We start from the raw sequence: 144179 nt of genomic DNA, 5'->3' as shown, positions 1-144179 counted from the left end.
CCCCAGTAGTCAACGCAACAACTCGTTCAACTACCCCAGTAGTCAACGCTACAGCTCCTCCAACTACCCCAGTAGTAAACACAACAGCCCGTTCAACTTTTCCAGTAGTCAACGCAACAGCTCGTTCAACTACCCCAGTAGTCAACGCTACAGCTCCTCCAACTACCCCATTAGTCAACGCTACAGCTCCTCCAACTACCCATGTAGTCAACGCTACAGCTCGTTTAACTACTCCAGTTGTCAACGCTACAGCTCCTCCAACTACCCCATTAGTCAACACAACAGCTCGTTCAACAACCCCAGTAGTCAACACAACAGCTCATTCAACTACCCTAGAAGTAAACACAACAGCTCATTCAACTACCCCAGTAGTCAACACAACAGCTCGTTCAATTACCCCAGTAGTCAACGCTACAGCTCCTCCAACTACCCCATTAGTGAACACAACAGCTCGTTCAACTACCCCAGTAGTCAACACAACAGCTTCTCCAACTACCCCAGCAGTCAACGCAACAGCTCATTCAACTACCCCAGTAGTCAACGCTACAGCTCCTCCAACTACCCCCGTAGTCAACACAACATCTCGTTCAACTTTTCCAGTAGTTAACCCAACAGCTCGTCCAACTACCCCCATAGTCAACGCAACAGCTCGTTCAACTACCCCAGTAGACAACACAACAGCTCGTTCAACTACCCCAGTAGTCAACACAACAGCTCGTTCTACTACCCCAGTAGTCAACACAACAGCATCGTCCTACTACCCCAGTAGTCAACGCAACAGCTTCTCCAACTTCCCCAGTTGTCAAGGGAACAGCTCGTTCCAACTACCCCAGTAGTCAACGCAACAGCTCGTTCAACTACCCCAGTAGTCAACGCAACAGCTCATTCAACTACCCCAGTAGTCAACGCAACAGCTCGTTCTACTACCCCATTAGTCAACACAACAGCTCGTTCTACTACCCCATTAGTCAACACAACAGCTCGTTCTACTACCCCATTAGTCAACACAACAGCTCGTTCTACTACCCCATTAGTCAACACAACAGCTCGTTCTACTACCCCAGTAGTCAACACAACAGCTCGTTCAACTACCCCAGTAGTCAACACAACAGCTCGTTCAACTACCCCAATAGTCAACACAACAGCTCGTTCTACTACCCCATTAGTCAACACAACAGCTCGTTCAACTACCCCAGTAGTCAACACAACAGCTCGTTCAACTACCCCAGTAGTCAGCACAACAGCTCGTTCAACTTCCCTAGTAGTCAACACAACAGCTCGTCCAACTACCCTTATAGTCAACACAACAGCTCTTTCAACTTTCCCAGTCATCAACACAACAGCTCGTTCAACTTCCCCAGTAGTCAACACAACAGATCGTTCAACTACCCCAGTAGTCAACACAATAGCTCCAACTACCCCAGTAGTCAGTGCAACAACTTTTCCAACTACCCCAGTAGTCAACACAACAGCTCGTTCAACTACCCTAGTAGACAACACAACAGCTCGTTCAACTACCCTAGTAGACAACACAACAGCTCGTTCAACTACCCCCGTAGTCAACACAACAGCTCCTCTAACTACCCTAGTAGACAACACAATAGCTTCTCCAACTACCCCAGTAGTCAGTGCAACAGCTTTTCCAACTACCCCAGTAGTCAACACAACAGCTCGTTCAACTACCCCAGTAGTCAACACAACAGCTCCCCGACCCACTGTCTTCTGTCTGTCTGCCTTGCCTCTCACTCTGGCACTGCTAATGGTACAGTTGCTGGCTAACTAATAGCTGGTGTCATAGCTGCTTTTGCATTGGCTTGACCAATGAACTTGACCAATTTTCCAGCTCTCATAGAGACACCTTAAGATGAATGACCGGCTTTGGCAGAAGAATGCACAATGTGTTAATTGCAAAAAATATATGTATTTCATGTACATACCCCCAAGTACACACAAACAAAAACACACCTAAATGTACTTTTTGATGTCAAGTATGATATTTGTGACATTCCTTACGAATTGGTATTGGGGTTTTTTCTGCTTATGAGTATTGATATTCATAGTATTGATAATTAAGGGATAAAACAAATGTCGTTTTTTTTTTTTTACAAACCAATGCTAAAATGTATGCGACAAGGTAAAATGCATATACCTTATCTTTCAAGTGACTGTATTTCCACTTATCCATATAGGCTCTCAAAGACATTACTTATTTACTTGCATCTTGTACACAGCAGCTTGCACATGTTTTATCTGTTAGATTTATATGGGAAATAACTAAACAATTAGAAAACCTTTCCTGCAACATGTGACATCCAAATCCTATTGCATAATTTGTTTGCTTTTGTGTTATTTTGTGTTGCCTTTTTAATTATTAACTGCTTGTTACCAAGACCAAATACCTTTATGATATTTACTTTGAGTTATTTGTGGCATATCACTGAAGTGTCAAAGTGGCCGAGGAACTAATGCTGATCACTGCACTGCACTGCACTGTTTTAAAAACATTTGAACGTCTTATCTTGTTAATATTCAATCAAGTATGTAAAAGTCATAGAAGTACATTTTCTTCATTACTGTTTTAATATAATTATATTTTGGGTCATGTAATTGAGTCGAATAATTCATTTTTAAATAATTTACAGTTTGAGTAACCATATGGGTAACAATTTACAAACATGCACCCCAAATGATGTTATGAACAGTAATCATATATTTATACTGAACCAAAATATAAACGCAAAGTCCCATGTTTCATGAGCTGAAATAAAAGATCCCAAAAATGTTCCATAAGTAAAATTTGTTTACATCCCTGTTAGTGAGCATTTCTCCTTTGCCAAGATAATCCACCCCCCTGACTGGTGTGGCACACTTTACATGTTGCGTTTATATTTTTGTTCAGTATACCTATCCATCTATCTATCCATCTATTATTAAATAAACTTTTTGAATTAAACATTAAATCAACTTTTTATTTATTTCAGAAAGTACTGTTCCAATTTATAAACACAGTAGAAACTGGTGACTTGCACACAAAATTTAAAAATACCAGTTCATATTCTGAGCGATACCATCAATATGAATAATACATCAAGTTAGTTTAAAAAAATGTGTGAGGTGTTTTTGCAATACGGTCATTCAAATTATACAATAGTTAATGCAACATATGGACTATAAAACTAAATGGAGATATCAACGACAGCAGGGGAAAGGGTGTGGACGGACCCACATGTCCAAGATGGGAAAATCCTAATTTGACCAGGAAGTAAGAGCATGATTTGGTGGCAAGTTCATTGGAAAAGACCATGAATCCATCAAAAACATAAAAGACAAATGGTTAAGGACGAAATGAGAAACACATAGCGTCATACACCTCACACACACCGCATGAGCACTATGCAGCTTCTGAGCAATACAGACGTAGATCTCTCTTAATCAAAACCAAAAACGCTATATAATATATATATTTGTCAACCTCCAATCATGCTCCTTAATTAATGGCATCTCTTTAAGTTTTGTACTGTAAGTGTTGTCACGTCCTTTATTGTCTTTTATTTATTATTCAAATGTTATTTGTTTGTTCTTTGCTAGGTTAATATTTGCATATTGTAGTATCAATCACTCCACAAAATAAGTTTCCTCACATGAAAATAAAGTTATTAATAAAGTAAAAATAACTTATTTATGAAGTAAATAGTCATTTATTAATTAAATTCTAATACCCTGAGTTTGACAACACTGAAAAATGATTCAGGTGGTTATTTTGACATACAATCCAATTACATTTTTTACTTGAACATAATTAGTGCTGTACTCTACCTCACTGGTTCAACCAACTTGAAATGTACATTTTTTAAATGTAACATAATATATAGTGGGTGCATAATCTAAACAATTATTTGTGTGTAAAAACAACTACATGGACATTTAGTTTGATTACATTTATTTGATCATTAAAGGTAGTAGGGTATTCCAGTTTAATTGATATAGGAGTCAACTCCAAAAATGTCTTCACCCTTGATGAACATGAGCAAAAAAATACTGTTTAAAATAAATTGTACAAATAGTGAGCTATAATATATGCCTCCCCCAAAATTGAACAATTATGTTTTATACTAATATATTGCTCAGTGAAATAGGTTTTGTTTCACAAGTAATACAAATAAAAAGAGAAAATAGAAGTCAAAATTATTGGCACCCCTGTTTTCAATATATATTTTCTAAATAATATAATTTCCTTTTTTTGCATGAAATATATATCGGTTTGAATTATTCATTTTATACAGTCTTTTTTGCTCATCTTTATCAAAGGTGAAAATTATTTGGGAAGTGATGCTCTCTCAACTGAAGAATTAAGTTATTGCAACAGCTTGCCATGTGGCTCTGTTTTTAGAGGATTGTGGGTAAATTCAAAAACATTTAGTTAAAAAAACTCATACAATGTTGTCTGCTTGTTTTTGTAGAATTAAAAGTATATTTCTATATTAATAAGTATTTTGTTATACTATGAGGTGTAATGGATCATGATGAACATATATCAAAACTGTTGGGCAAACTGACATTCAATGATGAGACCACTAATTCTCACCATCAGTAAACTCATTGATCCTTGCCTCTTCCTCCCACCCAAGAAAACTATATGGACAGAAAGGAGCAGAAGCTCTGAGCAGTCATATCAGGCCTGTGTGTACAACTTCTAATGAGGCAATCGTGGCATGTAGTGGAGCAGGTCGAGAGCTTCAAGTTCCTCGGTGTCCACATCACTAAGGACCTCTCATGGTCCAAACACAACACGGTCATGAAGAGGGCATGACAACGCCTATTACCGATCAGGAGACTGAAAAGATTAGGCACAGGCCCTCAGATCCTCAAAAAGTTATACAGCTGCACCATTGAGAGTATCTTGACTGGCTGCATCACCGCTTGGTATGGTAACTGCTTGGCATTTGACAGTAAAGGCGCAATAGAGGGTAGTGCGTTAGGCCCAGTAGATCACTGGGGCCGAGCTTTCTTGACTTCTATACCAGGCGGTGTCAGAAGAAAGTCCTAAAAAGTCACTGTTCTCTCTGCTACCGCACGCTAAGCGATTCCTTTTTTTCACGCAGTAATTTACAGTTGAAGTCAGAAGTTTACATACACCTTAGCCAAATACATTTAAACTCAGTTTCACAATTCCTGACATTTAATCCTAGTAACCATTCTCAGTCTTAGGTCAATTAGGATCACCACTTTATTTTAAGAATGTGAAATGTCAGAATAATAGTAGAGAAAATGATTTATTTCAGGTTTTGTTTCTTTCATCACATTCCCAGTGGGTCAGAAGTTTACATACACTCAATTAGTATTTGGTAGCATTGCCTTTAAATTGTTTAACTTGGGTCAAACGTTTTGGGTAGCCTTCCACCAGCTTCCCACAATACGCCTGAAGGTACCAATTGACATAATTTGAGTCAATTGGAGATGTACCTGTGGATGTATTTCAAGGCCTACCTTCAAACTCAGTGCCTCTTTTCATGGGAAAATCTAAACAAGTCTGGTTGGGTGAATTTTGGCCATTCCTTCTGACAGAGCTGATGTAACTGAGTCAGGTTTGTAGGCCTCCTTGCACGCACAGGCTTTTTCAGTTCTGCCCACACATTTTGTATAGGATTGAGGTCAGGGCTTTGTGATGGCCACTCCAATACCTTGACTTTGTTGTCCTTAAGTCATTTGGTAGTACCTTCAGGCGTTTGGAAATTAGCTCCCAAGGATGAACCAGACTTGTGGAGGTCTACAATTTTCTTCGAGGTCTTGGCTGATTTCTTTTGATTTTCCCATGATGTCAAGCAAGACGCACTGAGTTTGAAGGTAGGCCTTGAAATACATCCACAGGTACACCTCCAATTGACTCAAATTATGTAAATTAGCCTATCAGAAGCTTCTAAAGCCATGACATCATTTTCTGGAATTTTCCAAGCTGTTTAAAGGCACAGTCAGTTTAGTGTATGTAAACTTCTGACCCACTGGAATTGTGATACAGTGAATTATAAATTAAATAATCTGTCTGTAAACAATTGTTGGAAAAATTACTTGTGTCATGCACAAAGTAGACTTGACAAAACTATAGTTTGTTAACAAGAAATTTGTGGAGTGGTTGAAAAACGACTTTTGATGACTCCAACCTAAGTGAATTTATTACACTTCCGACTTCAACTGTAGGTTAGTGTTGTGGATTAACTCAAATGTTGTTGATCCATCCTCAGTTTTCTCATATAACAACTATGAAACTCTGTAACTGTTTTAATATTTATTTATTTTTTGTGCAAAAAATGACGTACCCAAATCTAACTGCCTGAAGCAAGGATATGCATATTCTTGATACCATTTGAAAGGAAACACTTTGAAGTTTGTTGAAATGTGAAATGAGTGTAGGAGAATATAACACATTAGATATGGTAAAAGATTATACAAACAAAAAAGCGTTTAATTTTTTAGTTGGTTCCATCATCTTTGAAAATCAAGAGAAAGGCCATAGATCTGGTTGAAGATATCCCTCTAGTGGTGTGGGGGCTGTGCTTTGGCAAAGTGGGTGGGATTATATCCTGCCTGTTTGGCCCTGTCCAGGGGTATCATCGAATGGGGCCACAGTGTCTCCTGACCCCTCCTGTCTCAGCCTCCAGTATTTATGCTGCACTAGTTTATGTGTCGGGGGGCTAGGGTCAGTCTGTTATATCTCCAGTGTCCTGTGTGAATTTAAGTATGCTCTCTCTAATGCTTTCTTTCTTTCTTTCTCTCTCTCTCAGGGGACCTGAACCCTAGGACCATGCCTCAGGACTACCTGGCATGATGACTCCTTGCTGTCCCCAGTCCACCTGTCCATGCTTCGGCTCCAGTTTCAACTGTTCGGCCTGCGGCTATGGAACCCTGACCTGTTCACCGGATGTGCTACCTGTCCCAGACCTGCTGTTTTCAACTCTCTAGAGACAGCAGGAGCGGTAGAGATACTCTCAATGATCGGCTATGAAAAGCCAACTGACATTTACTCCTGAGGTGCTAACCTGTTGCACCCTCAACAACTACTGTGATTATTATTATTTGACCATGCTGGTCATTTATGAACATTTGAACATCTTGGCCATGTTCTGTTATAATCTCCACCCGGCACAGCCAGAAGAGGACTGGCCACCCCTCATAGCCTGGTTCCTCTCTAGGTTTCTTCCTAGGTTTTGGCCTTTCTAGGGACTTTTTCCTAGCCACCATGCTTCTACATCTGCATTGCTTTCTGTTTGGGGTTTTAGGCTGGGTTTCTGTATAGCACTTTGTGACATCGGCTGATGAAAAAATGGCTTTATAAATACATTTCATTGATTGATTGATGTCAAATCTGGTGTCAAATGAGGGCCCTGGGCATCATTTATAAGATTGCTTAACTCTTACACTACATATCTGCGCTACAGATGGCTATATCGGTCCGCTAATACAGGACAAGTAAAAGACCAGTGCACTACTTTTGTTAAAAAAGGAAAACAATGTTGTTGTTTTTTTTATTAATATTTATTAATATTTTTTTTAGGGGGTGATGCAGCAACCTCAGCACGCCAACTTCCCCTGGATATGATTAGGCCTAGTGGTAACCTACACACTTCAATGAAAGAAGATTCTGTCTGTTCACCTGTTAAATTCTACTGAGCAAAAACTTGAAATTAGAATAGTGTATCTAATAGGCCCAATTAAATGAGATATGCGCATAGTAATTTGTCGTATTGCTACTTCGAGAATATGTACTCATCATGAACTGCAAAGATGAGGAGTTTGTTCTGCAAATGTTTTATGTTTATAAATGAAACATTGTCTACCCGTGAAATATGTATTATGCTAATTTGATTTCAGCGGACATCGACTTTAGGTTAAGACATTTATAAAATGTTTAAACCATTTTCTATCCTAATTATTAGGAATAAGCAAAGGTTTTGATTTCTGGTCAAACCGATGGAAACGAGGTCTTAGAAAACATCAGAAAAAGGTATTAGAAATACAAAACACAATAATGTTGAAGTAAATATCATTGCAAAGATCTCCACCTGGTTAAACATATCTGGAAAAGGCCTGTGTCCATGGCAAGGATGGTGGTCTAGCGGTTTTCCACAAAGACTGTTTTGACCTGAAAATGTTGCCTGTCCTTGCTGGCATACCATTTGAGTGCATGGCTTTTAAAATGAAGTCTCCCAGTTCTCGCATTGTGATACTCATCTATCGCCCCCCTACAACAAACAATGTATATTTTACTATGAGCTGATCACCTCTCACCTGTCCTACCCTCTCCAATGTTGCTATCCTAGGTGATTTCAACATTCACATTGATTCAACAAAATGTTCCTCTGCTACTGTGGCGTGCTTGAAGGCCCCCACCGACCTAGAGGACTGGATGATCTCGCTCTTTAATCAGGTCAACACTCGCAGGGCTGCGGGGCCGGACGGTATTTCAGGGCACTGTTCTCAGAGCATGCGCAGATCATCTGGCTGGCATATTCACGGTAATCTTCAACCTCTGCTTTTCCCAGTCTGTAATCCCCTCTTACCATCATTCCTGTTCCCAAGAACTCTAAGGCTTCATGCCACAATGACTACAGCCCTGTAGTACTCACATCTGTAATCATTAAGTGTTTTGAAAGGCTTTTTATGGCACACATCAACTTCATCATCCCAGACATCCTCGAACAACTTCAATTTTCATATCGCCCCAAGAGATCCATAGGCGACGCAATCTCAATTGCACTCCACACTGCCATCACCCACCTAGATAAGAGGAATACCTATGTGAAAATGCTGTTCATTGACTACAGCTCAGCGTTCAACACCATTGTCCCCTCCAAGCTTGGCATAAATCTTAGGACCCTGGGAATGAACCCATACCTCTGCAACTGCATCCCGGACTTCCTGATGGGCTGATCCCAGGTGGTGAGGGTAGGCAACATCAACACAGCCACGCTGACCATCCCCTCCTGTACTGGCCACACACGACTCCAACACCATTATTAATTTAGCTTATGACACGACCGTGGTTGGCCTGATCACTGATGGTAAGCAGGAGGTCATTGACCTGGCAATGTGATGCCAGGACAATAACCGCTCCCTCAATGTCAGCATGACAAAGAGTTGATCGTTGACTACAGTAAACGGAGGGCCGAGCATATCCCCATCCACATCGAAGGGGCTGTAGTGGAGCTTCAAGTTCCTCAGTGTCCACATTACACAAACCAACACAGTTGTGAAGAAGGCACGACGATGCCTCTTTCCCTTCAGGGGGCTGGAAAGATTTGTTATGGGCCCACAGATCCTCAAAAGGTTCCACAGATGCACCATTGAGAGCATCTTGACTGGCTGTATCACCACTTGGTATGGCAACTGCTTGGCCAACTGTAAGGGGTAGTGTGTACGGCCCAGTACATCACTGGGGCCGAGCTCCCTGCCATCCATGACCTTCATACCAGGCGGTGTCGAAGACCAAACAAATTGTCAAAGACTCCAGCCACACAAGTTATGGACTGTTCTCTCTGCTACCGCATGGCAAGAGGTGCCGATGCACCAAGTCTAAAATCAACAAGACCCTGAACAGCTTCTACCCCCAATCCATAAGACTGCTAAATAGTTAGTCCAGGTAGCTATTTGGTTAACTATTTAACTTATCTGCATCGATCCTTTTTGCTCCTCACATACGCTGATGCTACTGTTTATTATCTATCCTGCTGCCAAGTCACCTTATCGTCACTTATAAAGTGCTGTGAAAAAGTATTTGCCCCTTTTCTAATTTTCTCAACATGTTATCAGATCTTCAACCAAAACCTAATACTAGATAAAAGGAAGATGAGTGAACAAATAACACAACAATGACATACTTATTTAATTTATTTCATAAACAAAGTTATGCATCACCCAATGCTGCTGTGTTAAAAAGTAATTACCCCTTACACTCAATAACTGGTTTTGCCACCTTTAGCTGCAATGACTCCAACGAAATGTTTCCTGTAGTTGTTGATCAATCTCTCATATCGCTGTGGAGGAATTTTGGCCCACTCTTCAATGCAGAACTGCTTTAACTTAGCGACATTTGTGGGTTTTCAAGCATGACTTGCTTGTTTCAAGTCCTGCCACACCATGTCAATTGGGATTAAGTCTTCACTTTGACTAGGCCATTCCAAAACGTCAAATGTGTTGCTTTTTAGGAATTTATGTGGACATGATTGTGTGTTTTGGATCATTGTCTTGATGCATGACCGAGCTGCTCCTCCGCTTCAACTCAGACGGAAAGCCTGACTTTCTCCTGTAGAATTCTCTGACACATAGCAGAATTCATGGTTCCTTCTATTAAGGCAAGTCGTCCAGGTCCTGAGGCAGCGAAGTATCCCCGAACCATCACACTACCACCACCATGCTTCACCATTGGTGTAAGGTTCTTACTGTGGAATGCAGTGTTTGGTTTTCGCCAGGCATTATGGGACCCGAGGAAATCCCAGGACCTTATTTTTTTTCACTCTCAGACACCTCCTCCACCCTACAGACTCTGGCCCTCCCATGACATCAACTGAACAATTTTACAAATTTGCAGAGTTTGAAAGGCTAAAATCAAAACCATCCGACAGGGTTAGGGTATACTCCAACCTTAACCCCACTCTGGTTCTTACCCCATCACATTTTTACATTTTACACCCATATCTGTCCCCGACACACAGGTGTACATTAAAACAAAGCCTAACACAACATCTGCTCTGTCAACATTGTCCAACTGGAAGAGGCAAAATATTGGATTCAGAACAACTTCCTCCAATTCAACAGCAGCAAAACAGAGGCAATGGCTAATAGGCAACCCCCAGCAGATCACCAAATGCAGCAGCATCCACCCTGTCATAAATGACCACATCATTCTCCTCTCCTCAGTCATCACTAATTTGAGTGTGAAATTCAATTCTGCTCTCTCCTTCAATTGCCACATTAGTCCGGTCTGTAAAACATTCTTTCACCTGAGCTAATCCATGCATTAATTTTCTCCTGAATTGAATATGGGAAAGCAGTACATGCCTGCCTGCAAATTAAATTCATAAACTACAGCTCATCCAAAACAGTTCCGCAAGGACCTACTAATTTCTCTATATATTTTTTTTTTACTATTTTCTACATTGTAGAATAATAGTGAAGACATCTAAACTATGAAATAACACGTGGAATCATGTAGTAACCAAAAAAGTGTTAAACAAATCAAAATATAATCTATATGTTAAATTCTTCAACGTAGCCACCCTTTGCCTTGATGCCAGCTTTGCACACTCTTCGCGTACAGTACATCTAAGTTCCACAACCAAGACTTCTCGGAAAGTTGATGGCCTTCCAGCTGTATGCCTCTGATTGTCCGAAAGGGGTCTCCCTCTATCCTACTACTGTTGATCACTCTGAAAGATAACCAGCCATGTTGACGGTTCCCATTGGTGATGAGCGTAGTAGGATAGTCTCACTTAGATTTGATTTTCTCTATATCTGACTTAAGACAGCTAATCAGCTGTACCAGTGATGGTCTGATGTGAGCTTCTCGCCAATTCCTCGGGTAGATAGTCAAAGTTCCAAACCACTTTGTGTGTGGGACAGAGGAATAGCAATTCTTACACTATTGTTCTAAATTCAATCACCCTCTTCTACTTCATCCTCATCATTCAGTTAATTCAAATTAAATTGTGAAGTTGTGCACAATTATCAGTTTCTATTTGGTATATATATATCGCCCATTCATTGACAGCATTCATTCAGGAAGAGACACAATAGCATCTTGCGATCAACACTTTACACTGTAGCCAAAAGCATAATCAGCGCTCTGCTGTGGTCTGGCGCAATGAAGCAGTGACGCAGAGTAGTGTACTAAACCACAAATTACCTCAATGTCCCGTGGCATAATCTCAAAACCTTTAATTGAAGAACCACTGTAGGCAGACTATTCCATGAAAATGTAGCTCTATAGGACACAGCCCTGCCTCCAGCTGTTTGCCATGAAATTCTAGGGACAATAAGGAGGCCTGCATCTTGTGACCATAGCGTAGGTGTAGGTATGTACAGCAGGACCAAATCAGAGAAAGAGGTAGGAGCAAGCCTATGTAATGCTTTGTAGGTTAGCAGTAAAACCTTGAAATCAGCCCCAGCCTTAACATGAAGCCAGCATAGAGAGGCTAGCACTGGAGTAATATAATAATTTTTTATGGTTCTAGTCAAGATTCAAGCAGCTGTGTTTAGCACTAACTGAAGTTTATTTAGTGCTTTATCCAGGTAGCTGGAGAGCAGAGCATTGCAGTAGTCTAATCTAGAAGTGACAAAAGAATGGATTAGTTTATCTGCATAATTTTTGGACTAAACGTTTCAGAGTTTTGCAATGCTCCGAAGATGGAAAAAAGCTGTCCTTGAAATATTCTTGATAAGTTTGTCAAAAGAGAAATTAAGGTCCAGAGTAACGGCAAGGCTTTTCACCGTTTTATTTGAAAAGACTTTGCAACCATCACGATTAATTGTCAGATCGAACAGATCTCTTTGTTTCTTGGAACCTAGAACTAGCATCTCTGTTTTGTCTGAGTTTAAATGTAAAACATTTACCGCCATCCACTTCCTTATGTCTGAAACACAGGCTTCCAGGGTAGGCAATTTTGGGGCTTCACCATGTTTCATCGAAATGTACAAGCTGTGTGTCGTCCGCATAGCAGTGAATGTTGACATTGTGTTTCCCAAATGACATCACCAAGAGGTCAAATATATAGTGAAAACAATAGTCGTTCTAAAACAGAACCTTGAGGAACACCAAAACTTACAATTGATTTGTCAGAGGACAAATCATCCACAGAGACAATCTGATAGCTTTCGAAAGATAAGAACTCAACCTGGCAGAACTTGTCCGTGTAGACCAATTAGGGTTTCTAATCTCTCCAAAAGAAGATGGTGATTGATGGTGTCAAAAGCGGCAGTAAGATCTAGGAGCACGAGGACAGACTCAGAGCCTTGGTCTGACGCAATTAAAAAGGTAATTTGCCACCTTCACAAGTGCAGTCTCAGTGCTATTATGGGGTCTTCAGGCAACAGCTTTTTCTAAAATGTTTCAGAGGAATGGGATATTCGATACAGGCCGATAGTTTAAAGAACATTTCCAGGTCAAGGTTTGGCTTTTTCAAGTGAGGCTTTATTACTTCCACATTTACTATGTTCAACATAGGAGGGCCAAGCACAGGAAGTAGCTCTTTCAGTAGTTTAGTTTAAATAGGGTCCAGTATGCAGCGTGAAGGTTTAGAGGCCATGACTATTTTCATGAATGTGTCAAGAGGTACAGGATTAAAAAACTTGAGTGTCTCCATTGATCCAACTTACATTTACATTTACGTCATTTAGCAGACGCTCTTATCCAGAGCGACTTACAAATTGGTGCATTCAACTTCCTGGCAGTTCTGTACAGACTCAGGACAACTGAGCTTTGGAGAAATACGCAGATTGAAAGAGCAGTCAGTAATTTTCTTTCTAAAAATCATGATCTTTACATCAAAGAAGTTCATGAATTCATCACTGCTGAAGTGAAATCCATCCTCTCTTGGGGAATGCTGCTTTTTAGTTAGCTTTGCGACAATATCACATTTTTGGGAGGGGATTGTCCTTATTCTCCTCAATTAGGTTGGGAAAAATAGGATAATCGAGCAGTTGTGAGGGTTCTTCGATATTGCACGGTACTGTCTTCCCAAGTTAGTCGTAAGACTTCTAGTTTGTTGGAGCGCCATTTTCATTCCAATTTTCTGGAAGGTTGCTTCAGGGCTCTGGTATTTTCTGTATACCAGGGAGCTAAAACAGGGAGCTAAAACAAATGTTTTTGTTTTTAGGGGTGCAACTGCATCTAGGGTATTACGCAAGGTTCAATTTAGATCCTCATTTAGGTGGTTAACGGATGTCTGTATTCAAACGTCCTTGTGTAGGTGGAGGGCAGTGGAGGCTGGTGACTTGAAAAATTGAGCAGGATGGGAGACCGACGGTATAGGCGTGGAAGGCACGGAGACAACAAAGTGTGTTTCAAAAATCATCAATGACTAATTATTTTAACCAAAGACATTTATAGTACAATATTATGGGGAATGAGAGGGCTACTTACACAGTGTTGGAAAGAGATCACAGCAGTGATTGAATGAGGGTGTGAGGCATGAGTTGAGGTGTTCAGAGGCTTGACCAGTGCAGGATAGGACTTAATTGGGAAGACAAAAAACAATAACACAACACACTACACAGTTAGACAAAAGAGCTATGAATGAGTTAGTCCAAGCAAGGAGTAAAATCATTAATGTGTAATAATGGGATTATTTTTGTGTATGTGATAGACTCTACATATAGTAATGAGAGAAAATTGTTATAGGAACTCACAGTGCTTGGAGAGGAAACATTCAATGTGCCAGTAAATGAGCGGGTACATTAGACATGGCTTCAGTTCAACTCATGAGAGAGTTGACAATGGTAGTGGAGTAGAGTGGTCATCACCTCTTAATGAGGGAACAGGAGACTTAGCTGTAAATACAAATAGCAGACACATTCCATTACAGCTGTGCCATTGTAGGTTTGGACAACGAGTTTCTCTATGAAGTCAAAAACAGACTGCGCATCTCACCCACTTGACACATCAAAGTATCCCAAGAAATGGGGGTGGCAGGTACCCTAGTGGTTAGAGTGCTGGACTAGTAACCAAAAGGTTGCAAGATCAAATCTCCAAGCTGACAAGTAAAAATCTGTCGTTCTGCCCCTGAACAAGGCAGTTAACCCACTGTTTCTAGGCTGTCATTGTAAATAAGAATTTGTTCTTAACTGACTTGCCTAAAGGTAAAAAAAACCATTCCTGAATAAAGCCCTGATCATCCACATACATTTACATTACATTTAAGTCATTTAGCAGACGCTCTTATCCAGAGCGACTTACAAAATGACATACCATGGTGATAAGTGACAATACCAAGCAGAATGGCAGTGGTGCAAGTTTTACCCCCTAGGCCTGGAGTTTTTCCTTATATGTTAACGTAACTAGGAAAACTCTGGACCCTATAAGGTATTACAGTGATTAATCAGTTGTAAAAAGCTTTCATATGGGCTATGATGGGACCTGGGGGGATGAAACCCCTGTCAAACTGCAGCTACCTTGTTCATATAAATTAGATTTTGACCATATTACGAAGGGGATTTCTACCCAGACATATAGACAACAGAACTCACAGGGCTGAGCTTGCTTTATGCATGTTGGCATCATGCGGGCCTATGCGACTGTAGGCCTTATAAAACCTTTACTCACATCTATAACCACTATTATGTCGACTGATTAATAATCATTTTGGATTAAAAATGTATAGGCAACCTGTCACGTCTGCTTCCGCTCTTCCTCTCCCCCCTGCATCACTCACTCCTACCATCAATTACGCACACCTGCCTTCCCTCGTCACACGCTTCAGCATTTATTGGACTCACTTATCATCTGTTTATTACCTCCCATACAGCATGTCAGATTTCTAATGTTTAGGTGTAGAGTTTTTGCTTTGTGTCTGTCCGGAGTGATTATGTGTTATCATCTCAAATAAATAAATACCGGAGGAAAGTGGAAAGCCAACTTGAGCGCACGCGAAAAATGCGTTGCCTCAACCTCTCCGGTTAATCTACATTTTAATGGATGACGCGATGGAAGCTATCAAATCATTCGGAAAAGACAGTCGAAAGTTCGATATGTGGGTATGTATATGCTCCCTGCTTTTGTTTTGCCGTTTAGCTGAAGGATCGATGTTCTTCAGGTCATTGTTCCCACCTTTCGACCAAGGCTCAGACTTTCCAAAAAGCAGGCAAGGTCAGCAATACAGGCGGCTTGATGAATGACTGTTAACCAGCTATACTTTTGATACCAGTTGATATTGAACGCCCTCACCTTTTCATCCTTCTTCATGAAACTTATCTCAGGCAGAGGTCGACCCTCACTTTTAATTCGCCCTTTTCTGTGTACCCCAGAGAATGAAAGGGGTTCTCCAACAAAAAGTCCATAACATTTTTGGCAGAGAAAACTGCACATTCGCGCTGGTAGCTAGCTAGCTACTGAAGTTAGCAAAGCTAACTTTAAGCAACTTTTTATAAATTGCACTAAATGGACACAAAAATAATGTTATAAAACCAAGAAAACTATTTATAATAGACCTCTTCTGTCTCCTGTAATTTGAAAAAACTAATTTGAATTGAATAATATCCAAAAAATGCTCAGCTATCACTCTGAATCTCTATCCAACAATGTCAGCAAGTTACTCAACACATAGAAACCCCATGTGGCACAATCCCAATACAACACACAAGGTTCATTCTCTGATCCTAATTCTCTGATTGGATGGACAACATGTCAGTTAATACTGCAAAAACTTTGATTGGGTGGAGGACGTCCTTTGGAAGTGGTCATAATTACCATGTATGTCTATAGAAGAGGGTGAGGCCTACTAGCCTCCTAGGTTTTGTATTGAGGTCAATATAGCCAAAGGAGGACGGAAGCTAGCTATACTCCGGCTACACCATGGTGCTACCCCAGACAGTGCTGTTGAAGTTACTGTATACCTTCATTGCAAAACAGTGTATTTTAATCCATTATTTCGTGACATATGAATATATTTAGTATAATTTTATCTAAAAATGATCACCTAGTTTAGTTTATGTTTTTATTTTTATGAAATTTCACTGAGGAGGATGGTGCTCCCCTTCCTCCTCTGAGGAGCCTCCGCTGGTGGAGGGACTCTGGAAGGGCATCTAGGAATCCTTGGGTTGTCCGAGAATTTGTGGAAAAAGACACATCTTTATAAGAGTTATAATGTTGATACTGTTTGAATAAGAAAAACCCTAATTAAGGTCTTAGTACAGTATGTCTAATATGGAATAATAAAGGCCTTTAAGACCACATTATAATACATAGGGGATATTGATTTGTATTGGAGTGCGGTCTTATCTTGTCCTTAGACTGCATAGAGGGTAAGGAAACCAATATGTCGTTTTTTAAAGGGGAGCTGGTTTTTCTCCTCCTCATAAAGAAAATTGAGATTTACGTCTTGGGAGTGTGGTTTGATATGGTTGTTTGTTCCTCGTCCCTCACCATTGTTGAGGAGCCACCATACTATCTATGACTTTGGCTAAGGAATGACAGTTGTGCTTGCGATGCTAACGTCAGCTCACGAATATGTGGATGTTTGAGTTGGGGGGGAAAACCAAGCTGTTTATAAAGAACATGTCTCGCTCTTTCAACACAACATTGGCGACGATGTATTACTCAATTGGTTCTGCTGTCTGTAAAGAAATGCGAGGGCTGTAGGATGATCCTGCAGCTATGATTAGATAGCTTGCAGCCGTGCTGCACTGCAGCACGTGCAGCTGTGCTCCAATGATTTGGGTGATGCCAAGTAGTGGTCCTGTGTTAGTGGGCATGTGGGCAGCTTTGAAATCTAAACCCAAAACAAGGAAAACTGTGACATCCTTGATTCCTTAAATCTCACAAAATCAGTTTAGGAAAATACTGAAATTATGACCACAGTTGTACGGCTTACATTTTCTTTGTGTCCATTTTGGGAATACAGTTGATATTTATGACTACTATCAATGACATATAGGCCGTTTTCAACCAGAGAAGTTGTTTTTCTCTTTAAAATGGGTGAACTATTCCTTTACATTTAAAAGAGATCGTTCAGCAAAATGTATGTTTGGGGCAAATTCCTCTTACCTTGAGTTGTGTCTGTGGGCCATTAATTTCTAAACCTGTTTTTGCTTTGTCATTATGGGGTATTGTGTGTTGATTGACGAGGGGGGGGGCAAAAACAATTTAATGATCATTCTTTTTTATTTATGATATTTTCTGTTGGCCACAAACTTTCTCAAGCAGGTATTACTGTGCATCACTTGGGGCAAAAGATACATACCCCACATAGGCCTAAATGTAAGAAAAGAAATGTGCCTTACTATGTTCTGAAATGGCATGTAGAGCTCTGGTGGAACTCATCGAAACTCTGCAAAGATGCCAAGAAACAACATTTGATTTAGACGTGTGGAATGAAAAATTTTGTGATATTATATACAGTTGAAGTCGGAAGTTTACATACACTTAGTCATTAAAATTTGTTTTTTAACCACTCCACACATTTCTTGTTAACAAACTATCGTTTTGGCAAGTCGGTTAGGACATATACTTTGTGCATGAAACAAATCATTTTTCCAACAATTGCTACAGACAGATTATTTCACTGTATCACAATTCCAGTGGGTCAGAAGTTTACATGCACTGAGTTGACTGTTTTTTTAAACAGCTTGGAAAATTCCAGAAAATGATTATATGGCTTTAGAAGCTTCTGATAGGCTAATTGACATACTTTGAGTCAATTGAAGGTGTACATGTGGATGTATTTCAAGGCCTACCTTCAAACTCAGTGCCTCTTTGCTAGACATCATGGGAAAATCAAAAGAAATCAGCCAAGACCTCAGAAAAAAAATTGTAGACCTCCACAAGTCTGGTTCATCCTTGGGAGCAATTTCCAAATGCGTGAAGGTACCACGTTCATCTGTACAAACAATAGTACTCAAGTAAAAACACCATGGGACCACGCAGCCATCATACCGCTCAAGAAGGAGACGCATTCTGTCTCCTAGAGATAAACGTACTTTGGTGCGAAAAGTGCAAATCAATTCCAGAACAACAGCAAAGGACCTTGTGAAGATTTTTGGAGGAAACAGGTACATAAGTATATATTTCCACAGTAAAACAAGTTCTATGTCGACATAACCTGAAAGGCCGCTCAGCAAGGAAGAAGCCACTGCTCCAAAACCGCCATAAAAAAAGCCAGACTACAGTTTGCAACTGCACATGGGGACAACGATCATACTTTTTGGAGAAATGTCCTCTGGTCTGATGAAACAAATATAGAACTGTTTGGCCATAATGACCATCATTATGTTTGCAGGAAAAAGGGGGAGGCTTGCAAGCCGAAGAACACCATCCCAACCGTGAAGCACGGAGGTGGCAGCATCATGTTGTGGGGGTGCTTTGCTACAGGAGGGTCTGGTGCACTTCACAAAATAGATGGCCTCATGAGGCAGGGAAATTATGTGGATGTATTGAAGCAACATCTCAAGACATCAGTCAGGAAGTTAATACTTGGTCGCAAATGGTTCTTCCAAATGGACAATGACCCCAAGCATACTTCCAAAGTTGTGGCAAAATGGCTTAAGGACAACAAAGTCAATGTATTGGAGTGGCTATCACACAGCCCTGACCTCAATCCTATAGAAAATGTGTGGGCAGAACTGAAAAATCGTGTGCAAGCAAGGAGGCCTACAAACCTGACTGAGTTACTCCAGCTCTGTCAGGAGGAATGGGCCAAAATCCACCCAACTTATTGTTGGAAGCTTGTGGAAGCCTACTCAAAACTTTTGACCCAAGTTAAACAATTTAAAGGCAATGCTACCAAATACTAATTAAGTGTATGTAAACTTCTGACCCACTGGGAATATGATGAAAGAAAGAAATGCTGAAATATATACTGCTCAAAAAAATAAAGGGAACACTTAAACAACACATCCTAGATCTGAATGAAAGAAATAATCTTATTAAATACTTTTTTCTTTACATAGTTGAATGTGCTGACAACAAAATCACACAAAAATAATCAATGGAAATCCAATTTATCAACCCATGGAGGTCTGGATTTGGAGTCACACTCAAAATTAAAGTGGAAAACCACACTACAGGCTGATCCAACTTTGATGTAATGTCCTTAAAACAAGTCAAAATGAGGCTCAGTAGTGTGTGTGGCCTCCACGTGCCTGTATGACCTCCCTACAACGCCTGGGCATGCTCCTGATGAGGTGGCAGATGGTCTCCTGAGGGATCTCCTCCCAGACCTGGACTAAAGCATCCGCCAACTCCTGGACAGTCTGTGGTGCAACGTGGCGTTGGTGGATGGAGCGAGACATGATGTCCCAGATGTGCTCAATTGGATTCAGGTCTGGGGAACGGGCGGGCCAGTCCATAGCATCAATGCCTTCCTCTTGCAGGAACTGCTGACACACTCCAGCCACATGAGGTCTAGCATTGTCTTGCATTAGGAGGAACCCAGGGCCAACCGCACCAGCATACGGTCTCACAAGGGGTCTGAGGATCTCATCTCGGTACCTAATGGCAGTCAGGCTACCTCTGGCGAGCACATGGAGGGCTGTGCGGCCCCCCAAAGAAATGCCACCCCACACCATGACTGACCCACCGCCAAACTGGTCATGCTGGAGGATGTTGCAGGCAGCAGAACGTTCTCCACGGCGTCTCCAGACTCTGTCACGTCTGTCATGTGCTCAGTGTGAACCTGCTTTCATCTGTGAAGAGCACAGGGCGCCAGTGGCGAATTTGCCAATCTTGGTGTTCTCTGGCAAATGCCAAACGTCCTGCACGGTGTTGGGCTGTAAGCACAACCCCCACCTGTGGACGTCGGGCCCTCATACCACCCTCATGGAGTCTGTTTCTGACCGTTTGAGCAGACACATGCACATTTGTGGCCTGCTGGAGGTCATTTTGCAGGGCTCTGGCAGTGCTTCTCCTGCTCCTCCTTGCACAAAGGCGGAGGTAGCGGTCCTGCTGCTGGGTTGTTGCCCTCCAACGGCCTCCTCCACGTCTCCTGATGTACTGGCCTGTCTCCTGGTAGCGCCTCCATGCTCTGGACACTACGCTGACAGACACAGCAAACCTTCTTGCCACAGCTTGCATTGATGTTCCATCCTGGATGAGCTGCACTACCTGAGCCACTTGTGTGGGTTGTAGACTCCGTCTCATGCTACCACTAGAGTTAAAGCACCGCCAGCATTCAAAAGTGACCAAAACATCAGCCAGGAAGCATAGGAACTGAGAAGTGGTCTGTGGTCCCCACCTGCAGAACCACTCCTTTATTGGGGGTGTCTTGCTAATTCCTATAATTTCCACCTGTTGTCTGTTCTATTTCCACAACAGCATGTGAAATTTATTGTCAATCAGTGTTGCTTCCTAAGTGGACAGTTTGATTTCACAGAAGTGTGATTGACTTGGAGTTACATTGTGTTGTTTAAGTGTTCCCTTTATTTTTTTGAGCAGTGTATATTTAGAAAATGTATTTCAGTCTGATATGAGTTTCCATAACTACGCATCACTTGCACTATGCAGTATATAAAAAAAAATATATGTTTTACTGACAAATTTTACTGACAAATTGATGACAAAAAGAAACAATACATTATATTACACTGGACCGGTCCCATCCCTTGACCCTTCCCCCAACCCTACAGTGTGGGTTACATGTCAATGTCACCTCTCAGCAAATGACTGTCACTCAAGTCAGAGCCTGTAGTATAACACAGAGTAAATATGGATATTCAGAACTTATTCTGAAAGAGAGCAAGTTGAGCATGAGCAGTAACGAACAGTGCTGGTTCAAAGATAAACGCAACATGCAACGATTTCAACATTTTTTCTGAGTTACAGTTCATATAAGGAAATCAGCTAATTTAAATAAATCCATGAGGCCCTAATCTATGGATTTCACGTGACTGGGATACAGATTTGCGTCTGATCACAGATACCTTAAAAAAATAAAGTTAGGGGCTTGGATCAGAGCATCCTAAACAAGCTCAATGGGTGTCATGTCTGGTGAGTATGCAGGCCATGGAAGAACTGGGACATTTTCAGCTTCCAGGAATTGTGTACAGATCCTTGCAAAATGGGGCCATGCATTATCATGCTGAAACATGAGGTGATTGTGGCGGATGAATGGCACAAAAATGGGCCTCAGGATCTCATCACGGTATCTCTGTGCATTAAAATTGCCATTGATAAAATGCAATCGTGTTCATTGCCCGTAGTTTATGCCTGCCCATACCACAATTCCACCGCCACTATGGGGCACTCTGTTCACAACGTTGACATTAGCAAACCGCTCACCCACACAATGCCAGACATGTGGTCTGTGGTTGTGATGCCGGTTGGACGTACTGACAAATTATCTAAAATAACGTTGGAGGCGGCTTATGGTAGAGAAATTAATATTAAATTATCTAGCAACAGCTCTGGTGGACATTCCTGCAGTCAGCATGCCAATTGCACGCTCCCTCAAAACTTGAGACATTGTGTTGTGTGACAATACTGCACATTTAAAGTGCCCTTTTATTGTCCCCAGCACACGGTGCAGTTGTGTAATAATCATGCTGTTTAATCAGCTTCTTGAAATGTCACACCTGTCAGGTGCGTAGATTATCTTGGCAAAAGAAAAATACTCACTATCAGGTACGCGTTTTTTGCATATAGAACATTTGTGGGATCTTTAATTTCAGCATGAAACATTTGACCAACAGTTTACATGTTACATTTATATTTTTGTTCAGTGTAGTTATTTACTGAGATTCAATCTGTGAAACTGATTTTATCCTAAACGTGAGGTTCAGTTTTAGAACCTATACATTTCATAATGCTTACAGCACAATACCCTTGAATTCAACCTACCTATAGACCTCACGACATCAGTAACCTTTGATCGTTGTATTATGATGGTCCTTACACTGTTTGTCCGGTGTGTGCGTCTATAACCTCTTGACGTTACCCTACGATAGGGGGCGCCACAGCGCATTTTGGAAAAAATTCGTGCCCATTTTCAACGGCCTACTAATCAGACTCAGAAGCTAGGATATGCATATAATTAATACCTGTGGATAGAAAACACCCTAAAGTTTCTAAAACTGTTTGAATGGTGTCTGTGAGTATAACAGAACTCATATGGCAGTCAAAACCCCGAGACCGATTGAACCAGGAAGTGGAATTCTGAATTGTGGACTCAACTTCACGTCGTTGCCTATTATTCACACCGTGATATATCGTTCATTGAGCACTTCCTATTGCTTCCACAAGATGTCGCTAGTCTTTACAAAGTATTTTGAGCCTTCTACTGTCGAAACTCAGTGAATGAGACGCGTTGGAAATTGGTCACAGGGGGGGGGCCATCACCATTATGACGCCGGCGGCCCTGTCTACCCCCACCTTTGGAAACATAACTCAAGGGAGTGCTCAGGAATGCATGCAGTGTTTTCCGTCACACCTCTTGGGACTAAATGAGGCAGATCATGACTCTTCCTTCTTCTGATAAATAGAAACTGGAATAGCCTGTTTTTTTGGCATGCCTCAGATACTAATACCAGTGAAATCTATTCAAATCACGGTAACCAAATCTCAAGCGAAATTGATTATTTGGAAACGCTTTATAACTTTCATGATAAGCCATTATGCTTATTTAAACATGTTTACCACTACCATAAATACTGATAAATGTTTTATAAATTATTGTAAATGTTATGCGCTAATGAATTGTAATGTTTATAATGCTTATAAGTGTTTAAGTATTTAAACATTTTCACAAATAATGAAATGTCCTACTTATCCATTAACATTTGCAAAAGATCATTATTGGTTGTTTATGGTCATTCTATATGAATTAAATCCCTTTCTGACTGACCTTCCATACCCCACCCTACCATGAGACATAAATGTCTTCATTACTGCTTTGGTTCAGTTTAATATAATTTGAAAGCTTACAAACAAGGTTGTCAAACTACTTCATAATTTCTTCAATTGTTGCAGTCATTTTTATCTCTAGAAAAAAGAAACGCCTATAAAGGCGAGGTGCTGGCTAGCGGAGTAGAACACTAGAAAATAAAGGAAAGCCGCACACTCTAAGAGCTCAGATGCAAACATTTTATAACCAACGTTTCGACAGCGAAGCTGTCTTCATCAGGGTATCATCACAAACACTGCGAGATTAGTCATTTATATAGTGTCAAGAGACACACAGGTGTTTGTAATCATGGCCAAGTATGGCCTAATATCATTGGTTAACTCAAATATAAAAAAAAATGGAACTTAAAATCAAGAAATTCAACCAAGACAAAAAAGACAAGGCCGAGGATAAAGTCTACTTCTGGAGAAATCCTGACAAAGGAGGTCCTGCTCCTCCCCATGGCAGACGCAGGAGGGATGACACTTACTTTGATCCACCCCCGTCTGACCAACACTCTACAACCAGCGCCTCATCGGCTTCCAGTGGCAGTTTTTTATTCAACGAGAGACTGGGCCAACTGAAGGGCGCAGGTGGCCGCAGGCACGCGCATCGACGAGATGCCGCACCCGACGGGGTAAGAAGAAACGACTATCAGAGGCAGAGGAGACCGTTCACACGGTCCCAGAACCCACGGGACTGAGTGTCTTTAATTTATCAAGCAAGATATTGAGCCCTGCCCATGTCTCTTTGCTTAATAAAGGGTTATCTTTGTGCCTACAACCCAGTGCAACGATTTTGACGTTAAGGTAGACATGTTCAAGTTTTTTAGAAACATCCGTTTAAGGGAATACTTTAGCTCCCCTAATCCTGACACTTCTATTGAACCAGTAGGTTACTTACCTGTACATACTCCGACTCCTTTTAGAAGCAAGAGTTATTTTGTACCTCCAGCCAATCGCAATCACTCTATCGAGACATATTGCAGACTTGTTGAAAAAGATGTTGCTCATCTCCTTAAGAATAAACAGGACTTCAAATCTTTCCATAATTTACCTAAGGATGAAAAACAAGCTTTGCTTGATTTACAATCCGATACGTCAGTCCTTATTCGTCCTGCTGATAAGGGTGGGTCGGTTGTATTCATGGATAGGACAGCTTATGTAAATGAGTGTCATAGACAACTGCTTGACAATACCTTTTACAAGAAACTCAGAAGTGACACTACTTCCCAATTTCAGAATACTATCTTTACTGTCCTAGATGGTTATTTAAATTCTGGTCAGATAACCAAAAAAGAATATGACTTTCTGGCCATTCAACACCCTAAAATTGCCACTTTCTATACTTTGCCGAAATTACACAAGAATGTTACAAACCCTCCAGGGCGCCCTATTGTAGCGGGCATTGATGCAGTAACGGCCCCTCTATCTACTTTTGTTGACTTTTTTATTAGACCACTCGCATAACAGCTCCCCTCCTTTGTAAAGGACACCAGCAGTATGATCTCTATCATTGAATCTCTCGATCCTCTCCCTGATAACACCTTGTTAGTTACTTTTGATGTTGAGTCGTTATACACAAATATTCCACACGAGGGCGGTATTGAAGCCATGGAACATTTTCTTCTGCAACGTGACCCTAATGAGCTACCTTCCAGTGCCTGCATTGTAACGTTGGCTGAAATAGTACTCACACGTAACTATTTCATGTTTCTAAATGATTTCTTTATTCAGACGAAGGGTACTGCTATGGGATCCCCCATGGCTCCTAACTATGCTAATTTGTATGTGGGTTACATGGAGAAACAATCCATTTTCAACCCTCTCAAAAATGTTTTCTTGCCTAAAATCATTATTTGGAAATGGTATATTGACGATATTTTTGTTCTATGGAGGGGTGATGCAGAACTGCTTCAGGCGTTTTATGCTTTTCTTAACTCCTGTTCTGAACATTTGAGATTTACTATGCAATCTGATACACGTCAAATCAGTGTTCTTGATCTTCTGATCTTGTGTGAAAATAATGTTTTATACACTGATCTTTACAGGAAACCTACTGATCGTAACAGTTTGTTGAGGGCTGATAGTTGTCACCCGCTTCCCTTGAAAAATAGTTTGCCCTACAGCCAATTCTGTCGAATCAAAAGAATTTGTATTAAACAATCAGATTTCGACAGAAATATGGCTGAGACTCAGGATAAGTTCAAGGAGAGGGGGTACAACAATGATCAGATTAATATTGCCATTGAGAAAATTCAAAACAAAACGAGACATGACCTTTTTCAAGGTCAGTCTCGCAAAAAGACGCATTCTTGTGTTCTCACTACCCGCTATTCAAAGTGCTCTGAACAAATTAAAGGAATCGTTCACAAACATTGGCACATTCTGAAATATGATGATAGTCTCGGTAATGTGTTTTCTGATCTTCCCCTGGTCGTATTCTCGCGGGGCAGAAATCTCAGAGACCAATTGGTACACTGATTTACCACCCCAAGACATTCCTGAACAACGTCTATTTGCGCCCCTACTGGATGGAAATTACAAGTGTAATGGCTGTGCTCAATGCAATGGCACTTATAAATGTAGATCCTTCAAACACCCCCAAACAGGGAAATCTATCCCAATTAAAGGTGTTATTACGTGTTCCACTAAGGCAGTTATTTATCTTATAACTTGTCCCTGTGGTAAAAATTATGTGGGTAAAACAAAGCGTGAATTAAAAGTACGTATCTCAGAGCACCGTAGCACCATTAGGTGCAAAAACTTGACTTACCCAGTTGCGGCTCACTTTTTGGAAGCAAACCATTCGATTTCGTCTCTGCGTTATATTGGCATCGAACATGTCACCCTCCCGAGGAGAGGGGGTGACCTTGATCATTTATTGTTAAAACGAGAGGCTGCCTGGATCTTTAATTTAAAGACCCTTGCTCCCTTCGGTCTCAACATAGACTTTGATCTGAAGCCATTCTTGTGATTATTGTGATTTTGCCATTGTAATTGTTTGTTAGATACATTTTAGACTACAAATGCTATGATCGTATGCTATCCATTTGTTTGTCTTTTTGTATGTTCTTTGTATGCCATTTTTTTAAATATTTGAGATAACCAATGATATTAGGCCATACTTGGCCATGATTACAAACACCTGTGTGTCTCTTGACACTATATAAATGACTCATCTCGCAGTGTTTGTGATGATACCCTGATGAAGACAGCTTCGCTGTCGAAAAGTTGGTTATTCAATTTTTGCATCTGAGCTCTTAGTGTGCGGCTTTCCTTTATTTTCTAGTCATTTTTATCTCAACATTGAATAATTTCTGTGTAACATTGTTTTCATTTAAAATGTAGAAAAATAAACAAAAAAAGCTATTAAGCAAGATTTTTCTAAAACTGTCTGGGAGTCTTGAGAGGTAAACTGAAAACTAGCTGTTATTGACTGAGAGGTTTGGAACTCTCTTTCTTATTGGTCTATTAGCTAATTTACCTCCTGGTGATGTCACCAGGCAGGCCAAAACTCCATACCACCAAAACACACGTTATTTTAGGGATGGCTGGTAGCCTAGCAGTTAACAATGTTGGGTCAGTAACTGAAAATTCACTGGTTTGAATCTCGAGTCAACTAGGTGAGAAGTCTGTCAATGTGCCCTTAACCCTAATTGCTCCTGTAAGTTGTTCTGGACAAGTAAATTACGAAAATGTAAAATGACATCTCACACTAAAAGGGCGTTATTCACAGTGTTATTCAAACTTCATATTGTGGGAATATACTGAACAAAAATATAAACCCAACATGGAAACTGTTGGTCCAGTGTTTCATGAGCTGAAATCGAAAATCCCAGAATTTTTCCATATGCACCAAAAACATATTTTTTTTAAAATGTTGTGCTCAAATGTTTTACATCCCTGTAAGTGAGCATTTCTCCTTTGTCAAGATAATCCATCCAGCTGATAGGTGGGGCAAGAAGCTGATTAAATAGCATGATCATTGCCCAGATGCACCTTGTGCAGTGGACAATAAAAGGCCACTTTAAATGTGCAGTTTTGTCACAGAACACAATGCCATAAGACAACATTTTGAGCATGTTTTTACTTGAGAAATACAGCACCAAACACCTTAGCTAGACGTTAAACTGTGCGAATAAAACCTACTCGTCAAAAACATCAAAATTAACTTCCGATATCTTGAGTCTTTGATTCATTTTGACTATTTGGTGGAAGTGATACTTGCTTTGATCCTACGGTGTCTCATGGGGGACAAACATCAGTAACTGCCACATCAAACCACACCCAAAGACTGAAATCTTTTTTTTCTTAATGAGCAACAGAGAAACACATGAGGAATCGGTGCGTTCTATCGCTTTTTAATGTTTCGGCATTCAGGTCCACAAAGTTTATTCCTGACCACTTCTAACATGGGTGGAAGGTTTTGTTCAAATCAAAAGGGTGCAGTCAGAAAATGATTGAAACCATTGGGAACAACCCTGATGATAGTTATTCTAATATGTTACTTATGCTCATTGTTCACTTCTGAGCCTTATGTAAACAGCTCCCTACACTTCCAAATGTAAACATTAGCCTATTGATAAAGACCAAAAGAGGTAACACTTTACATTACAGTATGGGTTAAAGTGGTTACTACATGTAATAGTAAATTACTTGTAACATGGTAACAACACCTAGATACAATGGAAATATTATTTACCCCATATTTTAGAATAATCTATTATAGATTCATGCAACAAAAATAAATACCACAGTTTCATAAGCTTCACATTTTTGGTGTGTTTGTTAAGTGCATGGTTGCAATAGCATTTGATTGTATAAATAGCCTGTATCTGAAATGTCAATAGGAGGCATGTACAATGTGGTATCTATTTTGGCTGCTTCAAATGTCGCATTAATCTATGAAAGCCCTTTTTCATTGTGAACACAAAAAGGCTGTGACAGCGGCATTGAGGCATGGAAGCCAACCTGTTTGGCGGCAGTCTTTTCATCAGCTGTAGTGTTCTTCGGCATTAACACAAAATAAAATGGAGGCAACAAAAGAGTGAGTGACTGAGCAATAGCATCTCCTAACATCAAATCGGGTGTCAAATGAGGGCCCTGGGCATCATTTATAACACTGCTTAACTCTTACACTAAATATCTGCGCTACAGATGGCTATATCGGTCCGCTAATGCAGGACAAGTAAAGGACCAGTGCACTACTTTTGTGAAAAAAGGAAAACAATGTATTTTTTCAGGGGGTACTGCAGCAACGTCAGCACGCTTACAACACATTCTTATTTACAATGACAGCCTACACCGGCCAAACCAGGACGACGCTGGGCCAATTGTGCACCGCCCTATGGGACTCCCAATCACGGCCGGTTGGGAAACAGCCTGGAATTGAACTAGGGTGTCTGTAGTGACGCCTCAAGCACTGAGATGCAGTGCCTCAGACCGCTGCGCCACTCAGGAGGCTATGACTAGGCCTAGTGGTAACCTACACATTTCAATGAAATTAGATAAACTGTCTGTTCACCTGTAAATTCTACTGTATGTTATAAACCGCACACCCTTTCGGAATGCAAAGATCAAAAACTTGAAATTAGAATGGCCCATTTAATAGGCCCAATTACAGTACATTTGGCTAGTTTTCATACCCCTTCCCTTTTTGCTAATTTTGTTAAGTTGCAGCCTTATTCTAAAATTGATTAAATAAACACATTTTTATAACGACACAGGGCGAGACCCAGACACAGGAGGCATATTGTTTGAGTCTCTGATATTAAAATACAAGGGGCAGGCAATAGGCAGGTCGAGGACATGCAGAAGTTCATTAACCAGGTCGGAGTCCGAAAGGTACAGGGGGCAGGCAGGCTCGAGGTCAGGGCAAGCTGAACGGTCAGGCAGGCGGTCTCAGTGTCAGGGCAGGCAGAACAAGTCGGAACTGGGAGGGCTAGAAAACAGAGACTAGGAAAAACACGTTGGTAGGCTTGACAAGACAAGACAAACTGGCAACATACAAACAGAGAACACGGGTATAAATACACTGGGGATAATGGGGAAGATGGGCGACACCTGGAGGGGGGTGGAGGCAAGCACAAAGACAGGGGAAACAGATCAGGGTGGGGTAGAGACAAGCACAGACAGGTGAAACAGATCAGGGTGTGACAATTTTCCTCATCAATCTACATTCAATACCCCGTAATGACAAAGCGAAAACAGGTTTTTATACATTTTTGCAAATGTCTTTGCATAAGTATTCAGACCCTTTGCTATGAGACTCGAAATTCGAGCTCAAGGTGCATCCTGTTTCCATTTATCATCCTTGAGATTTTTCTACAACTTCATTGGAGTCCACCTGTGGTAAATTCAATTGATTGGACATGATTTGGAAAGGCACACACCTGTCTATATAAGGTCTCACAATTGACAGTCCATGTCAGAGCAAAAACCAAGCCATGAGGTAGAAGGATTTGTTCGTAGAGCACCGAGACAGGATTGAGTCAAGGCACAGATCAGCGAAGGGTACCAAAACATTTCTGCAGCATTGTAAGGTCCCCAATAACACAACAGCCTCCATCATTCTTAAATGGAAGAAGGTTGGAACCACCAAGACCAGGGCTCCCCAACCCTCTGCCCGGAGTTCTAGCGTCAGTCCAACCCTAATTTAACACACCTGTTCTACTAATTAGCTGCTCAACAAGACCTTAACTAGCTGAATCAGCTACACTTAATTAGGGTTTGACTGAAAACCTACACAATGACAGAGCTCCAGAGTTCCTCTGTGGAGATAGGAGAACCTTCCAGAAGGACAACCATCTCTGCAGCACTCCACCAATCAGGCCTTTATGGTAGAGTGGCCAGACGGAAGCCACTCCACATGACAGCCCACTTAGAGTTTTCCAAAAGGCACTTAAAGGACTCTCAGACCATGAGAAACAAGATTCTCTGGTCTGATGAAACCAAGATTGAACTCTTTGGCCTGAATGCGTAGCGTCACATCTGGAGGAAACCTGGCACCATCGAGGGAAAGATGAACAGAGCAAAGTACAGAGAGATCTTTGATGAAAAACTGCTCCAGAGAGCTCAGGAACTGTCAGTTCCTGACCATAGAAAGCTGTTATTTTTTATGCTAGAGTAGGTCAGGGCGTGACAGGGGGGATTCTAGTTTAGTTTTTCTAAGTTATGTACTAGTTTTGTATTTCTATGTTGGGTTTTTGTTTGGGATGATCTCCAATTAGAAGCAGCTGGTCATCGTTGTTGTCACAATGTAGAGACCAAGGCGCAGCGGGTTGCGTGCTCATAATTATATTTATTATAGCGAACACGGAAAAACAATAAACAAAGAACGACAGCTAACAGATTTGCAGGCTATAACTACAAGCAGTGCAAATACAACTACCCACAAAAACCCAAACCAAACACACACCTATATATAGGACTCTCAATCAGTGGCAACTAGAAACACCTGCCTCCAATTGAGAGTCCAACACCCAAACCTAAACATAGAAAAACTAAACTAGACAGAACGTAGAAATACATACAAAACACAAACCCTCTGCCACATCCTGACCAAAACTAATACAATTACTCCCTCTGCTGGTCAGGACATGACAGTACCACCCCCTAAAGGTGCAGACCTGAATGCACCTAAAAGAAAAGACAAAACCCCCCCAAACAACAAAAATATCCCCCTAAACTATAGGGAGGGAAGGGAGGGTGGCTGCCGTCAACGACGGCACTGTGCTACACCCCCCCTCCCCAACCCACCTATATTGGAGGCGGCTCAGGTGCGGGACATGGACCACGCTCCACCCTCGGCGTCGCCCACTTAGGTGGCGCCCCTGGCCGCTCCGGAAGACTAGTGGGCACCCCTGACTGCGCCCGACTGGCGGGCGACCCTGGCTGTGCTCGCCTGGCTGCTGACCCTGGCGGCTCCGGCCTGGCTGGCGGCTCCGGCCTGGCTGGCGGCTCCGGCCTGGCTGGCGGCTCCAGACTGGCTGGCGGCTCCAGACTGGCTGGCGGCTCTGGCGGCTCCAGACTGGCTGGCGGCTCTAGCAGGCTCCAGACTGGCTGGCGGCTTCAGACTGGCTGGTGGCTCTGGCGGCTCCAGACTGGCTGGCGGCTCCAGACTGGCTGGCGACTCTGGCGGCTCCAGACTGGCGAGGCTGGGCTGACACACTAGAAGCCTGATGCGCGGGGCTGGTACTGGACGTGTCAGCCTGGAGACACGCACCTCAAGGCTAGTGCGTGTAGCGGGAAACACTGGACCGTAGAGGCGCACTGGCGGTCTCGAGCGCAGGGCTGGCATCACCCCTACTGGCTGGATGCCCACTTTCCCTGGCACATGCGGGGCGCTGAAAATACCAGGCCTCACCACAGCACCCACCCCAAAGCACGGGACCTGTCCAGTATGTCTCTGCCCAAAAAGGGTACGGGGAACTGGCCTGGGGCTCCATTCTCGCCCCGCCAAACTGCCCTTGTGCCCCCCAATTTTTTTTATTGGGGCTGCCTCTCGGGCTCCCTTACCAGCCGTGTTCCCCGGTCCTCGCCAGATTTCCTCCGCTGCTTGGTCCTGTTGTGGTGGGTAGTTCTGTCACAGAACTTTTCGTCGTCAGACGATATAGCGAAATCATCGTCGGAGAACGTGGACCAATACGCAGAGGAGTTAGTGCTCATCATCTTAATTTATTAAATGAATGTGAACACGGAGAAAAAACAAGAAAACGAATAAAGACTAGTGACAGTTTTACAGGCAGAATAAACGCAGTGCAAAATACAACTACCCACCAAAAACCCAAAACAAACACACACCTATATATAGGACTCTCAATCAGAGGCACCTAGAAACACCTGCCTCCAATTGAGAGTCCAACGCCCAAACCTAAACATAGAAAAACTAAACTAGACAGAACGTAGCAATACATACAAAACACAAACCCTCTGCCACGTCCTGACCAAAACTAATACAATTACTCCCTCTGCTGGTCAGGACGTGACAGTTGTCTCTAATTGGAGATCATACTTAAGTAGGTGTTTTTCCCACCTGGGTTTGTGGTGATTGATTTTGAGTTAGTGTATGGTTCACCTCTGCGTCACGGTTTGTTGTTTTTTGTTCTTTAGTTATGTGTATGTATTGCATAGTTTCACAGTGAAAATAAAATGTGGAACGGCACACATGCTGCACTTTGGTCCGCTTCTCCTTACGACAACCGTGACAGGAACTCAGACTGGGGCGAAAGGTTTACCTTCCAACAGGACAACGACCTAAAGCACACAGCGAAGACAACACAGGAGTGGCTTCTGAACAAGTCTCTGAATGTTTTTGAGTGGCCCATTCAGAGCCCAGAATTGAACCCAATTGAACTTCTCTGGAGAGACCTGAAAATAGCTGGGCAGCGACTCTCCCCATCCAACCTGACAGAGCTCGAGAGGATATGCAGAGAAGAATGGGAGAAACTCCCCGAATACAGCTGTGCAAAGCTTGTAGCGTCATACCCAAGAAGACGCAAGGCTGTAATCACTGCCAAAGGTGCTTCAACAAAGTACTGAGTAAAGGGTCTGAGTACTTACATAAATGTGATATTTCAGTTTTTAATATTTCATCAATTTGCACACGTCTGAAAACCTGTTTTTGCTTCGTCATTATGGGGTATTGTGTGTAGATTGATGAGGGGAAAAAATTATTTAATCAATTTTAGAATAAGGCTGTAACGTAACAAAATGTGTAAAAAGTCAAGGGGTCTGAATACTTTCCCGAATGCACTGTAAATGAGATATGCGTATGGTAGTTTGTCATATGGTTTCTTCAGGAATATATACTTATCATGGGCAGAAATCGTGAGAAATGTATTCTGCAATGGTTATGCTATACTCTATGTATAATGTATTATGTTTATAAATTAAATATTGTCCACTCAAGAAATGTGACATTTATAGCACTCAGACGTAGCCTACAAACATCATTGGAAAAGGTGAACCGTCTGTTCTACAGTTACACTGCGCTTCAGATCAGATTGCAAAGAGCAAAATACTTGAAATAGCTTACTGTATTTACCACTGAAGTGGGTCCAATTAAATGAGATGAGATGAATGGTAGCCTAACCTAACTTTGTTTCTGGCCATTTTGAGCCTGTAATTGAACCCACAAATGCTGATGCTTCAGATACTCAACTAGTGTAAAGAAGGCCAGTTTTATTGTTTCTTTAATCAGAATAGCAGTTTTCAGCTGTGCTAACATAATTGCAAAAGGCTTTTCTAATGATCAATTAGCCTTTTAAACTGATAAAGTTGGATTAGCTAACGCAACGTGCCATTGGAACACAGGAGTGATGGTTGCTGATAATGGGCCTCTGTAAGCCTATGTATCTACAGATTAATTCCATTAAAGAAATCTGCTGTTTCCAGCTACAATAGTCATTTACAACATTAACAATGTCTACACTGTATTTCTGATCAATTTGATGTTATTTTAATGGACAAAAAAATTGCTTTTCTTTCAAAAACAAGGACATTTCTAAGTGACCCCAAACTTTTGAACAGTGGTGTATATACAGTTCCAGTTCAAAAGTTTGGACACACCTACAGTACTCATTCCAGGGTTTTTCTTTATTTTTACTATTTTCTACATTGTATAATTATGGTGAAGACATCAAAGCTATTAAATAACACATATGCATAGCATCCAAAAAGTGTTAAACAAATCTAAATATATTTTCAATTATTTGAGATTCCTCAAACTAGCTTTGTCTTGATGACAGCTTTGCACACTCTTGGTATTCTCTCAACCAGCTTCATGAGGTAGTCACCTGGAATGCATGTCAATGAACAGGTATGAAAAAGTTAATTTGTGGAACTTTCCTAAATGCGTTTGAGCCAATCAGCTGTTTTGTGACAAGGTAGGGGTGGTATACAGAAGATAGCCCTATTTGCTAAAAGACCAAATCCATATTATGGCAAGAAAAGCTCAAATAAGCAAAGTTCTTGAAATGTTCAGGATTGACAGTCCATCATTACTTTAAGACATGAAGGTCTGTCAATCCTGAACATTTCAAGAACTTTGGACATTTCTTCAAGTGCAGTCGCAAAAACCATCAAGCACTATGATGAAACTGGCACTCATGAGGACTGCCACAGGAAAGGAAGACCCAGAGTTACCTCTGCTGCATAGGATAAGTTATTAGAGTTACCAGCCTCAGACATTGTCAAGCATTTATTTGGGCTGCGGAGTTCAAGTAACAGACACATCTCAACATCAACTGTTCAGAGGAGACTGTGTGAATCAGGCCATCATGGTTGAATTGCTGAAAAGAAACCACTACTACTGGACACCAGTAGCTTGGGCAAAGAAACACAAGCAATGGACATTAGACTGGTGGAAATCTGTCCTTTGGTCTGATGATTCCAAATTTGAGATTTTTGGTTCCAATCGCCGTGCCTTTGTGAGACGCAGAGTAGGTGAGCGCATGATCTCAGCATGTGTGTTTCCCAATGTGAAGCATGGAGGAGGAGGTGTGCTGGTGTGGGGGTGCTTTTCTGGTGACATTGTGATTTATTTTTAATTCAAGGCACACATAACCAGCATGGCTACCACAGCATTCTGCAGCGATACGCCATCCCATCTGCTTTGCACTGGGACTATCATTTGTTTTTCAACAGGACTGTGTAAGGACTATTTGACCAAGAAGGAGAGTGATGGCTTCCACAATAACCCGACCTCAACCCAATTGAGATAATTTTTATATTCAAATGTAGGAACTGGGCTCTACAGTTTGACTCCACTGCTGTCTCTGGCTCCACACCCACACCATCCAGCCATCTAGATGTGTGAAGGTTAGTGTCTTTTCTGTAGGAAAGCTAATGATCCATCATGTATAACATTCCTGGGAGTGTGTAAACTTAAATATTTTATTACCATAGCATTTTTGTATGTTCACTAAAGTTATGTTCTTGAAAATGTATAAATTGACCAATTTGGCACATTTGAGCAAACTCCTGGCAGACTTGATGCAAAATATTGAGGTAATTCTTCACTGGATCAGTCTGAAACTTTGCACACACACACTGCTGCCATCTTGTGGACAACATCTAAATCACACCTAGGCTCCTGTCTTAATGTATCAAAATCAAATCAAATCAAATGTATTTATATAGCCCTTCTTACATCAGCTGATATCTCAAAGTGCTGTACAGAAACCCAGCCTAAAACCCCAAACAGCAAGCAATGCAGGTGTAGAAGCATGGTGGCTAGGAAAAACTCCCTAGAAAGGCTGGAACCTAGGAAGAAACCTAGAGAGGAACCAGGCTCTGAGGGGTGGCCAGTCCTCTTCTGGCTGTGCCGGGTGGAGATTATAACAGTACATGGCCAAGATGTTCAAACTTTCATAGATGACCAGCAGGGTCAAATAATAATAATCACAGTGGTTGTAGAGGGTGCAACAGGTCAGCACCTCAGGAGTAAATGTCAGTTGGCTTTTCATAACCGATCATTCAGAGTTAGAAACAGCAGGTGCGGTAGAGAGAGAGAGTCGAAAACAGCAGGTACCACGTCTGAAGAGAGACCGAGAGAGAGAGAGAGAGAGAGAAAGCGAGAGAGAGAGGAGAAAAAGAGAGAATTAGAGGGAGCATACTTAAATTCACACAGAACATAAGACAGGAGAAATACTCCTAGCCCCCCGACACATAAACTTTTGCAGCATAAATACTGGAGGCTGAGACAGAAGGGGTCGGGAGACACTGTGGCCCCGTCTGACGATAACCCCGGACAGTGACAACCAGGCAGGATATAACCCCACCCACTTTGCCTAAGCACACCCCCTACCACTAGAGGGATATCTTCAACCACTAACTTACTACCCTGAGACAAGGCCGAGTATAGCCCACGAAGATCTCCTCCACGGCACGAAGATGATCCTATGAAAATCACAATACTGCTCATGGGTCCTTTAACATGGAGTAGTGCGCATTGTGACTAGGATGTTATGAGATGGTATTGCTCAGTCACTCACTCTTTTGTTGCCTTTTTTATTTTATGTTAATGCCAAAGAACACTACAGCTGTTGAAAAGATTGCCGCCAAACAGGTTAGCTTCCATGCCTCAATACCGCTGTCACAGAGCCTTTTTGTGTTCACAATGAATAGGTTAAAGGCTCGTTTGAAGCAGCCAAAATAGATACCATACACGCCTGCTGTTGACGTTGCAGATAGAGGTTGTTTGTACAATCAAATGTTATTGCAACCATACACTCAACAGAAGTAAAAAATGTAAAGCTTATGAAACAATGGTTATTTTGTTTATAAAACATTACTTAGTATTTATATTATACTAAAAGTAAAAGTAATATTTCCATTGTTACTATTACATGTTGTTGTTACCATGTTACATGTAATTTAGTATTACCATATAGTTACTACTTGAACCCATACTGTAATGTAAAGTGCTACCTCTTTTGGTCTTTATCAATAGGCTAATGTTTACATTTGGAAGTGTAGGGAGCTGTTCACATAAGGCTCAGAAGTGAACAATGAGCATAATTAACATATTAGAATAACTATCATCAGGGTTGTTCCCTATTATTTCAATCATTTTCTGACTGCACCCTTTTGATTTCAACAAAACCTTCCACCCATGTTAGAAGTGGTCAGGAATAAACTTTTTGGACCTGAATGCCAAAACATTAAAGAGCGACTTAACCACAATGATTCCGCATTTTTTTAATATTTTGCTCATTAAGAAAACAATATTTCAGTCTTTGGTTTTTATGTGGCAGTTACTAATATCTGTAATTAATTTGGGTGTTTTTGACAAGGAAGTTTTAGTTTTACAGTGAGGGGGAAAAAGTATTTGATCCCCTGCTGATTTTGTACGTTTGCCCACTGACAAAGAAATGATCAGTCTATAATTTTAATGGTAGGTTTATTTGAACAGTTAGAGACAGAATAACAACAAAATAATCCAGAAAAATGCATGTCAAAAATGTTATATATTGATTTCCATTTTAATGAGGGAAATAAGTATTTGACACCTCTGCAAAACATGACTTAGTACTTGGTGGTAAAACCCTTGTTGGCAAACACAGAGGTCAGACGTTTCTTGTAGTTGGCCACCAGGTTTGCACACATCTCAGGAGGGATTTTGTCCCACTGCTCTTTGCAGATCTTCTCCAAGTCATTAAGGTCCCTTTGATGCGGTGAAGTTGTCCTGTCCCCTTGGCAGAAAAACACCCCCAAAGCATGTTTCCACCTCCATGTTTGAAGATGGGGATGGTGTTCTTGGGGTCATAGGCAGCATTCCTCCTCCTCCAAACACAGCGAGTTGAGTTGATGCCAAAGAGCTCCATTTTGGTTTCATCTGACCACAACACTTTCACCCAGTTGTCCTCTGAATCATTCAGATGTTCATTGGCAAACTTCAGACGGGCATGTATATGTGCTTTCTTGAGCAGGGGGACCTTGCGGGCGCTGCAGGATTTCAGTCCTTCACGGCGTAGTGTGTTACCAATTGTTTTCTTGGTGACTATGGTCCCAGCTGCCTTGAGATCATTGACAAGATCCTCCCGTGTAGTTCTGAGCTGATTCCTCACCGTTCTCATGATCATTGCAACTCCACGAGGTGAGATCTTGCATGGAACCCCAGGCCGAGGGAGATTGACAGTTCTTTTGTGTTTCTTCCATTTGCGAATAATCGCACCAACTGTTGTCACCTTCTCACCAAGCTGCTTGGTGATGGTCTTGTAGCCCATTCCAGCCTTGTGTAGGTCTACAATCTTGTCCCTGACATCCTTGGAGAGCTCTTTGGTCTTGGCCATGGTGGAGAGTTTGGAATCTGATTGATTGATTGCTTCTGTGGACAGGTGTCTTTTATACAGGTAACAAACTGAGATTAGGAGCACTCCCTTGAAGAGTGTGCTCCTAATCTCAGCTCGTTACCTGTATAAAAGACACCTGGGAGACAGAAATCTTTCTGATTGAGAGGGGGTCAAATACTTATTTCCCTCATTAAAATGCAATTCGATTTATACAATTTTTGACATGCGTTTTTCTGGATTTTTTTGTTGTTATTCTGTCTCTCACTGTTCAAATAAACCTATCATTAAAATTATAGACTTATCATTTCTTTGTCAGTGGGCAAACGTACAAAATCAGCAGGGGATCAAATACTTTTTTCCCCTCACTGTACATCAAGCTAAGGTGTTTGGTGCTGTATTTCTCAAGTAAAACATGCTCAGTGTTGTCTTTTGTAAATAAATTCTGATCATCTGCGCTGATGGGTAATCTGTGTCACTGCTTGTGTGTTCTGTGGTTGTCACGCCCTGATCTGTTTCACCTGCCTTTGTGCTTGTCTTCACACCCCTCCAGGTGTCACCCATCTTCCCCATTATCCCCTGTGTACTTATACCTGTGTTTTCTGTTTGTCTGTTGCCAGTTCGTCTTGTTTTTTCAAGCTTACCAGCGTTAATCCTGTCAGCTCCTGTCTTTTTCCAGCCTCTCTTTTTCTCGTCCTCCTGGTTTTTGACCCTGAGCCTGCCTGCCGTCCTGTACCTTTGCTCCACCTCTGGATTACTGAGCTCTGCCTGTCCCTGACCCTGAGCCTGCCTGCTGTCCTGTACATGACTGACCCAGCAGACCCGGGCCAGCTGCGCAACGCCATCTCCTCCCAAGGATCCGCCATCGGGAGGCACGAGGAACTGCTTCGTGGCCTTATGGAGGGGTCCAAATGTTGGCTGAACGCCATGACCGGGCATTAAACAGTTTGCTGGAGCAATTCCACGGTTTGTCTGGGAGGCAGCCTACCACGGTGGTAACCCCACAGCTCCTCAGCGTCTCAGCTGCTAGCAGCGCCGTCTCGTCGGCCACTCCACCTTCTCAGGAGCCCCGTTTACCCCGAACGCATCAATGGAGAGTCGAGCACCTGTTGGGCGTTTCTAGCTGTGTGCCCTCATTTTTTACCTTCAGCCCTTCTCCTTCCCCTCAGGCTACCTTGGAACGATCCATCTCATCGCGCTGATGTCCGGGAGGGCCCTCACCTGGGCTACTGCTGTATGGAAAAAGCAGCCGGTCATATGCGTTAGTCTGGAGGGGTTCGTGGAAGAGGTGAAGATGTTTTTTTTCGCCCCGTTCTCCGGGAGAGAAGCTGCCCTGGAGCTGATCCAGCTTCGGCAGGACCTCTGCAGTGTGGCTGACTATGCAGTGGATATCCGCACGTTGGCAGTGGAGAGTGCTTGGAACCAGGCCGCACTGTTCGATATGTTCCTGCATGGCATCTCATAGTAGGTCAAGGACGAGCTTGTTGCTCGGGAGTTACCTACGGATCTCGATTCCCTCATCGCTTTGACCATCCATATCGATGGGCGACTACGGGAACGATGGAGGGAGAGGAAATTCGACTGCTCACACGTCCAGGGATTCCACCTTGCCTCCGCGTCATCTCGGAAGTCCTCGATGATCCCGTTGTCGAGAGGCCTCCCGACTTGCCCCGAGAGTTGCCGAAGTCAGCTGAGTCGCTGCTTCCCGAGCCTATGCAACTAGGTAGAGCTGGGCTATCACCAGTGGAATGGCAATACAAGATCACCACGAAGAGTTGTCTGTATTGTGGGACTCTTGGTCATTTTGTGTCCCCTTGTCCTTTAAAGAGATCAGGCTCACTGGTAGGAGCGAGTACGCTGGTGGGCCATAGGGAGAATTTTCCTGCTTCCCTTGCTCGCACCCCGGTTCCTGCCATTCTGCTGTGGGGTAGCCAGTCTAAGTCTCTCCGGGTCCCCATTAACTCCGGGGTCGATGAGAGTTTTTTTGGGATGCTACCCTGGCTTCCGAGCTGAACAACCTCTCTCCACTCCCATGGAGGTTAATGCGCTGGACATGTGCCCTATAGGCTGGGTCACTCATATTACTGCTCCCACCAAACTACGGGTGTCAGGGAATCACAGCGAGACTATTCAATTCCTGCTCATCAAGTCTCCTCAGATTCCTGTGGTATTGGGATTCTCCTGGCTCCAGCAACACAGTCCCCTCATCAACTGGTCTACTGGTGCCATCATGGGCTGGAGCCCATCCTGCCACATTCATTGCCTGAGGTCAGTTCTGCCTCTCCCGGGACGTCTTCCTAGGGCCTTGGAAATTGCCCCGGACCTCTCCGCCAGCCCCGCAGAGTACCAGGACCTCCGGGAGGGGTTCAGTAAGGCCTGGGCCAATTCGCTTCCGCAGCACCGATCGGTGTCCAAGAAGGTCAAGCCTGAGGCGCTGGCACTCCGCTATAGTGCCGCAGCTACACCCCCGGAAGCTGAGATCCCCCCCCCCCCCCGCCCCTCTGCTGTTCACCCTCTGTTGCTCCGTATTTTTCCTAGTGTTTCTGTCCGGAGTTATAACCATGTCTGACTGCCCCTTGTCTTCTGTTTCCAGCCCCCCACCTCATCGACGGCCGACCGGCGTACATGGTGAGACGTCTCCTGAAGGTTTGACCTCGGGGCAGGGGATTCAAGTACTGGTTGACTGGGAGGGTTATGGCCCGGAGGAGAGGTGCTGGGTCTCTGCTAGGGACATCCTGGTCCCAGGCCTCATCTCTGAGTTTCAGCGCCGACACCCCGCTCAACCAAGTTTGCACCCAGGTAGGACGCCAGGTGGCGCTCCTGGGGGGTACTGTCACGCACTGATCTGTTTCACCTGTCTTTGTGCTTGTCTCCACCCCTCTCCAGGTGTCGCCCATCTTCTCCATTATCCCCTGTGTACTTATACCTGTGTTTTCTGTTTGTCTGTTGCCAGTTCGTCTTGTTTGTTCAAGCTTACCAGCATTCGTCCTGTCTGCTTCTGTCTTTTTCCAGCCTCTTTTTCTCATCCTTCTGGTTTTTGACACTGAGCCTGCCGTCCTGTACCTTTGCTTCACCTCTGGATTACTAAACTCTGCCTGCCGTCCTGTACATTTGCTCCTACACTGGATTATCGACCTCTGCCTGCCTTGACCTGTCGTTTGCCTACCCCTGTGGTTACAATAAACATTGTTACTTGACAGTCTGCACTTGGGTCTTACCTTGATGCTTGATAGTAGCTGAATTGGATAGAGCACAATATCTGTAGCTGTGTACCCTGTACTAGTGAGCATTGTCGAAATTAAAACCCAACCCTCAATTAAGTCATGATGAACTCCATTACATAACTCATTTTTGGACGAGGCTGGCTTTATGAAAAATTGTGACCGACCGCCTTGATTCGGTCTTATGTAGCAAAAATGTGAAATGGTGTTTTGTACATTGGATAAAAGCAAGGACACAGGGCTACAACTGTTCACCCTCTCCAAAGCATTGGTGACTGCAACTGTGCTGCTGGAAACAATTTACGCATATTCAACGGGTGTTGAGCGTTCGTAAATTCGTCAGTTATTCTGCGCTCTGACACACAGATGAGTGCTCTAAAATCGGAGTATATAGCCAGAGGAATTTTAACAGCTACGTCTATCAACAGTTGTCGCAGTGACATTCTATTGAAATGGATGCTTGCATAGTGGAGTATTTTAAGACTTGTAGGTAGCTAAACAATGAACCATAATCCCAACTCATGACTTTACTACCCTGCATGAATCTGCAGGTAGCTAACCAACCAGGTTCAATGTTAGCTAGCTAACACTAGGCTATAACTAGCAGAGCAAATGGCTCTGCTCTACGAATAAGATCATAGACGGAACGTTAGCTAGCTAACAGAACATTTTAACTTGAAATGAAACCACTTTCTGTCAAAATTAGAAATGTGTTATATCTTACCCTTATACATTATGAATGGACGCATCTCCCTGTCATGGATGCCATGGTTGCCCTTAGTTTGAAGATGTAATCCAGAGACAGGTGTTTTCTACATCTCCTTAGCTATCATACTGAAATTCCACTGATTTCAAAACTTGGTCCTCCAGAAAGTGGAGAGCAACACGTATACAGTTTTACTACGCGATACATTTTTTAAAAAGCCGGGTTAGACAGGATTACCTACACAAACTGACCAGCACAAATAGAAAGAAGTGTGCTATATGGCAGACCAATCTGAACTCATCTCTTGGCATGTCCAGCCCATTCATTGGCTGAGGTAATCTTGGCTAGCGGGAAGGTTGCTGGCTTTTTCTGTGGCTAAACCAACTCGTAATTTATAAATTTGGCTCGTAAACGTGGCTCGTAATTTAACAATTTTATTCATATTTATTGATGGCATACACGTTCATTATTAAGGCACATGAAAGTTCACATGTCCCAGAAGGCATTTCTGCCAAAAAACACACATTTTGATGAAAATGTTTACCTTCAAATGGCTCTCCTGTGAAGTAGTGACCCGTGACATACGCCTAGTTTCCTGAAATGAGTCATAATTATAGTGTTTACTACTTTTTTGTACTAATATCGAATTTTACATACCCTACCATGAGACATCCATATCTTCATCACCGAAAAAGATAAACACTTTAGTTTATCATTTCAAAGCTTACAAACAGGGTTATCAAATTATTTATAATTTTCTGAAATTTAAAAATATTATATTTTACCATTAAAATCAATTATCATAAAATGTATACTTTCTGATTGAATTCATATTCAATTTAGACAATATTTTATATTATCTGAGGTGTTTGGAGAGTGCCCATCATCGGTTGAGTCACAGCATGCTCTTGAATACAGGGTGGGTGTCATGTTTTGGCTGGTAAATTCACTAAATTGTTAATAACATGTAATTACATTTTCACTTTGAAATGGTACCAGAAAGATGGTTGGAGGTCCAACACATTAGAGAATGCTTACTTGAGTGAGCATATTCATTGTTTTAAATTCAACTGTCAATCTTCCATAGGAAACCTATTTAAATAATCATAGAGTAGACTTTCCCCATTTAAGTTGATGTTCCACGGTGGGTGGACCAGCAGCCATTTTTTGGTAGTAATTGGAAGTTTAAAGGACTCCACCACTTTTAACCTTGTTTGCATTATGTCCAGCACAATACCAGTCTGTACATATGTGAAAACAATGAATTTGTATGTTCTGTGAGAAAAAAAAATGAAGGTAAAAAAAGTTATACCTGATGACTTCTTCAAAAATGATTTTGAAACACTATGAGATTAGCAGTGATGTGTGGAGCAAGATAATTCCCCTCCCCATAGCTAGGAACTACTTGCAGGTTTTGAAAATAACTGTTTTTGTTACTTGCTGCCCTGTGATGTCACAGATAAGCATTTCTTAGGACCTTGCTTTTTATTATTTTTAAACACACATCATAGAAACGCACCATTTTCTCACATGTAGACACTGGTATGAGGCCGGGCCTAGTTTTCCAAAAGTTATCTATCTGCATTACTTCTATCGGATAGGATGAGATATATAGAATGAATAGAACGGGTATCGCCATTCAGGTCAATAATTCATCCTTTCTGTTTATTCTATTTCAATGCTTTTAATCCTATCCAATACCTGAAGTCCAGATAGACAACTTTTGAAAAACTGTGGCCCTGGAGATATTGAATATGAGGTTGAAAAGTGGCCCATTAAATTTCAATTCAGTTTAAAATCCAATGGTGTACCAGTTACAGTGCATTCGGAAATTATTCAGACCCCTTCCCTTCTTCCACATTTTGTTACGTTACAGCCTTTTTTCTAAAATTGATTCAATATTTTTTTCCCTCATCAATCTAGACTAAATAACCCATAATGACAAAGTGAAAACAGGTTATTTAAAAAAATAAAATAATGTACGTAAGTATTTAGACCCTTTGCTATGAGAATCGAAATTGAGCTCAGTTGCATCCTGTTTCCATTGATCATCCTTGAGATTTTTCTACAACTTGTTTGGAGTCGACCTGTGATCAATTCAATTGATTGGACATGATTTGGAAAGGCACACACTTGTCTATAAGGTCCCACAGTTGACAGTGCATGTCAGAGGAAAAACCAAGCCATGAGGTCAAAGGATTAGTCCGTAGAGTTCCGAGACAGGATTGTATCGGGGCACAGATCTGAGGAAGGGTACCAAAACTTTTCTGCAGCATTGAAGGTCCCCAAGAACCCAGTGGCCTCCATCATTATTTCTTACATGGAAGAAGTTTGTAACCACCATGACTCCTAGACTTCCTAGAGCTGGCCACTCGGCCAAACTGAGCAGTCGAGGCAGAAGGGCCTTGGTCAGAGAGGTTAACAAGAACCCAATGGTCACTCTGACAGAGTTCTTCTGTGGAGATGGGAGAACCTTCCAGAAGGACAACCATTTCTGCAGCACTCCAACAATCAATCAGACGGAAGCAATTTCTCAGTAAAAGGCACATGACAGCCCGCTTGGAGTTTGCCAAAAGGCAACTAAAGGACTCTCAGATCATGAGAAACAAGATTCTCTGGTCTGATGAAACCAAGATTGAACTCTTTGGCCTGAATGCCAAGCGTTACGTCTGGAGGAAACCTGACACTATCCCTACTGTGAAGCACGGTGGTTGCAGAATCATGCTGTGGGGATGTTTTTCAGCCAGACGGAAGCAATTTCTCAGTAAAAGGCACATGACAGCCCGCTTGGATTTTGCCAAAAGGCAACTAAAGGACTCAGATCATGAGAAACAAGATTCTCTGGTCTGATGAAACCAAGATTGAACTCTTTGACTTGAATGCCAAGCGTTACGTCTGGAGGAAACCTGGTACCATCCCTACTGTGAAGCACGGTGGTTGCAGAATCATGCTGTGGGGATGTTTTTCAGCGGCAGGAGACGAGGAAAGATGAACAGAGCAAAGTACAGAGATTCTTCAGGACCTCAGACTGGGGCGAAGGTTCACCTTCCAACAGGACTATGACCCGAACCACAGCCAAGACAACGCAGGAGTGGCTTCGGGACAAGTGTCTGAATGTTCTTGAGTAGCCCAGCCAGAGCCTGGCTTGAACCCGATCAAACCCGATCAAACATCTCTGGAGAGACCTGGCAGAGCTTGAGAGGATCTGCAGAGAAGAATGGGAGAAACTCCCCAAATACAGGTGTGCCAAGCTTGTAGCGTCATACCCAAGAAGCCTCGAGCCTGTAATCGCTGCCAAAGGTGCTTCAACAAAGTGCTGACTAAACGCTCTGAATACTTATGTAATTGTGGTATTTCAGAGTAAAAAAAAATACAGTTGCTAACATTTTTTACTTTGACATTATGTCACACATTATTGTGTGTAGATTGATGAGGAAAAAATACAATTTCATCCATTTTAGAATAGGGCTCTAACATAACACAATGTGGAAAAAGTCAAGGGGTCTCACTACTTTCCAAATGCACTGTAAATTAGTGTTCTGAAGGAATCACTCCATTCTATGGATTCTATTTCTATGGTTGAAATGACCAATGACAGGCACAACATGAACACCTCAGATAATGTTAAATAGTGTCAAAGCTTCAACATATGCAAACATTTGAAAAATCTGAGTTTACACCTTTTGAGAAAATTGATGTTAAAGGTAAAAAAATTATGAAAAGAAATAGTTGCACACTCAATATATTAGCTCCTAGTAATTTATTGGGTAAATCACCAACGTTTCGGCATCACCGTGCCTTCTTTCACCCTGAAGAAAGTGATGCGGAAACGTTGGTGATTTATCCAATAAATTACTGGGAGCTAATATATTGAGTGTGCGACTCTCTTCATTTGCCCACTGAAGTCTGTTACGACGTCGAACTGCAGTCAGGTCAAGACCCTGGTGAGGATGACAAGCACTCAGATGAGTTTCCCTGATGCGGTTTCTGACAGTTTGTGTAGAAATGATTCAGTTGTGCAAACCCACAGTTTCATCAGCTGTCCGGGTGGCTGGTCTTAGAGGATCCCGCAGGTGAAGAAGTCGAATGTGGAGGTCCTGGGCTTTCATGGTTACACGTGGTTGTGAGGCCGCTTGGACGTACTGGTAAATTCTCTAAAACGATGTTGGAGGAAGCTTATTGTAGAGAAATTAACATTATATTCTCTGGCAACAGCTCTGGTGGACATTCCTGCAGACAGCACGCCAATTGCACGCTCCCTCAAAACTTGAGACATCTGTGGCATTGTGTTGTGTGACAAAACTGTACATTTTACAGTGGCCTTTTATTGTCCACAGCAGAAGCTACAGCTGTGTAATGATCATGCTGTTTAATCAGCTTCTTGGTATGCCACACCTATCAGGTGGATGGATTATCTTGGCAAATGAGAACTGCTCACTAACAGTGATGTAAAAAATGTGTGCACAAAATTTGAGAGAAATACGATTTTTGTGCGTATGGAAATATTCTGGGAACTTCTATTTCAGCTCATGAAACATGGGACTGACACTTTACATGTTGCGTTTATATTTTTGTTCAGTGTAGTTAGTTATTGAGATTCAATATGTGTTGATTTTATCCTAAACGTGAGGGTCAGTTATAAGACCTATACTTTTCATCATGCTTACAGCACAATACCCAACCCTTATAATTACATTTTCATTTCTCTACAATAAGTGACCTCCAACGTCATTTTAGAGAATTTGGCAGTACGTCCAACTGGCCTCACAACCGCAGACAACGTATATGGTGTTGTGTGGGCGAGCGGTTCGCTAATGTTAACATTGTGAACAGAGTGCCCCATGGTGATGGTCGGGTTATGGTATTGGCTGGCATGAGCTACAGACAATGAACACAAGATCCTGAGGCCCATTGTCGTAACATTAATCTGCTGCCGTCACCTCGTTTCAGCATTATAATGCACGGTCCTATTTCGCAAGAATCTGTACACAATTCCTGGAAGCTAAAAATGTCCCAGTTCTTCAATGGTCTGCATACTCACCAGACATGTCACCCATTGAGCTTGTTTGGGATGCTCTGATCCACACCCCTACCTTTTTTTTAAGGTATCGGTGACCAACAGATGCATATATGTATTCCCAGTCATGTTAAATCCATAGATTAGGGACTAATGCGTTTATTTCAATGAACTGATTTCATTATATGATCTGTAACTCAGTAAAAGCTTTGAAATTCTGGCATGTTGCATTTATGTTTTTGTTCAGCATTAAAAAAAAAATGAATAAAATTAAAATCTTAATAATAATAACTATAATAATGAATACAGATGCATAGGCCAGATTCAGGTTTGGTTAATAAAGGACTTTGTGTTTTTATATTACAATGTGGGATTATAATATCAGAGATTCTACCTTTTCAAATGCAGATTAACCATTCAGTAGTTCACAGATATTTGAAGACATTTCAATGAAACTGAATCCTCTTTCGTTTTGATTGAAAGTCAATTAATTATCCATGAGTAGGGTTAACCTGTTTCAGTGAGACCATTCCAGTCTTTGGGTCCTGAATTGTAATTTTCAACCTTGTAATGCAACTTTATGTCATAAACATAATGTGGTGCTAAAACAATGTAATTACATGGGGATGGGAACCTTCAAAGGGGACCTTCAGTTTGGGACTGGGTTTGCCATTTGACTGGGGCTTGAGTCTTTCTTTGGGAGAGAAGGGGGTTGAAGGGTGGCAAAACTCCTTCTGGAGAGCTACTGGGTGTGTGCATGGTTTTGTTCCTATCCTGGACCGGATGTCTCATTTTGCACCAAGGAGGAAAAAGACAGGATTCACATCAATGAGGAAGCTTAAAGTTGTATATTCTTTCACTATTATTCCACACCTGTTATTTACGAAGCATGTGACGAATACATATGATTTGATTTGAACTGTATCTTTTGCAGACTACATACATGCCCACAACAATGATAGGAAAAGCCAGTTTTACAAAAAAACACAACTACATTATTGTTAGGTTTGGAATATATTCCATTCAATGTCAATTGAATGCAAGAGTTGAACATGAAATGCCGTTAAAACAATGTTGATTTAACCAGTGTGTGCCCAGTGGGTCGCATTTATTTTCATTTTTATAAACTTGGTGGTTCGAGCCCTGAATGCTGATTGCCTGAAAGCCGTAATATACAGTGTCTTCGGAAAGTATTCAGACCCCTTGACTTTTCCCACATTTTGTTAGGTTACAGCCTTATTCTAAATTTTAAAAATGTATTTTTTTATTCCTCAACAATCTACAAACAATACCCCATAATGACAAAGCAAAAACAGGTTTTTAGAAATGTTTGCTAATTTATAAAAAAAATAACATATCACATTTATATAGTAAAACCAAATGCATGCTTTTCAACCGTTCGCTGCCCGCACCCGCCCGCCCGACTAGCATCACTACTCTGGACGGTTCTGACCTAGAATACGTGGACAACTACAAATACCTAGGTGTCTGGCTAGACTGTAAACTCTCCTTCCAGACTCATATTAAACATCTCCAATCCAAAATCAAATCTAGAATCGGTTTTCTATTTCGCAAACAAAGCCTCCTTCACTCACGCCGCCAAACTTACCCTAGTAAAACTGACTATCCTACCGATCCTCGACTTTGGCGATGTCATCTACAAAATAGCTTCCAATACTCTACTCAGCAAATTGGATGTAGTCTATCACAGTGCCATCCGTTTTGTTTCCAAAGCGCCTTATACCACCCACCACTGCGACCTGTATGCTCTAGGCGGCTGGCCCTCGCTACATATTCGTCGCCAGACCCACTGGCTCCAGGTCATCTATAAGTCTTTGCTAGGTAAAGCTCCGCCTTATCTCAGCTCACTGGTCACGATAACAGCACCCACCCGTAGCACGCGCTCCAGCAGATATATCTCACTGGTCATCCCCAAAGCCAACACCTCCTTTGGCCGCTTTTCCTTCCAGTTCTCTGCTGCCAGTGACTGGAATGAATTGCAAAAATCGCTGAAGCTGCAGACTTACATTTCCCTAACTAACTTTAAACATCAGCTATCTGAGCAGCTAACTGATCGCTGCAGCTGTACATAGTCCATCTGCTGCTCTTTTGCACACCAGGTTTTCTACTTACACACCATCATCTGCTCATCATCATCTGCTCATCTATCACTCCAGTGTTAATCTGCTAAATTGTAATTACTTTGCTACTATGGCCTATTTATTGCCTTACCTCCTCATGCCATTTGCACACACTGTATATAGACTTTCTTTTTTTCTTCTATTGTGTTATTGACTGTACGTTTGTTTATTCCATGTGTAACTCTGTGTTGTTGTTTCTGTCGCACTGCTTTGCTTTATTCTTGGCCAGGTCGCAGTTGTAAATGAGAACTTGTTCTCAACTAGCTTACCTGGTTAAGTAAAGGTGAAATAAAAAAATATATAAGTATTCAGACCCTTTACTCAGTACTGTTACGGCTACTCCTGCTCCCTCCCTCCAGCGCTCGATGTCGCCGGTCTACTAACCACCAGTCCTGGCAATCCACATTTGCACACCTGGCAACCATCATTGAGCACACATGTTCCCCCTCGTTAAGCACACCTGGACATCATCACCAGCCTGATTACTGTCCCTTCTTAATGCCCTCACCTACCTCGGTCATCAGACAGTATTGGTTCTGTTTTCATGTCCAGAGGCTTCTCTTGTTTTGGAACGCTCTATGTATGTTATTATTAAACTCACCTCCTGACTCCCTGAGTTGTCGTTACAGAATACTGCCTCAGAAATTAAGGAAGCAGCAGATGATTACACCTTCTTCCTACCTTTTTTTTAAAGGTATCTGTGACCAAAATATGCCTATCTGTGTTCCCACTCATGTGAAATCCATTGATTCAGGCCTTAATAATTTATTTCAATTGACTGATTTCCCTATATGAACTGGAACTCAATAAATTCTTTGAAATTCTTGCATGTTGTGTTTATATTTTTGTTCAGTGGAATGCATTGTGGTCTGTTCGTCTACATGAAGACATTTATCCATGTGTTTCTGAGAAAGCAATTATCTGTGAGTTGTGGTATAACCTGTATGACAAATCATTTTGACCCTCTTTTACAATCAGACAATGAACAAAAACAACAGATAGGCGGATAGCATTGATGATGTCTTTACACAGTGGGGTAGGGTAGATGGATTTGCCGGGGTGGAGGAATGTTTAGAAAGGTTATGACCTAGAAAGAGTGCCTAACAACACAAAAGGGGTGACATTGAGGCCACCCAACCAGTTGATCAGCAATTGCCATATTAAGGCTGTAAATATGGTCTGAGATTCATATTGAACATATGTGCGTTCTCCTGTCGTACTGGCATTACTGATCGTGAGGTGATAGAGAGAGAAGACGCTATACTTTTGGACCTGTATACCTGGTTTACCATCACCTTGTGCCCCTTTGGGAGTACAATTTCAAGTGGACTTCATTTATTTATTTCAAGAAGTTCAGGTGAGTGGAAATTGGCGTGCAAGATACTGAATTTTGTTTAAGCAAGGATTTTCAGATGATTTTGATTTTATAGTATTACTTTGTAACGTTATCATTATCCAATTGTCATGACAGTATGTGCATTTCACCATTTTAAACAATAGTTTTTGCATGTGCAAACTTTAAACACACATCTGAACTTCAAAAATAGCAGTTCCACATTTAAAATCCATCAAAACAAATGAGTGAAAAAACTAAATTCTTAATATCAAGTTATTTAATCACTTTGCCATCAAAATAGGTATTTCACAGAATTTCATTTGAAATGACAAAACAATAAACAATAGACTCAAACATCGAAATTCCTCACAAAATCACTGGGTGTTAATTCACCAATCCAATAATTTCACATGAAATGATCTTGCCACCAAGTAGACCTGAGCCCCTAATATCATTCATGTATATCTGCCAAATCAATCAACAAGGTTATCAAGTCAGTTCAAGAAAGGACATCAGACATAGCAGGACTCTTTCATTATACAGTGCATTCAGAAAGTAGTCATACCCCTTGACTTTTTTCACATTTTGTTGTGCTACATCCATCTACACACAATACCCCATAATGACAAAATGAAAACATGTTTTTAGAAATGTTTGCTAATTTACTGAAAAGGAAATACAAATATCGGTCATTGACCGAAGTATTCACACTCCTGAGTCAATACATGTTGGAATCATATTTGGCAGCGATTACAGCTGTGAGTCTTTCTGGGTAAGTCTGTACACCTGGAATGTACAATATTTATATATTTATGTAAGTCTTGCCATAGATTTTTCAAGATGATTTAAGTCAAAACTGTAACCAGGCCACTCAGGAACATTCAATTTCGTCTTGGTAAGCAACAAGTGTATATTTCGCCTTGTGTTTTAGGTAATTGTCCTGCTGAAAGGTGAATTTGCCACCCTGGGTCTGTTGGAAACCAGACTGCACAAGGTTTTCTTCTAGGATTTTTTTCTGTGCTTAGCTGTATTCCATTTTTTTTAATCCTAAAAACTCCCTAGTCCTTGCCGATGACAAGCGTACCCATAACATGATGCAGCCACCACCATCCTTGAAAATATGAAGTGTCACTCAGTGATGTGTTGGATTTGCAACAAACATAACGCTTTGTATGCAGGACATAAAGTTAATTAATTTCCCACATGTTTTGCAGTTTTACTTTAGTGCCTTATTGCAAACAGGATGCATGTTTTGTAATATTATGTACAGGCTTCCTCGTTTTCCCTCCATTCATTTAGGTTAGTATTATGGAGTTACTACAATGTTGTTGATCCATCCTCAGTTTTCTCCTATCACTGCCATTACACACTGTAACTGTTTTAAAGTCACCTTTGGCCTCATGGTGAAAACCCTGAGCAGTTTCATTCCTCTCCGGCAACTGAGTTAGGAAGGACGCCTATATCTTTGTAGTGACTGTGTGTATTGATACACCATCCAAAGTGGAATTAATAACTTCACCATGTCAAGGCCACATTTGTATTTAACATTTTAGGACCCCTTTAGGTTTAAAACAAACATATTTAGAAAGTATTTGATAAAATATTGAATTTGACCTTTACTACTGTAGCCCATTGAATCGCTTTAAATAACACATTCATAAATGGCAAAAAAGACAAGGTAAGGTTTTGAAGTGTCTGTCCTACATCTAGGAGAAATAAGAAAGCTCAGGGAATATATATTTTTTGACCTATTTTTAACCCTTTATATTTGTTGTCACAAAACTACCTCCATACTTACATTTGTTTGTATGGGTTACCTTCAGATGAATTCCATGACACTTGTTGGGGTTGTAGAGTGGTCATATTAGTTTGCAGGCCAAACCGTTCAGACACTACAGACGTTTTCGTGGGAAAACCAATTTTTGCGATGTCTCATGGTCTGACGAACACCGCTGTAGCTCAGCCACCTTCCACCTCAAATGTGGAATCCGACAATACCGGATGTGATTTCTCTAGTTTAAACTGACAGACTTTGATGGGGATTTTTTTTTACGTTACTTAGATTGACACATTCAATAGACTCTTAAGGATTTTAAATGACTTTTTATTAAATGTTTTCATTTACCAATACAGTAGGTGCCCTCCCTGGTCTTTGTGATTGAATCTTATTTTGAAATTCACTGCTCGACTGAGGTACCTTACAGATAAGTGTGTATGGGGTACAGAGATGAAGTAGTCATTCAAAAATGATGTATACACTATTATTGCACACAGTAAATCCATGCATTTATTATGTAACTTGATAAGCAAATGTTTACTCCTGAACTTATTTAGGCTTGCCATAACAAAAGGGTTGAATATTTATTGACTCAAGACATTTCAGCTTTTCATTTTTTATGAATTTGTAAAAATGTCTAAAAACATAATTCCACTTTGACATTATGGGGTAGTGTGTAGGCCATTGTAACAAAATAACAATTCTAGGCTGTAATTCAGGCTGTAACAGAATATTTGTCACGGTTGTCGTAGGAAGGAGCGGACCAAAGTGCAGCGTGTGTCGTTCCACATTTTATTTTCACTGTGAAACTATGCAATACATACAAATAAACTGAATAACAAAAACAACAAACTGTGACGCAGAGTTGAAACATACACTAACTCAAAGACAATCTCCCACAAACCCAGGAGGAAAAAACACCTACTTAAGTATGATCTCTAATTAGAGACAACGATGACCAGCTGCCTCTTATTGGAGATCATCCCAAACAAAACCCAACATAGAAATACAAAACTAGAACATGACAACATAGGAAAAACTAAACTAGAAAACCCTCCTGTCACGCCCTGACCTACTCTACCATAGAAAATAACAGCTTTCTGTGGTCAGGACGTGACAATATTTTTGGTAATAAGTCAAGGGATGTGAATACTTTCTAAAGCCACTGTATGTCTGATAGCAAAGTATAAGCGAAAGAAACAACAAATTCCATCACCATGAATCTTGATAAATGTTTTTATTGTTCTTTGAAGGCTGAGGAAGTTTATTGACAACACCTATACCATCAGCCTGGAACTTTCTGAGAAATCATCAGAATGAGGTTGGCTCTGGAAGCTATGGCTACTGTTATGGTCAGTCTTTTTACCCCCTATCGAAGATAACTTTAGGATTTGGGAAGTATACACTGATCCTAGATCTGGCCGATGGGTAACTACCCATAGCAATGCAAACATACCAACAATAGTGTGGAAAAGGGGGTGGCCATCTCAAAAACGCTAAAAACAAGAACTACACACCTGCTTGACAAACAAAATCCTGAGCAAGGAAAATTTGAATGCGAGAATATCAACTTGCACAGAAATGTGCAAACAATATGCAACTGCTCCTTCACTCTTTAAAGAAGTCACAATGGCAGAGAATTGCAGTCGGGGCTCCCTGTACCAGAGAATCAGAGCATAAACAAAGTATCAAGTTATGTCTCTTGAGAATTTACTGTCAACTTCCGACTCCACTTCCTGATAGCTAAACAACAACAGCTTCTAAGTACATTTTATTTCTCCCCATGGCGATTACCGGGCATCTATCTGTTGTAGCCTACAAACTTTGACATGATCTAGAAGGAAGAGCTAGGGCTGTCATGAAATTTTGTCAGCCGGTTATTGTCATGCAAAATGTTGCCGGTCTCACAGTAATTGACCGTTAATTAACATAAACATGTATACCATTTCCAGGCCTCCACGCATAAAAGCCACATATACTTTTAAAAATGTATTTCAGAAGAACAGAATGAGTTGGCCTACTGTATGTTATTAGCAGACTTCTTATAAGTCCCGTGCCATTATTTTATATAATTGGATTTTATAATAAGGAGAAGTATAGTTGAACTTCGCTGAATAAAATAGAAAACATATTTTTCACATTCCCAAGACAGTGCACATATGAAGTGGCTATGTTGAACGTAAAAGTGATCATTTGAAATAGGTCCTAAACACTAGATTTAGAGTTATTTGGCAACTTTAGTTGTGAATGATACAAACCTTAGAATACCTTAGAAATCAAGATATAATGATCTGCATGAGGCAACTGAGAAAGTAGCAAAAAAAACCTTGCCTTCTGTCCTTTGCCTCAGGCTGTTCTCTCTTCAAGTGAACATATTTTCGCTCATTAGACGATTCTCAATTTAATCTTGTCTTTACTAATATGTAAAATTAGTTTTGATTTAGAATGGCCCATTGTGAAATGGGCAGGCGCAGTAGAAAAAAATACATAATCTAAATGCGCTTGAATAGCAAATGTGTCAAATAGGCTTGTCCGGTAATTTCACTGCATGCATCAACCACTGTTTGCGAAGCATGCAGCCTCTCGCTGCGTGACAGGAAATATTCCGCCCAAACTCTGTATGCTATTGGCTCTCCAACCCCATTCCTACAGCTAGTGCTTAATTTAGGAAACCAAGTGAAATCTGTTAGGGAACATCGATAGTAACATGTTTTCACAACAAAACATATTTCATTCAACTTTTGACAGCCCCTCTCTTTGCACACTTGAGAAAATAATGAAGGAGAGAGAGGAGGAGATGGAAATGCACAGTGGTGAGATATTCTGTAGATAAAGGTAATGTGTCAGCCTATTAATTATGAAAATATGAAAAATGCCCTATTACTAGGCTATTCAAAATCAAATACAAATTCACTATAGTTGTAGGCTAACTTTTTTTGCTGTGCATAATATGCGGGTAGGCTATGTATTGTGTAATGGCAGAATCATTATTTTATTTCAGGTTTCCTTTCGGGCTTGGGCTCATATAGTATATAGGGAACTTATTGCTTCAAATGGATCAATCACAGTAAAGTGAGTTTTAAAAGCACATACTGTTTGATATAATTTTGATTGCATTTGCATTGACGTGAGAGTGGTTAGAGGGACAATAATTCCCTTAGTCCCAGGACATTAGCGACCTAATGATCGTTAGCAAGTCCAGAGTGCATAAGAGGAAATTACCGTGACTCAACGTTCATGTTTATCTTTACTGCGGTCATGATTCATGACTGCCAGTGTGTTCGTAATACAGTCACTGTAACAGCCCTAGGCAGAGCCCAGTCTCAGGCCCCAGCCCATGTTTATTTAACACAATCATGGCTACTGAACAAAGAGCTGTTCAGAGCCAACTCTTTCAGGTGAACGAAGCTGAATGAAAAGCCTAACTGAAAAAACTTCACATTCCCTTCCTTGGTAAAGGTATTTGCATCACCATATAGAACAGGGATGGGCCATTTGCAGTTCAGAAAAAGAGCAGCTGTTTTAAGATTAATGTCCATTATCATTTCTACATATTTTTACATCCGTTTTTACACTTTCAAGTTAGGGATTTATGATGTGTAGATTCTGGGCCAGTACATATATCTGATATTTTCTTTGCAATATCGACCAATACCGATATTCGTTTTTTATCATTTTATAAACATTTTAACCGTTATAGCATAGATACAAACTGCAACCAAGTTGCTATCTTCTAGTGATGTGTAGTTTGTGAACGATTCATTATTTTTTAACTACTATTTTTACTGACTCGAGAGTCATGATACATTTTTCTGAGTGATTCGTTCATTTTAGTCATTCATTTGACCTGCTGGCCGCAATTAATTCTACAGCAGGATTAATACGGCTCCTCCGGTTACTCCTGTCTATCACTGTCTATCATATATGTGTGTAGGCAAAATAGACCAAGCTGCTGGGAGCATAGAGAAGAAAAATAATTAATGCAGAGAAGGTGCAATAATTCATGTAATTAATTGATTATCCTTGGTGTCCACATCACCAACAAACTACCATTGTCCAAACACACCAAGAAGGTCGTGAAGAGGGCACTACAAAGCCTATTCCCCCTCAGGAGACTGAAACGATTGGCATGGGTCCTCAGATCCTCAAAAAGTTCTACAGCTGCACCATCGAGAGCATCCTGCCTGGTTGCATCACTGCCTGGTATGGCAACTGCTCTGCCTTCGACCGCAAGGCACTACAGAAGGTAGTGCGTACAGCCCAGTACATCACTGGGGCCAAGCTTCCTGCCATCCAGGACCTCTATATCAGGTGGTGTCAGAGGAAGGCCCTAAAAATGGTAAAAGACTCCAGCCCCTCTAGTCAGACTGTTCTCTCTGCTATCGCACGGCAAGCGGTACTGGAGTTCCAAGTCTAGGCCCAAAAGGCTCACTAACAGCTTCTACCCCCAAGCCAAAAGACTCCTGAACAGCTAATCAAATGGCTAGCCAGACTATTTGCAGGCCACTGTGTTCTTGGGGACCTTCAATGCGGCAAAAATGTTTTGGTAGCCTTCCCCAGATCTGTGCCTCTACACAATCCTGTCTCGTAGCTCACGGACATTTCCTTCGACCTCATGGCTTGGTTTTTGCTCTGACATGCACTGTCAACTGTGGAATGTTATATAGACGGGTGTGTGCCTTTCCAAATCATGTCCAATTAATTGAATTTACCACAGGTGGACTCCAAGTAGTAGAAACTTCTCAAGGATGATCAACGGAAACCAGATGCACCTGAGCTCAATTTCGAGTCTCATCGTAAAGGTTAATTATGGGGTATTTTGTGTAGATTGATTGATTAGGAAAACAGTAATTTAATACATTTTAGAATAAGGCTGTAACGTAACAAAATGTGGAAAAAGTCAAGGGGTCTGAATACTTTCCGAATGCACTGCCCCAATTGTTCAAAATCCAGAGCCAAATTCAGAGGAAGAGAACAGAAACCAATTGTTTGTCACAACCACTTTAAATGTGCAAATCGGAGATTACTCACAAGCAGAGGAAGAACTCAAGTGGAGGAGAAAGGCAAGATAATAGATGTAATGTATTATTAAAGAAAATTATGCCAAGTTCACGAGTCCCCTGATGATGTGACGCCCCAGCTAACAACACATTTTCCCACAACATAAAAAGAATGTTCCCTTAAGAGTGCCATTAGGTCATTTCCTAAAATGTTCATAGGAATGCTCCCGTGATGTGCAAGGAATGTTTCCAAGAGACATTACATTACATTTACATTACATTTAAGTCATTTAGCAGAATGATTTATACTTTCTGTATAGCTGTCTACTGTTAGCGGGGCATATTGATCCATTTTAATGATACTCCTGAATCAATATGATCAAAAGATTTTCTTGAGTGTACTTTTAATAGAGCTGAGATTTACTTCAATGTGTAATTACTTACACCTATCAAGTTGTTTCAGATCTGCACAAGTGCCTAGGGAGAGGTTAGGGTTTATTCTGTACAGGGTCTAACATACTGGCCCAATAAGCACATGCCCTAGAGATATCCCTTATTGAGACAGTGGTTTGGGGATTTCTCATAGGCGCTGGGTGTTAATATATCTTAATGTCATTCTTGTCATTTTGAATAGTGTTTATCAAACATTTTGATTTTTTATTAGAACATTTCATTACACTTTGAAATATTATTTATGCATCTTTATAATGAGTATAGATTTAGCTTCTTTCACACATTTCTGGAACTTTGTACACAGCCTCCAGATGTGTTTCTGGACAAAGAGATCAATACTGCCATTGCAGAGTTTGCATTTGACTAAAATGCTTTTCTCTTTCTCCTCAATTAACTTAACATCATGGGAGCATTTCCACAAGGAAAATGTTAAGCGGGGTAACAAAACAGCTGCCATCTTTCTTAGATTTTTGGCTTTACGATAGCCTATTGGAAACGAGTTAGCCAACGTCATGAATTTTGGGCTCCCGAGTGGCGCAATGGTCTAAGGCACTGCATCTCAGTGCTAGAGGTGTCACTACAGACCCTGGTTTGTTTCCAGGCTGTATCACAACCGGTGGTGATTTGGAGTCCTATAGGGCGCCGCAAAAGTGGCCCAGCGTCGTCCAGGTTAGGGTTTGGCCGGAGTAGGCTGTCATTGTAAATAAGAATTTGTTCTTAACTGACTTGCCTAGTTAAATAAAGGTAAAATTAGCATGAGACAAGGCTTAAAAGCACTGTGTGTGTGTGTGTGTGTGTGTGTGCGTCCCTAACCTTGCTAACAGACAAAAAGAGCGGTGAATGGATTAGTCGTTCACCAATCAGGACCTTGATGGGCTTGACAACAGTAACAAGGGCTGATGTGTAATGATAGTTTCTTTGGGACCATCAGGCGACGTCCTGACAACTGACACACAGAAATGTTCTTGCAAAGTCCCATGAAACGTGTCTAGAACATTAATATCTTATATTCTGAGAACATTGCAACCACATTCTACATAAGTTCTACTTGACATTAAGGGAATGTTCTCCTAACTGTAACACCAAGACATGCTAAAAAGGTTATCAGAAGGTTTTTGCTAACATAGATAGAATGTCCCTTAACTAACGGAGATTTAGAAACTCAAACAATACGGGTAACATTACAAAAACATTCTCTTACCCTAGAATTGTTAGCTGGGATGTCCGCCCCTGGGCACAGGCTACTCTGGCAAATTTTAATCATGTGACTATCAAATCGTGCAGTACTTACATGACCATTGAGAAGAAAAATAGCACTTGCTATTTGTGGTTAAAAAGCAGATCGTTTTTTCCTCAACGAAATATGGCACAGCTCCTTAATTGGGGTGGATGGGCTCATAGAAATGGCTGGAATAGAATAAATGGAATGGTATCGCACATACAAAACAAATGATTTCCATGTGTTTGATACCATTCCATTCCAGCCGTTACTATGAGCCAGCCTCCCCCCAGCAGCCTCCTGTTGTGTAGACTGCGACCTGCTTGCGCTACTACTGCAATATCCTTAACTACAACAGACAGAGAAGGTTGTAGCCTACATCCTAAATTAGGATGTATATTTTTGGAATGTTAGTCAATATCGCCCCAGTGTTTATATTTAAGCTGTTCAGAAACATGAGTCAGAGATGTAGGCCCAATTAGAGTGTGTAAAGTAACATATGCACAAAAGGTGAGTCAGTTCTTTAGCTCTGAGGAAGAGGCATCCAGGGGGCGGGACAAGGCATTTACGTTCGGTCGCGCAGCCTCTTCAAAGAGCAGCACACAACTTCCCACATTCATTTTAAATGTCTAAAACAAGGCACAATGTTGAAGAAAAGTTTCAAATTAAATCACATAGCGAGGTTACAATGAGGTTTACTGTATTTCTGCACCTTGCGCACTATGAATATTGTATTTTATTAACAGAGAACCAACAATCAAGGATTGTGCGTAATTCTGAAATGATGATAAGGGTTTACTTGTATCTTCAACAAGGATCAAGCTAAACTGGATTAACCATTTCAAACATCAGCAATCTCCAAAAGTATTACTGGTCTCATGCAGGGATCTAAATGGGTACGCATGGACAATTCATAATAGATTTTGTCCACTAAACTCTTAGAAAAAAAAGGTGGTATCTGGAACGTAAAATGGTTCTTCGGTTGTCTCCATAGAAGAACCCTTTTTGATTCCAGGTAGAACCCTTTTGAGTTCATTGAAGAACCCTTTAGATAGAGGGTTCTACATGGAACCAAAATTTGTTCTACATGAAACCAAAGAGGGTTCTATCTAGAACCAAAAAAGGTTATCCTATGGGGACAGCCGAAGAACCCTTTTCGAACCATTTTTTCTTAGAGTGTTGAAATTATGGAACATAATGATTGAGCTTTCTGTGTTACAATAAATGCATATTTCCCTTCAAAGTGGTAATTAGCAGTTGAAACAATAACAAAGAAATTCCCCGCCCCTGTTTAGGTGAAATGCTTAGGGAAGGGGCTGGAGAAATGTAACCACTCTCAAATTCATAGACAGAGCTATGGAATGAACATCCATGTTATTAAAAGTATGGTTTTGACCATGTTTTGAGGCTATATAGTGTTTGTTTGCATTTAACATGCATTTAACATTATAAAAGTGGCGTTATTTAAAGTGACTAATGATAGGCATAGGCAAGATGCAGTAGATGGTATAGAACAGTATATACATATGAGATGTTTAACAAACAGTCTGATGGCCTTGAGATAGAAGCTGTTTTTCAGTCTCTCAGTCCCAGCTTTGATGCACCTGTACTGACCTCGCCTTCGGGATGATAGTGGGGTGAACAGGCAGTGGCTCGGGTGGTTGTTGTCCTTGATGATCTTTTTGTCCTTCCTGTGACATCGGGTGCTGTTGGTGTCCTGGAGGGCAGGTAGTTTTCCCCCCGGTGATGCGTTGTGCAGACCATACTACCCTCTGGAGAGAGAGCCTTGTGGTTGAGGGCGGTGCAGTTGCCGTACCAGGCGGTGATACAGCCTGACAGGATGCTCTCGATTGTGCACCTGTAAAAGTTTGTGAGTATTTTAGGTGACAAGCCAAATTTCTTCAGCCTCCTGGAGGTTGAAGAGGCGCTATTGCGCCTTCTTCACCACGCAGTCTGCATGGGTAGACCATTTCAGTTTGTCCGTGATGTGTACGCCGAGGAACTTAAAACTTTCCACCTTCTCCACTACTGTCCCATCAATGTGGATGGGGGGGTGCTCCCTCTGCTGTTTCCTGAAGTCCACATTCAGCTCCTTTGTTTTGTTGATGTTGAGTGAGAGGTTATTTTCCTGACATCACACTCCGAGGGCCATCACCTCCTCCCTGTAGGCTGTCTCATCGTTGTTGGTAATCAAGCCTACCACTGTAGTGTCGTCTGCAAACTTGATGATTGAGTTGGAAGCGTGCATGGCCACACAGTCATGGGTGAACAGGGAGTACAGGAGAGGGCTGAGAACGCACCCTTGTGGGGCCCCAGTGTTGAGGATCAGTGGGGTGGAGATGTTGTTTTCTACCTTCACCACCTGAGGGCGGCCTGTCAGAGAGTCCAGGACCCAGTTGCACAGGGTGGGGTCGAGACCCAGGGCCTCAAGCTTAATGACGAGTTTGGAGGGTACTATGGTATTAAATGCTGAGCTGTAGTCAATGAACAGCATTCTTACATAGGTATTCCTCTTGTCCAGATGGGACAGGGCAGTGTGCAGTGTGATGGTGATTGCATCGTCAGTGGACCTATTGGGGCGGTAAGCAAATTTGAGTGGGTCTAGGGTGTCAGGTAGGGTGGAGGTGATATGCTCCTTGACCAGTCACTCAAAGCACTTCATGATGACGGAAGTGAGTGCAATGGGGCGATAGTCATTTAGTTCAGTTACCTTAGCTTTCTTGGGAACAGGAACAATGAATTGAAGCATGTGAGGACAACAGACTGGGATAGGGATTGATTGAATATATGCGTAAACACACCAGCCAGCTGGTCTGCGAATGCAAAGAAGTTGTTAATTTGTCTGGGAGCAAGTTGTCGATGTCCGCGACGGGGCTGGTTTTCTTTTTGTAATTCATGATTGACTGTAGACCCTGCCACATACGTCTCGTGTTTGAGCCGTTGAATTGCGACTCTACTTCGTCTCTATACTGACGCTTTGGTTGTTTGATTGCCTTGCGGAGGGAATAGCTGCACTGTTTGTATTCGGTCATTTGCGCGAATGCTGCCATCAATCCAAGGTTTCTGGTTAGGAAATGTTTTAATAGTCACCTAGACGTTGAACTGACGTCTGTGCCCAGTGGGTACAAGTGACAATGTGATTTTATGAATGTGAAATCATATGGTTTTTCTGTAAGGGTAAACATTTTGCAATGGCCATCTCCGTCTCAGGACTTGAACCCCATTGAAAACCTATGGTTTGAATTAAAAATGGCAGTCCATAAGCGTAGGCGAAGTATATCAAGGATCTGGAAAGATTCTGTATGGAGGAATGGTCTATGATCCCTCCCAATGTGTTCTCCAATTTCATAAATCATTTCGAAAAAGGCTCAGTGCCATTATCCTCGCAAGGGGAGGGTGTCGGAGTATTGAACACCAGGGTGCTAATAATATTGACCCCTATCTTTTTACTTCTAAAAAAATAATATATATATATATATATATATATATATATATATCTGAGCAATTGTAGTAGTATTAATATTATATAATAACAAAAGAGCATGAGAGTATTTCTATTATTTATCTAATACAGTATTTTATGCTCATCTTTATCAAGGGTGCAAATAATTTCCATCATGACTGTATGTGAGATATGGAACGAAACATTTGATATCTCAGGGTATCGTGTGTAAGTGTAAGTGTGTAAACAGATCCACATGCCAAAATGTACATATTGTGTGCGAGGCAGAATATCAAATTATAGTTATAGTTCCAACGTGTAGAAAACCTGATATCATCTTTCTCTCTTAGGTGGTGGAGATATGGCCAAAATCAAGATGAGATGGAGAGCTACATTGCTATGTCTAACAGGTAAGAAATGAGAACAGAACATGCTCGAAAACTTTGGGATTTAGTTCCATAGTTTAAGAGTAGTGGTGACTGTTGTACCAAGGCAGCTACAGTTGGCTTTAGCACTGCATTAAACTTCTGTGAGATTAATTAGTTCCTCAAATCAAATCAAATTGTATTGGTCACATACATGTGTTTAGCAGATGTTATTGCGGGTGTAGTGAAATGCTTGTGTTTCTAGTTTCGAAAGTGCAGCAATAGCTAACAAGTAATATCTAACAATTTCACAACAAATACCAAATACACACAAATCTAAGTAAAGGAATGGAATATAGAATATATACATATATCGATGAGCAATGTCAGAGCGGCATAGACTAAGATGCAATAGATGTAGAATATATATCTATTGCATCTTAGAATAGTATAGAATACAGTATATACAGTGGCAAGAAAGTTTGTGAACCCTTTGGAATTACCTAGATTTCTGCATAGATTTGTCATAACATTTTATCTGATTTTCATCTAAGTCACAACAATAGACAAACACAGTCTGCTTAAACTAATAACACACAAACAATTATATGTTTTCATGTCTTTATTGAACACACTGTGTAAACATTCACAGTGCAGGGTGGAAAAGGTATGTGAACCCTTAGATGTAATAACTGGTTGACCCTCGTTTTTCCAGCAATAACCTCAAAAATCATTTTCTGTAGTTGCGGATCAGACCTGCATAACGATCAGGAGGAATTTTGGACCATTCCTCTTTACAAAACTGTATCAGTTCAGCTATATTCTTGGGATGTCTGGTGTGAACCGCTCTTTTGAGGTCATGCCATAACATGACCTCATAGGACTGGGCCACTCCAGAAGGCATATTTACTTCTGTTGGAGCCACTTTGTTGTTGATTTACTTCTTTGTTTTTTGTCGTTGTATCACCCAACTTCTGATGAGCTTCAATTGGCGGACAGACAGCCTTACATTCTCCTGCAAAATGTCTTGTTAAACTTTTTTCTGTCGATGATAGCACATTTTTTTTCTGAGGTCTTGGCCGATTTCTTTTGATTATCGCATGATGTCCAGCAAAGAGGCACTGAGTTTGAAAGTAGGCCTTGAAATACATTCACAGGTACACCTCCAATTGACTCAAATTATGTCAATTAGCCTATCAGAAGCTTCTAAAGCCATGACATCATTTTCTGGAATTTTCCAAGCTGTTTAAAGGCACAGTCAACTTAGTGAATGTAAACTTCTGACCCACTGGAATTGTGATACAGTGAATTATAAGTGAAATAATCTGTCTGTAAACAATTGTAAGCACACTATGTTTGTCTATTGTTGTTACTTCGATGAAGATCAGATCAAATGTGATGACCAATTTATGCAGAAATCCAGGTAATTCCAAAGGGTTCACAGAATTTTTCTTACCACTGTACATATGAGATGAGTAATGCAAGATATGTAATCATTATTAAAGTGACTAGTATTCCATTTGTTAAAGTAGCCAATGATTTCAAGCCTGTGTATGTAGGCAGCAGCCTCACTGTGCTAGTGATGGCCATTTAACAGTCTGATGGCCTTGAGATAGAAGCGGTTTTCAGTCTCTCGGTCCCAGCTTTGATGCACCTGTACTGACCTCGCCTCATGGGTGATAGCCGGGTGAACAGGCAGTGGCTCGGGTGGTTGTTGTCGTTGATGATCGTTTTGTCCTTCCTGTGACATCGGGTGCTGTAGGTGTCCTGGAGGGCAGGTAGTTTGATGCCGGTGATGCGTTGGGCAGACTGCACCACCCTCTGGAGAGCCTTGCGGTTGCGGGCAGTGCAGTTGCCATACCAGGCATTGATACAGCCTGACAGGATGCTCTCAATTGTGCATCTGTAAAAGTTTGTGAAAAATTTAGCTGACAAGCCAAATTTCTTCAGCCTCCTGAGGTTGAAGAGGAGCTATTGCGCCTTCTTCACCACACTGTCTGTGTGGGTGGACCATTTATGTTTGTCAGTTATGTGTACGCCAAGGAACTTGAAGTTTTCTACCTTTCTACCTACACTGAGGTCCATCTGCGGTTTCCTGAAGTCCACGATCAGCTCCTTTGTTTTGTTGGCGTTGGGTGAGAGGTTATTTTCCTGGCACCACACTCCTAGGGCCCTCACCTCCTCCCTGTAGGCTGTCTCGTCATTGTTGGTAATCAGGCCGAATACTGTTGTGTCATCTGCAAACTTGATGATTGAGTTGGAGGCGTGCATGGCCACGCAGTCATGGGTGAACAGGGAGTACAGGAGGGGGCTGAGCACTCATCCTTGTGGGGTCCCAGTGTTGAGGATCAGCAAAGTGGAGGTGTTGTTTCACAGCGCTACTGGCAATAAAGTCCAGGACCCAGTTGCACAGGGCAGGGTTCAGGCCCAGGGCCACAAGCTTAATGATGAGCTTCGAGGTAATATGGTGTTCAATGCTGAACTATGGTCAATGAATAGCATTCTTACATTAGCTATTCCTCTTGTCCAGATGGGATAGGGCAGTGTGCAGTGTGATGGTGATTGAATCGTCTGTGGATATATTGGGGCGGTAAGCAAATTGAAGTGGGCCTAGGGCGTCAGATAAGGTAGAGGTAATATGATTCTTGACTAGTCTCAAATTACTTCATGATGACAGAAGTGAGTGCTATGGGGCGATTGTCATTTAGTTCAGTTACCTTATCTTTCTTGGGTACAGGATTCTTTGAGAGGACCAATTTTCAAGGATTGGTTCAGCTTCTTTGACTGCCTGCCCACTCAAGCTTATGAAATGTCATGTGTCAGTTTTGGGGAGCAGATTCAAATTCAGCCAAGGCAGTGTGTGACGCTGTGGTTCTGTGCCAGACTTTGGGCAAAAAGGAAAAGGAGCCTTCAGGTAGGCAGATGTAAAAATTGTACATCTCTTTATTTTAGTATTGGTTGCATTCAAGACAAGGCTGTTTTTAATTTATCTCTGGTTGTCAGTATCAGACGAGCCTTGTCATTTCGGTCATTTTTGTGCTATTAAAACAATTATTCTAATGTCTCAAAGCATGTAAAATTACATAGAGCATCATGAAATATGGTTGTAAAGGTTTTTATGGGAAGTTTGTCTCTTTTCACTGACTGGTTTTTATAACTCTTTCGGTCAAAATAACAAATCTTTCTACTATTTCGTTCATTTGATTTAGTAATGTCCAGAGCACGCAGGACACTCTATGGCAAACAACGAACTAAAAACTAAAAATAATTATTATTCCACAAGCCTGTTGTTCACCATGGAGGAAGACAAGTTTGTGTCATCAATTACGTTTTGTCCATTGTTAACCTTAGCAATGACCAGAAAAGGTATAGAAAGCTTCAGAATGTTGGGAAAACCCTTTCATATTTATTTTGCTTCAAATGAAGATGCTACAGTTTTAGGTTTAAAACATATTTATTATTTAACTGGTTGGATAATTAATCCTTGCTACGACTCTACTAATATACAACTTTGAATTAAAGAATGTCACTTCTGTACTACAAATTTGTAGCTAGCTAGGTGCACATTGCAAGTTGGTGGGTGGGCAGCCAGGCTGGTTGGAACTGGATAGCTAGCTAGCATTAGAGATTGACAAACAAGGCAAAAAGTATTGCAGGCTAGATATCTAGCTAGCTAGCTTCCTTAGATGGGTTGTCAAATGAATGCCTGTACTGGGAAATAGTTAGATAGCTACCTTCCGGCTTTCGATTGCTTGAATGTTGTCATGTTCAACATTCTCAACAGCTTGCGCTTGAGTCACTCACATGGGTGTACAGTCTGTCACAACCGTAAAACATGTTTAGGTTATTCAAACCTGATCGGTTATAGATGACAACCAGCTGGCTAAGGTTTTTTCAATTTCAAACAAAGTGGTGATGTCATTTTCTCAAAAATATTAGTGATTTATGATGAAAAGTGCCACTGCTTCTGCCTTGCCTCAAGCTAACTATAGCTAGCTAGCTATACAGGAAATGCCAGACACTTGACAAAAGTTCCTCTTCTAATTTTATCACCAAATAAAATAGAGATGCTAATTCAATCAATCAAATGTATTTATAAAGTCATATTTACATCAGCAGATGTCACAAAGTGCTATACAGAAACTCAGCCTAAAACCCCAAACAGCAAGCAATTCAGATGTAGAAGCACGGTGGCTAGGAAAAACTCCCTAGAAAGGCTGGAACCTAGGAAGAAACCTAGAGAGGAAACCAGGCTCAGAGGGGTGGCCAGTCCTCTTCTGGATGTGCCGGGTGGAGATTATAACAGTACATGGCCAAGATATTCAAACGTTCATAGATGACCAGCAGGGTCAAAAAATAATAATCAGAGTGGTTGTAGAGGGTGCAACAGGTCAGCACCTCAGGAGTAAATGTCAGTTGGCTTTACAATTATGTTTAGTCATTATTGAATACTACTAGCCAATTACTAGCAGACAGCTTCAACAATGCATGGCTGGCTGTCCAGTCCTGGAATCCAGAAATACAGTGCAGTAGAGAAGAAGCAAGGGAAAACGGTCATGATGTTCCCACCCACACTAGATACGGACTAACCAAACTTGTCTGTGGCACGCGGCACCTCCGTGCATACAATTATTGCTTTGAATCATCATTTCACCACCTTGGCTACATACCTTGAAATAAGTGGTAAAAGTTATTTCTAAATTAAATGGACTTGCTGACTCAGCATATCACACATCAGGCATCACCTTGGTTATTTATAGAAAACATGGTTGTATTAAAATATTATATTTATGCCATTTAACACAGCACTAAAATAAAGTTATTGCCAGGGACACAAGACCCGAACGCGTCCCAACATTTAAACTTGGGAAAATGTCAATTGCATTTCCTTTATTCCTTGCGTCCTCCCTCCTTACCTCCTTCTCAAAACATATTGGATGAGAAGGTCCCTGGGGACAGTGGTGGAGAAAATACCCAATTGTAATACTTGAGTAAAATAAAGATAGCTTAATAGAAAATGACTCAAATAAAAGTGAAAATCACCCAGTAAAATACTACTTGAGTAAAAGTCTAAAAGTATTTTGGGTTGAAATATACATAAGTATCGAAAGTAAATGTAATTGCTAAAATATACTTACGTATCAAAAGTATAAATCATTTGAAATTCCTTATATTAAGCAAACCAGATGGCACCATTTTCTTGAAATGTATTTTTACATATGAATAGCCAGGGGCACACTGTTTAGTGAGTCCGCCAGATCAGAGGCAGTAGAGATGTTCTCTTAATAAGTGTGTGAATTGGACCATTTCACTGTCCTGCTAAGCATTCAAAATGTAACGAGTACTTTTGGGTGTCAGGGAAAATGTATGGAGAAAAAAGGAATGTAGTGAAGTAAAAGTAAAAGTCAAAAATATAAATATAAATAGTCAAGTAAAGTACAGATACCCCCAAAAACTACATAAGTAGTATGTTTTATTTTTTATTGAAAAAATTATTTTTATACCCTTTTTTCTCCCCAATTTCGTGGTATCCAATTGGTAATTATAGTTTTGTCTCATCACTGCAACTCCCATACGGACTCGGGAGAGGCGAAGGTCGAGAGCCGTGCGTCAATGCCCACTTAACCCGGAAGCCAGCCGCACCAATGTGTTAGAGGAAGCACCGTACACCATGTCAGCGTGCACTGCGCCCGACCCGCCACAAGAGTCGCTAGTGTGCGATGGGACAAGGACATCCCTGCTGGCCAAACCCTCCGCTAACTCGGAAGACGCTGGGCCAAATGTGCGCCACCCCATGGGTCTCCTGGCCACGGCCGGCTGTGACAGAGCCTGGACTCGAACCCAGAATCTCTAGTGGCACAGCTAGCACTGCAATGCAGTGCCTTAGACCGCTGTGCCACTCGGGAGGCCCTTTAAGTAGTACTTTAAATAATTTTTACTTAAGTACTTTACACCACTGCCAAGGGAGCGCCTCTGCTTTCATAGGGGGCTTATTGGTGCTGTCATTTGTAAGACTTAGAAAGGTGTTCTTCAAACAATGTACATTTTTGATTGCTAGGCATACAAATAATTGCTAAGTATAAACATTTTGTGATTTGGCACAGTATGGCCTGAGTCTATGCCAAATTGTGGATTAGAAGCCAACCAGTCTGCCCAGAGGAGCAGCTGTGGTTGTTCTGCCTAACACAATATCGTTCACAAATTGCAGCAGCTCCCCAAAACATTCGCTCTCGAGTTTGAGTGAAGCAGTGTGTTTTAGTTCTGCAAAGCAATGTCCATCGATAAGATTAAATAATCAACTAATTGCATTCATTCTTACACCATACTTTCAATGATCAGTTATAAACATGTATTTTTCTTCTCTGTGCGGCCTGCAGCGTTATGTATTTTCCTGCATGAACATAATAGACAGTTGGTAGTCAGAGCACGTCTCAGCTTCCGCTGAGTCGGAAGAGTGCAAATGAATCCTGCTGTAGGATTCATTGTGCCATCAGGTCAAACAAATTACGAAAATGATGGAGTCACTCGGAAAACAAATCGTGACTCTCGAATCAGTAGGAAAAAAATGATGAATGGTCAGTGAACTGCACATTACTAGTAAAAAGACACATTTTGCCCGAAGCTTCCTTAAACATTTTGTTCACTGGGTCTGAGACCCGAATCCATCTGAAATGCCTCTGGAGTAGGTTACCACCTCTTCAAAATGGAAGACATCATTCTTCAGTCCCTTCAGGATTTTGTGATCCTGCGATTGGAAAATGCTTAGCAAAATCAACAATTCTCTGCATATCATGCGAGGGCTTGCCAATTTGACCAATCATTACCGCATAGCACAGTCCAATCATCACACAAGTATTTTTAATGTAATGCCAAATGTAAGAAATACATCAGGCAGAAATGACTTCAAACTCGTCATACCGGCTGTATTGCTGCCTGCCTGGCAATAGCTCAGATACACATTAAAACCCTCGAGTAAATTTCCGTAAATCTAATTGGCCAAACATCCGCCGATATCGGCCTTCCACATCTGCAGTGAAAGGTGGCAGAGCTACAGCTGTGTTTGTCAGACCAACGTCTGTAGCGTCCGAATGGTTTAGCCTATAAACTATTAACCCCTCTATGCAAAGGTGAGTCTCTCACGAACACGTACATGTTGGTTGTTTTGCTCTAGGACGCTACCAAGCCTCACAAGATTTGCCTGAAAGCAGCCAGGTACTAGTTCAAACAAATTATTGAAGTATGTATGGAAGTAGTTTAGTGCCTAAAAAAGGAATTAAAGGTCTGTTTAAAAGCAAAAGCTCTCTGAGCTTTTGTATATCTCTCAGATATAGGACAGACACTTCAAATTCCCCCTTAAATGTGCTGGGCATGATGAAACCATTACAAAAAAACTATGATAATTTCCATTCCATCAACAGTACTTATGGCAACAACAATCTTGACAACTGTGTCAGAACAATCAACCACAGCTGAGCCCACAATAACCACAGATGCTCCATCAACAACCACAGCAGCTGCCACAACATCCACAACTGCCCCAACAACCACCACACCTGCACCATCAACCACAACTGTCCCCATGACAACCACAGCTGCCCCACAGACAACCACAGCTGCCCCACAGACAACCACAGTTGCTCCACAGACAACCACAGCTGCCCCACAGACAACCACAGCTGGTGATACAACTACAGCAGCTGCACCATTGATAACAGATTCTGCTCCCACAACATCCACAGATGCACACACAACAACCACAGAAGCACCCACAAAAACCAAAGAAGCACCCACAACAACCACATCTTCTCCGACAACACCTACAGCAGCTCCAACAACCACAGCCATCCCGACAACAACCACATTTTCTCAAACATCAACTACAGAAGCTCCCACAACCACAACATCTTCCCCTATAACAGCCCTAGCTGTTCCCACAACAAACACAGTTGCTCCCACTACAACCACAGACGGTATTACGATGACCACAGCTACACCAACAACAACCACAGAGTCTCCCACAACAACCACAGTTGCGGCCGCTATGACAACTACAGCTGTGGCTACAACAACTACAGTTGCTCCCAAAACAACAGCAGCAACTTTTCCCACAACAACCACAGCAGATGATACGACAACTACAGCTGTGGGTACAACTACAGCCTTCCCCTCAACACCAACGGCAGCTCCAACAACCACAACAGATTACTCTACAACAACCACAGCCAGCCCCACATCAACCACAGCTGTTCCAACAACAACCACAGCTGCACCCACATCAACCACAGAAGCACCCACAACAACCACATCTTCTCCGACAACACCTACAGCAGCTCCGACAACACCAGCCATCTCCACAACAACCCCAGACGCACACACAACAACCACAGATGCACACACAACAACCACAGAAGCACCCACAACAACCACAGCTGCACAATCCCCAACCACATTTTCTCTGACAACAACTACAGCAGCTCCCACAACAACTACAGCTTCACCTACAACAACCACAGATGCACCCACAACAACCACATCTTCTCCAACAACAACAGCAGCTCCAACAACCACAACAGCTTACTCTAAAACAACCAATGCTTCTACAACAACAACCAAAGCTGATCCCACAACAACCACAGCCATCCCCACAACAACCACAGCTGCTGCCACAACAACCACAGATGCACACACACCAATCACATCTTCTCCAACAACAACTACATCATCTACAACATCCACAACAGCCTCCTCTACATCCACCACAACCAGCCCCACATCAACCACAGCTGTTCCCACAACAACCACAGCTGCACCCACAACAACCACATTTGCACACACATCAACCACAGAAGCACCCACAACAACCACATCTTCTCCGACAACACCTACAGCAGCTCTGACAACTACAGCTTCACCCACATCAACCACAGATGCACACACAACAACCACATCTTCTCCAACAACACCTACAGGAGTTCCGACAACCACAGCTATCCCCACAACAACCACAGATGCACACACAACAACCACATCTTCTCTGACAACAACTACAACATCCACAACAGCCTCCTCTACATCCAGCACAACCAGCCCCACATTAACCACAGCTGTTCCCACAACAACCACAGCTGCACCAACAACAACCACATCTGCACACACATCAACCACAGAAGCACCCACAACAACCACATCTTCTCTGACAACACCTACAGCATCTCCAACAACCACAGCCATCTTCACAACAACCACAGATGCACACACAACAACCACAGCTTCCACCACATCAACCACAGCTGTTCCCACAACAACCACAGCTGCACCCACAACAACCACATTTGCACACACATCAACCACAGAAGCACCCACAACAACCACATCTTCTCCGACAAAACCTACAGCAGCTCCGACAACCACAGCCATCTTCACAACAACCACAGATGCACACACAACAACCACAGCTTCCCCCACAACAACCACAGCTGCACCCACAACAACCACATCTTCTGCTGCAACAACTACAGCAGCTCTGACATCCACAGCCATCCCCACATCAACCATAGCCATCCCCACAACAACCACAGATGCACACACAGCAAACACATCTTCTACAACAACTACAGCAGCTCCAATGACCACAACGGCTTCCTCCACAACTACCACAACCAGCCCCACATCAACTACAGCTGTTCCCACAACAACCACAGCTGCACCCACAACAACCACATTTGCACACACGTCAACCACGGAAGCACCCACAACAACCACATCGTCTCCGACAACACCTACAGCAGCTCCGACAACTACAGCTTCATCCACATCAACCACAGAAGCACACACAACAACCACATCTTCTCCAACAACACCTACAGGAGTTCCGACAACCACAGCCATCCCCACAACAACCACAGATGGACACACAACAACCACAGATGCACCCACAACAACCACATCTTCTCCGACAACAACTACAGCAGTTCCAACGACCACAACAGCTTCCTCTACAACCACGATAGCCAGCCCCACATCAACCGCAGCTGTTCCCACAACAACCACAGCTGCACCCACAACAACCACATCTTCTCCGACAAAACCTACAGCAGCTCCGACAACCACAGCCATCTTCACAACAACCACAGATGCACACACAACAACCACAGCTTCCCCCACAACAACCACAGCTGCACCCACAACAACCACATCTTCTGCTGCAACAACTACAGCAGCTCTGACATCCACAGCCATCCCCACATCAACCATAGCCATCCCCACAACAACCACAGATGCACACACAGCAACCACAGCTTCCCCCACAACAACCACAGCTGCACCCACAACAACCACATCTTCTGCTGCAACAACTACAGCAGCTCTGACATCCACAGCCATCCCCACATCAACCATAGCCATCCCCACAACAACCACAGATGCACACACAGCAAACACATCTTCTACAACAACTACAGCAGCTCCAATGACCACAACGGCTTCCTCCACAACTACCACAACCAGCCCCACATCAACTACAGCTGTTCCCACAACAACCACAGCTGCACCCACAACAACCACATTTGCACACACGTCAACCACGGAAGCACCCACAACAACCACATCGTCTCCGACAACACCTACAGCAGCTCCGACAACTACAGCTTCATCCACATCAACCACAGAAGCACACACAACAACCACATCTTCTCCAACAACACCTACAGGAGTTCCGACAACCACAGCCATCCCCACAACAACCACAGATGGACACACAACAACCACAGATGCACCCACAACAACCACATCTTCTCCGACAACAACTACAGCAGTTCCAACGACCACAACAGCTTCCTCTACAACCACGATAGCCAGCCCCACATCAACCGCAGCTGTTCCCACAACAACCACAGCTGCACCCACAACAACCACATCTGCACACACATCAACCACAGAAGCAGCCGCAACAACCACATCATATCCGACAACACCTACAGCATCTCCGACAACCACAGCCATCCCCACAACCACAGACGGACACACAACAACCACAGATGCACCCACAACAACCACAGATGCACCCACAACAACCACATCTTCTCCGACAACAACTACAGCATCTACAACATCCACAACAGCTTCCTCTTCAACCACCACAGCCAGCCCCACATCAACCAGACCTGCACCCACATCAACCACAGCTTCACCCACAACAACCACAGAAGCACCCACATCAACTACATCTTCTCCGACAACACCTACAGCAGCGCCGACAACCACAACCATCCCCACAACAACCACAGATGAACACACAACAACCACATCTTCTCCGACAACAACTACAGCATCTACAACATCCACAACAGCCTCCTCTACATCCACCACAACCAGCCCCACATCAACCACAGCTGTTCCCACAACAACCACAACTGCACCAACAACAACCACATCTCCACACACATCAACGACAGAAGCACCCACAACAACCACATCTTCTCCGACAACACCTACAGCAGCTCTGACAACCACAGCCATCTTCACAACAACCACAGATGCACACACAACAACCACAGCCTCCCCCACATCAACCACAGCTGTTCCCACAACAACCACAGCTGCACCCACAACAACCACATTTGCACACACATCAACCACAGAAGCACCCACAACAACCACATCTTCTCCGACAAAACCTACAGCAGCTCCGACAACCACAGCCATCTTCACAACAACCACAGATGCACACACAACAACCACAGCTTCCCCCACAACAACCACAGCTGCACCCACAACAACCACATCTTCTCCAACAACACCTACAGGAGTTCCGACAACCACAGCTATCCCCACAACAACCACAGATGCACACACAACAACCACATCTTCTCTGACAACAACTACAACATCCACAACAGCCTCCTCTACATCCAGCACAACCAGCCCCACATTAACCACAGCTGTTCCCACAACAACCACAGCTGCACCAACAACAACCACATCTGCACACACATCAACCACAGAAGCACCCACAACAACCACATCTTCTCCGACAACACCTACAGCATCTCCGACAACCACAGCCATCTTCACAACAACCACAGATGCACACACAACAACCACAGCTTCCCCCACATCAACCACAGCTGTTCCCACAACAACCACAGCTGCACCCACAACAACCACATTTGCACACACATCAACCACAGAAGCACCCACAACAACCACATCTTCTCCGACAAAACCTACAGCAGCTCCGACAACCACAGCCATCTTCACAACAACCACAGATGCACACACAACAACCACAGCTTCCCCCACAACAACCACAGCTGCACCCACAACAACCACATCTTCTGCTGCAACAACTACAGCAGCTCTGACATCCACAGCCATCCCCACATCAACCATAGCCATCCCCACAACAACCACAGATGCACACACAGCAAACACATCTTCTACAACAACTACAGCAGCTCCAATGACCACAACGGCTTCCTCCACAACTACCACAACCAGCCCCACATCAACTACAGCTGTTCCCACAACAACCACAGCTGCACCCACAACAACCACATTTGCACACACGTCAACCACGGAAGCACCCACAACAACCACATCGTCTCCGACAACACCTACAGCAGCTCCGACAACTACAGCTTCATCCACATCAACCACAGAAGCACACACAACAACCACATCTTATCCAACAACACCTACAGGAGTTCCGACAACCACAGCCATCCCCACAACAACCACAGACGGACACACAACAACCACAGATGCACCCACAACAACCACAGATGCACCCACAACAACCACATCTTGTCCGACAACAACTACAGCATCTACAACATCCACAACAGCTTCCTCTTCAACCACCACAGCCAGCCCCACATCAACCAGACCTGCACCCACATCAACCACAGCTTCACCCACAACAACCACAGAAGCACCCACATCAACTACATCTTCTCCGACAACACCTACAGCAGCACCGACAACCACAACCATCCCCACAACAACCACAGATGAACACACAACAACCACATCTTCTCCGACAACAACTACAGCATCTACAACATCCACAACAGCCTCCTCTACATCCACCACAACCAGCCCCACATCAACCACAGCTGTTCCCACAACAACCACAACTGCACCAACAACAACCACATCTCCACACACATCAACGACAGAAGCACCCACAACAACCACATCTTCTCCGACAACACCTACAGCAGCTCTGACAACCACAGCCATCTTCACAACAACCACAGATGCACACACAACAACCACAGCCTCCCCCACATCAACCACAGCTGTTCCCACAACAACCACAGCTGCACCCACAACAACCACAGCTGCACCCACAACAACCACATTTGCACACACATCAACCACAGAAGCACCCACAACAACCACATCTTCTCCGACAAAACCTACAGCAGCTCCGACAACCACAGCCATCTTCACAACAACCACAGATGCACACACAACAACCACAGCTTCCCCCACAACAACCACAGCTGCACCCACAACAACCACATCTTCTCCAACAACACCTACAGCATCTCCGACAACCACAGCCATCCCCACAACCATAGACGGACACACAACATCCACAGATGCACCCACAACAACCACAGATGCACCCACAACAACCACATCTTCTCCGACAACAACTACAGCAGTTCCAACGACCACAACAGCTTCCTCTACAACCACGATAGCCAGCCCCACATCAACCACAGCTGTTCCCACAACAACCACAGCTGCACACACAACAACCACAGCTTCCCCCACAACAACCACAGCTGCACCCACAACAACCACATCTTCTCCGACAACACCTACAGCATCTCCGACAACCACAGCCATCCCCACAACCACAGACGGACACACAACAACCACAGATGCACCCACAACAACCACAGATGCACCCACAACAACCACATCTTCTCCAACAACAACTACAGCATCTACAACATCCACAACAGCTTCCTCTTCAACCACCACAGCCAGCCCTACATCAACCAGAGCTGCACCCACATCAACCACAGCTTCACCCACAACAACCACAAAAGCACCCACAACTACATCTTCTCCGACAACACCTACAGCAGCTCCGACAACCACAACCATCCCCACAACAACCACAGATGCACACACAACTACCACATCTTCTCCGACAACAACTACAGCATCTACAACATCCACAACAGCCTCCTCTACATCCACCACAACCAGCCCCACATCAACCACAGCTGTTCCCACAACAACCACAGCTGCACCAACAACAACCACATCTCCACACACATCAACCACAGAAGCACCCACAACAACCACATCTTCTCCGACAACACCTACAGCAGCTCTGACAACCACAGCCATCTTCACAACAACCACAGATGCACATACAACAACCACAGCTTCCCCCACATCAACCACAGCTGTTCCCACAACAACCACAGCTGCACCCACAACAACCACATTTGCACACACATCAACCACAGAAACACCCACAACAACCACATCTTCTGCGAAAAAACCTACAGAAGCTCCGACAACCACAGCCATCTTCACAACAACCACAGATGCACACGCAACAACCACAGCTTCCCCCACAACAACCACAGCTGCACCCACAACAACCACATCTTCTGCTGCAACAACTACAGCAGCTCTGACATCCACAGCCATCCCCACATCAACCATAGCCATCCCCACAACATCCACAGATGCACACACAGCAAGCACATCTTCTACAACTACAGCCGCTCCAATGACCACAACGGCTTCCTCCACAACCACCACAACCAGCCCCACATCAACTACAGCTGTTCCCACAACAACCACAGCTGCACCCACAACAACCACATTTGCACACACATCAACCACAGAAGCTCCCACAACAACCATATCGTCTCCGACAACACCTACAGCAGCTCCGACAACTACAGCTTCATCCACATCAACCACAGAAGCACACACAACAACCACATCTTCTCCAACAACACCTACAGGAGTTCCGACAACCACAGCCATCCCCACAACAACCATAGATGCACACACAACAACCACATCTTCTCCGACAACAACTACAGCATCTACAACATCCACAACAGCCTCCTCTACATCCACCACAACCAGCCCCACATCAACCACAGCTGTTCCCACAACAACCACAACTGCACCAACAACAACCACATCTCCACACACGTCAACGACAGAAGCACCCACAACAACCACATCTTCTCCGACAATTCCTACAGCAGCTCTGACAACCACAGCCATCTTCACAACAACCACAGATGCACACACAACAACCACAGCCAGCCCCACATCAACCACAGCTTCACCCACAACAACCACAGATGCACACACAACAACCACAGCTTCCCCCACAACAACCACAGCTCCACCCACAACAACCACATCTTCTGCTGCAACAACTACAGCAGCTCTGACATCCACAGCCATCCCCACATCAACCATAGCCATCCCCACAACAACCACAGATGCACACACAGCAAGCACATCTTCTACAACAACTACAGCAGCTCCAATGACCACAACGGCTTCCTCCACAACCACCACAACCAGCCCCACATCAACTACAGCTGTTCCCCCAACAACCACAGCTGCACCCACAACAACCACATTTGCACACACATCAACGACAGAAGCACCCACAACAACCACATCTTCTCCGACAATTCCTACAGCAGCTCTGACAACCACAGCCATCTTCACAACAACCACAGATGCACACACAACAACCACAGCCAGCCCCACATCAACCACAGCTTCACCCACAACAACCACAGATGCACACACAACAACCACAGCTTCCCCCACAACAACCACAGCTCCACCCACAACAACCACATCTTCTGCTGCAACAACTACAGCAGCTCTGACATCCACAGCCATCCCCACATCAACCATAGCCATCCCCACAACAACCACAGATGCACACACAGCAAGCACATCTTCTACAACAACTACAGCAGCTCCAATGACCACAACGGCTTCCTCCACAACCACCACAACCAGCCCCACATCAACTACAGCTGTTCCCCCAACAACCACAGCTGCACCCACAACAACCACATTTGCACACACATCAACCACAGAAGCACCCACAACAACCACATCGTCTCCGACAACACCTACAGCAGCTCCGACAACTACAGCTTCATCCACATCAACCACAGAAGCACACACAACAACCACATTTTCTCCAACAACACCTACAGGTGTTCCGACAACCACAGCCATCCCCACAACAACCACAGAAGCACACACAACAACCACATCTTCTCCAACAACACCTACAGGTGTTCCGACAACCACAGCTATCCCCACAACAACCACAGATGCACACACAACAACCACATCTTCTCTGACAACAACTACAACATCCACAACAGCCTCCTCTACATCCAGCACAACCAGCCCCACATTAACCACAGCTGTTCCCACAACAACCACAGCTGCACCAACAACAACCACATCTGCACACACATCAACCACAGAAGCACCCACAACAACCACATCTTCTCCGACAACACATACAGCATCTCCGACAACCACAGCCATCTTCACAACAACCACAGATGCACACACAACAACCACAGCTTCCCCCACATCAACCACAGCTGTTCCCACAACAACAGCAGCTGCACCCACAACAACCACATTTGCACACACATCAACCACAGAAGCACCCACAACAACCACATCTTCTCCGACAAAACCTACAGCAGCTCCGACAACTACAGCCATCTTCACAACAACCACAGATGCACACACAACAACCACAGCTTCCCCCACAACAACCACAGCTGCACCCACAACAACCACATCTTCTGCTGCAACAACTACAGCAGCTCTGACATCCACAGCCATCCCAACATCAACCATAGCCATCCCCACAACAACCACAGATGCACACACAGCAAACACATCTTCTACAACAACTACAGCAGCTCCAATGACCACAACGGCTTCCTCCACAACTACCACAACCAGCCCCACATCAACTACAGCTGTTCCCACAACAACCACAGCTGCACCCACAACAACCACATTTGCACACACGTCAACCACGGAAGCACCCACAACAACCACATCGTCTCCGACAACACCTACAGCAGCTCCGACAACTACAGCTTCATCCACATCAACCACAGAAGCACACACAACAACCACATCTTCTCCAACAACACCTACAGGAGTTCCGACAACCACAGCCATCCCCGCAACACATCTTCTCAACACATCTTCTCCGACAACACCTACAGCATCTCCGACAACCACAGCCATCCCCACAACCACAGACGGACACACAACAACCACAGATGCACCCACAACAACCACAGATGCACCCACAACAACCACATCTTCTCCGACAACAACTACAGCATCTACAACATCCACAACAGCTTCCTCTTCAACCACCACAGCCAGCGCCACATCAACCAGACCTGCACCCACATCAACCACAGCTTCACCCACAACAACCACAGAAGCACCCACATCAACTACATCTTCTCCGACAACACCTACGGCAGCGCCGACAACCACAACCATCCCCACAACAACCACAGATGAACACACAACAACCACATCAACCACAGAAGCACCCACAACAACCACATCTTCTCCGACAACACCTACAGCAGCTCTGACAACCACAGCCATCTTCACAACAACCACAGATGCACACACAACAACCACAGCCTCCCCCACATCAACCACAGCTGTTCCCACAACAACCACAGCTGCACCCACAACAACCACATTTGCACACACATCAACCACAGAAGCACCCACAACAACCACATCTTCTCCGACAAAACCTACAGCAGCTCCGACAACCACAGCCATCTTCAAAACAACCACAGATGCACACACAACAACCACAGCTTCCCCCACAACAACCACAGCTGCACCCACAACAACCACATCTTCTCCGACAACACCTACAGCATCTCCGACAACCACAGCCATCCCCACAACCACAGACGGACACACAACAACCACAGATGCACCCACAACAACCACAGATGCACCCACAACAACCACATCGTCTCCGACAACACCTACAGCAGCTCCGACAACTACAGCTTCATCCACATCAACCACAGAAGCACACACAACAACCACATCTTCTCCAACAACACCTACAGGTGTTCCGACAACCACAGCCATCCCCACAACAACCACAGATGCACACACAACAACCACATCTTCTCCGATAACAACTACAGCAGCTCCAACGACCACAACAGCTTCTTCTACAACCACGATAGCCAGCCCCACATCAACCACAGCTGTTCCCACAACAACCACAGCTGCACCCACAACAACCACATCTTCTCCGACAACACCTACAGCATCTCCGACAACCACAGCCATCCCCACAACCATAGACGGACACACAACATCCACAGATGCACCCAAAACAACCACAGATGCACCCACAACAACCACATCTTCTCCGACAACAACTACAGCAGTTCCAACGACCACAACAGCTTCCTCTACAACCACGATAGCCAGCCCCACATCAACCACAGCTGTTCCCACAACAACCACAGCTGCACCCACAACAACCACATCTGCACACACATCAACCACAGAAGCAGCCCCAACAACCACATCTTCTCCGACAACACCTACAGCATCTCCGACAACCACAGCCATCCCCACAACCACAGACGGACACACAACAACCACAGATGCACCCAGAACAACCACAGATGCACCCACAACAACCACATCTTCTCCAACAACAACTACAGCGTCTACAACATCCACAACAGCTTCCTCTTCAACCACCACAGCCAGCCCTACATCAACCAGAGCTGCACCCACATCAACCACAGCTTCACCCACAACAACCACAGAAGCACCCACAACTACATCTTCTCCGACAACACCTACAGCAGCTCCGACAACCACAACCATCCCCACAACAACCACAGATGCACACACAACAACCACATCTTCTCCGACAACAACTACTGCATCTACAACATCCACAACAGCCTCCTCTACATCCACCACAACCAGCCCCACATCAACCACAGCTGTTCCCACAACAACCACAGCTGCACCAACAACAACCACATCTCCACACACATCAACCACAGAAGCACCCACAACAACCACATCTTCTCCGACAACACCTACAGCAGCTCTGACAACCACAGCCATCTTCACAACAACCACAGATGCACATACAACAACCACAGCTTCCCCCACAACAACCACAGCTGTTCCCACAACAACCACAGCTGCACCCACAACAACCACATTTGCACACACATCAACCACAGAAGCACCCACAACAACCACATCTTCTCCGACAAAACCTACAGAAGCTCCGACAACCACAGCCATCTTCACAACAACCACAGATGCACACACAACAACCACAGCTTCCCCCACAACAACCACAGCTGCACCCACAACAACCACATCTTCTGCTGCAACAACTACAGCAGCTCTGACATCCACAGCCATCCCCACATCAACCATAGCCATCCCCACAACATCCACAGATGCACACACAGCAAGCACATCTTCTACAACAACTACAGCCGCTCCAATGACCACAACGGCTTCCTCCACAACCACCACAACCAGCCCCACATCAACTACAGCTGTTCCCACAACAACCACAGCTGCACCCACAACAACCACATTTGCACACACATCAACCACAGAAGCACCCACAACAACCATATCGTCTCCGACAACACCTACAGCAGCTCCGACAACTACAGCTTCATCCACATCAACCACAGAAGCACACACAACAACCACATCTTCTCCAACAACACCTACAGGAGTTCCGACAACCACAGCCATCCCCACAACAACCATAGATGGACACACAACAACCACATCTTCTCCGACAACAACTACAGCATCTACAACATCCACAACAGCCTCCTCTACATCCACCACAACCAGCCCCACATCAACCACAGCTGTTCCCACAACAACCAGAACTGCACCAACAACAACCACATCTCCACACACATCAACGACAGAAGCACCCACAACAACCACATCTTCTCCGACAACTCCTACAGCAGCTCTGACAACCACTGCCATCTTCACAACAACCACAGATGCACACACAACAACCACAGCCAGCCCCACATCAACCACAGCTTCATCCACAACAACCACAGATGCACACACAACAACCACAGCTTCCCCCACAACAACAACAGCTGCACCCACAACAACCACATCTTCTGCTGCTACAACTACAGCAGCTCTGACATCCACAGCCATCCCCACATCAACCATAGCCATCCACACAACAACCTCAGATGCACACACAGCAAGCACATCTTCTACAACAACTATAGCAGCTCCAATGACCACAACGGCTTCCTCCACAACCACCACAACCAGCCCCACATCAACTACAGCTGTTCCAACAACAACCTCAGCTGCACGCACAACAACCACATTTGCACACACATCAACCACAGAAGCACCCACAACAACCACATCGTCTCCGACAACACCTACAGCAGCTCCGACAACTACAGCTTCACCCACATCAACCACAGAAGCACACACAACAACCACATCTTCTCCAACAACACCAACAGGAGTTCCGACAACCACAGCCATCCCCACAACAACCACAGATGCACCCACAACAACCACATCTTCTCCGACAACAACTACAGCACCTACAACCTCTACAACAGCTTCCTCTTCAACCACCACAGCCAGCCCCACATCAACCACAGCTTCACCCACAACAACCACAGATGCACACACAACAACCACAGCGCCCCCCACAACAACCACAGCTCCACCCACAACAACCACATCTTCTGCTGCAACAACTACAGCAGCTCTGACATCCACAGCCATCCCCACATCAACCATAGCCATCCCCACAACAACCACAGATGCACACACAGCAAGCACATCTTCTACAACAACTACAGCAGCTCCAATGACCACAACGGCTTCCTCCACAACCACCACAACCAGCCCCACATCAACTACAGCTGATCCCCCAACAACCACAGCTGCACCCACAACAACCACATTTGCACACACATCAACCACAGAAGCACCCACAACAACCACATCGTCTCCGACAACACCTACAGCAGCTCCGACAACTACAGCTTCATCCACATCAACCACAGAAACACACACAACAACCATATCTTCTCCAACAACACCTACAGGAGATCCGACAACCACAGCCATCCCCACAACAACCACAGATGCACACACAACAACCACATCTTCTCCGATAACAACTACAGCAGCTCCAACGACCACAACAGCTTCCCCTACAACCACGATAGCCAGCCCCACATCAACCACAGCTGTTCCCACAACAACCACAGCTGCACCCACAACAACCACATCTTCTCCGACAACACCTACAGCATCTCCGACAACCACAGCCATCCCCACAACCATTGACGGACACACAACAACCACAGATGCACCCACAACAACCACAGATGCACCCACAACAACCACATCTTCTCCGACAACAACTACAGCAGTTCCAACGACCACAACAGCTTCCTCTACAACCACGATAGCCAGCCCCACATCAACCAAAGCTGTTCCCACAACAACCACAGCTGCACCCACAACAACCACATCTGCACACACATCAACCACAGAAGCAGCCCCAACAACCACATCTTCTCCGACAACACCTACAGCATCTCCGACAACCACAGCCATCCCCACAACCACAGACGGACACACAACAACCACAGATGCACCCACAACAACCACAGATGCACCCACAACAACCACATCTTCTCCAACAACAACTACAGCATCTACAACATCCACAACAGCTTCCTCTTCAACCACCACAGTCAGCCCTACATCAACCAGAGCTGCACCCACATCAACCACAGCTTCACCCACAACAACCACAGAAGCACCCACAACAACTACATCTTCTCCGACAACACCTACAGCAGCTCCGACAACTACAGCTTCATCCACATCAACCACAGAAGCACACACAACAACCACATCTTCTCCAACAACACCTACAGGTGTTCCGACAACCACAGCCATCCCCACAACAACCACAGAAGCACACACAACAACCACATCTTCTCCAACAACACCTACAGGTGTTCCGACAACCACAGCTATCCCCACAACAACCACAGATGCACACACAACAACCACATCTTCTCTGACAACAACTACAACATCCACAACAGCCTCCTCTACATCCAGCACAACCAGCCCCACATTAACCACAGCTGTTCCCACAACAACCACAGCTGCACCAACAACAACCACATCTGCACACACATCAACCACAGAAGCACCCACAACAACCACATCTTCTCCGACAACACCTACAGCATCTCCGACAACCACAGCCATCTTCACAACAACCACAGATGCACACACAACAACCACAGCTTCCCCCACATCAACCACAGCTGTTCCCACAACAACCACAGCTGCACCCACAACAACCACATTTGCACACACATCAACCACAGAAGCACCCACAACAACCACATCTTCTCCGACAAAACCTACAGCAGCTCCGACAACCACAGCCATCTTCACAACAACCACAGATGCACACACAACAACCACAGCTTCCCCCACAACAACCACAGCTGCACCCACAACAACCACATCTTCTGCTGCAACAACTACAGCAGCTCTGACATCCACAGCCATCCCCACATCAACCATAGCCATCCCCACAACAACCACAGATGCACACACAGCAAACACATCTTCTACAACAACTACAGCAGCTCCAATGACCACAACGGCTTCCTCCACAACTACCACAACCAGCCCCACATCAACTACAGCTGTTCCCTCAACAACCACAGCTGCACCCACAACAACCACATTTGCACACACGTCAACCACGGAAGCACCCACAACAACCACATCGTCTCCGACAACACCTACAGCAGCTCCGACAACTACAGCTTCATCCACATCAACCACAGAAGCACACACAACAACCACATCTTCTCCAACAACACCTACAGGAGTTCCGACAACCACAGCCATCCCCACAACAACCACAGATGGACACACAACAACCACATCTTCTCCGATAACAACTACAGCAGCTCCAACGACCACAACAGCTTCCTCTACAACCACGATAGCCAGCCCCACATCAACAACAGCTGTTTCCACAACAACCACAGCTGCACCCACAACAACCACATCTGCACACACATCAACAGCAGAAGCAGCCCCAACAACCACATCATATCCGACAACACCTACAGCATCTCCGACAACCACAGCCATCCCCACAACCACAGACGGACACACAACAACCACAGATGCACCAACAACAACCACAGATGCACCCACAACAACCACAGATGCACCCACAACAACCACATCTTCTCCGACAACAACTACAGCATCTACAACATCTACAACAGTTTCCTCTTCAACCACCACAGCCAGCCCCACATCAACCAGAGCTGCACCCACATCAACCACAGCTTCACCCACAACAACTACAGAAGCACCCACAACAACTACATCTTCTCCGACAACACCTACAGCAGCTCCGACAACCACAGCCATCTTCACAACAACCACAGATGCACCCACAACAACCACAGATGCACCCACAACAACCACATCTTCTCCGACAACAACTACAGCATCTACAACATCTACAACAGTTTCCTCTTCAACCACCACAGCCAGCCCCACATCAAACAGAGCTGCACCCACATCAACCACAGCTTCACCCACAACAACTACAGAAGCACCCACAACAACTACATATTCTCCGACAACACCTATAGCAGCTCCGACAACCACAGCCATCCCCACAACAACCACAGATGCACACACAACAACCACATCTTATCTGACAACAACAACAGCATCTACAACATCCACAACAGCCTCCTCTACATCCACCACAACCAGCCCCACATCAACCACAGCTGTTCCCACAACACCCACAGCTGCACCAACAACAACCACATCTCCACACACATCAACCACAGAAGCACCCACAACAACCACATCTTCTCCGACAACACCTACAGCAGCTCCGACAACCACAGCCATCTTCACAACAACCACAGATGCACACACAACAACCACAGCTTCCCCCACAACAACCACAGCTGCACCCACAACAACCACATCTTCTGCTACAACAACTACAGCAGCTCCAATGACCACAACGGCTTCCTCCACAACCACCACAACCAGCCCCACATCAACTACAGCTGTTCCCACAACAACCACAGCTGCACCCACAACAACCACATCTCCACACACATCAACCACAGAAGCACCCACAACAACCACATCTTCTCCGACAACACCTACAGCAGCTCCGACAACCACAGCCATCTTCACAACAACCACAGATGCACACACAACAACCACAGCTTCCCCCACATCAACCACAGCTGTTCCCACAACAACCACAGCTGCACCCACAACAACCACATTTGCACACACATCAACCACAGAAGCACCCACAACAACCACATCTTCTCCGACAACACCTACAGCAGCTCCGACAACCACAGCCATCTTCACAACAACCACAGATGCACACACAACAACCACAGCTTCCCCCACAACAACCACAGCTGCACCCACAACAACCACATCTTCTGCTGCAACAACTACAGCAGCTCTGACATTCACAGCCATCCCCACATCAACCATAGCCATCCCCACAACAACCACAGATGCACACACAGCAAACACATCTTCTTCAACAACTACAGCAGCTCCAATGACCACAACGGCTTCCTCCACAACTACCACAACCAGCCCCACATCAACTACAGCTGTTCCCACAACAACCACAGCTGCACCCACAACAACCACATTTGCACACACGTCAACCACGGAAGCACCCACAACAACCACATCGTCTCCGACAACACCTACAGCAGCTTCGACAACTACAGCTTCATCCACATCAACCACAGAAGCACACACAACAACCACATCTTCTCCAACAACACCTACAGGAGTTCCGACAACCACAGCCATCCCCACAACAACCACAGATGGACACACAACAACCACATCTTCTCCGATAACAACTACAGCAGCTCCAACGACCACAACAGCTTCCTCTACAACCACGATAGCCAGCCCCACATCAACAACAGCTGTTTCCACAACAACCACAGCTGCACCCACAACAACCACATCTGCACACACATCAACAGCAGAAGCAGCCCCAACAACCACATCATATCCGACAACACCTACAGCATCTCCGACAACCACAGCCATCCCCACAACCACAGACGGACACACAACAACCACAGATGCACCAACAACAACCACAGATGCACCCACAACAACCACAGATGCACCCACAACAACCACATCTTCTCCGACAACAACTACAGCATCTACAACATCTACAACAGTTTCCTCTTCAACCACCACAGCCAGCCCCACATCAACCAGAGCTGCACCCACATCAACCACAGCTTCACCCACAACAACTACAGAAGCACCCACAACAACTACATCTTCTCCGACAACACCTACAGCAGCTCCGACAACCACAGCCATCCCCACAACAACCACAGATGCACACACAACAACCACATCTTATCCGACAACAACAACAGCATCTACAACATCCACAACAGCCTCCTCTACATCCACCACAACCAGCCCCACATCAACCACAGCTGTTCCCACAACACCCACAGCTGCACCAACAACAACCACATCTCCACACACATCAACCACAGAAGCACCCACAACAACCACATCTTCTCCGACAACACCTACAGCAGCTCCGACAACCACAGCCATCTTCACAACAACCACAGATGCACCCACAACAACCACAGATGCACCCACAACAACCACATCTTCTGCTACAACAACTACAGCAGCTCCAATGACCACAACGGCTTCCTCCACAACCACCACAACCAGCCCCACATCAACTACAGCTGTTCCCACAACAACCACAGCTGCACCCACAACAACCACATCTCCACACACATCAACCACAGAAGCACCCACAACAACCACATCTTCTCCGACAACACCTACAGCAGCTCCGACAACCACAGCCATCTTCACAACAACCACAGATGCACACACAACAACCACAGCTTCCCCCACATCAACCACAGCTGTTCCCACAACAACCACAGCTGCACCCACAACAACCACATTTGCACACACATCAACCACAGAAGCACCCACAACAACCACATCTTCTCCGACAACACCTACAGCAGCTCCGACAACCACAGCCATCTTCACAACAACCACAGATGCACACACAACAACCACAGCTTCCCCCACAACAACCACAGCTGCACCCACAACAACCACATCTTCTGCTGCAACAACTACAGCAGCTCTGACATTCACAGCCATCCCCACATCAACCATAGCCATCCCCACAACAACCACAGATGCACACACAGCAAACACATCTTCTACAACAACTACAGCAGCTCCAATGACCACAACGGCTTCCTCCACAACTACCACAACCAGCCCCACATCAACTACAGCTGTTCCCACAACAACCACAGCTGCACCCACAACAACCACATTTGCACACACGTCAACCACGGAAGCACCCACAACAACCACATCGTCTCCGACAACACCTACAGCAGCTCCGACAACTACAGCTTCATCCACATCAACCACAGAAGCACACACAACAACCACATCTTCTCCAACAACACCTACAGGAGTTCCGACAACCACAGCCATCCCCACAACAACCACAGATGGACACACAACAACCACATCTTCTCCGATAACAACTACAGCAGCTCCAACGACCACAACAGCTTCCTCTACAACCACGATAGCCAGCCCCACATCAACAACAGCTGTTTCCACAACAACCACAGCTGCACCCACAACAACCACATCTGCACACACATCAACAGCAGAAGCAGCCCCAACAACCACATCATATCCGACAACACCTACAGCATCTCCGACAACCACAGCCATCCCCACAACCACAGACGGACACACAACAACCACAGATGCACCAACAACAACCACAGATGCACCCACAACAACCACAGATGCACCCACAACAACCACATCTTCTCCGACAACAACTACAGCATCTACAACATCTACAACAGTTTCCTCTTCAACCACCACAGCCAGCCCCACATCAACCAGAGCTGCACCCACATCAACCACAGCTTCACCCACAACAACTACAGAAGCACCCACAACAACTACATCTTCTCCGACAACACCTACAGCAGCTCCGACAACCACAGCCATCCCCACAACAACCACAGATGCACACACAACAACCACATCTTATCCGACAACAACAACAGCATCTACAACATCCACAACAGCCTCCTCTACATCCACCACAACCAGCCCCACATCAACCACAGCTGTTCCCACAACACCCACAGCTGCACCAACAACAACCACATCTCCACACACATCAACCACAGAAGCACCCACAACAACCACATCTTCTCCGACAACACCTACAGCAGCTCCGACAACCACAGCCATCTTCACAACAACCACAGATGCACCCACAACAACCACAGATGCACCCACAACAACCACATCTTCTCCGACAACAACTACAGCATCTACAACATCTACAACAGTTTCCTCTTCAACCACCACAGCCAGCCCCACATCAACCAGAGCTGCACCCATATCAACCACAGCTTCACCCACAACAACTACAGAAGCACCCACAACAACTACATCTTCTCCGACAACACCTACAGCAGCTCCGACAACCACAGCCATCCCCACAACAACCACAGATGCACACACAACAACCACATCTTATCTGACAACAACAACAGCATCTACAACATCCACAACAGCCTCCTCTACATCCACCACAACCAGCCCCACATCAACCACAGCTGTTCCCACAACACCCACAGCTGCACCAACAACAACCACATCTCCACACACATCAACCACAGAAGCACCCACAACAACCACATCTTCTCCGACAACACCTACAGCAGCTCCGACAACCACAGCCATCTTCACAACAACCACAGATGCACACACAACAACCACAGCTTCCCCCACAACAACCACAGCTGCACCCACAACAACCACATCTTCTGCTACAACAACTACAGCAGCTCCAATGACCACAACGGCTTCCTCCACAACCACCACAACCAGCCCCACATCAACTACAGCTGTTCCCACAACAACCACAGCTGCACCCACAACAACCACATCTCCACACACATCAACCACAGAAGCACCCACAACAACCACATCTTCTCCGACAACACCTACAGCAGCTCCGACAACCACAGCTATCTTCACAACAACCACAGATGCACACACAACAACCACAGCTTCCCCCACATCAACCACAGCTGTTCCCACAACAACCACAGCTGCACCCACAACAACCACATTTGCACACACATCAACCACAGAAGCACCCACAACAACCACATCTTCTCCGACAACACCTACAGCAGCTCCGACAACCACAGCCATCTTCACAACAACCACAGATGCACACACAACAACCACAGCTTCCCCCACAACAACCACAGCTGCACCCACAACAACCACATCTTCTGCTGCAACAACTACAGCAGCTCTGACATCCACAGCCATCCCCACATCAACCATAGCTGTTCCCACATCAACCACAGCTTCACCCACAACAACTACAGAAGCACCCACAACAACTACATCTTCTCCGACAACACCTACAGCAGCTCCGACAACCACAGCCATCCCCACAACAACCACAGATACACACACAACAACCACATCTTATCCGACAACAACAACAGCATCTACAACATCCACAACAGCCTCCTCTACATCCACCACAACCAGCCCCACATCAACCACAGCTGTTCCCACAACACCCACAGCTGCACCAACAACAACCACATCTCCGCACACAGCAACCACAGAAGCACCCACAACAACCACATCTTCTCCGACAACACCTACAGCAGCTCCGACAACCACAGCCATCTTCACAACAACCACAGATGCACCCACAACAACCACAGATGCACCCACAACAACCACATCTTCTCCGACAACAACTACAGCATCTACAACATCTACAACAGTTTCCTCTTCAACCACCACAGCCAGCCCCACATCAACCAGAGCTGCACCCACATCAACCACAGCTTCACCCACAACAACTACAGAAGCACCCACAACAACTACATATTCTCCGACAACACCTACAGCAGCTCCGACAACCACAGCCATCCCCACAACAACCACAGATGCACACACAACAACCACATCTTATCTGACAACAACAACAGCATCTACAACATCCACAACAGCCTCCTCTACATCCACCACAACCAGCCCCACATCAACCACAGCTGTTCCCACAACACCCACAGCTGCACCAACAACAACCACATCTCCACACACATCAACCACAGAAGCACCCACAACAACCACATCTTCTCCGACAACACCTACAGCAGCTCCGACAACCACAGCCATCTTCACAACAACCACAGATGCACACACAACAACCACAGCTTCCCCCACAACAACCACAGCTGCACCCACAACAACCACATCTTCTGCTACAACAACTACAGCAGCTCCAATGACCACAACGGCTTCCTCCACAACCACCACAACCAGCCCCACATCAACTACAGCTGTTCCCACAACAACCACATCTGCACCCACAACAACCACATCTCCACACACATCAACCACAGAAGCACCCACAACAACCACATCTTCTCCGACAACACCTACAGCAGCTCCGACAACCACAGCCATCTTCACAACAACCACAGATGCACACACAACAACCACAGCTTCCCCCACATCAACCACAGCTGTTCCCACAACAACCACAGCTGCACCCACAACAACCACATTTGCACACACATCAACCACAGAAGCACCCACAACAACCACATCTTCTCCGACAACACCTACAGCAGCTCCGACAACCACAGCCATCTTCACAACAACCACAGATGCACACACAACAACCACAGCTTCCCCCACAACAACCACAGCTGCACCCACAACAACCACATCTTCTGCTGCAACAACTACAGCAGCTCTGACATCCACAGCCATCCCCACATCAACCATAGCCATCCCCACAACAACCACAGATGCACACACAGCAAACACATCTTCTACAACAACTACAGCAGCTCCAATGACCACAACGGCTTCCTCCACAACTACCACAACCAGCCCCACATCAACTACAGCTGTTCCCACAACAACCACAGCTGCACCCACAACAACCACATTTGCACACACGTCAACCACGGAAGCACCCACAACAACCACATCGTCTCCGACAACACCTACAGCAGCTCCGACAACTACAGCTTCATCCACATCAACCACAGAAGCACACACAACAACCACATCTTCTCCAACAACACCTACAGGAGTTCCGACAACCACATCCATCCCCACAACAACCACAGATGGACACACAACAACCACATCTTCTCCGATAACAACTACAGCAGCTCCAACGACCACAACAGCTTCCTCTACAACCACGATAGCCAGCCCCACATCAACAACAGCTGTTTCCACAACAACCACAGCTGCACCCACAACAACCACATCTGCACACACATCAACAGCAGAAGCAGCCCCAACAACCACATCATATCCGACAACACCTACAGCATCTCCGACAACCACAGCCATCCCCACAACCACAGACGGACACACAACAACCACAGATGCACCAACAACAACCACAGATGCACCCACAACAACCACAGATGCAACCACAACAACCACATCTTCTCCGACAACAACTACAGCATCTACAACATCTACAACAGCTTCCTCTTCAACCACCACAGCCAGCCCCACATCAACCAGAGCTGCACCCACATCAACCACACCTTCACCCACAACAACTACAGAAGCACCCACAACAACTACATCTTCTCCGACAACACCTACAGCAGCTCCGACAACCACAGCCATCCCTACAACAACCACAGATGCACACACAACAACCACATCTTATCCGACAACAACAACAGCATCTACAACATCCACAACAGCCTCCTCTACATCCACCACAACCAGCACCACATCAACCACAGCTGTTCCCACAACACCCACAGCTGCACCAACAACAACCACATCTCCACACACATCAACCACAGAAGCACCCACAACAACCACATCTTCTCCGACAACACCTACAGCAGCTCCGACAACCACAGCCATCTTCACAACAACCACAGATGCACCCACAACAACCACAGATGCACCCACAACAACCACATCTTCTCCGACAACAACTACAGCATCTACAACATCTACAACAGTTTCCTCTTCAACCACCACAGCCAGCCCCACATCAACCAGAGCTGCACCCACATCAACCACAGCTTCACCCACAACAACTACAGAAGCACCCACAACAACTACATCTTCTCCGACAACACCTACAGCAGCTCCGACAACCACAGCCATCCCCACAACAACCACAGATGCACACACAACAACCACATCTTATCCGACAACAACAACAGCATCTACAACATCCACAACAGCCTCCTCTACATCCACCACAACCAGCCCCACATCAACCACAGCTGTTCCCACAACACCCACAGCTGCACCAACAACAACCACATCTCCACACACATCAACCACAGAAGCACCCACAACAACCACATCTTCTCCGACAACACCTACAGCAGCTCCGACAACCACAGCCATCTTCACAACAACCACAGATGCACACACAACAACCACAGCTTCCCCCACATCAACCACAGCTGTTCCCACAACAACCACAGCTGCACCCACAACAACCACATTTGCACACACATCAAACACAGAAGCACCCACAACAACCACATCTTCTCCGACAAAACCTACAGCAGCTCCGACAACCACAGCCATCTTCACAACAACCACAGATGCACACACAACAACCACAGCTTCCCCCACAACAACCACAGCTGCACCCACAACAACCACATCTTCTGCTACAACAACTACAGCAGCTCCAATGACCACAACGGCTTCCTCCACAACCACCACAACCAGGCCCACATCAACTACAGCTGTTCCCACAACAACCACAGCTTCACCCACAACAACCACATTTGCACACACATCAACCACAGAAGCACCCACAACAACCACATCGTCTCCGACAACACCTACAGCAGCTCCGACAACTACAGCTTCATCCACATCAACCACAGAAGCACACACAACAACCACATCTTCTCCAACAACACCTACAGGTGTTCCGACAACCACAGCCATCCCCACAACAACCACAGATGGACACACAACAACCACATCTTCTCCGATAACAACTACAGCAGCTCCAACGACCACAACAGCTTCCTCTACAACCACGATAGCCAGCCCCACATCAACCACAGCTGTTTCCACAACAACCACAGCTGCACCCACAACAACCACATCTGCACACACATCAACAGCAGAAGCAGCCCCAACAACCACATCTTCTCCGACAACACCTACAGCATCTCCGACAACCACAGCCATCCCCACAACCACAGACGGACACACAACAACCACAGATGCACCAACAACAACCACAGATGCACCCACAACAACCACAGATGCAACCACAACAACCACATCTTCTCCGACAACAACTACAGCATCTACAACATCTACAACAGCTTCCTCTTCAACCACCACAGCCAGCCCCACATCAACCAGAGCTGCACCCACATCAACCACACCTTCACCCACAACAACTACAGAAGCACCCACAACAACTACATCTTCTCCGACAACACCTACAGCAGCTCCGACAACCACAGCCATCCCTACAACAACCACAGATGCACACACAACAACCACATCTTATCCGACATCCACAACAGCCTCCTCTACATCCACCACAACCAGCCCGACATCAACCACAGCTGTTCCCACAACAACCACAATTGCACCAACAACAACCACATCTCCACACACATCAACCACATCTCCACACACATCAACCACAGAAGCACCCACAACAACCACATCTTCTCCGACAACACCTACAGCAGCTCCGACAACCACAGCCATCTTCACAACAACCACAGATGCACACACAACAACCACAGCTTCCCCCACATCAACCACAGCTGTTCCCACAACAACCACAGCTGCACCCACAACAACCACATTTTCACACACATCAACCACAGAAGCACCCACAACAACCACATCTTCTCCGACAACACCTACAGCAGCTCCGACAACCACAGCCATCTTCACAACAACCACAGATGCACACACAACAACCACAGCTTCCCCCACAACAACCACAGCTGCACCCACAACAACCACATCTTCTGCTGCAACAACTACAGCAGCTCTGACATCCACAGCCATCCCCACATCAACCATAGCCATCCCCACAACAACCACAGATGCACACACAGAAAGCACATCTTCTACAACAACTACAGCAGCTCCAATGACCACAACGGCTTCCTCCACAACCACCACAACCAGCCCCACATCAACTACAGCTGTTCCCACAACAACCACAGCTACACCCACAACAACCACATTTGCACACACATCAACCACAGAAGCACCCACAACAACCACATCTTCTCCAACAACACATACAGGAGTTCCGACAACGACAGCCATCCCCACAACAACCACAGATGGACACACAACAACCACATCTTCTCCGATAACAACTACAGCAGCTCCAACGACCACAACAGCTTCCTCTACAACCACGATAGCCAGCCCCACATCAACCACAGCTGTTCCCACAACAACCACAGCTGCACCCACAACAACCACATCTGCACACACATCAACCGCAGAAGCAGCCGCAACAACAACATCTTCTCCGACAACACCTACAGGATCTCCGACAACCACAGCCATCCCCACAACCACAGACGGACACACAACAACCACAGATGCACCCACAACAACCACATCTTTTCTGACAACAACTACAGCATCTACAACATCCACAACAGCTTCCTCTTCAACCACCACAGCCAGCCCCACATCAACCAGAGCTGCACCCACATCAACCACAGCTTCACCCACAACAACCACAGAAGCACCCACAACAACTACATCTTCTCCGACAACACCTACAGCAGCTCCGACAACCACAACCATCCCCACAACAACCACAGATGCACACACAACAACCACATCTTCTCCGACAACAACTACAGCATCTACAACATCCACAACAGCCTCCTCTACATCCTTCACAACCAGCCCCACATCAACCACAGCTGTTCCCACAACAACCACAGCTGCACCAACAACAACCACATCTCATCACACATCAACCACAGAAGCACCCACAACAACCACATCTTCTCTGACAACACCTACCGCAGCTCTGAGAACCACAGCCATCTTCACAACAACCACAGATGCAACAACAACAACCACAGATACACCCACAACAACCACATCTTCTCCGATAACAACTACAGCAGTTCCAACGACCACAACACCTTCCTCTACAACCACGATAGCCAGCCCCACATCAACCACAGCTGTTCCCACAACAACCACAGCTTTACCCACAACAACCACATCTGCACACACATCAACCACAGAAGCACCCCCAACAACTACAGAAGCACCCACAACAACTACATCTTCTCCGACAACACCTACAGCAGCTCCGACAACCACAGCCATCCCTAAAACAACCACAGATGCACACACAACAACCACATCTTATCTGACAACAACAACAGCATCTACAACATCCACAACAGCCTCCTCTACATCCACCACAACCAGCCCGACATCAACCACAGCTGTTCCCACAACAACCACAGCTGCACCAACAACAACCACATCTCCACACACATCAACCACATCTCCACACACATCAACCACAGAAGCACCCACAACAACCACATCTTCTCCGACAACACCTACAGCAGCTCTGAGAACCACAGCCATCTTCACAACAACCACAGATGCACCCACAACAACCACAGATACACCCACAACAACCACATCTTCTCCGATAACAACTACAGCAGTTCCAACGACCACAACACCTTCCTCTACAACCACGATAGCCAGCCCCACATCAACCACAGCTGTTCCCACAACAACCACAGCTTTACCCACAACAACCACATCTGCACACACATCAACCACAGAAGCACCCCCAACAACCACATCTTCTCCGACAACACCTACAGCATCTCCGACAACCACAGCATTCCCCACAACCTCAGATGCACACACAACAACCACATCTTCTCCGACAACAACTACAGCATCTACAACATCCACAACAGCTTCCTCTTCAACCACCACAGCCAGCTCCACATCAACCAGAGCTGCACCCACATCAACCACAGCTTCACCCACAACAACCACAGAAGCACCCACAACAACTATATCTTCTCTGACAACACCTACAGCAGCTCCGACAACCACAACTATCCCCACAACAACCACAGCTGCACCAACAACAGCCACATCTCCACACAAATCAACCACAGAAGCACCCACAACAACCACATCTTCTCCGACAACACCTACAGCAGCTCCGACAACCACAGCCATCTTCACAACAACCACAGATGCACACACAACAACCACAGCTTCCCCCACATCAACCACAGCTGTTCCCACAACAACCACAGCTGCACCCACAACAACCACATTTGCACACACATCAACCACAGAAGCACCCACAACAACCACATCTTCTCCGACAAAACCTACAGCAGCTCCGACAACCACAGCCATCTTCACAACAACCACAGATGCACACACAACAACCACAGCTTCCCCCACAACAACCACAGCTGCACCCACAACAACCACATCTTCTGCTACAACAACTACAGCAGCTCCAATGACCACAACGGCTTCCTCCACAACAACCACAACCAGCCCCACATCAACTACAGCTGTTCCCACAACAACCACAGCTGCACCCACAACAACCACATTTGCACACACATCAACCACAGAAGCACCCACAACAACCACATCGTCTCCGACAACACCTACAGCAGCTCCGACAACTACAGCTTCATCCACATCAACCACAGAAGCACACACAACAACCACATCTTCTCCAACAACACCTACAGGAGTTCCGACAACCACAGCCATCCCCACAACAACCACAGATGGACACACAACAACCACATCTTCTCCGATAACAACTACAGCAGCTCCAACGACCACAACAGCTTCCTCTACAACCACGATAGCCAGCCCCACATCAACCACAGCTGTTTCCACAACAACCACAGCTGCACCCACAACAACCACATCTGCACACACATCAACAGCAGAAGCAGCCCCAACAACCACATCTTCTCCGACAACACCTACAGCATCTCCGACAACCACAGCCATCCCCACAACCACAGACGGACACACAACAACCACAGATGCACCAACAACAACCACAGATGCACCCACAACAACCACAGATGCAACCACAACAACCACATCTTCTCCGACAACAACTACAGCATCTACAACATCTACAACAGCTTCCTCTTCAACCACCACAGCCAGCCCCACATCAACCAGAGCTGCACCCACATCAACCACAGCCATCCCCACAACAACCACAGATGCACACACAACAACCACAGCCATCCCCACAACCACTGAAGCAGACACAACAACCACAGATGCACACACAACAACTAAAGCAGCTTCGACATCCACCGCCATCCCCACAACAACTACAGCATCTCACACATCAACCACATCTTCTCCGAAAATCACTACAGCAGCTCCAACGACCACAACAGCTTCCTCTTCAACCACCACCACCAGCCCCACATCAACCACAGCTGTTCACACAACAACCACAGATGCACACACAACAACCACAGATGCACCCACAACAACCACATCTTCTCCGACAACACCTTCAGCAGCTCCGACAACCACAGCCATCTCGAAAAGAACCACAGATGCACACACAACAACCACAAATGCACAACCCCCATCCACATTTTCTCTGACACCTACTACAGCAGCTCCCACAACAACTACTGCAAACCCCACAACAACCACTGCTGCTCCCACAACAACCACAGCTGCTACAACAACAATCACAGCTGCACCCACAACAACCACAGCTGCACCCACAACAAACAGAGATGAACCCACAACAACCACATCTTCTCCAACAGCAACTACAGCAGCTCCAATGACCACAGCAGCTTCCTCTACAACAACAACCACAGCTTCTAAAACAACAATCAAAGCTGATCCCACAATAACCACAGATGCACCCACAACAACCACATCTTCTCCGACAACACCTACAGCAGCTCCAACAACCACAGTCATCCCCACAACAACCACAGATGCACAGACATCAACCACCTCTTTTCCGACAACACCTACAGCAGTTCCGACAACAACAACCGTCCCTACAACAACCACAGATGCACACACAACAACCACATCTTCTCCGACAACAACTACAGCAGCTCCAAAGACCACAACAGCCATCTCTACAACCACCACAGCTTCTACAACAACAACCAAAGCTGATCCCTCAACAACCACAGATGCACCCACAACAACCACAGATGCACCCACAACAACCACATCTTCTCTGACAACAACTACAGCAACTACAACATCCACAACAGCTTCCTCTTTAACCACCACAGCCAGCCCCACATCAACCACAGCTTCTTCCACAATAACCACAGAAGCACCCACAACAACCACAGAAGCACCCACAACATCCACATCTCCGACAACACCTACAGCGGCTCCGACAACCACAGCCATCTCCACAACAACCACAGACGCACACACAACAACAACGGATGCACCCACAACAACCACATTTTCTCCAACAACAGTTATAGCAAATCCAATGACCACAACAGCTTCCTCTACAACCACCACAGCTTCTACAACAACCACAGCTTCTTCTACAACAACCACAGCTGCACCCACAACAACCACATTTTCTCAGACAACAACCACAGCTATCCCCACCAGAACCACAGCTTCAGCCATACCAAACACAGCTGCACCCACAACAACCACAGATGCACCCACAACAACCACATCTTCTCCGACAACAACTATAGAATCTACAACATCCAGAAAAGCTTCCACGACAACCACCACAGCCAGCCCCACATCAACAACAGATGCACCCACAACAACCACAGCTTCACCCACAACAACCACAGAAGCACCCACAACAACCACATCTTCTCCGACAACACCTATAGCAGCTCCGACAGCAACAACCGTCCCCACAACAACCACAGATGCACCCACAACAACCACATCTTCTCCGGCAACAACTACAGCATCTGCGACAACCACAGCCATCCCCACAAAAACCACAGCCAGCCCCACAACAACCACAGCTTCAGCCATAACAACCACATCTTCTACAACAACAACCAAAGCTAATCCCACAATAACCACAGCTGCTCCCACAACAACAACAACTGTACCACTATCAACAATAGCTGCAGCTACTACAAACACAGCCTTCCCGACAACAACCACAGCTGCTCCCACAACAACCACACATGCACACACACCAACCACATCTTCTCTGACAACAACTACAACATCCACAACAGCTTCCTCTACCACCACCACTGCCAGCCCCACATCAACCACAGCTGCACCCACAACAACCACAGCTGCACCCACAACAACCACAGAAGCACACACAACAACCACAAATGCACCCACAACAGCCACATCTTCTCCGGCAACAACTACAGCAGCTCAGAAAACCACCGCCATCCCCACAACAACAACAGCTATCCCCACAACAACCACAGCTTCAGCCATAACAACCACAGCTGCACCCACAACAACCACAGAAGCACCCACAACAACCACATCTATTCCTACAACACCTACAGCAGCTCTGACAACCACAGCCATCCCCACAACAACGACAGATGCACACACAACAACCACAGATGCACCCACAACAACCACAGCTGCTCCCACAACAACCACATCTTACCCGACAACATCCTCGGCGGCTCCCAAAACAACCACAACCTCTCCCACAACCACAACAGCTTCCCTTACAACAACCACAGCTTCCCCCAATACAACCACAGCTGCAGCTACAACAAGTACAGCTGCACCCACAACAACCACACCTTCTCCAACCGCAATAACAGATGCTGCTACAACAACAGCTTCTATCACAACAGCTTCGGCCACAATATCCACAGCTTCTCCCACCACAACATCTACTCCAACAACGACCACATCTTCTCCCACAACAACCACAGTTGCTGCTGCAACAAAAGCTGAGGCTACAACATTCGAAGCCCTGTCCACATCAACTACAGCAGCTCCCACAACAACCACAGCTGCACCCACAAAAACCACAGCGGCTCCCACAACTACAGCTGCTCCCACAACCACAACAGTTTCCCTTACTACAACCACAGCTTCCCCCAATACAACCACAGCTGCACCCACAACAACCACACCTGTTCCAACCATAATCACAGCTGTTGCAACAACAACAGCTTCTATAACAACAACAACAGCTTCGACGACAACAACCACAGCTTCTACCACAACAACTTCAGCGGGTCCCACTACAACCACAGTGGCTCCCACTACAACCACAGTCGCTCCCACTACAACCACAGTGGCTCCCACTACAACCACAGTGGCTCCCACTACAACCACAGCGGCTCCCACTACAACCACAGCGGCTCCCACTAAATCCACAGCGGCTCCCACTACAACAGCTCCCTCAGCAACATCAAAAGCTGATGTAACAACCAGCACTGCTGGCCCTACCACAACCACAACTAAACCCAAAACCACCACAACTTCTCCCACAACCACAACAGATTCACTTACAACAACCACAACTGATCCCACAATGTCAACAGCAACACCAATACCATCTACAGTTTCAACAAGCACAGCTGTGGCTACAATAATCACAGCTGCATCAATAAACACAGCTTCTCCCACCACAACATCTACTCCCACAACAACCACAGCTTACCCCACAACTACCACAGCAGCTCCCACAACATCCACAGCGACTCCCACAACAATCACAGCGGCTCCCACAACAAACACAGCGTCTCCCACTACAACCACAGTGGCTCCCACTTCAACCACAACGTCTCCCACTACAACCACAGCGGCTCCCACTACAACCACAGCGGGTCCCACTACAACCACAGCGGCTCCCACTACAACAACAGCAGCTCCCACTACAACCACAGCTGCTCCCACTACAACAGATCCCATAGCAATAACAACAGCTGATGTAACAACCACCACTGCTGGCCCTACCACAACCACAGCTAACCCCAAAACAACCACAACTTTTCCCACAACCACAACAGCTTCCCTTACAACAACCACAATTGCTGCTACAACAAAAGCTGAGGCTACAACATTCGAAGCCCTGTCCACATCAACCACAGCAGCTCCCACAACAACCACAGCGTCTCCCACAACAACCACAGCGGCTCCCACAACAACCACTGCTGATGTTACAACAACCACAGCGTCTCCCATAACAACCACAGCTGCTCCCACAACAACCACAGCTGATGTTACAACAACCACAGCTGCTCCCACAACGACCACAGCTGCTCCAACAACAACCACAACAGCTTTCCTTACATCAGCAGCTGGTCCGACAGCGATCACAGCAGCACCAATGATGTCTACGGATGCGGCTTCAATGAGCACAACTGTGGCTACAGCAATCACAGCTGCACCCACAACAACCACAACTTCTCCCACCACAACATCTACTCCAACAGTGACCACATCTGCTCCCACAACAACCACAGTTGCTGCTACAACAAAATCTGAGTCTACAACATTCAAAGCCCTGTCTACATCAACCACAGCAGCTCTCACAACAACCACAGCGGCTCCCACAACAACCACAGCTGATGTTACAACAACCACAGCAACTCCCACAACAACCACAGCTGCTCCCACAACAACCACAGCTGATGTTACAACAACCACAGCGTCTCCCACAACAACCACAGCTGCTCCAACAACAACCACAGCTGATGTTACAACAACCACAGTGTCTCCCACAACGACCACATCTGCTCCAACAACAACCACAACTTATCCCAAAACTACAGCATCTCCCACAACCACAACAGCTTCCCTTACAACATCAACAGCTGGTCCGACAACTATCACAGCAGCACCAATGATGTCTACGGATGCGGCTTCAACGAGCACAGCTGTGGCTACAGCAGTCACAGCTGCACCCACAACAACCACAGCTTCTCCCACCACAACATCTACTCCAACAGTGACCACATCTGCTCCCACAACAACCACAGTTGCTGCTACAACAAAATCTGAGGCTACAACATTCAAAGCCCTGTCTACATCAACCACAGCAGCTCTCACAACAACCACAGCGGCTCCCACAACAACCACAGCTGATGTTACAACAACCACAGCAACTCCCACAACAACCACAGCTGCTCCCACAACAACCACAGCTGATGTTACAACAACCACAGCGTCTCCCACAACAACCACAGCTGCTCCAAAAACAACCACTGCTGATGTTACAACAACCAATGCAGCTCCCACAACAACCACAGCTGATGTTACAACAACCACAGTGTCTCCCACAATAATCACAGCTGCTCCCACTACAACCACAGTTGCAGCTACAACAAGTACAGCTGCACCCACAACAACCACACCTTCTCCAACCGCAATTACAGATGCTGCTACAACAACAGCTTCTATCACAACAGCTTCTGCCACAATAACCACAGCTTCTCCCACCACAACATCTACTCCAACAACGACCACATCTTCTCCCACAACAACCACAGTTGCTGCTGCAACAAAAGCTGAGGTTACAACATTCGAAGCCATGTCCACATCAACCACAGCTTCCCCAAATACAACCACAGCTGCACCCACAACAACCACACCTGCTCCAACCACAATCACAGCTGCTGCTACAACAACAGCTTCTATCACAACAACAACAGCTTCGACCACAACAACCACAGCTTTTAACACAACAACTTCAGCGGGTCCCACTACAACCACAGTGGCTCCCACTACAACCACAGCGGCTCCCACTACAACCACAGTGGCTCCCACTACAACCACAGCGGCTCCCACTACAACCACAGCGTCTCCCACTACAACCACAGCGGCTGCCACTAAAGCCACAGCGGCTCCCACAACATCCACAGCGACTCCCACAGCAATCACAGCGGCTCCCACAACAAACACAGCATCTCCCACAAGAACCACAGCTGCTCCCACAACAACCACAGCGGATCCCACAACAATCACAGTGGCTCCCACAACAAACACAGCATCTCCCACAAGAACCACAGCTGCTCCCACAACAACCACAGCGGATCCCACTACGACCACAGCGGTTCCCACTACAACCACAGCGGCTCCCAATACAACCACTGCGGCATCCACTACAATCACAGCGGCTCCCCACTACAACAACAGTGGCTCCCACTTCAATCACAACGTCTCCCACTACAACCACAGCGGCTCCCACTACAACCACAGCGGCTCCCACTACAACCACAGCGGCTCCCACTACAACCACAGTGGCTCTCACTACAACAACAGCAGCTCCCACTACAACCACAGCTGCTCCCACTACAACAGATCCCATAGCAATAACAACAGCTGATGTAACAACCACCACTGCTGGCCCTACCACAACCACAGCTAACCCCAAAACAACCACAACTTCTCCCACAACCACAACTGCTTCCCTTACAACAACCACAATTGCTGCTACAACAAAAGCTGAGGCTACAACATTCGAAGCCCTGTCCACATCAACCACAGCAGCTCCCACAACAACCACAGCGTCTCCCACAACAACCACTGCTGATGTTACAACAACCACAGCATCTCCCATAACAACCACAGCTGCTCCCACAACAACCACAGCTGATGTTACAACAACCACAGTGTCTCCCACAACGACCACAGCTGCTCCAACAACAACCACAACTTATCCCAAAACTACAGCATCTCCCACAACCACAACAGCTGATTTTACAACAACCACAGCGTCTCCCACAACAACCACAGCTGCTCCAACAACAACCACTGCTGATGTTACAACAACCACAGCGTCTCCCACAACAACCACTGCTGATGTTACAACAACCACAGCATCTCCCATAACAACCACAGCTGCTCCCACAACAACCACAGCTGATGTTACAACAACCACAGTGTCTCCCACAACGACCACAGCTGCTCCAACAACAACCACAACTTATCCCAAAACTACAGCATCTCCCACAACCACAACAGCTGATTTTACAACAACCACAGCGTCTCCCACAACAACCACAGCTGCTCCAACAACAACCACTGCTGATGTTACAACAACCAATGCAGCTCCCACAACAACCACAGCTGATGTTACAACAACCACAGTGTCTCCCACAATAATCACAGCTGCACCCACAACAACCACAGCTTCTCCCACCACAACATCTACTCCAACAGTGACCACATCTGCTCCCACAACAACCACAGTTGCTGCTACAACAAAATCTGAGGCTACAACATTCGAAGCCCTCTCCACATCAACCACAGCAGCTCCCACAACAACCACAGCGGCTCCCACAACAACCACAGCGGCTCCCACAACAACCACAGCTTATGTTACAACAACCACAGCGTCTCCCACAACAACCACAGCTGCTCCAACAACAACCACAGCGTCTCCCACAACAACCACAGTGTCTCCCACAGCAACCACAGCTGCTCCCACAACAACCACAACTTATCCCAAAACTACAGCATCTCCCACAACCACAACAGCTTCCTTTACAACATCAACAGCTGGTTGGACAACGATCACAGCAGCACCAATGATGTCTACGGATGCGGCTTCAACGAGCACAGCTGTGGCTACAGCAGTCACAGCTGCACCCACAACAACCACAGCTTCTCCCACCACAACATCTACTCCAACAACTACCACATCTGCACCTACAACAACCACAGTGGCTGCTACAACAAAAGCTGAGGCTACAACATTCGAAATCCTGTCCACATCAACCACAGCAGCTCTCACAACAACCACAATTGCACCCACAAAAACCACAAATGCTCCCATAACTAAAGAAGATCTCACAACAGTTTCCCTTACTACAACCGCAGCTTCCCCCAATTCAACCACAGCTGCAGCTACAACAAGTACAGCTGCACCCACAACAACCACACCTGCTCCAACCACAGTTACAGATGCTGCTACAACAACAGCTTCTATCACAACAAATTCGGCCACAACAACCACAGCTTCTCCCACCACAACATCTACTCCAACAACGACCACATCTGCTCCCACAACAACCACAGTTGCTGCTACAACAAAAGCTGAGGCTACAACATTCGAAGCCCTGTCCAGATCAACCACAACAGCTCCCACAACAACCACAGTGGCTCCCACAACAACCACAGCTGATGTTACAACAACCACAGTGTCTCCCACAACAACCACTGCTGCTCCCCCAACAACCACAACCTATCCCAAAACTACAGCATTCCACACAACCACAACAGCTTCCCTTACAACATCAACAGCTGGTCCGACAACAGTCACAGCAGCACCAATGATGTCTACGGATGTGGCTTCAACGAGCACAGCTGTGGCTACAGCAATCACGGCTGCACCCACAACAACCACAGCTTCTCCCACCACAACATCTACTCCAACAGTGACCACATCTGCTCCAACAACAACCACAGTTGCTGCTACAACAAAATCTGAGGCTACAACATTCGAAGCCCTGTCCACATCAACCACAGCAGCTCCCACAACAACCACAGCGGCTCCCACAACAACCACAGCGGCTCCCACAACAACCACAGCTTATGTTACAACAACCACAGCATCTCCCACAACAACCACAGCTGCTCCCACAACAACCACAGCTGATGTTACAACCACCACAGCTGCTCCCACAACGACCACAGCTGCTCCAACAACAACCACAACTTATCCCAAAACTACAGCATCTCCCACAACTACAACAGCTTCCCTTACAACATCATCAGCTGGTCCGACAACGATCACAGCAGCACCAATGATGTCTACGGATGCGGCATCAATGAGCACAACTGTGGCTACAGCAATCACAGCTGCACCCACAACAACCATAACTTCTCCCACCACTCCATCAACAATCACATCTGCTCCCACAACAACCACAGTTGCTGCTACAAAAAAAGCTGAGGCTACAACATTCGAAGCCCTGTCCACATCAACCACAACAGCTCCCACAACAACCACAGCGGCTCCCACAACAACCACAGCTGATGTAACAACAACCACATCATCTCCCACAACAACCACAGCTGCTCCAACAACAACCACTGTTGATGTTACAACAACCACAGCGTCTCCCACAACAACCACATCTGTTCCCACAACAACCACAGCTGATTTTACAACAACCACAGCGTCTCCCACAACAACCACAGCTGCTCCAACAACAACCACTGCTGATGTTACAACAACCAATGCAGCTCCCACAACAACCACAGCTGATGTTACAACAACCACAGTGTGTCCCACAATAGTCACAGCTGCACCCGCAACAACCACAGCTTCTCCCACCACAACATCTACTCCAACAGTGACCACATCTGCTCCCACAACAACCACAGTTGCTGCTACATCAAAATCTGAGGCTACAACATTCGAAGCCCTCTCCACATCAACCACAGCAGCTCCCACAACAACCAAAACGGCTCCCACCACAACATCTACTCCAACAATGACCACATCTGCTCCCACAACAACCACAGTTGCTGCTAAAACAAAAGCTGAGGCTACAACATTCGAAGCCCTGTCCAGATCAACCACAGCAGCTCCCACAACAACCACAGCGACTCCCACAACAACCACAGCGGCTCCCACAACAACCACAGCTGATGGTACAACAACCACAGTGTCTCCCACAACAACCACTGCTGCTCCCCCAACAACCACAACTTATCCCAAAACTACAGCATCCCACACAACCACAACAGCTTCCCTTACAACATCTACAGCTGGTCCGACAACGATCACAGCAGCACCAATGATGTCTACGGATGTGGCTTCAATGAGCACAGCTGTGGCTACAGCAATCACAGCTGCACCCACAACAACCACAGCTTCTCCCACCACAACATCTACTCCAACAACGACCACATCTGCTCCCACAACAACCACAGTTGCTGCTACAAAAAAAGCTGAGGCTACAACATTCGAAGCCCTGTCCACATCAACCACAGCAGCTCCCACAACAACCACAGATGCACCCATAAAAACCACAGCTGCTCCCATAACTACAGCTGCTCCCACAAACACATCAGCTTCCCTTACTTTAAACACAGCTTCCCCCAAAACAACCACAGCTGCAGCTACAAGTACAGCTGCACCCACAACAGCCACACTTGCTCCAACCACAATCCCAGCTGCTGCTACAACAACAGCTTCTAATACATCAATAACAGCTTCGACCACAACGACCAAAGCTGCTCCCACAACAACCACAGCTTACCCCACATCAACCACAGTGGATCCCACAACAACCACAGCGTCTCCCACAACAACCACAGCTGGTGTTACAACAACAACAGCGGCTCCCACAACAACCACAGCGACTCCCACAACAACCACAGCGGCTCCCACTGCAACAGCTCCCATAGCAACAACAAAAGCTGATGTAACAACCACCACTGCTGCCCCTACCACAACTACAGCTAACCCCAAAACAACCACAACTTCTCCCACAACCACAACAGCTTCCCTTACAACAACCACAACTGATCCCACAATGTCAACAACATCACCAATAACATCTACAGCTTCAACAAGCACAGCTGTGGATTCAACAATCACAGCTGCATCCACAAACACAGCTTCTCCCACCACAACATCTACTCCAACAACGACCACAGTTGCTACTACAACAAAAGCTGAGGCTACAACATTTGAAGCCCTGTCCACATCAACCACAGACACTCTCAGAACAACCACAATTGCACCCACAAAAACCACAACTTCTCCCATAACTACAGCAGCTCCCACAACCACAACAGTTTCCCTTACTACAACCACAGCTTCCCCCAATGCAACCACAGCTGCACCCACAACAACCACAGCTGCAGCTACAACAAGTACAGCTGCACCCACAACAACCACACCTGCTCCAACCACAATTACAGATGCTGCTACAACAACAGCTTCTATCACAACAACCACAGCTTCTACCACAACAACCACAGCGGCTCCCACATCAACCGCAGCGACTCCCACAACAACCACAGTGGCTCCCACAACAACAACACCTGATGTTACAACAACCACAGCGTCTCCTACAACAACCCCTGCTGATGTTACAACAACTACAGCTGCTCCCACAACCACAACAGTTTCCCTTACTTCAACCACAGCTTCCCCCAATACAACCACAGCTGCAGCTACAACAAGTACATCTGCAACCACAACAACAACACCCACTCCAACCACAATCACAGCTGCAGCTACAACAACAGCTTCGATCACAACAACAACAGTTTTGACCACAACAACCACAGATTTTACCACAACAACCACAGCTGCTCCCACTACATCCACAGCTGCAGCTACAACAAGTACAGCAGCACCCACTACAACCACAGCGGCTCCCACTACAACCACAGGGGCTCCCACTTCAACCATAGTGGCTCCCACTACAACCACAGCTGCTCCCACTACAACCACAGCGGCTCCCGCTACAACCACAGCGGCTCCCACTACAACAGCTCCCATAGCAATAACAACAGCTGATGTAACAACCACCACTGCTGGCCCTATCATAACCACAGCTAACCCCAAAACCACCACAACTTCTCCCACAACCACAACAGGTTCCCTTACAACAACCACAGCTGTTCCCACAATGGCAACAGCAACACCAATAACATCTACAGCTTCAACAACCACAGCTGTGGCAACAACAATCACAGCTGCATCCGCAAACACAGCTTCTCCCACCACACCATCTACTCCAACGACGACCACATCTACTCCCACAACAACCACAGTTGCTGCTACAACAAAAGCTGAGGCAACAACAACCACAGCTACGCTCACAACATACTCAGCTTCTCCCACAACAACCACAACTGCTAGCATAACAATAGATTCTCCCACTACTACCACAGCTGCTCCCACTACAACCACAATGGCTCCCACTACAACCATAGTGGCTCCCACTACAACCATAGCGGCTCCCACTAAAACCACAGCGGCTCCCACTACAACCACAGCGGCTCCCACTATAACCACAGCGGCTCCCACTACAACCACAGCGGCTCCCACTACAACAGCTCCCATAGCAATAACAACAGCTGATGTAACCACTGCTGGCCCTACCACAACCACAACTAAACCCAAGACAACCACAACTTCTCCCACAACCACAACAGATTCACTTACAACAACCACAGCTGTTCCCACAATGTCAACAGCAACACCAATACCATCTACAGCTTCAACAAGCACAGCTGTGGCAACAACAATCACAGCTGCATCCGCAAACACAGCTTCTCCCACCACAACATCTACTCCCACAACAACCACAGCTTACCCCACAACTACCACAGCGGCTCCCACAACATCCACAGCATCTCCCACAAGAATCACAGCTGTTCCCACAATGTCAACAGCAACACCAATAACATCTACAGCTTCAACAAGCACAGTTGTGGCAACAACAATCACAGCTGCATCCACAAACACAGCTTCTCCCACCACAACATCTACTCCCACAACAACCACAGCTTACCCCACATCTACCACAGCTGCACCCACAACAACCACAGCTTCTCCCACCACACCATCTACTCCAACAACGACCATATCTGCTCCCACAACAACCACAGAGGCTACAACATTCGAAGCCCTGTCCACATCAACCACAGACGCTCTCAGAACAACCACAATAGCTGCAGCTACAACAAGTACAGCTGCACCCACAACAACCACACCTGCTCCAACCACAATCACAGCTGCTGCTACAACAACAGCTTCTATCACAACAACAACAGCTTCGACCACAACAACCACAACTTCTCCCACAACAACAACAACTTATCCCAAAACTACAGCAACCACAACCACAACAGCTTCCCTTACAACATCCACAGCTGGTGCTATGACAACAACAGCCAACCCCACAACAACTACAGTTGCTCCAACAACAACCACAGCTGCCCATTTAACAACCACAGCAGTACCAACTTCAACCACAGCAGTACCAATGTCAACAACAGCGGCTGCCACTACAACCCCAGCTTACCCGTCGACAACCACAGTTGCTGCAACGACCACCAATGTCACCCCCAAAACAACCCCAGCTGCTACCACAATAACCACAGCAGCTGCCACAACAATCACAGCTTATCCCACTTTAACCACTGCCGCAACCACAACAACCGCAGCAGCAACAACAACTTCAGCTCCTGCTCCCACAACAACAGTGGCTCACTCAACAATTAGAGCTGCCCCCACATCAACTACAGCTGCTGCTACAATAACAATAGTTGTTCCCACTACAACTACAACTGCCACCACAACAACAACAGCAGCTTTTGCCACAAGGACAACAGCTGCTGTAACTACCAGCACAGCTGGCGCTACCACAACTACATCTAACTCCACAACAACCACCATTGCCCCTACAACTACCAATGCCGCTCCCACAACGACCACAGCTTCACCATCAACAACAAAAACTCTTGCTCCAACAACTACTGTTTCCCCAACCACCGCATCCACTGACCCTCCAACGTCAAATGAAGGTGTACTTATTCTACAGTTCCGGATGAATCGACAATTTTTGGAAGCCTACAAAAATCCACAGTCCCAGGATTACTTTACTTTGGCTTTAAATGTCACAACTGAGGTAAAAGTTTATCATTAACATTAACAGAAATATTGAAATGGACATTTAGGAAAAAATCTTGCTTGAGAGTTATTAGTACCTAGTACACATTTTGTTTGTCCTTTAAATTCTCATGATGTGCTCTGATAACTTTCTACAGTTGAATCAAGGATACAAAACGGTATATCCTGGAATCTTCCTCAGATGCATCATCATCAGTTTCTGGTATGATCAGTTTTCATTATGGTCCACGTTTCTACAACTTACTTGCAGGCAGAAAAATAATATTATTCACATTTGCCATTCCTTAATAATACTAATACTACTACAACCAATAATACTAACTTATCACATTTCACATTCATTCTATTTCTTTGATTTTTAGGTCTGGTTCTGTGGGTGTGACAACCAAGTTGATCTTCGCAAATCAGTCAGTTGTCCCTCAAATTAGGAATATAGAAGAATCCCTCAAGACATCCATCAACACGTCCACAGTCTTCTTAGATGTTATTACTGACAGTATCAAAGCGGGTAAGAATTAATCTTAACACAATATGTATGAAGATTCATACATTACACATGATTATTTGAAGCAATATTTCCCTCTGTGTCACCACATTGTTGTTGTTTTTTATGCCCACAGCTTAATTACCAGCTCTGGTTTCATCAGTTGTGACTAAATTACATCATACTTGAAATATTGTACTCACTTACAGGTCTTTCTTTTTATTTCAAAACCATTTCAGTCATGGTAGTCTCTTATAAGACCAGCTTTTAGAGGTCAACTGATTATGATTTTTCAACGCCGATACCGATACCGATTATTGGAGGGCCAAAAACTCGCTGATACCGATTAATCGGCCGATTGAAAAAATGTATTTGTAAAAATTACAATTACAACAATACTGAATTAACACTTTTAGTTGAACTTAATATAATACATCAATAAAATCAATTTAGCCTCAAATAAATAATCAAACATGTTCAATTTGGTTTAAATAATGCAAAAACAAAGTATTGGAGAAGAAAGTAAATGTGCCATGTAAAAAAGCTAACGTTTAAGTTCCTTGCTCAGAACTTGAGAACATATGAAAGCTGGTGGTTCCTTTTAACATAAGTCTTCAATATTCCCAGGTAAGAAGTTTTAGGTTGTAGTTATTATAGGAATTATAGGACTATTTCTCTCTACACCATTTGTATTTCATATACCTTTGACTATTGGATGTTCTTATAGGCACTTTAGTATTGCCAGTGTAACAGTATACCTTCCGTCCCTCTCCTCGCCCCTACCTGGGCTTGAACCAGGAACACGTCGACAACAGCTACCCTCGAAGCATCGTTACCCATCGCTCCACAAAAGCCGCAGCCCTTGCAGAGCAAGAGGAACAACTACTTCAAGGTCTCAGAGCGAGTGACGTCATCGATTGAAACGCTATTAGCGTGCACCCCGCTAACTAGCTCAGGAGTTGATAGGCTTGAAGTCATAAACAGCTCAATGCTTGAAGCACAGCAAAGAGCTGCTGGCAAACGCACGAAAGTGCTGTTTGAATGAATGCTTACGAGCCTGCTGCTGCCTACTACCGCTCAGTCAGACTACTCTATCAACTATCAAATCATATACTTAATTATAACATAATAACACACAGAAATACGAGCCTTAGGTCATTAATATGGTCAAATCCGGAAACTATCATTTCGAAAACAAAACGTTTATTCTTTCAGTGAAATACGGAACCGTTCTGTACTGTATCTAACGGGTGGCATCCATAAGTCTAAATATTCCTGTTACATTGCATAACCAGGCGGCCCAAACTGTTGCATATACCCTGACTCTGCGTGCAATGAACGCAAAAGAAGTGACACAATTTCCCCAGTTGAATTTTGCCTGCTAACCTGGATTTCTTTTAACTAAATATGCAGGTTTAATAAAATATACTTCTGTGTATTGATTTTAAGAAAGGCATTGATGTTTATGGTTAGGTACATTCGTGCAACTATTGTGCTTTTTTTGCAAATGCGCTTTTGTTAAATCATCACCCATTTGGCAAAAGTTGGCTGTTTTTGTTAGGAATAAATAGTCTTCACACAGTTTGCAACGAGCCAGGTGGCCCAAACTGCTGCATATACCCTGACTCTGTTGCACAGAACACAAGAGAAGTGACACAATTTCCCTCATTAAAAGAAATTCATGTTAGCAGGCAATATTAACTAAATATGCAGGTTTAAAAAGATATACTTGTGTATTGATTTTAAGAAAGGTGTTGATGTTTATGGTTAGGTACACATTGGTGCAACGACAGTGCTTTTTCGTGAATGCGCGTGTTAAATCACCTGTTTGGCGAAGTAGGCTATGATTCAATGATAAATTAACAGGCACCGTATCGATCATATGCAACGCAGGACAAGCTAGATAAACTAGTAATATCATCAACCATGTGTAGTTAACTAGTGATTAAGTTAAGATTGATTGTTTTTTATAAGATACGTATAATGCTAGCTAGCACCTTACCTTGACTCCTTGCTGCACTCGCATAACAGGTAGTCAGCCTGCCACGCAGTCTCCTCGTGGAGTGCAATGTAATCGGTGTCCCCCAAAAAATGGCCTTAATTAATCGGCCATTACGATTAATTGGTCGACCTCTAATAGCTTCACCCGTGGATATGAGCAAAGACGATTCTGGTGCTCTGGTTTTGTATCACTGATTATTTGGATCATGGATGGGCAACTTGATGGGTGTGGGGGCCACAAAAAAACGGAACTCATCATGAGGAGCTACAGTGGCTCGTGATTCTTCGTACCCACATCCCACATTTGTCATGAGACAAGGAGAAAATGTAGCCATTTTAAAGCAAGACCAAAAGGACAGATTTCGACCAGTCTAATTTCCATTGCTCGTGTTTCTTGGCCCAAACAAGTATCTTCTTATTGATGTCCTTTAGTAGTGGTTTCTTAGCAGCAATTTGACCATGAAGGCCTGATTCACGCAGTCTCCTCTGAACAGTTGTTGTTGAGATGTGTCTGTTATTTGAACTCTGTGAAACATTTATTTGGGCTGCAATTTCTGAGGCTGTTAACTCTAATGAACTTATCCTCTGCAGCAGAGGTAACTCTGGGTCTTCCTTTTCTGTGTCGGTCCTCATGAGAGACAGTTTCATCATAACGCTTGATGGTTTTTGCAACTGCACTTGAAGAAACTTGACTGACCTTCATGTCTTAAAGTAATGATGAGCTGTCGTTTCTCTTTGCTTATTTGAGCTGTTCTTGCCATAATAGGGACTTTCAACAAGGCACACATGAGGGAGAGAGAGAGAGAGACTAAAGGGAGGCTGCTGGCCGCCAGTTGCCCATCCCTGATTTGGATGAATGATGATTTTGCTCATGTGGCCTACAGCTGGCATCTTTTATATTTTTGGAAGAGGATAGACTTGGCAGAGGCTTTTAAATGGTCTAAATCTGATTTATTTTATTTTCAACAGAATTCCAGAATTCCACGACTACTACTACTGCAACCACCACAACAGCAGCTACACAAACTACAGTGGCTGCACCTACCTATAGCAGCACTATGGCAAGAAACAGACCTCAAGAAGTGGTCACTTTACTACTGGTTTTAATGCTGATCTGTTTCTTCTTAACAGAATAACTCTAGGACTCAATTAAACCCATTAAGTATAACATATTCTATAATAAAGGCATATATAACTTCAGCTATTAAGATTAAGATATGTTAAGAAACGACTAATAATCAAATAGTAATATCTTAGTTAAAGTAATTGCTTGTCTATATGATTATGTATAAAACTGTTTGTCTAATTTATTTTTATAAAATGTACCTCAAGAGAAAATAATTCAGAAAATAATGCTGTTAATGTAATGAAGCTGAATGTAAATGTGTGATGTATTTCTATTTATATGTTGTTTTAGTATATTGCAATAGACTATGAATAATGTAATAGAATATAAATACATTTGTATATTATGAAATGAACTAAGCAAATTATACAATTCTTGGAAACCTAATTGTCTATTCTGTAATATATAGTTTCTTCCTAATTGTAACCCAACTCTCGGCATACATTGCAATCTTTGGAAATTACTTTGAAAACCCTTGAATAAATAATGCCAAAGAAAAACACATAAATAAATACACTTTAGACTGTAGATGTATTGTAATAATACTTAAATAAACACAAATTGATCTTATCAATGTTGTAGTCTACATATTATTATACAGACGGTATTCATCTGAGATGTTGAGTACCATGAACTTGAAAATGTAAATCACTCCCTTGAAAAGACAATTGAACATTTCTGACATGTCGGAAAAATAAAATGTTGGCTGGAGAAATTATCAGTAAGTATCAGTAAGCCAGATCACAGATATCATACAGTGCCTTCAGAAAGTACTCACACACCTTGATTTTTTTCACAATGTCGTTGTGTTACAGCCTGAATTTAAAAGGGATTAAATAGAGATTTTGTGTCACTCGCTTCACACAATACCCCATAATGTCAAAGAAGAATTATGTTTTTAGATTCGTTTTTTACAAATGCGTCAATCTAAGTAAGTTCTCTGTTTTGCCCTATGACCTCCACAAGTCTCACAGGACAAGGCTGAAGGTAACAGATACAAACAAATGAAAGCATGGAAGTAGTTTTGTGCCAACAAAAATAAGAGGTTAAATATGTGTCCAAAAAAACTAAAATATTCCCTGAGATTTCTTATATCTCCTTGATATAGGACAGTCACTTCTAAACCTAATTTTCTTTTACTGTCTTTTTTGCAATTGTTTTATGTGTTATTCAATGCGTTTCTATGGGTTATAGTAGTAAAGGCTAAATTCAATATTTTATCAAAAACGTTTTTCAAATTTTTTTTATACCTAAATGGGTCCTAAAATGTAAAATCAAATAGCTAAATACTAACCTAATTGACAGAGTGAAATGAAGGAACCTATACAGAATCTAACAGTAAAACTGCAAAAATATGGCAAAGCAATTAACTTTTGCCCTGAATAATTTTGGATTGAATTTATTTTGAATTTAATGTAGTTGGGTAGCAGACATATACAGTTGAAGTCGTAAGTTTACATACACTTCGTTTGGAGTCATTAAAACTTGTTTTTCAACCACTCCACAAATTTCTTGTTAACAAACTATAGTTTTGGCAAGTCGGTTAAGACATCTACTTTGTGCATAACACAAGTAATTTTCCAAGAATTGTTTACAGACAGATTATTTCACTTATAATTCACTGTATCACAATTCCAGTGGGTCAGAAGTTTACATACACTAAGTTGACTGTGCCTTTAAACAGCTTGGAAAATTCCATAAAATGATGTCATGGCTTTAGAAGCTTCTGATAGGCTAATTTATATCATTTGAGTCAATTGGAGGTGTACCTGTGGATGTATTTCAAGGCCTACCTTCAAACTCAGTACCTCTTTGATTGACATCATGGAGAAATCAAAATAAATCAGCCAAGACCTCAGAAAAATTATTGTAGACATCCACAAGTCTGGTTCATCCTTGGGAGCAATTTCCAAACGCCTGAAGGTACCACATGTTCTGTCTCCTAGAGAGGAACGTACTTTGGTGCGAAAAGTGCAAATCAATCTCAGAACAACAGCAACGGATCTTGTGAAGATTCTGGAGGAAACAGGTACAAAAGTATCTGTATCCACAGTAAAAGGCGTCCTATATCGACATAACCTGAAAGGCCGCTCAGCAAGAAAGAAGCCACTGCTCCTTGAACCGCCATAAAAAAGCCAGACTACGGTTTGCAACTGCACATAGGGACAAAGATCGTACTTTTTGGAGAAATGTCCTCTGGTCTGATGAAACAAAAATAGAACTGTTTAACCATAATGACCATCGTTATGTTTGGAGGAAAAAGGGGGAGGCTTGCAAGCCGAAGAACACCATCCCAACCGTGAAGCACTGGGGTGGCAGCATCATGTTGTGAGGGTGCTTTGCTGCAGGAGGGACTGGTGTACTTTACAAAATAGATGGCATCATGAGGATGGAAAATTATGTGGATATATTGAAGCAACATCTCGACGTCAGTCAAGAAGTTAATGCTTGGTCGCAAATGGGTCTTCCAAATGGACAATGACCCCAATCATACTTCCAAAGTTGTGGCAAAATGGCTTAAGGACAATAAAGTCGAGGTATTGGAGTGGCCATCACAAAGCCCTGACCTCAATCCCATAGAAAATGTGTGGGCAGAACTGAAAAAGCATGTGCGAGCAAGGAGGTCTACAAACCTGACTCAGTTACACCAGCTCTGTCAGGAGGAATGGGCCAAAATTCACCCAACTTATTGTGGGAAGCTTGTGGAAGGCTACCCGAAAAGTTTGACCCAAGTTAAACAATTTAAAGGCAACTCTACCAAATACTAATTGAGTGTATGTAAACTTCTGACCAACTGGGTTTTTTAGTTTATAGTTTAGTTCATTAATTTGACCATTTAAAAAAACAAGCACACATAAAACTTAAAAGCCATACATGCACATTAATAAAATCATTGAGGATAACACACAATAAAGTCTGGGACTTATTTCCATTGTGGTCCTCTTTAGACAAGATGGCTAGACAAGATCAAACACACTATGGCAGTGAAATAATAAAACAAAAACATAGAAGAAGAACATCTATCTCATCATTCCAGTTACATCATAGGGGTTATTCATATGGGCACAGAAGACATCAAACATATTTTTACTTTATTTTTAAACCTGCCCAGAGAGGACGTTGTTTTTATAGGCAGAGGCAACTCATTCCATTCTGAGGCTCCAGTATACAAGAAAGTACCTTTCCCAGCATTACTCCTGAACCTGTATAAGCACACATCAGCAACACCTGATCTGGTGCTGTGATTGTGTGCATCCCTAACACGAGGAAAGTAATCACTTAGATATCTTGGCGCAGGACCATAAATACTCCTGTAAACCAAACCTAGTCTAATCTGGGACACCCTAGCCTCAATAGGCAGCCATTTTAGTTCCTGAAAGCAGCTCCTCCCTATGTTTGTACGTGGACTCACCTTCAATACTACCCTGATCAGTTTATTCTGGGCTATCTGGAGCGTCCCCTTCATAAGTTTAGATAAGCCCCCAAACCAGGAAGTACTAGCATAGTCAAAATGGCATTGAATTAGGTCTGGATCCCAAAATAATTGCTTCAGTTTTCCCTAAGTGCAGAGATAGCTTATTATCTCCAAGCCATTTGCTAATGTTAGTAAGCTCTGTGCTAAGTATGCTCTCCAACATAGTTTTACTTTTGTGAGACACCAGAAGAGTAGAGGCATCCACATAAAGAAAAAGACGGCAAGAACAAGCATCTTTCATATCGTTAATATACAATAAAAACAGCAGAGGCCCAAGCACGCTCCCCGGCGGAACGCCACAACTCATTGGTTTTGCCTGAGACAGTGAACCATTAACGTCTACTACGTGCTCCCTTCCTGATAAATAGGACTTTACCCAGCCTAGAGGGATACTGCTTAACCCCAGTGCCTCCAGTTTGAAAATCATACATTAGACCTTGTTTGTTAACATATTCATACATTTGCTCATGTACAATTCTCTCCAGGATCTTTGATGTTACACAGAGGATAGATACAGGCCTATTATTCCCAGGGTCAGACTTTATCCCCTTCTTATACAGAGATATAACTTTAGCTTGTTTCATGTCCCTGGGAAAGGTGCCTTGTTCAAGAGAGAGATTAACGATATGCATAATACAAGGGCCAATTTGCTCAGCAGAATCTATAACAAACCTTGCAGGAATATTATCCAGGCCTGTGGCTTTGGCGCATTTAAGCTCTGCCAGCATACTGACTATTTTGGCTGTTGCTACCTTTGCAAAAAAAAAAGAGTTTGGCTGAACCCCTAACTCTACATAACACTTCTTGACTTGGTTGCTTCCATACAAACCAGAACTGGTGGGCAGCTTGCTAACCAGCTTGCTGGCAACAGAAGTTTAAAAAAAAGAGTTGAATTCATTGGCAACCTCTGCTTTTTCATATACCATCTCCCCCTTGATGTTCAGTCCAATGCTGTTTCGTTTGTTTTTGGTAGTACTACTACAGCCTAGTTCCTTAAATTATATCCAATGATTTTTAGGGTAATTTTTGTTCTCAATTATTTTCTCAGCAAAGTAACCCCTCTTAGCTTCATCCATCCTGCTCTGTGCTTCATTTCTTTGACCTTTATATAGGACAAAATCATGCTGCTCTTGAGAGTTCTTAAATTTTTTAAAGGCCTTATTCCTTGCTTGGATAGATTCTAGAATCTCATAATTAAACCAAGGGTAGATCTCTGCTTTACCCTGACCCGTCTAATGGGAGCCATCACATTCACCACATCAAGGAATATACATTTAAAGACTTCCCAGGCACTGTCTACCCCTACACTATCTAGCACAGGTGACCAGTCAATTTTACCCACTTCCTCCCTAAACTTTTCAACACAGTATTTTTTGAGTCCTCTGATTCTAATGGTTTTGTGACCCTTTAATATATCTTTAAAAATCATCCTTGTGCAAAATGTAATAAAATGATCACTGATTCCATATACTATTACTCCACTCTGCAATATTTTAGATTTATCAGACACCAATATTAAGTCAATTGTACTGTTTCACATATCCTGGTGGGATCTTTCATCATTTGGGTCAGAGCAAGTGATCTACAAAAGTGCATAAATACATTGTGGTTTGGGCTATTCTTTTTGCAGACATCAGTATTGAAATCCCCTAACAAAATTATTTTCTTCAACAGGGAATCATTACAGTTTGACAACACAATTTCAAGACCTCCACAGAATGCATTCTGCTTGGGCAGCCTATAACACACCCCCAACAAAATCGGCTTGGTTTTGGGAAGGCAGATATTCAGCCAGACAATCTCCAGATCAGTGGTAAGTGTCACAGCTGTCGTCGTAGAGAGAGAATGGGACCAAAGCACAGCGGGTTTCGTGCTCATCATATTTATTTATAAAATAATGCGAACACCACGGAAGAAAACAATAAACAAACTAGTGATATGAAACAGTGAACGCAGGCTCAACAAAAAAAGCAGTGCTCTCAAACAACTACCCATGAAAAACAAAGACAAACACACCCTACTATATAGGACTCCCAATCAAAGGCAACTCAAAACACCTGCCTTCAATTGAGAGTCCAACCCCAATCAACTAGACATAGAAACACAGACATAGACCAGTGACAAACCCCATAATACATACATCAACTACCCTCTGCCACGTCCTGACCAAACTACAATAACCAAATATACTCTATACTGGTCAGGACGTGACAGTAAGAAAGATCATAAAAGCAATTTCAGATTCAGGTTTAGGGGGGTGATAACTTTATGGAAACCACTATTCACACTATGTGGATTATAAATATGTACAGACATAAAGAACCATCACATCAAGGTGTAACAGTGATGGATGGCTATTCAACAGTAGTCTTACAACAGTAGTCTTCTGTAACAAGCAATACATATTAAATATGTTTACATACATCCATGACTGAATGGTTTCACAAACTCCTTTAAAGATTTGTAAGTTGTAACATACCTCATTCAGCAGTCTGAATTAACCTAGAGACACCAAAACATCAATGTTTAGGGAAGCCTGGAGATTATTACACAAGTAAGGGGCAAAGAGCTGATTAACCTAACGCTGTACAGACCAAAGGAATTTCCAGTGCTAGCAATCCCTGAGACTGTGTGATAACTCTGACTCGTACTTCTAATGGTTATTGTAGATGTTAGCAACAGAGGGAGTTTACAGTATGTCAAAGAGCTTTATAAAGGCAAAGAGAGCAATGAATTGACCTACATGACCTCAAAGAGGGTCAGCCTACTTTATGATAGAGAATGCAGGGATGTGTACTGAACCTGTACCCATTATAAAACAAAGTACTCTATGGTCAAATGCATCTAAAGGCTTTAGTGAAGTGGCAGTTGCATTCATATAGTTGATTTAACCATAGTCTAGGACTAGTAAGAACATTATGTGAATGATCTGCTTTGTACTATTAAGCCAGAGGCCTGACCTATTTCTATAGAAGAAGCCCCTTTTTATATTCAGCATCTTAATGAACTAACTCATCAACATGTTTTTTACTGATACACCATACTAGGTACATGCACTTCAATTATTTTTGTGCACTCTAGAAAACAACATATAGTTGTTTTACAAGTATACAATAATAATTTAAGGTCAATAAAGGTTTTCTGCAAAATAATGAAAGCATACTGTTGTTCAGATACAGCATGGTCAGCAGGGCGTCTGCATACAGGTGCGGGTAAAACTTTATTATTATTATATTTATATATTTCTGACAAAACAATATTATTAATGCATACAATTGTTTATTAGACGTTCTAACATATAACACAATATGTAGATACTCCCACTGGGCAGAAGTTGCTTCACCAGGCAGCCGTACCACATGTCGCTGGTGTAACGTCTGTGTCCAACTCACACTCCCAAACACTTAGATCCCCAGAACGCAGCCCACTTTCCAGCTCATTCTCTAGATCCCAATCATCGGAATTCTAATCACCTGTTCACACACCTGCATGTCATCATCCCACACTATTTAGTTCAGTTCCTTGCACCCCGTCACTGTGAGGCATTGTTTTTTTTTTTTTTTTTTTTTTACACTTTTTTGGAGCTCTGTTTTTTCCCTTCCTGCTCTCCTCCCGTCTATGATAGTTTTTGCCTATTCCCTGCCTGTACTGTTGTCATTTTTGGACCTACCGTGTATGACCTTCTGCCTGCCCCTGGACCCAGCTACCTGCCTCCTCCTATGGTCCCTTTCATTAAAACACCTGCTGCGCTCTGTGCTTGAAACCAGCTCTCTGTCTCCCTCGTGTTCATTAAAGCTGGCGGTAGCTACGTGGCGAATTTGTTCCATCCCACTTGATTATATTTCGAGTAGGATAGCAGCTTACACGAGAAATAACGTGTAATATTGGTAATAACCATCTGGGTGTCACCATGATACAGACTTCGCTCTTGTCTGCCGGGCACTGCTGTCCTGCAGTAGGGAGAGGGAAATAGCTAGATAGTGTAGCAAATATCAGGCCAGGTTGACACCTAAATCACATTTATTGTAGTGATTTTCACAGAAAATGTACAACTACGGCAGTGTAACAGTGTAGGTTCCGTCCCTCTCTTCGCCCGAACCTGGGACCCTTGCACACATCAACAACTGATACCCCACGAAGCATCGTTACCCATCGCGCCACAAAAGCAAGGGGAAGGGGAACAACCACTTCAGGTCTCAGAGCGAGTGACGTCACTGATTGAAACGCTATTAGCGCACACCACCGCTAACTTACTAGCCATTTCACATCGGTTACAGCAGCGTCTACAAAACATAAATAAAAAATATAAATAATTACTCAGATAAAAATGAAATGATTCTGAGCTATCTCCAAAGTCCCCAACATCAGCAGACATGTTTTAAATTCACTCAAGTTTCTAGCCACAAGTATAAACTAGCTAGCTGGGAGGGGTTTTGTCTAGAAGGGATACAGCTTTTGTTCGAATTTACTTTTCGTAGCAGGTTTATAACTTACGCAGCAGTTTAGGAGAATGAACGTAGCCGGTTAGGAGAATAAGGTTAAGGTTAGGAAAAGGAATAGGGTTAGGTTTAGAAAGAATTGAAAAAACAACAACTTTTGACATAAATTTGACAAAATATGTATTCCAGATAGATATGACCCTGGGTAGGACTCAGTAGGACAACTGACTGAACCGAATCTGTTCGTCCCCACTCAACTCTTGCAGCACGACATACATCATACATTTTGGGCACCAGGTTTATCCATTTATACAACGGGTGGGTCTAATCCTGAATGCTGACTGGTTAAAACCGCATTTCAGCCGGTGCCTATTCCACGAGTTGCCATCGGCTAAATCTATGACATTAAAATGCCAATTTATTCTGTTCCATCTGACGGCACAATCCACTGTCTCATCAGCCAAGCCAGGCAATTAATAAACTTGATATCCACTATAAAAAGCATCTAGACATTATCTCACATTTCTTTTTGTTTTCAACAGCGGAGATTTGTATAAACCTTGCTGTCTGTCTCTCCGACATTTGCAACATTGTTTCAATATTCAAATGCAATCTCCTACTGTCCCATAATTACGAACATGTCGGGAGTCGGGAGGAGATAGACAGGCAGGCAGTGTTTCTCAGCCAGTCAAAATCATGAATCATCTGGCATCATTTTTATGGATATATACAAAAATATATATATATTGAAAAAAGGTAAAACGAAACACAGCTTTTTTGCAGTCTTTCCAGTTTCAGTTTGAAGTGATTGTGTTACTGTAGCTGTGTTGTAGGCTAGCTTCCCTGAACAACAGTGTCCTGATGAGTGAGCACATTTTCTATGTCAGGTGAAATCGTGCCTCATTAGCTCACTCCTACTTTGCTGTTATTCTGGCTGCACTATTTGATGTAACTGTAAATTAGCCGTAGTTGGCTAGCTAGCAGGCAAGGGATAAGAACGTTGCCAGCCAGTATGGTAATGATACATTGCTAGAGATGCAAGTCCATAGATGCAGAGCAAAAAGTCTGAACGACTGGTTCGCGTCCATAGATACAGAACAAAAAGACTGAACGACTGGGTCGAGTCTCTAACAACCCTAGATTTGTGTCGGGACTATATGTTGTGGAAGGATGAAATAGTGTATATGTTGGTAACCCGTTGAATAAAAGTGATAATGCCCTCAAAGCCAGTGTTTGGAGGATATATTGGCACGGATTCAACTTCATCTCGGGCTTAACAACACCCATGCCATTATATCCTCCAAACACCAGCTTCTCGGGTAATATCACTTAAATAGCCTTTCCCCATCCCTACGTGGTCACAATAGGTTGTCTGCAAGGTCGGTTAGCTACAGGAGCTCAGTTGCAGTCCATGAGGAGCGTCATGGTTATTTAAGGTATTTAGGTAACACTTTTCTATGGAAGAAAGGCCTTGTTCTCTGTGGGATGAAGTTTTCACAGTGAATAGTTTATTTCACATGGTCAGGTGTAGGCTTGCATTCATTGGGAGCCTCTCCTGAATGATCCCATAGGTGAATTGTATTTTTAACCTCAACTGTTCTACCGATGTCATTCAAAAGCACCTAAACTCTAGGTCAGGCTTCAAGAGAGGCCTATCTTTATGCCATGTAGTGGGAGAATTCGATTAATATTTATGTCTAGGGTTTAGGCGGGAGCGGACATGAAGCTAGGATTAGAGTTAGGGTTAGGGCCTCAAAAGGATCCTATCTTTTTGAAAAATACCGGATTGAAGCTTATCTGCTGATACCAGGCTGCAAAGACACATTATTGAAAAACATGAGTCACAAAAAGGCTAAAGACTTATGTATACCGTAAAATAGAGGCCAAATAGCCGCCTGTCCCTTTAAATAGCCGGACATCGGCACAAATTTCAGCAAATAAAAGCATGTTTAAAATAAACGGCGGGTCTAAATAAATCATTTACAAGTGAACTTCAGTGAGTACCTGTAAAGACCGCAAAATAAGATAAAGGAGAGCAACATCATTGCTATGAATGAGACAGCAGTGTGGTTTGACGTGGTCGGCTCTGATCTGTGATGGATTTGTTATTATGTTTTTATACTGGTCATACTGGTCACAATAAACATTGTGCCATTGACTATAATGCAATATGCACATTTCTAAAGCATATTATAAACCGGGTGGTTCGAGACCTGAATGCTGATTGGCTGACAGCTGTATGACAAAACATTTATTTTTACTGCTCTAATTACTTTGGTAATCAGTTTATAATAGCAATAAGGCACCTTGGGGGGGTTGTGCTATATGGCCAATATACCACGGCTAAGAGCTGTATCCAGGCACTCCACGTTGCGTCATGCATAAGAACAGCCCTTAGCCGTGGTATATTGGTCATATACCACACCCCACATGCCTTATTGCTTAATTAGAAACAGTGTTTTCTAGCATACTTTAGACATATTTTCATAATGCATTGTAGTCAATGGCAAGTGATGACTCAGCAAAAATACAAAAAAAACGGTTTGGGAATATCAACTACTATCACAGAAAGAGTAAAAATAAGTCTACATGTAAAAGCTGGTGAACTTCCCCTTTAATGTTGATGGTGGTGACTACAAGTCATTCATTGAAAGTGTCTTAACATATTGTATCTTCTGCTGGGATGGAAATACTAATGTCTCTCAGAGGAATATGTTAAGCAAGTGCTGGGTGTCAAGCAGACAGGTCTGGATGATATGAATTATAAATTAAATCAAATCAAATCAAATTTATTTATATAGCCCTTCTTACATCAGCTGATATCACAAAGTGCTGTACAGAAACCCAGCCTAAAACCCCAAACAGCAAGCAATGCAGGTGTAGAAGCACGGTGGCTAGGAAAAACTCCCTAAAAAAGGTCAAAACCTAGGAAGAAACCTAGAGAGGAACCAGGCTATGAGGGGTGGCCAGTCCTCTTCTGGTTGTGCCGGGTGGAGATTATAACAGCACAAGGCCTAGATGTTCAAATGTTCATAAATGACCAGCATGGTCAAATAATAATAATCATAGTAGTTGTCGAGGGTGCAACAAGTCTGTAACACAAGAGTAAGTGTCAGTTGGCTTTTTCATAGCCGATCTAAAGCTTTTTCATAGCCGACTAAAGCCCACAAGGCTACTAATGAACCCCAAATGAATGAATGAATAATGAACAGTTGACATTGTAGTTGACAGAGTGTACTGATGTGTACAGTTTATATAGTGTACAGATTAATCATTGATTGCTCATGAACTGCACTTTTTATAGCTGTAGGTATTGTCTGTACTTTATATGTCCTTGTCTATGTTCGATTATGTGTTTTGATGTATGCACCAACATTTTCCCACGGGGATAAAAAAGTAATTGTCTTAAATAGGCCTACATCAATGGAAACACGTTCACATTCTATAGTCTGTGCGTTGCCCCAGGTGATTTTTTTCAACTGAAAACAACACAACTTCAAAAGAATTTCAGTAGGTCTAGCCTAAAACTGATCTTTCTGGTTCATCCCCATTGTTTAAGTGAAAGATGGACAATTTATGGCACTTATGGCAGCTGGGCAAGATGAGCCTGCTCTGTGGTTGCCCCATTAGACAGGTGATTTTTTAAAACCGAATTCCATTAGTCTGACATTTGTGCTACAGTGGGGCTTTATTTTTTACCTGCTATACTAGAAGCTTAACGTTTGGTCAGCGTGAGCAGAACGTTAGCCGCTATGTCCTGTCAGGGCTGGCTCAAGGAAGCAGGAGAGGTAGAGTCAAGCGCAGGAGACAGTAAATTCTTGAACACACTTTAATCCGTATGCACAAAAAATAAAGACAGTCCAAACACGGCAGCGCAGGGCGCCAAACAGATACCACGCTCCAAAATCCTTATTAGACGTCCAAAATAGGGACGCAGCCCATAAATACCTCTGCGGTGATAAAACACCAAACAACCACAGGCAGAGGGAAAAAAACACACGTTCCTCAAGATTCCACAAACCTGACAAGGAACATAATCACGCACAAACACAGACATACCTTGCTAAACTAAATAACCCCCCCTACTAATAACTAAACCAAAACAGGTGCGTGCCTACCTAGACCTAACCAACAGAAAGTGAAACAAAAAGGATCGATGGCAGCTAGTAGGCCGGTGACGACGACCGCCGAGCGCCGCCCGGTCGAGGAGGGGCGCCACCATCCGTCGGTGTCATGACATGTCCTATTGTTCTCAGGCGTGAGCCATATGTGAAAATCTTGGGAGTAGAACCAGAAATAAATGTTACGCTGGAGCAACGCAAGAAAAAAGAATAGTAGTGTTTCACGCTCTGCAAAACTTATGCGTCTGATGTAGTAGGCCAGTAAAACAGATTTTTCTGCTTCCTCCCTAATTAAGTTACCAACCTTTGTAATTAAGTTACCAACCTTTGTAATTAAGTTACCAACCTTTGTAATTAAGTTACCAACCTTTACATAGTTTCATATTATAATGTGGGATTATAACATCAGAGACTGGACCTTTTTTAAATGCAGATTAACCATAGTTCACAGATAGTTCAAGACATTTCAATAAAACTGAATCATCTTCAGCTTTGATTGAAAGTAACTGAATTGTCCATGAGCAGGGTTAATCTGGTTTGGTGAGACCAGTTCTGTCTTTGGGTCCTGAAAGATCATTTTCAACCTCATAATGCAAATTTGGATCGCATGTCATAAAGTGGCACTGACAGAATGTAATTCCCTGGGGATGGAAACCTTCTAAGGGGACCTTGAGTTTGGGACTGGTGTTGAAAGGTGGCAGAACCCCCCTTCTGCACCAATAAATATTGTGCTAGTTCAACTTTAGGGAACTATTTGCATATGCTTTTTGAGTATTTCTAACATGAGGTATTCTTATGTACACTGCTCAAAAAAATAAAGGGAACACTTAAACAACACATCCTAGATCTGAATGAAAGAAATAATCTTATTAAATACTTTTTTCTTTTCATAGTTGAATGTGCTGACAACAAAATCACACAAAAATAATCAATGGAAATCCAATTTATCAACCCATGGAGGTCTGGATTTGGAGTCACACTCAAAATTAAAGTGGAAAAAAACACTACAGGCTGATCCAACTTTGATGTAATGTCCTTAAAACAAGTCAAAATGAGGCTCAGTAGTGTGTGTGGCCTCCACGTGCCTGTATGACCTCCCTACAACGCATGGGCATGCTCCTGATGAGGTGGCGGATGGTCTCCTGAGGGATCTCCTCCCAGACTTGGACTAAAGCATCCGCCAACTCCTGGACAGTCTGTGGTGCAACGTGGCGTTGATGGATGGAGCGAGACATGATGTGCCAGATGTGCTCAATTGGATTCAGGTCTGGGGAATGGGCGGGCCAGTCCATAGCATCAATGCCTTCCTCTTGCAGGAACTGATGACACACTCCAGCCACATGAGGTCTAGCATTGCCTTGCATTAGGAGGAACCCAGGGCCAAGCGCACCAGCATATGGTCTCACAAGGGGTCTGAGGATCTCATCTCGGTACCTAATGGCAGTCAGGCTACCTCTGGCGAGCACATGGAGGGCTGTGCGGCCCCCCAAAGAAATGCCACCCCACACCATGACTGACCCACCGCCAAACCGGTCATGCTGGAGGATGTTGCAGGCAGCAGAACGTTCTCCACGGCGTCTCCAGACTCTGTCACGTCTGTCACGTGCTCAGTGTGAACCTGCTTTCATCAGTGAAGAGCACAGGGCGCCAGTGGCGAATTTGCCAATCTTGGTGTTCTCTGGCAAATGCCAAACGTCCTGCACGGTGTTGGGCTGTAAGCACAACCCCACCTGTGGACGTCGGGCCCTCATACCACCCTCATGGAGTCTGTTTCTGACCGTTTGAGCAGACACATGCACATTTGTGGCCTGCTGGAGGTAATTTTGCAGGCCTCTGGCAGTGCTCCTCCTGCTCCTCCTTGCACAAAGGCGGAGGTAGCGGTCCTGCTGCTGGGTTGTTGCCCTCCTACGGCCTCCTCCACGTCTCCTGATGTACTGGCCTGTCTCCTGGTAGCGCCTCCATGCTCTGGACACTACGCTGACAGACACAGCAAACCTTCTTGCCACAGCTCGCATTCATGTGCCATCCTGGATGAGCTGCACTACCTGAGCCACTTGTGTGGGTTGTAGACTCCGTCTCATGCTACCACTAGAGTGAAAGCACCGCCAGCATTCAAAAGTGACCAAAACATCAGCCAGGAAGCATAGGAACTGAGAAGTGGTCTGTGGTTACCACCTGCAGAACCACTCCTTTTTTAGAGGTGTCTTGCTTATTGCCTATAATTTCCACATGTTGTCTATTCCATTTGCACAACAGCATGTGAAATTTATTGTCAATCAGTGTTGCTTCCTAAGTGGACAGTTTGATTTCACAGAAGTGTGATTGACTTGGAGTTACATTGTGTTGTTTAAGTGTTCCCTTTATTTTTTTGAGCAGTATATAATATACTTACCTTTTGGTGTCTCACAAACACTAATATATTAAAGCGTTTACTGTTTCCAGATTTATATGAAATATGACCTGTACTTAATAAAGAATTAAGCTTTCCTGTGTTGGAATGGTGTTGGTATACCCCAACAATAGAATGGTGTGGGCGTATACCTGTCATTGTCACATCTGCTCCTGCAACGCCCTCTAATGCTCATCCTGTGTCCCTTTGACCTGCTTCCTCCCCCAGTGCTCTTTCCCTCCCTCTCTCTCTCTGTGTGTGTGTGTGTGTGTGTGTGTGTGTGTGTGTGTGTGTGTGTGTGTGTGTGTGTGTGTGTGTGTGTGTGTGGTTAAAATATCAAAACAAACTCTGAACCAATTATATTAATTTGGGGACAGGTCGAAAAGCATTAAACATTTATGGCAATTTAGCTAGCTAGCTTGCAGTTAGCTAATTTGTCCTATTTAGCGAGCTTTTTGTTGCTAGCTAATTTGTCCTGGGATATACACATTGAGTTGTTATTTTACCTGAAATGTACAAGGTCCTCTACTCAATTAATTAATCCACACATAAAACGGTCAACCGAATCGTTTCTAGTCATCTCTCCTCCTTCCATGCTTTTTCTTCTTTGGACTTTATATTGCTATTGGCAAATAACTTTCATAAGGTGTATTAACACCACCGACCTCCATTCGTCTTTCAGTCACCCATGTGGGTATAACCAATGAGCGAGCACTGTGGATGCAATAATTGAATAACATGTATGTCTAAATATATTTTGCGACGTGAGCGGTGCAGTCAGCATGTTAGAGTATAAAGATGAGCCAACAACATTATTTGGGTATGAGTTAACAGACTATGGGGGGCTCCCGAGTGGCGCAGCGGTCTAAGGCCCTGGTTCAAATCCAGGCTGTATCATGCTCGGCCGTGATTGGGAGTCCCATAGGGCGGCGCGCAATTGGCCCAGCGTCGTCCCGGTTTGGCCGGGGTAGGCTGTCACTGTAAATAATAATTTGTTCTTAACTGACTTGCCTAGTTAAATAAAGGTTACACATATGAACTTTTAAAAGTGAGATTTACACTGGACAGTTTAAGTCCAGCATCTATAAACATTTCATAGATCCAATTTAATTTGATCAATTCCAAAACTGTTATTATTTCTTAGAACTACCTCATCTTTTTGATTCGTTGCTTGCAGTGATTGTCTTAATGTTTTACCTTGTTTGATGTTTTAGATTATTAGCCATTTTAACCCACTTTTGCAGGAATTGATGAACACAGTGCTCATAAAGTGGAGGTAAAACTGTCTCTGTCATTTAAGTGTTGTGCACATGGTATTAATGAGGGTGGGAATAGGTGTTCTCATCTTTGAGCATCAATTTTGCCGACAGTTTTGATATCCATTCATCATGAACCATTCCACCTCCTAGCACAAGAAACTGCAAATCCACCGCATCAGCCAATGTCACACTTCTGCATCTGCATTGAAAGGTGGCCGAGCTAGTGTATTGTTTGTCAGACCATGACACGAAAACGTCTGTAGAGTCCAAACAGTTTGATCTACAAACTGTTATGACCCCGCTCACGACCGCGTAGATGTCGGTTGTTTTGCTCTAGGATGCCCACTAGCCTCACAAGACTGGTCTGAAGGTCCCCGGCACCAGTTATAAAAATGACTGGAAGTATATATGGAGATAGTTAAGTGCCAAATCTAAAGGATCAAATAAATGTGAAAAATAAATAAAAATCATAATCATCTATATTTCCTGATCTTTCTTATACAGTATCTCTCAGATATAGGGAAGACACTTCAGAACAAACTTATTTGAGATGTTTTTGCTATATGTTGTTCCATGTAGTGAATCTGTTATTCAATGCGTTGGTATGGGCTAATAGCAGCAAGGCCAAATACAATTTTTAATCAAATTATAATTTTTATTATGCCTTTAAATGGTTCGTATATAAATATATTTTAGTGGACACATTCATTAATAAACCACTTAACCCCTTCTTTAAACAGTTACACTAAGCATCACCAACACATTGGCTACCACTGCTGGGACAGCTATAACAACTGTTGCAGCAACAACTGTCACAGCCGATACTGCCACAGCAACTACAACCAGCAGACCCCTGGATCTGCTCGCTTTTCTACTCCCTTTCTCTCTTGTGTATTTCCTTCCGACAGGGCAATGGCTTTTCCAGCGTTAAATTCAAATAGCTTGTAAATAACTTATGAGACAGAACCTAAATATAGGCCTACTAATAGCCTTACATAATGTGCTGTTCTATTATCGATTTGAATGTAATCAAGCCATAATATGTTGATAAAGCACTCAAAAAAAAACACAATGCACAATTGTTAGAACTTTCTAAAGAATCGTTCTGGATTTAATGAGTGAGTGAATGAATTACTATCCATCACTAAGGAGGGCTAATATGCTGAATACAATTAAGTATACACTTAACCATAGTGAATCATATTAATAATTCACCTTTCTATGCCTCTGTCTTCTCTAAGTTATTAGCCAAGCTGAAACATTAAATGTTTGTAAAATAAACATTGTGTATACAGGAGATATTAACTATGCTTTTTTCTCACTAAAATACAACTGTGAGCCTTCACTTCAAAATAGGGAACCTAATTTGGTGTAATAATGACCTATTTTACAGTACATTTGAATGTGTGTATACTTAGGGAACCTTTGTCTGCCAACAAGCATGCATTGGCTATGAGCAAGACGACACTTTAGAATGAGGAACCTTTACTTGAGTATTCTTAGGGTACTCTGCCCCTATCAGTCCCTTATTAAGACAGCATACAGAGTATGTTGCATGTGTATTTTGCAACTTACTAACTACTGAAAAGCTTTGATTGTGGCAAATAAGGAGGTTACTGGATCGTTCCGCGAAATGAGTGCCTTTTGCGTCACTTTGATATTTTAAGTAGAAATTGTGCACCAATATAGATTTTTAAAAGCCTGTCATGAAGTGTCCTTTAATATAGACTACATTGATAATTCAATCAATCAGATTTTTTTATATGAATAAAGACAAGATTGTCACGTCCTGACCAGCAGATGGAGCTATTGTATTAGTTTTGGGGTCAGGACGTGGCAGTTTTGTGTGTGTGAATGTTTGTGTTGGTGATTGGGACTTCCAATTGAAGGCAGGTGTGTTGAGTTGCCTTTGATTGGGAGTCCTATATAGGTGTGTGTGTTTTTCTTTGGGGTTGTGGGTAGTTGTTTTTGCACTGCGTTTAATAGCCTGCAGAACTGTTGCACTGTCGTGAGTATCTCTTATTGTTTTGTCAAGTGGATGCTTTACTCCTTTTTCTTTGAAATTAAAATATGAGTATCCATATTCCCGCTGCGTCTTGGTCCTCTTCTCTCCAGTACGACATATTTTGTGACAAAGATGCACATTCTGTTCTAGGAATATGTTAATCCACTTATCCCCAAAATGTCTCAATTGTCACCATCATTGTACAGCCATAGTTAATTTGTTGCTTTGATAAAGATTTCTGAAGTTGATTATTTAGTTAATGTGATTAGTGATTAATTTACGTCTCTCCCTCATTTTAAGGTCAACCCTGTTACGTGAACTGAACTCTGGTTTTAATATGGTGAAACTTTTCCTTTTTAAATATTTGTTTTCAAAAGAAACATTAAACATTTAGTAGTCAAATCATAGTGTAAAAGCAGGTCAGCTGGTTTTACTCATCAACCCCTGAGAATCTTCTTAACTGGATAAGGCTTATACACCATGCCCGCTCAGGCCGCTGTGATAACAAATGGAATGCAGTCACCCATTTTCTTCTTGGGTAGAGGGACCCGCCAGGGCTGCCCACTGTCACCACTGCTATTTGCCTTGGTATTAGAGCCTGCTGGCAGAGGCTATACAAACCCAGGAAGGTCTTACAGGTGTCAAGGTTGGAAAACAAGCCCACATATCTTTATATGCAGACAACATTTTTGTGGCATGGCGATAGAAGCTGTTCAGGAGCATGTTGATGTCAGACTTGATGCATAGGTAACACTTGCCATGTGGAAACAGAGAGAACAGACTATGGCTTGGGTGGTTGGAGTCTTTAACCTGTTAGGGCTAGGGGGCAGTATTGACACGGCCGGATAAAAAACGTACCTGATTTAATCTGGTTACTACTCCTGCCCAGTAACTAGAATATGCATATAATTATTGGCTTTGGATAGAAAACACCCTAAAGTTTCTAAAACTGTTTGAATGGTGTCTGTGAGTATAACAGAACTCGTATGGCAGGCAAAAACCTGAGAAGATTCTGAACAGGAAGTGGCCTGTCTGACAAGTTGTTGTTCATCTTGGCTCTTTTTATTGAAGACTGAGGATCTTTGCTGTAACGTGACACTTCCTACGGCTCCCATAGGCTCTCAGAGCCCGGGAAAAAGCTGAATGATATCGAGGCAGCCCCAGGCTGAAACACATTATCGCGTTTGGATAGTGGCTGGTCAGAGTACTCTGAGACTCAGGCTCGTGCACGAGGGCATGAGATGTTTTTATTTTCTCTCTCTTTGTACGTATACACGCTTTCCCGGTCGGAATATTATCGCTTTTTTACGAGAAAAATGGCATAAAAATTGATTTTAAACAGCGGTTGACATGCTTCGAAGTACGGTAATGGAATATTTAGACATTTTTTGTCACGAAATGCGCCATGCTCGTCACCCTTATTTACCCTTTCGGATAGTGTCTTGAACGCACGAACAAAACGCCGCTATTTGGATTTAACAATGGATTATTTGGGACCAAACCAACATTTGTAATTGAAGTAGAAGTCCTGGGAGTGCATTCTGACGAAGAACAGGAAAGGTAATCAAACTTTTCTAATAGTAAATCTGATTTTGGTGAAGGCTAAACTTGCTGGGTGTCTAAATAGCTAGCCCTGTGATGCCGGGCTATCTACTTAGAATATTGCAAAATGTGCTTTCACCGAAAAGCTATTTTAAAATCGGACATATCGAGTGCATAGAGGAGTTCTGTATCTATAATTCTTAAAATAATTGTTATGCTTTTTGTGAACGTTTATCGTGAGTAATTTAGTAAATTCACCGGCAGTGTTCGGTCGGAATGCTAGTCACATGCAAGTCACATGCTAATGTAAAAAGCTGTTTTTTGATATAAATATGAACTTGATTGAACAAAACATGCATGTATTGTATAACATAATGTCCTAGGGTTGTCATCTGATGAAGATAATCAAAGGTTAGTGCTGCATTTAGCTGTGGTTTGGGTTTATGTGACATTATATGCTAGCTTGAAAAATGGGTGTCTGATTATTTCTGGCTGGGTACTCTGCTGACATAATCTAATGTTTTGCTTTCGTTGTAAAGCCTTTTTGAAATCGGACAGTGTGGTTAGATTAACGAGAGTCTTGTCTTTAAAATGGTGTAAAATAGTCATATGTTTGAAAACTTGAAGTTTTTGCATTTTTGAGGTATTTGAATATCGCGCCACGGGATAACACTGGCTGTTGAGTAGGTGGGACTCTAGCCCATAGTGGTTAACAATTTTCCTGGCCTTCCTTTCACACCGCCTGATTATAGAGGTCCTGGATGGAAGGAAGCTAGTTCACAGTGATGTACTGAGCTGTCCGCAGCACCCTCTGTAGCGCCATGTGATCGAGGGCGGTACTACAGTGGTTCGTCCTTTAAAAGTAGCAGCATATTGCGGTGCAGCTTGCATGGTGCCGCAGAATTCTATGGCACGTTATTTAAGTGTGAACCACTGGTACCATTAATGCTAGTTTGTCCACCAGAGGGCATCTTTGAGAAGCATTTGATAGCCTTTAATAGTGGCTGTACTAGAGAATACAGGCATGCGGGAGACCGGGGTTCAATTCCCCGACGGGGAGGAAGGAGTAGGCTGTCCTTGTAAATAATAATTAGTTCTTAACTGATTCCATGGGTGTTATTTTAAAGTTGTGATGTCTTCACTATTATTCTACAATATAGGAAATAGTAAAAACAAAGAAAAACCCTGGAATGGGTAGGTGTGTCCAAACTTTTGACTGGTATTTGCATAATTAATTTGATTAATATTATGGTGTTTCTATTCCAAGAAAAATGAAAAACCCTCTGGGTTTCCGTTAGGATGGAACAGAGAATATGGCACTGTACAAGTTGACGGTCGGAAGTACATTACTGGGCTATTTAGCTAAAGGATTCCCATGTCGTGCGCGGGGGCCAGTCGTGAATAGCCGTAACAGAAATTTTGGTGACCTCATTTTACCTTTTCTGCTGCTTTTGAGACACGGTTCAATCCCTCCTTGGGGTACTACATGATTGAGTAAATAAAACACTAAACAATCACAATACAGTAACTATTGGTCACACTATTATGTACTATTATTCTAATATATATTCATTATATAATTGTCAGTTGTTAAAGATAAACCTTTAAAACTGCACTCTTCCTCCCCATCTCTCTATTTTTCAGCTCCAGATGACAAAACCTGCAAACAGTTTCTGGTCTGCCGACATCCTTCTGGTCACACATTGTATTCAGAGAAATATCCAATAAACCAAAGACATTGCTTTAACTGTGAATGTACGTTATTGCAGATATTTTCCTCAAATAAAATGGAGCATACATAAAATAAACAAGTTATTACAATTTATTTACATTGGGTCTAATGTGTGTGTGAGAGGGAGGTGTGATTTTCAACTCAGAAAAAAGCCCACAGAATTTCCGCAAACTTTACACATTAAGCCACAGTCTTTTACAATATTATCAATCACACTTTGATAGATATTTAGAGAAATTATGTAGATACTGAGAAAGGATATGACGGAGTAGATATCTCCAATCCTAAAATAAAATGGAGCATACATTAAATAAACAAGTAATTACAACTTATTTACATGGTGGATAATGTGTGTGTGTGCGCATGTTGTTTTATTTTTCCTTGTCAGCCACCCATCTCTGCTTTATCAGTCTCGATAGGCCCAGTGTATGCACTTCTGGGTGAGGCTGTCAGGCAGTGGTGGAGTGCATGGCAGATCTGAAAGAGAGATGCACAAAGTGACAGTAAGTGTACAGCTCAACAACATGTCTGTGTGTGTACATCTGTTGGTGTGAGTGAGCATATGTGTATGCAATATAATTCTGAATTACAAGTATCCATCTGGGAATCCTCAAAAGTTTCTCCGTTCACGCCAGTGTAGTAGGAACTGGTGCAGCCGGTAAATTAAATGCCACAGCAGAGGACTGCTGTGCCTGCAGCTGAAATGCTGGGGGTGGCAGATCTAAAAGAGAGAGGCACAATTTTATTAACTGACAAAAATCATACAACTAAATAGACTGAATGAGTGTAAGGCCTAGATCCAATCAGATCAAGTGTTAACCGGCGAGAGCCGACAGCCGCATAGCTGATGTTTTGGTGGTGTCTGAGGGGTAACTGAGTTGGATCTGTCAAATCAGTAAGCAGCAGCTCTTGATTATTGTCATGAAGCTACACCCGTCCTACTCGTGTTACAAGTTCAGAACAAGAAAGTGTAGGTTATATAGAAATAATGCCCCTCAAATTCAAAATCATTCAACTAAATAATGAGGATTTCTATCAGCCTAATCGAGGTGTAGATTACATCTCAAATTGCAGGGTTCTAATTTGTAAACAGGGCTGCATGAGATTTCTGATAATGGGACTCTGTGCAGCCAATGGCAATGTCCGCTTTAGATACAGTATAATGCCAGGAGCCGCTTGTGAATTTGACAGCTCTAACACAGTCCCACCTCAGACACCACCAAAACAACCACTAACAACCACTAGCCCCAAGTGAGGGAGAGTGTGCATGTGTGTATACATGCATGTGATAATTACCTGGGTAGCACAGAGCAACACTTTAAGGGGCATTGCACTAATAATGGCGCTGACTAGGGAAACGTCCCCGCTGTTTTAGCAGGTAGGTGGACAATAGACTTGCCTAGATGGAGTGTAGGTGGATAATTCTATCGTCAAATGTATATCTAAGTTAGGTTCTAAGTTAAGTATTATTATTATTATGTATCACATCCGACCGTGATTGTGAGTCCCATAGGGCGGCGCACAATTGGCCCAGCGTTTCTCTCCCTCTAAAAACAAAAATCAATATTTTGGCCATTACAAATATTATTTTGGCCTTTTTTCAGATTACAATCGCTCACTTTCATTTTATTGAAAATGAAATAACCTCCAAAATATTGTCATATATTATCAAGTTGATGGCAGTCATATAGCGCCATCTACATAAAGCTGAGTGTCTCACTCATTCACAGCTTTGGATCAAAATAAATAAGTACCAACATTCTTTCTGATAGTCTTTAATAAAGAAATGTTTTGGTTGTCCTGACCTGGACACTATGTACAGTATTATAATAGCCCATTATGGGCTATTAGCAGGACAATATACCTTTACCAACACCTCTCTGTATTTGGATACTTTGTGGATGGGGCCTCCCCAGTGGCGCAGCTGTCTAAGTCACCGCATGGCAATGCAAAATGCGTTGCAACAGCAAGCTGTGTAGGTTACAACTATTTTAGCACCGTTTCGCGCTGCTCTGAGACAAGCATGGGGACTGGTCTTGATAAATCAATGAGATTTTTATTTTGACTGAATCTCTGTTCGGGTATTGGTTAGACTAAAATGATGGTGTAGAAATGTTTTGCTCTTAGTGTAACCTTTATTTAACCAGGCAAGTCAGTTAAGAACAAACTCTTATTCACAAGGACAGCCTACTCCTTCCTCCCCGTCTGGGAATTGACCACCGTTCTCCCGCGTGACCACCGTTCTCCCGTTCTCCCGCGTACTGTGTAAGCTACTCCTGACGTCACGTTGAGGGTTTTTCGTTTTTCTTGGAATAGAAACACCATAATATTAATCAAATTAATTAAGCAACATTTCTTAAACTCAGTCCCATATAATATGTTCTTATAAATAAAGGTTTTAAATTCTCTGGTACAGCCAATTAAGTAATGTGCCATAGAATTCTGCAGCACCATGTTAAGTTGTGCTGCAGTATGCTGCAACTTTTAAAGGACAAACCACTGTAGTTACTAACGAAGGGACACCAATTGGTACAACCCTACATGCTAATGTGCTACCTCGAAATATAAATGTAAAAAACAAAACCTGTAACACAAGTCACATAATAAGTTGCATGGACACACTCTGCAATAGTGTTTACAATTATTTTTTAATGACTATGTCATCTCTGTACCCCACACATACAATTATTTGTAAGGTCCCTCAGAGACAAGGGAGGTTTCAATGCCTCAGAAAGAAGGGCACCCTAATGGTAAATGGGTAAAAAAAGAAAATCATTGTCAATGTGAAGTTATTTATTACACTTTGGATGGTGTATCATTACACCCAGTCACTACAGAAATATAGGTGTCTTTCCATGAGGCCAATGCTGACTTTAAAACAGTTACAACTTTTAATGGCTGTGATAGGAGAAAACTTAGAATGGATCAACAACATTGTATTTACGCCACAATACTAACCTAATTGACAGAGTGAAAAGAATGAAGCCTGTACAGAATAAAAATATTCCAAAATATGCATCCTGTTTGCAACAAGGCACTAAAGTAATACTGCAAAAAATGTGGCAAAGCAGTTCACTTTTTGTCCTGAATACAAAGTATTATGTTTGTGGCAAATCCATTACAAACATATTTTCAATAATTATTATTACTATTATTTTTAAATCGGCTTGTAAATCTATGGCAAGACTTCAAAATGGCTGTCTAGAAATGATCATCAAACAATTTGAGTATGAAGAATTTAAAAAACGATAAGGAACAAATATTGTACAATCCAGATGTGCAAAGCTGTTAGACTTACTCAGAAAGACTCACAGCTGTAATCGCTGCCAAACGTGATTCCATCTTGTATTGACTCAGGGCGTTGAATACCTACAGTATGTAATCAAGATATATTAGTGTTTAATGTTTCATAAATTCTAACATTTGTAAAAAATGTTTCTTCCAGTTTGACATTACCAAGTATTTTGTGTGATCGTTGACAAAAAAAATTACAATTAAATCAATTTTAATACCACCTTCTAACACAACTAAATGTGGAAAAAGTCAAAGGGTGTGACTGTATGTAAGAATGCTATTCATCGACTACAGCTCAGACTTCAACACCATAGTGCCCACCAAGCTCATCACTAAGCTCAGGACCCTGGGTCTGAACCCCTCCCATTGCAACTGACTTCCTGACGGGCTGACCTTAGGTGGTGAAGGTAGGCAACAACACCGCCGCCACACTGATCCTCAACATGGGGGGCCCCACAGGGGTGCGTGCTCTGCCCCGTCTGTACTCCCTGTACATTCATGACTGCGTGGCCTGCACATCTCTAATTCAATCATCAAATTGCTGATGTCAAAACAGTGGTAGGCCTGATTACCAACAACGACGAGAGTCCCTACAGGGAGGAGGTGAGGCCCCTGGCAGAGTGGTGCCAGGAAAATAACCTCTACAACAACCAAATGAAGGAGCAGAAAAGAACGACGAGACAGCAGAGAGCACACCCCCATCCACATCAATGGGGCAGTGGTGGAGAAGGTCAAAAGCTTCAAGTTCTTCGGCGTGCAAATCACTGAGGACCTGAAATGGTCCTTTCACACCGACAGCATGGTGAAAAAGGAGCAACATCCCCTCTTCAACCTCAAGAGCCTGAAGAAGTTTGGCTTGGCCCCTGAGACCCTCACAAACCTATACAGATGCACCATTGAGAGGACTCTGTTGGACTGTATCACTGCCTGGCACGGCAACTGCACCGCCCGCAACTGCAGGGCTCTCCAGAGTGTGGTGGGGTCTGCCTAACGCATCATTGGGTGCACACTACCTGCCCTTCAGGACATTTACAGCACCCGGTGTCACAGGAAGGCCAAGAAGATAATCAAGTACTCCATCCAACTGAGCCACGACCTGTTCACCCTGCTACCATCTAAAAGACGAAGACAGTACAGGCACATCAAAGCTGGGACCGAGAGAATGATAAACAGCTTCTATCTCCAGGCCATCAGATGTTTAATCTGTCATCACTGGCCGGCCTCCGCACAGTATCCTGCCTTGATGAACCTTTGACACTGTCACAAGCCGGCTACCACCCAGTACTCTACCCTGCACCTTAAAGACTGCTGCTCTATGTACATAGAGTTACAGGTATGACATACAGATGCACCCTTGAGAGCATCCAGTTGGGCTGTATCACCGCCTGGTACGGCATTTGCACCGTCCACAAACGCAGGACTCCCCAGAGGGTGATGTAGTCAGCCAAGCGCATCCTCGGGGGCCACAATGCCTGCCCTCCAGGACATCTTCAGCACCTGGTGTCACAGGAAGACCAAGAAGATAATCAAGGACTCCATCCACCCGAGCCACAGTACAGACGCATCAAACCTGGGACCGAGAGACTGATAAAAGCTGTTTATCTCCAGGCCATCAGACTGCTGCCCTATGTACATAGAGTCATTGAATACTGGTCATTTTAATAATGTTTGCATACTGTTTTACCCACTTTATATACTGTATTCTAGTCATGGCTGATCCTATATAACTACTAATATGCACTTTTTCTATGCATCTGCTAAACTGTGTACGCAACCAATGAACTTTGATATGAATATGGTTAGATGACCTACAGCAAGTTTGTTCTTAAAGCAAATTCTGAACATACTGCACTGTATACTCTGTGGCAGACCAGGGGGTTGGGTCAAAACGTTTACACAGATCAGACACGGACAGAGTAGGATTAGCTCAGTTTCAAAGGTGTTTATTGAAATAAAAGTCCAAAAGAAAAGAATAGGTCTCCCCTAAGAGACCCTCTCTTGGATACCGTCTTCTGGGCTCCGGGTCTTGCTGTACCCTGGGGGAATCAAAAACAGAACTCCCTCCTGTTACCTCTGGTACCGTCCCCAACTATACAGGAGTCCCTTCCTCCCCCAGTCTCTCCCTTGTGTGCTGCCCTTCTGGCAGCTTTATGGGACTTGTACAGCTGGTGAGCAATCAGCCCTTGATTACTCACCAATCCCCAATCAGCCCCAATTAGTCCTGGCCGGAAAGCCCGTTGAGACCTGGCACATCCAGCAGATGAAGCCATCGCCTCGTGATGTACAGTCATGGCCAAAGGTTTTGAGAATGACACAAATATTATTTTTCACAAAGTCTGCTGCCTCAGTTTGTATGATGGCCATTTGTGTATACTCCAGAATGTTATGAAGAGTGATCAGATGAATTGCAATTAATTGCAAAGTCTCTCTTTGCCATGCAAATGAACTGAATCCACCAAAAACATTTACACTGCATTTCAGCCCTGCCACAAAAGGACCAGCTGACATCATGTAAGTGATTCTCGAGGACAAGGCTGGAGATCTGTCAAGCTGGTTGAGTTCGAATAACAGACTGGAAGCTTCAAAAGGAGGGTGGTGCTTGGAACCATTGTTCTTCCTCTGTCAACCATAGTTACCTACAAGGAAACGCGTGCCGTCATCATTGCTTTGCACAAAAAGGGCTTCACAGGCAAGGATATTGCTGCCAGTAAGATTGCACCTAAATCAACCATTTATCGGATCATCAAGAACTTCAAGGAGAGCGGTTCAATTGTTGTGAAGAAGGCTTCAGGGCGCCCAAGAAAGTCCAGCAAGCACCAGGACCGTCTCCTAGAGTTGATTCAGCTGCAGGATCGGGGCACCACCAGTACAGAGCTTGCTCAGGAATGGCAACAGGCAGGTGTGAGTGCATCTGCACGCACCGTGAGGCGAAGACCTTTGGAGGATGGCCTGGTGTCAAGACGGGCAACAAGGAAAGTCATTTTCTCTGATGAATCCCCTTTCCAATTGTTTGGGGCATCTGGAAAAAAATCTTGTCCGGAGAAGACAAGGTGAGCGCTACCATCAGTCCTGTGTCATGCCAACAGTAAAGCATCCTGAGACCATTCATGTGTGGGGTTGCTTCTCAGCCAAGGGAGTGGGCTCACTCACAATTTTGCCTAAGAACACAGCCATGAATAAAGAATGGTACCAACACATCCTCCGAGAGCAACTTCTCCCAACCATCCAGGAACAGTTTGGTGACGAACTATGCCTTTTCCAGCATGATGGAGCACCTTGCCATAAGG

General features: G+C 44.0%; 1 long non-coding RNA gene across 1 annotated transcript; it reads left to right on the top strand.

The window, feature by feature from the left end:
* Window positions 1-50501: 50501 nt before the first annotated feature.
* LOC145881512 (uncharacterized) lies at window positions 50502-121918 on the top strand. Its single transcript, XR_014393050.1, has 3 exons — window positions 50502-50812; window positions 63033-63092; window positions 121786-121918. It is a non-coding gene; the product is annotated as an uncharacterized LOC145881512 (long non-coding RNA).
* The last annotated feature ends 22261 nt before the right edge of the window (window positions 121919-144179 follow it).

The sequence above is a fragment of the Salmo salar genome, chromosome 08 (genome assembly GCF_965601325.2).
Source record: "Salmo salar chromosome 08, fSalSal1, whole genome shotgun sequence".
In the NCBI taxonomy this organism is placed as follows: domain Eukaryota; kingdom Metazoa; phylum Chordata; class Actinopteri; order Salmoniformes; family Salmonidae; genus Salmo; species Salmo salar.
This window is presented reverse-complemented; position numbering and strand designations above follow the sequence as displayed.